Source organism: Lissotriton helveticus, chromosome 7 (genome assembly GCF_964261635.1).
Source record: "Lissotriton helveticus chromosome 7, aLisHel1.1, whole genome shotgun sequence".
Taxonomy (NCBI): Eukaryota; Metazoa; Chordata; class Amphibia; order Caudata; family Salamandridae; genus Lissotriton; species Lissotriton helveticus.
In genome coordinates this window covers 1,487,272,504-1,487,416,682 of record NC_136068.1, presented here as the reverse complement: position 1 = coordinate 1,487,416,682, position 144,179 = coordinate 1,487,272,504, and the positions used below count along the sequence as shown (strand labels likewise).

Below are 144,179 nucleotides of genomic sequence, written 5' to 3'. Positions count from 1 at the left end.
TGAGCATGGAGGAAACTCACCTGATTGCTCCGGGGAGGTTCCCTTTTATTCCCCTGTCTCCCAATTGGCAGACAATCAAAAGACTCCCAACCACACAGGAGATACTGGTTCAACACACATTCACATGGTATTACTTCTACGCATTTGGAGGTCTGTCCCCTGATGGTACTCCCTTTCACATACAGATGATGTTTGGTTTACCAGTGCCCACAAGGACTTCTTTGTACTGCAGAGTGTACATAGCGCACCGCAGACTCAGATACCCTCGGCCCCGGAAGAGTTTCCCCTTCCGACATTCGTGATAAATAACATAGAGGGGACCAACACAGTTTCCAAAGTTTACAGCACCAGCATTGCCCTCCTACCCCCAAGGGATGCGAGGCTCCGGGAGACTTGAGGAGCAAGAATAGAGATGCCCCTTGACTGATGCAATTTGGTACTACTGCTGCACCCAAACCTGGTTTGTCTCTGCAAACCATAGACACAAACTCCTACACTATAAGCATCTTCGTAGGGCATATACCACACCTAGTGAACTGGCATGGATCGACCCATCGAGACCTGCCAAGTAGCCTAAGTGTCATGATGACAATGGTGACTTTGCCCATATGATTTGGACGAATATATGTTGTTACAACACAATCAATTACAACACATGCTTTTGCAACGCAGTGTTTACATTGCAACTACCATTACATTGAATGGTTTTACAACGAATGCCATTACAACACATTTTTAAAAACTACGATTACAATGCATTCCATTACGATGCATACCATTACAATGCATACCATTACAATGCATAATTCTTTTAGGGCAACAGTAGGATAAGTGTTGGATAGTGTAGGGGTAAAAATTACTATTCCCACTCCAGTGAATGCAACAGTAGGGTAAGTGTTAGATAGTGTAGGGGTAAAAATTACAAAGTGTTGGGTAGTGTAGGGGTAAAAATTACTATTCCCACTCCAGTGAGAGCAACTGTAGGTAAAATGTTGGATAGTATAGGGGTAAAAATTACTATTGCCATGTACCCCAAAACCCATACCCACCCTAATACTAAAATAAAAAAATCTCCATTACTTATCTTATAATGAGTTGTAATGGTATGCATTGTTATGGTATGCATTGAAATGGCATGCGTTGTAGTGACTTGCATTGTAATGGCGTGCATTTTAATGGCATGCGATGTAAAGGCAATTGCGTTGTGACAGTTGTATTGTAAACGTAGGTCGTTGTAATGACTGCGTTGTAATGGATGTTTCCCGATTTGGACATGCAGTCATGTATGGTGATTCTGATGAGATATTTCCTTGCAGCTCTCCACAATGATAGGGTCCACACTAGATCCAGACCCACTCCTGGCCCTGCTCAGGTATGGTAAAGAGATCCCTAAAGGGGTCAACGGATTTACTGCTATTACTTTTCTGTTAGGCAAACGAGAGATTGCTTTACACTGGGGTAGCAAACGCACCCCGACCACAGCTGCCTGGCCGCGCAGTATGAAACAATGCATATGTGCTAGCCACATAGTGTCTTAGTATTCCCACATATGTGATGTTGCCCTCATAAACACTTGTAAGGTTACTGTCTCCCCCCCATCTCTTTTTTCCTCTACGCTCTCCTCTTGCATCTGGCTCTGCTACTGGGACTATGATATGCACAATGGCCATGCCTCTTTTCGGAAGGCCTGAACATAACACTGTTGTAATTTCCCTTGTGTCCACACTGCGGAGGGTTTTGTATTTTATGACATCAAAAAAATTATAAAGTGTTTAAAAAAAGACACTTGGCTCTTTTTCTCTCCACATCCCGTTCATTTGCAAATCTTACACGTTATCTCTCTTCTCCTAAGCACCATCTTGCCACTCTCTGCTGAATGCACTTTCTCACATCTCCTTCACTTCACCACCCCTAAACATACAACGCACCCAGACACCTGGTTACTGCGCTTTCTTTTACTTTCACCTTATCAATATGTGGACAACTGTATACCTCCATCACGCAGACTCACAATTGCAATTGGAATACGTGACAACTGCTCTGTGCGTTCTGCAGAGAGGCCAACAATTGGATGACAATGTATTCTGAACACCTTTTTGTCCCACTGACAGGCAAAGTGAGAAACTGGCACTGCCTTCAGCCTCAACTCCAGAGCAGGTGCGGCCGGCACAGCTAAGAGCAGTGGGGCGGGCGGGTCAGGGAATCGACAGACGACGGGATAGGTAATTTATTCAATTTTACCTATCCTGTCGTCTGTCGACTCCCCGCCCCTCCTTTGGACACGCCCCCGCCTCACCGCTATCGCGGCCAATTATAAACACCTGGAGGTGACTCAGGTCATAGTATGCCCATGGGCGTCCGCAGGGGAGGGCAAGGGGGGGCACTTGCCCCCCCCTGGAACACCGGTCCGTCACTATTGACAGCCCCCACAGTGGTGTTTGTCTGCAGGGCCGTCAATTTTAAAAGCGTGAGAAAGCGCTTGCAATGACGGTCCTGCTGATGGGCAAGAGAGAAGGTCCGGGCCTGGCTGCTTCCACAACTTGAAGCAGAGGCGCACCTAGAGTCAAATTTCGGGGGGGGGGGGGCACATTTTTCAAGCTAAGGAAGAGTGGAGCTGCAGCCAGGGGCCATAGGAAGGGGTGAAAACCATCAAAGCCTCATTAACGCCAGCACCGAATTACACAATTCGCCCAGAGATGCAATGGGTGTGTCTGCCTGTTTTTTGCGAGATCAATTGGAAAGTCCTTCTGTGCACTCGTGATTTATTCGTACTCAAGCTATATTCCTTTCTTTTGTTGGTGCTACTACATCCTGGTACCTACTCTTTAGGTGCCCTTTCATATACCCTATCGTGTGTGGTGCAGACACTTCTGTTCCGATGGATGTGTGCACTTTTCAGCGAACATTAAAGTTTCATCAATTTCTTTTCCATGGTAATAATCAGTTTTAATTCATATTTTGGTTTCCATTGTTAACTGTTGTTATACGTTTTTTAATATATCCATTATTTCTAAAATAAAATAAAATAATGGATATATTAAAAAACAGTTAACAATGGAAACCAAAATATGAATTAAAATATTTTTTTGACAACTGAAAAAGAGTTAAAACTGAACAGAAGTGTCTGCACCACACACATTTCATTTTCATTTTCATTTTCATACACAACTCTAAAATAGGGTTTTGCAGTAGCAACCACTGTGATGCTGCAAATTGCAACCACTGTGATGCTGCAAATTGTAAGCTTTATGACCACAACATCCTTTTGTGTTTGAGGGCCCTAGTTATTTAGATAAAGCAGGATGTGCAGTGAAAGGAATGACGTTACAAATGAGTAGTGCCTTTAATGCTCTGGAAATGCTAGGATCTCCAATCTACCTCTCTACCTCTCTATCTCTCTCTCTCTACCCCTCTCTACATCTCACTCTACGTCTCTCAATCTATGTCTCTCTTTACCTCTACCTCTCTCTCTACACCTCTCTACCTCTCGCTATCTCTCTCTCTCTCTACCTCTCTCTCTCTACCTCTACCTCTACCTCTCTACCTCTCTCTCTACCTCTCTCTCTACCTCTCCCTATCTCTCTACCTCTCTCTCTACCTCTCTCTCTACCTCTCTCTCTCTACCTCTCTCTCTACCCCTCTCTCCCCACCTCTCTCTCTCTACCTCTCTACCACTACCTCTCTACCTCTACCTCTCTCTCTACCTCTCTCTCTCTACCTCTACCTCTCTCTCTCTACCTCTACCTCCCTCTCTACCTCTCTCTACCTCTCTCTCTACCTCTCTCTCTACCTCTCTCTCTCTACCTCTCTCTCTCCACCTCTCTCTCTACCTCTCTACCACTACCTCTCTACCTCTACCTCTCTCGCTACCTCTCTCTCTCTCTCTTCCTCTCTCTCTCTTCCTCTCTCTCTCTACCTCTCTCTCTTCCTATCCGTCTTCCTCTCCCTCTCTACCTCTCTCTCTCTACCTCTCTCTCTACCTCTCTCTCTCCATCTCTCTCTCCCTCGCCATCTACCACTCTGTCTACCTCTCTACTCCAACCTCTACCTCTCACCCTCTCTCCCTCTACCTCTCTCTCTCTCTCCCTACCTCTACCTCTACCTCTCTCTCTCTACCTCTCTCTCTACCTCTATTACGCTACCTCTCTCTACCTCTCTCTCTACCACTCTCTCTCTCTCTCTCTCTCTCGCTCTACCTGTACGTCTCTCTCTACCTCTCTCTCGCTCTCTCTCTCTCTACTGCTCTCTCTCTCTCTCTCTCTCTCTCTCTCTACCTCTCTCTCTCTCTACCCCTCTTTCTCTCTCTACCTCTACCTCTCTCTCTACCTCTCTACCTCTCTCTCTCTCCCTACCTCTACCTCTACCTCCCTCTCTACCCCTCTCTCTACCTCTCTCTACCTCTCACTCTACCCCTCTCTACCCATCTCTACCTCTCTCTCTACCTCTCTACCTCTCTCTCTCTACCTTTCTCTCTCTACCCCTCTCTCTACCTCTTTATCTCTTTACCTCTCTCACCCTGTCTACCTCTCCCACTCTCTCTCTACCTCTACCTCTCTACCTCTACCTCTCTACCTCTCTCTCTACCTCTCCCCCTCTACCTCTCTACCTCTCTCTACCTCTCTCTCTACCTCTCTTGCTCCCTCTCTACCTCTCCCTCTCTACCTCTCTCTCTACCTCTCTCTCTCCCTCTCTCTCCCTCTCTCTCTCCCTCTCTCTCTCTACCTCTCCCTCTACCACTCTCCATCTACCTCTCTACCTCTACATCTACCTCTACCTCTCACCCTCTCTCCCTCTATCTCTCTCTCTCTCTCCCTATGTCTACCTCTCTCTCTACCTCTATTACACTACCTCTCTCTCTCTCTTTACCTCTCTCTCTCTCTCTCTCTACCACTCTCTCTCTCTCTCTCTCTCTCGCTCTACCTGTACGTCTCTCTCTACCTCTCTCTCTCTCTCTACTGCTCTCTCTCTCTCTCTCTCTCTCTCTCTCTACCTCTCTCTCTCTCTACCCCTCTTTCTCTCTCTACCTCTCTACCTCTACCTCTCTCTCTACCTCTCTACCTCTCTCTCTCTCCCTACCTCTACCTCTCTCTCTACCTCTCTCTCTACCTCTCTCTTTACCTCTCTCACCCTCTCTACCTCTCCCACTCTCTCTCTAGCTCTACCTCTCTACCTCTACCTCTCTCTCTACCTCTCCCCCTCTACCTCTCTACCTCTCTCTACCTCTCTCTCTCTACCTCTACCTCTATCTCTATACCTCTCTCTCTACCTTTACACCTCTACCTCTCTCTCTACCTCTCTCTCTCTCCGTACCTCTACCTCTACCTCTTTCTACCTCTCTACCTCTCTCTCTCTACCCCTCTCTCTCTACCTTTCTACCTCTCTCTCTCTCCCTACCTCTACCTCTACCTCTCTCTCTACCTCTCTCTACCTCTCACTGTACCCCTCTCTACTCATCTCTACCTCTCTCTCTACCTCTCTACCCCTCTCTCTCTACCTCTCTCTCTACCTCTTTATCTCTTTACCTCTCTCACCCTCTCTACCTCTCCCACTCTCTCTCTACCTCTACCTCTCTACCTCTACCTCTCTACCTCTCTCTTTACCTCTCCCCCTACCTCTCTACCTCTCTCTACCTCTCTCTCTCTACCTCTACCTCTATCTCTATACCTCTCTCTCTACCTTTACACCTCTACCTCTCTCTCTACCTCTCTCTCTCTCTCCATACCTCTACCTCCACCTCTTTCTACCTCTTTCTACCTCTCTACCTCTCTCTCTCTACTTCTCTCTCTCTACTTCTCTCTACCACAGTCTCTCTACCTCTATACACCTCTCTCTCTCTACCTCTCTCTACCTCTCTACACCTGTCTACCTCTCAACCAGTTGAATTCCGGGAAGCCCAAAACCATCAGTATTTCAAATCTGCGCATGAAACGTGGATAGGATGAGCCGTGCAGATCAGAAAGGGATGTTCTTTTTACATCATTTGTATTTAATAGAATTGGGAAGCAGGAGAGCAGTCTCACCGTTGAGATAGGGATTCACATACACTGGTGACAGCTTTTGAATTGGCTTTAAAACCATTCAAAGATGGCTGCAGCATCTACGTGGGATGTGGTGGACTAAGTGGCAGCCGGAGCCATATAGCACTGCTTGTCATTTAAAAATAAAAAAAACAGCATTGACATAGCCAATAGGTCGCCCCTTTGGGACCTTATAAGTGTTTAGTTGTCTAGTACAATATCCTTGGTGCAACAACTTCAAGTGTTGCATGGCTAAACACTTAGAAGGTCCCAAAGGCGAGACCTATTGGCTATGCCAATGCTTGTTTGTTTTTTCCTCTGTTTCATTGTGGTTGCCAGGTAATCTGCTGTGAAGCCTCACATGATTTTTCTCCCACCCCATGGGTTTCTTTGTTTATTTAAGCTCTTTGTCTTATTAGATTTTTTTATTTGTTTATTTAATACTTGTGCTCAATCATGTCGGAGGATGGTGATGAAGTAAAAATGTTGCCCCCCCCTGGAAAAATTTCTGCGGACGCCCATGAGTATGCCCTATACAAGAGTAATTTACTACATGAAAAAAATACAGAAATACATCATCCTAGAAAAAACACTCCGGGAATGTAAGATTAAGTAAAACGTGTGAAACAAAAACAGGAACCGAATCGTTGACAGGAATTACTTTGACATTTTTTACATTAATTTTTCAGTGATCGATCAGTGTTTTAGCACTGAGGTTAAGGCCAAGTCATGGTAATTACTAACGCGATCCAGTCGACTACAAGCTCTGGTTTGCGCTTTGCTGACCACTGATACGTTTGGAAATGTTCGCAGTGGTAATGTACAGGTATTTACTTTTTGCTGCATATTAAACCCGTTGAATTCCGACAGCCTTTCCTTTGACACTTCCTGTACCCCAGTAATGCTGTTACATCGCGCACTTTACCGAATCCTCTCACTTTGCAGTCAGAGAAAGTAAACACAAATCTGCTAAAGAAATAAGCAGCAATTTGTCAGAAGACACAGCCTGACATCTGACCTCTCTAATTAAACACACAGCAAATGTGACAAGATAAAAACAAAATGGAGGTTAGCTTTGCTGCCCATTCCCCTCCTGAACTCCAGCATGGGTATTTCGGGGGTGCTGCAGCACCCCTCCTTCTCCCAGTGCCCCTGGTCTGGACGGGCGGGGAGGGGGTGGGAGGGAAGTCTCCGGGGGAGGCACATCAGAAAAGCCCTCTGATTCAATTGCCATCGGGATGTAAATCTCCCACAGATTGTCGTTCCTCCACGTTGGATAATGAAGGAGTTTTAATCAGCTTTGCGCTCATCTTCAGGATAGTAAATGCTGCAGCCGGAACAAGGAACTCCGCGGAGGGGAGCCGTGGAGGGGGCTGCCTTCTTTAAGATGCGGGGGAGAGACGGGGACAGGAATTATTAGTCATTGGGTCACCTGGCCTTCCCCCGTCTCACTAACGAGACGGCCGTCTACGAGACCCCTCCGTCCGACTCCGCGTCCAGGTAAGGGGGCTGGGTGGGGGAGACGGAGCCGCGAGCGAGGCGCCCCTTCCCCGCACTCTCCTTTCCCCCCTCAAATGGCAATTCCTTCCCACTGTATTATGCAAGGCTTATATCTGACATTGGCCTACTTCTAAATGCTCCCTATTTTAACAGGGAAGCATTCGCAATTGTAGATTAAGCGATTTGCCCAAGAGCACACAACGTGGTAAAGGGGAGAAGCCGAGATTAGAATCCCAGTTTCATATTCTGCACATAAGGCTGCATGCCAACAGCAGCAATTAGGGTTCATGTTGTTAATTTGATTTCTTAATTGGTAATCATTTTTAATCTTCTAAGGAACAAACTGTGCGATCCAGGGAAATTCGATTTGTTTAGTTTGTGCATGACTAACCTTTGTAGAAATAACGAACAGCTTACAAATAATGAAGGGGTTTCTGTAGCCTTAAAAAATAATATACTGTATCATGTGCTGCTTTTGTTGTTCCAGTTTAAAATGATCAAATATGTAATACAAAAATGTACAGTTTCAGATGGGGAGGATCTCAATTTAAAACCAGTTTAAGAAACATATTTGAAAACAAGTGCTAATCAACATGCAATTAATGCATTTTGAGAGTTTTGCATCAGAAAACGAAAGGTTAATTGTCCCAGAAAAGGCACGAATAAGGAAGGGTATTTAGTGGTTTACAGAAGCAATCTTTTATAAATTCACTGGGGAAAGGGCTGGCTTCAGTGCTTTTTAAAAACATTTTTTATCGGGCTTTACATTTTAGGAAAAACAAGGTTGGCAAGCACTTACAGGTGAATCAGTGTACAGTGATCTTCAAACTTGTTAATGCCGCACCCACCCCTCTCTCCATCACCCCCCGGAAAAAAAATTATGGGGGCCCCTTCAGAATTTTTCACAATTATTCTGTTCAATTGACAATTTTTAAATATGTCTAGACTTATTGAAATATTCCAGTTCAGTTCTGTTACTGTTTTAAAAATGCAATCAAATGCATGATTGCCAAACAATCTGTGCAGGTCAGGCAGGCATTAACACGTGCAAGTATCAACAGTGTGATTATTAGAAGTGGGGTTGGAGATTTGACAAATATTTGGAGTCCCTTCCATTTTGACAAATAATCCCAGCAGGATATAAATGGCAAAATATGTTTGCAGACCGAAAAGGGAGCTGATATGAATTTGCCTATCCGTACACAAGTGGATGGCTCAGTGTATAGTAATTTGGTGAAAGCTCTTCGCTTTCGTCCCAAACCCATATATTTCAGGTCCTGAAAGAGATAATCCCATGTGAGGGTGTCAAAGCCATTTTCTAGATCTAGCCCCAGACAGGTAGAATTAGAAAACTACTGGAGTGCTCTACCCATTATATGGATGTACCACGTCCTGGGACTAATCAGTTCTGGTTGCTGTGTGTTATTTGTGTGGGAACTCTGGGAGATCTGTCCACAAGGATTTTCCAAAGGATTTTCTAGTCGGTTTCTAATCTGGCTATTGGCCTGTATGATGCTAAAAGGGCCGGGTCCCTATCTGGTTAAGGATGGGTATTAGAGGACACTCTTAAAGGGAAAGACGCAACACACCTTTCTATAGGATGTTATGTTATGTTATGTTAATAGAAGCTTGTAAAGCGCACTGTCACCAAAGGTTTCATGGCGCTGGTCATATGTGGTGTAAAAGCGGAAGGCCGGTTAGCAAGATTGCCCGAATAGTTCGGTTTTAGGGCCTTTCTAAAACCCAATAGGTTGTCACAGGACCTAATTGCAAGGGGAATGGAATTCCATAATCTGGCTGCAAGGTAGGAAAACCTGCGACCTCCCTGCCTTTTCAGTTTAATGGCCGGTATGGTGAGTAAGTGAAGGTGGGCTGATCGAAGATTGCGGGTAGGGACATGCTTTGTGATCAAACTAATGAGAAATTTTGGACTGTTACAGTACAGTGCTTTGAAGACTAGGCAGCCCATCTTGAAGGCGGCTCGTTGTGCCACTGGCAGCCAATGGAGCTTTTGCAGTGAGGGCCTGGCTGATTGCCATTTTGGCTGTTTGTGAATTAGTCTTGCCGCCTGATTCTGAACCAGTTGTAAACGGTTAGACAGGACCTGAGGTAGTCCGATATAGAGGGAATTAGAGAAATCTAGGCGTGAGGGCACCAGCACAATCAGTACCTGGACGAGAGCTGCGTGAGATAACAGGTGAGCAATCTTCCTAATTTTTCGCAGTTGGAAGAGGCTGGTAGAGACCACTGCCCCCATATGGCCTCTAAGTGAGAGATCAGCGTCAATGACCACCCCAAAGCTTTTTACTGAGGGGAAAGGATCTCGCTATACACCTATGATAACATTGGGGCTAGAAGGTTAGACAAGGAGCCGGGGGTACACACGGGTGGATGGCATCCACCCACTATTTTCACAGGGTGAATGCCATCTACCCTGCCAAGAAGTTGGGCCCCACTGAATAATGTGCTGAACTAGTCCCAGTCTAATTTTCAAACACCGGGACACATTCAGCAGCGCCTGCACATTGTCTGCTTTCGATCCACAACACTGTGCAGGCAGGGGGGGGGGTCTCTTATTTCAGACTCCTGCTGGGCCCAAAACAAAGGCCGAATTTGAGGGGTCATCAGGCCTTCTTTTGGTCGAGTCTCCTGACTGGGAGCCGTCAGGAGCCTCGCGCCTAGATACAAATGCAGCACAGGGTAAACAAAGGCTCACACCTACTTAGCACTTCACACATCCTTAAGAGAGGCAGTTTTTTCACTTTGTTCTGTCTCTGTTTACAAGATATGCATGTACTGTAAGAATATCAGATTTGCTGGTCTTTCCCAGTATTTACACCAAATAAATGAAATGTATACAGGACTTACAACACCTGATGAGGAATTGAAATAATTTAAGTACCACTATTTTTCCTTGTATAGCACTACTCATCACAATGCAGGGTGTCCGAATGCTTCACTTTACATGTATATATTACATAGACAGTAAATCATATTAATTTGTAAATCAATATACAGGATGTGTTACATAAAACAGTGGGGGGTTAAAAGGTGTAGAAGTCACATATCATCTTCCATAGCTCACTGTGCTATATTAGAAGTATTACAATGCAACTACAAGTAACATAAAGCTCTATGTATTCAATGTGTACCCATCTACATAAAATAAAATCTGTCATTTGCATGTTACCTAAGGTGCTTTGCAGGAGACACATTAACCTTCTTTGCTACTTTGAGTCAAAACTGAGGCTAGACAAAACACAGATCTTTCCAGCAAGTGCATTAACCTCCAGAGTTATCTTACAATTATTATTCACTCAGATGTACTGGTAACACACAGATCTCTGCAGCTGGTGCCTTAAGCCCATAAGATATTTAATAATACAGTATTTGCAACCAATTAGCATAACAGATTGGGATTCAGACAAAATACAAGTCAGTTATATCGACTGACACAATTATTGAGTTGTAAATATTGTGACACAAAAATATCAACAGCAAAAATATTGTGGAAAAGAATATCGATTTTAAGGTAAGTAATACACATTTTTAAAATATAGAAGTTAGTAATATTGTTTGTAAAAATATAGTTGTTTAAAATATTGATTCTTTAATTAAAGTTATGTATTTAAGTATATATTTTCAATGTTTGTAATATATTCTTTTGTATAATTATTTCTTATTTATTTGTAATATATGTGTTACATTTTTAGTAGTTATTACATATATTTTATTCGCAGTTTCCATTTTTTAGTTCCATGACAGGTTGTGGGTATAAAGGGGAATTGATGGGAAGTAATTTAATTATAATACATTATTTATTATTTTTTAGGTAATATTCTTTATTTAATTGATATTTTATAATGTTAATTGTGCTTGTAATTCTTTTGGGGTACATTTTATGAGTGGATTGTAGGATTTATAGAGTTTAAAGGTGGGAAGTAATGTATTTTTAATTAATTATTAATTAGTTGTTAATTAGTATTAATTAAATGAAAATTATGGGTGCGGTTGTGGGGTTTATAAGGGTAAATGGTGGGACGTATTTTATTTTTAATTCATTCATAATTAGTTGTTAATTATTAATACTAATTAATTGATAATTGTGTTAATTGTTTAATTACACTTTTTTGGGGTGTGGGATTTGGGTTTATAGGGGTACTGGTGGTAAGTAATTTATATTTAATTAATTAATAATTCGTTAATTAATAGGAATTCATTAGTTGATAATTAAATATGGTATTTTTGTAATATTTAGGTACGGGTTGTGGGGTTTATAGTGGAAAAGGGTGGGAAGCAATTTATGTTTTATTAGTTAATTATAAGTTAATAATTAATATATAACTAATTATGTTAATTATTGAATTACATTTTTGGGGTGTATAGGGGTTAATGGTGGGAAATTACTTTATTTTCAATTAATTATTAATAGTTCAATCAATTAATACATAGTTATAAATTAATATTCATTAATTAATTGATTAATTATTGTAATTGTTTAATTACGTTATTTGGGTGTGTGTTTTTGGTTTATAGGGGTAAAGGATGGGGAGTAAATCAATTTTACTTACTTTATAATTAGTTGTTAAATACTATTAGTTACTTAATTGTGAATTAATTTTAATTGTGTAATTAATTCTTTTAAAGTTTAATTTTAGGTGCGGGTTGTGGGGATTATATGGGTAAAGGGTGGGAAATTAATGTAAATGAATTTTAATTTGTTTTTCATTAGTACTATTTGTTTAATTGATAATTAATTATGTTAATTGTGCAAATAGTTTTTTCAAATTTTAGATGACGGTTGTGAGTTTTGTGGTGTTATAAGGTAGGAAGTAAACAAACTACATTTATGTAATAATTAATGTTTTGGTTAAATATAAATATTTATTTGTAGGCAAATAAGTGTTTTATTTTATTTAATATAACATTTGTAGGTATTTGTGATATGTATTTAATATTAAATATATTTTTATTTACAACATATTTGTATATTTTATGTTTTGCTTTGTTTTTAAAATATTTGTATTTTGTTGATAATATTTTGTTTGTTTTTAATTTAGAAGTGATGGAGTAGGAATAGTAAATGTTACCCCTCCACAATCCTACACTTTCCCTACTGTTGTACTAACTGGAGTGGGAATAGTAAATATGACCTCTCTGCTATCCAACACTTTCCCTACTGTTGCACTCACTAGAGTGGGAATAGTAATATTTATCCCTCCGCTATCCAACACTTTCCCTACTGTTGCACTCACTGAAGAGGTGAAGAGGGAATAGTAATTTTTACCCCTCTGCTATCCAACACTTCCCCTACTGTTGTACTCATTGGAGTGTAAATAGTAATTTTTACCCCTCAGCAGTCCAACACTTTCCCTACTGTTAGACTGACTGGAGGGGCCATATTACATCTTACCCCTCTGCAATCCAACACTTTCTCCACTGTTGCACTGACTGGAGTGGGAATAGTACATTTTATCCCTCCGCAATTCAACACTTTCTCTACTGTTACACTCGGTGGAGAGGGAATAGTAAATTTTACCCCTCTGCTCTTTAACAGTTTCCCTAGTGTTGTATCTGCTGGAATTGGTGCAGTAAAATTTACCTATGTGCAGTCTGCCACTTTTACTACTGTTGCATCTATTGGAGGGAGATTTGTACATTTTAATTTTTATCCAGACTTAAATGTATGTGTTGTGCTAAGTGAGAGTGGTAACTTTTTTATATATTTATTTTACTAGTTTCCATAGTTTTGTTTAAATTGTAGTCGGAATAGTATCTGTAATAAATGTTTTAATATATTTTGTATTGAAATAATTTATATTAACATGTTTTGTTTATTTTAAATTATAATACTTTTAATTATTAATATTTGCAATCTATAAAACATGTTTACTTAATGTAAAGATTATTTAAATAGTTTAATGTTTCAATTTAATAAGAATGGTTTGTTTTTTATAGATTTTATGTTAGTGGTATACATATAAATAAATAAAATGCAAGGCAGCTCATTCCCCATCCTTGCATTACCTTACGTCAGGTAGGCATTACATGAGTGTAGCTAGGGCGTTCCTGTGCATCCATCGATGTATTTTGACAAAGACTTGTAAATATTGGTTTGCACCAAACTGGTGCGTCTATCTGAGGCTGGCATAACAAGAATAAATATATCTATTTCTTCTTGTTATTTACTCTTTGCATGTATGCTGCATTCTGCAGCACACATACAAAGAGGGAATAGCCTCTAGGATAGTTTTTGATTGACTTTGGAGAAAAGAAATATGCAAGGGAGCCCATTGCGCTGCCTTTCATTACCGTGCATTGGGTAGGTCTAGCATGAGTGTTGCATTAGCGTTCTTGTACATGCACTAGTGTATTTTGTGTGCAAATAATATATGCAGTCTTCTAAAGGTGAGCATACTGGCTTTCCTCGGATCAGCTCTGGAGTTTCTCTTCCCTGTAAGAGAATCGAGGTTCTTCTCTTTTTATATGAGGGGGCATTTCAGCTAGGCCGGCTAGTGAGTTCAAGTCTTAGAAGTTCCATGATGGCTTTGAGAATGTCAAAGTGCTTCCGTGCTGTAGCGTGTCAGTCGGAGGGTACAGTATTCAGTCTTACCCTCTTTCACTGGAGTGGGTGGTCAGAGTGCCCGTTCTCTCATCTGCGGCCCAGTGGTTAGCAGAAGACTGGATGCTATGGTAGAGGCGGGAGGCGTCCACACGTTTCTGTGCCTATGTGGTAAGCCTCCCTGAATCCGCATCAGGTCATCCTCATGGATTGTTGGGTAGTTGAATCGTAGCTCTTCTACTGAGATTAATGGCTTGCTTCTCCTTCAAAACTGCATGCTGCTCCAGGGTGACATCCCTCTCACTTCACCACGGCTCCCCCCCTGGCATACGGGGTGTATGACAGCGTGCACAGGAAAATGCCCCTTCATGTCACAGCATTGCATGGTGCAACAACCCTCTTCTTAATAGAGCATTGCACCAGGATGACAACCCTCAATCATCACCTCAGCCCTCACCTGGCATACGTTGGTCATGGGCATTACACAGGTTTTCTTCATTCACTTTGTGCAATTGAGCCACTAAATGGATATCTCATTATTTCTCCTATTTCGCATCAAAAGTCAATGTTTTGTGTTTAATTCTTGGTGCAAGAGGTTAGATGTGGCTGGCAGGCAGAAGCCAAATTATATTTCAAATCTCAACTGTATTATATATTTGATTTTTATTACTATATTCTTATATATTACTTAGATTTTTATGCCTATATTCCAAGAAGGAGTGACTGAGAAGTGATACAGGAAATGCTCACCTTCCCAAACACCTAACCATAGAAAAACAACAGGAAAAACCTCTACTGTGCTTATCCTCTCTCTCCATACCTACCCAAGGGGCTCACGCTAAGGTATTAAAAGGGCTCTCACCCCTTGGAATTCCAAGTGGCATGCTTCATCATAGAATCCTCGTCCAGATATGTAGTGTATCTGGGTGTGCTCAACCTTGGTAGCCAAGGACGCTCTTCGGTTATTGGGTGGGATCCTAGATTTAAAATAGTTTAGGGTGTCCTGGGGGTTAATTTTATTTTCAAAGGGCACCCTGACAAGTTAAAAATAGGTGGAGATGCACTATGGAAATTAGTATCCTCTGTAACCTTGGTTTAATATAGACTCTGAGGGCGGCCGCTAAATCTTGGTACTGTATTAGATCTACAGTGAATATCCCACTCCACAGTGATAAAGCCCCAATATGGAACTCACCTTCTACACCTGAGTGCCTTAAGGACTGCCTTTCAACTCCCCTAAAAACAGCAGGAATAACAACATGAGGACAACTGTTATATCAGAACAAAATCATGGAGTGGGAGATTCTGAATCAGACCATGAATTCCTCATTATCCAAATTCAAGTATTACCAACTCTTGAGCTGGACAAAGTCCGTGAAGGAAACCAAGACTGGCAATATACTCCTGGAAAAGAAAATGTTGGAAAAACCCTTCAAGAAGGAAATATCATTTTGGTACTGGGCTCTCATAGCTGCAGGGGAGGAGGAATTTCGGATACCGGAGAGAATTTGGGGGAAAGATCTGCCAACGCTGGATACGACCTACCTATGGCAAGTATCAATGAGCAAATGCTGGTCAATAGTAACATCTGCGGCATTAAAAAGAAACCATTTATATACCACTCACAGAGCTTATTGGACGCCAGAAAAATTATCCAAATTCAGCGGATCTACGGTGAAGTCCTGTCCAAAATGTGGTTTAACGAAGGCCAATGACCTGTATATGTTCTGGCAGCTAACTGTGAGTATTGACTTAGTATTATTTGGGGTATTTGGCTCTCCCCCAGTAGTCAAGCTAACAAAACATGAAGAAAATCTGGTGTTTATTTTGATTCTCTTGGCTAGGAGAGAGATTTGTTTAAAGTGGATCACCCCAATTCCACCGACTAGGGGTGAGTGGCTTACGACAATTCTAAAAATTTATAGTTTAGACAAAAAGAAGAAACCCTTTTCTAAAAAATATAGATTTTGGGAGTTATGGGAGAATCATCATTCTGGCGGCTAAAGATCTAATGGAAGGGGGGTTGTCCTCTCTAATTTGGTTGTATATGGTTTTGTGTTTTTTTTCCTTTTTTTTTCTTTCTTTTTTCTCTCTTTTCCTTAAGTCCTATGATTAGTGCAAGCAACAATCCAACTGGTTGAAGGCCAAATAGAGTAGCCAAAATGGCTAGCTCAACCAACCCCGGAGAGTAACCTTCAAAATAGTAATTGGAAGTAAGGGGCCCCAAAATTTCCCAGAAGGAAAAATCCCGGAATCCACCAGGAAGGTGGGATGGGAAGGGAATAATGGGAAAGTGGGACCCCGATATCTCCTTACTTAAACGTTGCACAATGAGGACTAAAAAAAAAAAACCCTTGGTTTAATATATTTCAGCCGTCACATCAAAGCCTCACCGGGCTAGTTGGCTTTCATCAGGACCTCAAAAGGTTCTCATTAACATCCTATTTGTTTGCATTTAATTGTTAAACTTCCGATCGCCATACATGCCAGACATACATACCCAATTGGTCGCTATGCTTGCATTTCTTTAGTAGCATCCTATTTAGAGCTCCATGAGGGTAAGAATGCAGGTGGGCCTTGTAGGCAAACTTTCTTCACAGGTCTATTTCCGGACGTGAACCTATTTGGTTCCTCTTTTCCCCACATCCAAGATTCTTATTAGACATGGTGCAACGTTACTTATTAAATCAAACGCAAGAGAGAGATTTACCTTGAATCACAGAATTTTGTCAAGCTGGGTTGATCTCAGGTTTTTTGCTTTCACCTTGTTCTTTTCAGCCATCAGATGGACATATCTTGATTTCTCCTGTTTTACATGAAAGTTTAATGCTTTATCTTTAATTCTTGACAAATTAGGTTGAAGCTTGGGTAGCGGGCAGATGGCGCACCTGTGCACTTTTCACTTCAAATAAGGACTGCCTTGATAATCCTGTTTGCTCCTCTATGACCCAGATATTTCAGTTTTGGGCAGAAGTATCTAAACCTGTCACCCCACAACAAAAAATTATTTCCAAACATTTGAAATTGTATGCTTTAATTACCAGTTCCAATCACTAAATGTTGAAGAGCTGTTTTCCTTGAAAGGAAGACACGTTGCATTTTTGTAACTCTGTAAATTCGAGAGAGCTAGATATGGCTGTGTTAAATTTGGCTAAGTTGTTACCCTTCTGAGGTATGGGTGGTTTTGTTTTTTGCTCTTCTCACACTTACCTACTGCAGCGATACAAACTTTGCAATGTACTGTATTAAAACACAATAATACAGGTTAGCTTAGTTGTTATGGTTCTCTTAGGTTTGGGAGACTGATGTAATTCAGAGTTATGCTATCTATGAAATGAAAGATCATGTGTGCTTACCTAGGACTTGCTCCTTCAGAATGAGGTTACAGTGAATAGGTAAGCCCACAGGTCAGTATTGCTGTAAACAAGTAGGCCGTATCTGGGGCACCACGTTGGCACAGTAAGATGTCTAGAGTATGCAGAGTTCTTATTAGCAAGTATCGTCTAGTGTAGATTCTGATGACTTGCGATATTTTGTGGTGTCTCTCGCTGTTCCTACATCTCCCCGCTTGGCTTGATTTTCCTATACAAACTAGTAATATTTCCTTAGAAAGGCCAATATTTTCTTGAAAGTGCTAGTTGGAGGACTGGAATTACATGTGCCTTTTTCTTGTGAGTTACCTGTGTCACCGATTCCTTTTCATCCTTGGATACTGTGCAGCTTACACTTATTTAGATGTGGAGAAGATCCCGCTTACTTTGAAATTTATAGTCCATTGTTTGTTTGTGTATTCAGGAGGTACTGATTCTAGGGTGAGCTGTCATGTTGCGCAGGTAAATGTGAGGGTTGTCTAGATATAGTTATGCCAACAATGCGAATAAGAGAGATGTCTGCTGCTAAATGTGGAAGTGACATTTTGGAGGGCAGTGTTTAATTTGTAAAAAAATAAGTGCAGAGCATCAAACTTTTTCTTAGGGTCCTATTGCAGAATGTCAAGGTTGCCATAACCTTTTTTTCACTACCCTAAAATTGCTTATTCTTGCTTATTCTTTTTTCAACCTCTATTCTGCATTCATCATTGTTTTCTTATATCTCTCCTTTCTCCCTTTCTGTCTTTCTCTATTGCTTTTGGTCATGATCTGTTGGCAAAAAGTGAGTCCCGGTCTCCTAAAATGAGTGCAGGTGGGTAAGGCTGAGTTAGAATACTTCGCTTAGGAGAATGGTTTCACCTCTGGAGAGCGCAGGCAGTTAAAGCTATCACATCTAGATGGAAATGTGCTGCATGTGGAATATTATGCCTGGTTGAGTAGGCTGGCGGTAGAGTTAGTCTGTTCAATCTTTGGGTAAAGGAAGCTTTACGCTGACAAAAGGCAATGGTGTTTTATGTGCAGCTTACAAAATGTGAATCTTCTGCCTAAATGAGAAGGGTTTGCATGTATACTCGAATTGCACTCAAATGTACTCATGATAGACCTGCTAAACATATATGTGAGGGTTTAAGATCTGGTGTAATTTCTTGTGATGCCACTTCCTGTAAAGTCGTGGCTTGTGATGCCACATCCAATAATGTCAATTCCTGTGATGCCACGTGTGATGTCATGCGCCATGATGTCATGCACCGTGATGTCACGTGCTGTGATGTCACGGGCTGGAATGTCACTTGCATACTATTTAGTTAGGGTAGTCCTCCATTTCTTTTTTTAGGACTGGTAGTGCTCTGCAATAGGCCTTCCAAACATCATCATGCTAGATGTAGTGCAGGGCAGTTTGTTTATCCGCATTTCTCATAGTGTTCGATGGTAAATTCAAGTGCAGTCCATGCCAAGCATTCCTCTATGTGTACATGCATCATTTTTTTGGGACGCGTCAGAAGGGAGCAGTCACTTTGGGAGTGTTAATTTGCTGCCTTTGCTCCTGCGGCCAAACACCCAATAACACTCAAGTATAGACCACCGGCTCAGGCACCCGCCCTGGGCTCATCCGGCCAGAAGTTCAAATTAAATTGCAACAGATGGGGAGCGCGCTGATTGGCAGCTCTGCAAAAGCCCACCCCATCATCCCGGCAGATTTAGGGCAGAGCAGGCGTTGTGTTTGCTGATCAGATCAAGCACAGTCCGTCCCTGACAAAAGTAAATTTACATTTTTGATTCTCGTCAGAACGGAGCAGTGCCAGCGAGTGTGCATGACGTGTTGATTTTGTGACTATGGTCAGAGGACCACCAGCACCACTAACCTTAGCGGCACTTCCGGTGAGGAGGAGAATGTATCACATGTCAACAGATAGGTCACACGTTGATAGCCAAGCCTGCAACAGTCCACCCCAAACGGGCGATGGTAGGTGTTGTGTGGAGCCAGGATCGGATTGGTAAGGAGGGCACTCGGGAAATGACAAAGGGGTCGATAGCCGAGTTCCAGCTGTGAGCTGCTTTTTTGGAAAGCCTGGGGGCTGTCTGTGCTGGTAGGATGCCACCAACAGCCCAGTGGGTGCCTGAGTGGCCTTTCTAGAGGCAGATCGGTGGAGGTATTACCCCTTTCTTTCGCTGGGTCGGCCCATTAATGTATGCTGAGTGAGCGGGGGCAGGGGGCCTGAGCAGAAGTGGTCTTGCTTGCATTCATGAGTGGCTCAGCAGTGTGAACTAATCTGTGCATTTTATTTTATCTAAGTGAAGTTAATAAAACATGCCCCCCAGCGCCTTTCTTTTCCTACAACTTCACTGAAGGGGAGATATCCTTTACAATGCAACTTTTACCACGCAGTGCCTTTACGATGCAACTTTTACAACGCAAACCATTACAACGCATTGCGCTGGGGGGCGCTCTAGGATAGGGAATAAGTTTAATTTACTATCCAATACCTTCCCTAGTGTCCATAGGGACTGGAGTTGGAATAGTAAATTAAACTATTCACTATCCAGCACCCCAAAGAGCTATGCGTTGTAAAGGTTTGCGTTGTAAAAACCGCGTTGTAAAGGCATGCGTGGTAAAAGCATGCGTTGTAATGTCATACATCCCACTGAAGCAGTGTTTTGCGGAAAGGCAATATGCAAATGTGGGCCACTTTTTTTGGTGTGCCCGAGCCGATTTTTTATCCCAATCCAACTCTGTGTGGAGCAGTTGCTGACTAATGTTTCTCATAGTGTTTGTTGATCAGTTTGAGCTCCTTCAGTGCTGGTCACCCCTTTACATACGTAGGTTACTCGTCAGAAGGTAAGCAGTCTCTGTGGGGGCATAAAGTGCTGCTTTTGTTCCTGCAGTCTAATACCAAACAGCTTTTGGGTGCAGTTGCTGCTGGCTCAAACAGACTTTATCAAGTCTTCCAGAAAGAAGGAGAGTCAATCCATATTAATCACAAGTGTAGCACATTGATATGTAAACCAGCAACAGCGCTCTCCAAGTGCATCATGGAAAATGGAGTGCAGTGTTTACTCCCAATTTTCAAAGTGTTTGCAAAAAAAAGGTCCAAGAATGGACACCCTTTGTACGTTGGTTGCATGCTCTTTCTTGGCAGGAGGGAGCAGCCTCTGGAGTAGGGGTGGGTACGTGACTTGTGACTTTGTTCGGGTTTTACCCAGCAGTGCTTGGGTTCAGACCACTGGCTCAGACAACCTTTACCAGCTCTTGCAGCTAAGAGGAGCACACGTTATAGTTCAACAGATGGGCCTCACACTGATTGGCAACCCTGCACAAGACAGCCCTGTGTGGACTGTGGCCTAAAGGTAGAAGTAGCTACTTATGTTAACTTTTCTTAATGTGACACATCTAAGTGGAAGCTGTGGGTCAAGGGGACCTAAGCTAGGGTGTAGGTGATGGGGGATAGGCAGTAAACACAACCTACAGCGAGTCAGGGTTCATGTAGAACACCAACAGTAACCAGGGCATCACCTCTGCCCAGGGTAATGAGTAGAAAGTTAACCACACTGATCTCTCTGTGCTAGCTGATGGTCTAACTGCCATTGCAAGATGGCACAGGAGCCCTTTCCACTATATATGCATCATAAGTGTATTGACTGACGCTTCGCCACCCGTGCGCTGCAGTGGAAGAACTCAGTTTGATATGTCAAGGGTCCAGTATCACGTCTTCAAATATGTCACTCCAATAGTTTAAATTGTAAAAGCTGTGAGTAAAGTCTTATTCTTCAAAGAGTTAGAGCTGGGATGGTACATTGAGTCTATATTGTGTTATTTACTACATTATTCTGCATCTAGCTCTCTTTGCCTCATTCACAAAGCATTGGTTGTGCTATCATGGAGCGCCTCGTGCTCGTGGGCAGTTACTTGGTTATCCAATTGGGAAATAAGTAAAGAAATCCTTAGTTTCTAGGTGTTCCATTTGCAGGACGCGGAAGAGGCCTGGACAAGGAGTTGAAAGGCATCATTTTGAAATGATACAGGGGCCTGGATTACATGTTGCATGGTACTGGCGTGTTGGTAACTTTGCACCTATAAACACCGCTACCGTGCAGCAAGACCCCGCCAGTATGGTGCAGTTAGGAGTAAATGCCCACAGAATGAGACATAACAGCGGATGCACTTTGATTCCCTTTTCCATGGAGAGTAATGTTCATACTTACCACTTGCTCTCATCTGGTGGCAAAAGGGAGCAGGGGGCTAGTGTGGGGTAGGGGTGGTGATGGAGAGTGATGAAGATGAGGCAGATTGAAAGGAGGAGGCAGGCTGTATTGTAATGTAAGGTGGATTTGTAGAGCGTGCTTGTCACCCGTGAGGATACCCTTATGGCAGGGGGTAGCGATAGATGGTCTCTCTGTGCCTGTAGGAGGAGATGACCACGGACTAAGGGCCGGGTGCACCTGCAGCCCGAGCTACAAAGTATTTTTACCAGCCAGTAAAATCAGGATCAGTATTTTTGCACCTGGTAAGGCTGGGTGATGCAACATTCGGGGCCATTCATGGGTGGCACAGCGGTATCCCACACAGGAATAGGCCTCCATCTGACTTATAATCATCGCCAATGTGGTGAAGCAGGAAAGCGAGAATTATAACTCAGACCTCCACAAAATTCAGTTGTACTTAAGGAATAGTGCCTGTAGTCACATTTGTTTCCATGTTATGGTTTGTACTACATTTTAAACGTTCTTTTTAGTGTGATGTTATTACTACTTTAATATTTGGTTGTTATTCATTCTGTATTCTTTTAAAAATTTGAACATTCATTTACAAGCTACCGTTAATTAAGTCTTGCTATTCTGATGAAAAGTCTCAAACTTGAAACAAAAAAAACGTCATTTGTTTTTAAGAAATAGTGCCTGTTATTATGTTTATTTGCATTTTATTTGTTTGTACTCAGTTTAACTCCTTGGCTGCGGCACAAATTTCCCCGCTGTGCGAACGGATCCACGCATGCGTGGAAATCAGTCCGCCCCAAGCCATCCGACGCACATGCCCACCGTGACGTCAGATGGCCAGGGGCCGTCCGACGCACGCAACGGGTTAACATTTTCCGTTTAATGTTATGTTGTTGCTGCTACATTAGTATTTGTTGTTATTCATTCTATATTCTTTTCAAAACCTAAATATTTATTCATGGCTATTGTTAATTAATTATTTTTATTCTAATGAAAATGATCAAATGTATAATTCAGATTCAGATTGACCAAGCCACGACCGCTGCAGAAAAGAGCAAAAACATAAACTTTCTTCTTTAGATGGAGGTGTGGGTGTTTTGCAGATTTGCTTAGATATATCAAGAATGAAACAGTTTGCAATTGTGTCCCCCAATTGCTGTACTACCAAAGAAGAATAATACTGAATTAAGTGGTTCAGCACTTTTGCCAATTGAAGCTTTGCATAAAGCACTACATAAAGCTTATTTGCATTCTTTAAAGCATTCATTCAATTAACTAATTATTTAACTTGTAAATATAAAATATTCCTTCATATAGTACAATAGGTTAAAAAAGAATGTTAAGAGACATGCATTCAATATTTACAGTGCTTTGAAATTAAAGGAAGATAGTAATACATGCTACTTAATGAACATATTTCTATGATAACCAATCATGGTTATTTAAATAGGACACCTGGGGCTTTAGAGGCTTGAACAATTGATGATATTATTACCTTGCTCACTCATTTGTTCATCTACAGAAGGATGAATGGCTGAATCTATCTTTCTGGGACAGAGGCCTGTAGCTTACAGTCTTTAGGTGGTTGCTCAGCATGTTATTGTTATAACTGTTTGTATTATAAATATAACTGTTATGATTGTTTTTTTATTGCTAGCAGTAGTAGTGGTAGTAGAATAATTAAGTTAATTAAAAATAACAGGAGAAAAAAAGCAATGAGTAAGTTTTAATTTCTGACCATATATGTTCTAATTTTTACAGAAAAGTCTTTTCCGTGAAACACATGTAGACCCTCTCCGAAGCTCTGTGCGCCCTAGACACAATGATCGAGCTGAGCAGAAGAGCCCGAGCTCAGCTCGCAGTGGTACTGAACTCCCTGGCACTTACGTCGTCAGTGGGCGCCTTCTTCACCAGTTACTGGTGCGAAGGCACCCACAAGGTGGTCAAGCCACCCTGCCTTTCGGCAGTGAAGAGTAAGAACTGCCTAATGCTTAACCTCAACGGCAGCTTTGCTGATCCTGTGGAGGTGAATGGGACCCAGGACCCCAACGCGGTACATTACAACTGGGAGACAGGCGACGACAAGTTCTCCTACAGATACTTTCACACAGGTTTCTGGCAATCCTGCGAGAAGAATATGGACGGTAAGATGGCAAACGTGGCCTTTTCACTGTATTGTGAATGGCAAGCACTTCCACTGATTTAAAAATGGAATGCAGTTCTATTGTATTATGAATGGCATGTTCTTCCACTCTACTGTAATCAATCAATCATGTTTCTTGTATAACACGACTACTCACCTGTTAGGGTCTCAAGGCATTGAGGGGGGGGGGGTCTGCGGTTCAGTCAAAGAGCCGGGTCTTGAGGTCCTTCCTGAATTGAGGCAGCAACAATGATTGCCTGAGATGTAGCAGCAGGGAGTTCCAGGTCTTCGCAGCGAGATAGGAGAAGGATCTTCCTCAAGCTGTGGTCTTGCGGATCGGTGGGATGGTGGCTAGGGCCATTTGGGCAGAGCAGAGATGTCTGGTGGGAGTGTACAAAGAGAGGCGGTGGTTGAGTTATGCAGGTCCGGAGTTGTGGAGGGCATTGTAGGCGTGTAATGACATACCCTTCCACTGTATATTAGTGGCATGTCACTTTATCTGTGATATAATACATGAAAGCCATACCAGTATACCATAGCCATACCTGTATTTATATTCTTTATTAGAATCTAGTTTCTGTGACATCTGTAATTGCTTGTAAAAAGAAAATAGCATTACTACTGTACTGTAATAATAGAAGTAGCAGTCTATGTGAAATGCAGATCCCTGAACATAGCATCAACTGCTACTTAAACAAAGGGGAAACTAGCAGTTCACATCCTTGCTGCTGAATTACCTTTCCATTATAATTCAGAGTCAAATTCCCATAAGGAGATACATAAAGTATTGTACAGTGATTGTTGCATTATTGCAATTTTCCGTACCTTCCATACCTTCTAATGGAAAAATCCAATAGGAGTGTCTTACACTAAACAAATAAAAATTGAGATTGCAATAAACAATTAGCTGAATGTTATCAAGCTCATTTCCACTGTACAGATTCCACATTGTATTCTAAATGTCTTCAACTAGAGCCCCACCTGTATCGAAAGGAGCACTAGACTAAGGATTTATAATGATCCCCTTTTTGTACAGTACTTCATACTGAACGTTTTCTAAGCACTGTGAATGGCAGGTTTTACAATTACTAAATTTGTTGGTATTCAATGTAATAATAACCACAAAAGGGTGGAAGGCAGAGTTGACTTTGTCAAGTTTTAAAAATGTGGCTTGCAGCTAGCTCTCAACTCACTGAGACGGAGAAGGGTGACTGTGTGATGTGTATTATTAGGAATAAAATATTTCCTAGTTTTTGTAAACTTGATATTTCAAGATATAGAATCCTGTTCTGCTTTTCTGACACTGAAATATCCTTTTAAGCATAAAGTAGGGAGAACTCTAACTAATATGTCATGTCACACTACAGTATTTACAATATTGTGCATTTTGACTCTCTAAAGAAAGGGACATATTTTCATACAGAGCCGATTCCACTCCTGAGGCGAGATAGCCGGGAGAGCAAAATTGTTTTTATAACTATTGTCTGTATTTCGATTTTAAAGAGTCACTTTTAAAATTATATGATAACAAAATTGCACGCTGCTGTCACAGACTGCTCCTGATTTAAATTGCACTCTGACACAACGGTAGCACGCAACCCGAGCACCCCCCCACCTCACCTGTCAGAAACTCCCCGCGCTGCCGATTTCAGGGCTGCGGCGGGTCGGAGTTCTTGCCGCCAAATCCGAGCGAGCACAAGCCACGCCCACAGACGCAGGCCACGCCCCCTCCGCATATTCTTAAAAGCGAGCTGAGTACAAGCCGCTAGTCAGAGCCGATTCCACTCCTGAGGCGAGATAGCCGGGAGAGCAAAATAGTTTTTATAACTATTGTCTGTATTTCGATTTTAAAGAGTCACTTTTAAAATTATATGATAACAAAATTGCACGCTGCTGTCACAGACTGCTCCTGATTTAAATTGCACTCTGACACAACGGTAGCACGCAACCCGAGCACCCCCCACCTCACCTGTCAGAAACTCCCCGCGCTGCCGATTTCAGGGCTGCGGCGGGTCGGAGTTCTTGCCGCCAAATCCGAGTGAGCACAAGCTACGCCCACAGATGCAGGCCACACCCCCTTCCCCACCACTATAAATGTGCCCTCCACAAACGCGCAGCGGGCGCGCCGCCTGCACGCCGAAGGCGCGCCTAAGGCAAGCCCGTCTGCACCCGTTCGCACCAGGACCGGGCCAAGGGCCATACCCCCTGTCCAAAGCGACACCAACAAAAGATTATGGAAATACTCCAGCCAGGAACTTAAAGGGCTGAGACCAGACATCATATGTGCCCAGATAGAGCCACACAAAGAAGGTAAAAAATGTCCGACATGCACATGTGTATTCGATTATCTTCCCACTAAGAGCCTGGATAAATCCAGGATACCAAAATATAGAAACAATATTTTGAATACCGGCTTGATTAATGTCAGATCATTAGTCAAGCATAATATACAAACAGCTGAACTAATAGATGAACAAAATATTGACATACTATTTATCACCGAAACATGGGCAGACGAAGCATCAAATGTTGATCTGGCCTTAGCTATTCCGGAGGGATATTCCTTCTCCAGAGTTGACAGAAAAATAAAACGGGGGGGAGGACTGGCAATCATAGCAAAAGAAGATCTGAGAATTAAAATCTCAGACAAAGGAAGCACCCCAGACTGTGAAACTTTGACCTTCCAAATAAAAATCACTAACAATTATACGTTTAATGGACTACTAATTTACAGACCACCTAGTGCAAAAACCTCCTTAATTGAACTACTTAGTCCTTTTCTTGAATCCAGTGTGACAAGTCCAGATTATACAATCCTTGGAGATTTCAATATGCATCTAGAGAAAAAAATCAGACCCAAAGATAGCAGCATTCATAGATGCAATGACGAACTTTGACATGGAACTAAAGGTACACCTAGATACCCATAATGCCGGACACACACTGGACGGTATTTTCACCTCATGTCAGAGCCTAAGTAAAATTGACACTCTTCCAATCCCATGGTCAGACCACAAACTAGTACGATTCACGCTGGAAGTTAAAGAGGACACCGGAAGACCTGTGGAACTAATCAAGCAAGTAACCTATCGAGAATGGTCTAAAATTGACAACCAAGCATTTCTAGAAACACTCCAAACATCCCATCCCACATTCGATGAAAATTGTAATATAGCCTGCAAACAATTTAACGAATGGTTAGATAACGCAGTCAATTTGACGGTTCCACAAAAAAAGGCCACTCTTAAAAGAAAAACCCCCTCACAACCATGGTTCTCGGAAGCACTAAAAACACAAAAACAAACGTGCAGAAGAGCAAAGAAAAAGTGGAGAACCAACTACGATATCCAACTCAGGCAAGAATACAAAGCTACCGTAGCCAGCTACAAGAAATTAATAATAACAGAGAAAAGTAATTACTTCATTCAGAAAATTAATGAGTCCAAAAACTCCAGCAAAACCCTTTTTGACACTGTCAAGAAATTATCAAAATTTGAAAACAACAACTCAGAAGCACTGTCATCAGATTTATGCAACAGACTAGGAGATTTCTTTATCAGCAAAGTATCATCAGTCTACGAATCTTTTAAAAATCAGAGCGTGGAGACAGCAGAAAAGGATACTCCGAACTTACCAAACCCAATAATACAACCAGTTCAAACCACATCATTCATCTTTACATCCCCCACAGCTGAACAGATTCAGAAAGAAATCCACACCACTAATTCAGGTAGCCCAATGGACCCTTGTCCTCCTAAAATAATGCATATCTGCTCTCAGCAACTGAGCCTAGTGCTAGAAAAACTATTCTCCAAAATCATCAATACTAATATATTCCCGGATGATTGGAAAAAGATATCAATCAGGCCGCTGCTAAAAAAACCCAACCTAGACTGCGAAACTCCTAATAATTACAGACCCATAGCCAGGATCCCTTTTGCCGCAAAGATCTTGGAAAAACTGCTAAACAAACAGTTGTCTCAATATCTGATGGACGGCAACTGGCTGGACCGTTCTCAGTTCGGCTTCCGCGTGGGGCATGGAACAGAGACGGCCCTGATTACAGCAGTGGAGGAACTCAGGCAAATACTGGACAATGGATCGAAGGCCGCCTTGATACTACTCGACCTATCGGCGGCCTTCGATACAGTCAGCCACGAGATCCTTATAACACGCCTAAAAACAACAAATCTACATGACTCAGCCTGTGCCCTTATAGCCTCTTACTTAGAGAATTGAACCTTCTCAGTAGAATCAGGAGAAACAAAATCAAACCTATTCAAACTACCATGCGGAGTCCCGCAGGGCTCATCGATGAGCCCCACTCTTTTTAACCTATATGTAGCCCCCCTCGCACAACTAATAAGGAATAGTGGTTTCACCCCAATATCCTACGCCGACGACACCCAAATTGTGGTGTCAATAAGTAAGGATATACAGGACACAGCAGAAAAATTCCAACTCTGCATGGCACAAATCAGCCTATGGATGAGAATGAATTGCCTAAAATTGAACGGTGACAAGAGTGAGGTCATGATATTAGGAGGGGACACAAACATATGGTCCCCCTCATGGTGGCCAAAAGATCTGGGAAGATGCCCCGAGTCGTCAGAAAAGGTGAAAAACCTAGGGATCACGTTAGACACCAATCTCTCATTCGACGCTCAAGCCAGTAAGCTGGCTTCATCACTTTGGTACATCCTAAAAATGATCAAAAAAATTCTACCTTACTTACCGTATGATTCACGCAAGACAGTAGTGACAGCACTAGCATTATCCAGACTGGACTACGGGAACGGCTTATATGCCGGTGCAAGGAAGAAAATCCTACTCAAGCTGCAACGCCTGCAGAACGCAGCAGCCAGGCTGATACTAGGAATACCAAAGTTCGAAACAATCAGCCACAAACTAAAAAACTTGCATTGGCTACCAATTGTAAATAGGATACAATTTAAATCACTGTGCCTGGCATACAAAGCAATAAACGGAACTGGATCACAATTTCTAAAGACACATTTACAACTATATGAGCCAAACAGGCTTCTCAGATCTAGCCAATTGAAGCTCATCAGGGTCCCTAGGTTTAGGAGAGCTAACTGGGGCGGAAGAAGCTTCCTAGTTTACACAGCAAGAATCTGGAACCAACTACCACTAGACATAAAGACCTGCCCATCCTTGAAATCCTTCAGAAAAGAAGTTAAAACATGGCTTTTCTCTGCACAGCCCTAGTCAACATCTTCAAGAGCCAGTGGTACGTCTCAGCGCCAAGACGCCCTTGGGCATTCGCGCGCTTTATAAATAAAAAAATCAAAATAAAAAAAAATACTATTGCAGTGCCATGGACCGTATTTGGAATATCTTGAACTCCCACTGTATTAGAAATTTCAGACTTGTACTCATAGGTACATATAGTGACTTGCGTGGAGATAACTCTGATTATCAACCCTTTGGACTTCTGCTTTATTAGAACTGTTATTCAAGTCCATTGTCACAGTAAAATGGTACTCTTAGGCTGCAAAAATGTCTTCCTTTTTCACTGTATAAGTAATGTTATGTACTTATTTTATAATCAGAATATCTTGCACTTCAACTAGATAATAACCTCATCCACTTTCGTTGTATTACACAAGTAATTCACTGTCATAAAAGCTGTACTGTCGGAAACCCAAGTTTGTGCATGATTCTCTTATTTTAGAGTGGATAGCTAATATTTATACTTCTGAGAATTTTGGGCCCAACTGCATGGGCCTCCCCTAAAAATGGAAACTGGTTTTATTTGCAAAATTAGATGGGTTAGCATTACAATGTTTATGTGATTGTAACAGTGTAAATAACATTCAAATCAATATAATTTAACACAACTGTCACTGATTTTCTCAACCATATCCAAAATTTTCCCATGGGAACATGCTACAGGTTGTTCAGCTTGAGCCTTCTGACTCACAGGATTTACAGTACTACGGACAATACATATAAGAAATCCCTACTCGGATTCTTGACTATGATGCCAAACGATGTTAATTTCTTCCTGAAACTCTTTGACCCCAGGACACATCACATAAAGTGGTACATCCACAAGTGGGTACCTTTGCACTAGAGGTCCTAGGGAAATCTGGTTATTATTGAGAAAATCAGGGTATAATTCACACCTAAATATTTCCATGCCACTTCATTCATAAGAACCTCCGTGTGAAGCTCTGAAGAAGTCCTTTTGGATGAAACATAATGGCTATATTTGAATAAAAGAAGGATGTTTAAAAAAAAAAGAAGAAGAACATGAAAAAAGAAATCTTTTGTTCAAACACAATGGAGTCTGGGTATTATGTCAATCAGTTGTGTTAAATTATATTAATTTGAATTTCACACTGTTAAAATCACATTAACAAATTGTACTGCCGAGCCATCTAATTTTGCAATTGTCTATGGATATTTTCCTGTTTAGAAAACAATGAGAGCTGGCTTTCTGGACCTGTGCACTACCCTGGTCTATTGTTAACTTCACCCCCTAACGTGTTAGGTGCGATGCATCATTGCCTGAGCCTCTTTGTATAAAAGTATTTGAATTGATTTTTAGATTTCCTTATTTAGCTTTTTTGTAAGTGCACTGCACACATGGCACAGACGGTAGAACACTCAAATGTGAGTAGCAGTGACAATTTCTCTACTCACAGTTGAGGCAAAATCCATAACATGAGCTACGAAATAGTTATGTAGTAGCCAGGCCTCTGTATCTAAAACAAAGGAACTTATTCTCAATGAAAAATGTATTTACAACTATGATAACTGAGATGTAAATATGTAGTCCTGGTTTTGCGTACCTGAAAACTACACATTACTTACATTCCGTCAGGGGCACAACTAGAGCCAAATTTCGGGGGGGGGGGCTAAGAAACATTTCGGGGGGCTGACTCTTCCAGCTATTGTTAGAGTGGAGATGCAGGGGCTCTAGAAGGGGTGAAAAAACAATAAAGCCTCATGTACAAGCGAATGGTCTTTTTAAAAAACCTGTGAAGTACTCAGGTGCGGCTGTGTGTGTGCCCGGGAAACTGTCTCAGCCCGGGCTGCCACACATGACGGGGGGCTGAAGCCCTTTGATCCCAATGGGCGTTGCGCACCTGCATTCGGAAAAGCTAGCTCTTTCTGGTGAATACTCTAGCAGATTCCTCACCATCCCCAAGCGCCAGACTGGATCGGGAAACTGCTCTGTAGCAATGCTCTCATATGCCACTAGGTGGCGCTGTGTGGCTCTACACCAGGGGTCTTCAAACTGTGGGGCGTGACCCCCAGGGGGGCCGTGGAGCGATGCAAAGGGGGTCACGCCTTCACAGTCATACTTCTTCCCAGGCCCCAAGGGCTTCAGCACCCCTCCTCCCTCGTGTGTCTCTCAGCCCTGCTGCTGCTGCAGTGTAACTCGAGCCCACAGCGCGGCTGGGCAGTGTCTGCAGTCATCTCCAGCACGCCTGAGTTTTTCACACGTCTTTAAAGACCATTTGCATATTTACATGCCTTTATAAACTGGTTACAGAGGCTTTGTTTTTTTCCTGGTCCAGTACCCGTGGGCCCCCACTCTGCCTGTTCCTTACATTTGTATTTTACAATTACCGCTGTAGTGTGAGAATGCATTTAATTAAAAGGTATATAAAGTAGGGTTGCCAAAAGAAAAAATGCCTGCCTGTTTTATTTAAAGAGCCTACAAAGACCTCCTCTTGACACTAAATAGACTTTTAAATACAAAAGTATGTAAGCACAGGGGCGGCTGGTGACATTTGAAAGTGGTGTGGCGTAAACTAATTTGCATATTGCAGCGAGCGTAGCGAGCGAGCGCAGCGAGCGAGCCCGTACCACCTTGCATCCATCCATACATCATTCATGCATCCACCCATCCATCCATCCACCCACCCACCCATCCATCCACCAATTCTGCATTCATCCTGCATCCATCATTCATTCATGCATCCACCCATCCATCCAGCATCCATCATTCATTCATGCATTCACCCATCCATCCATCCTGCATCCATCATTCATTCATGCATCCACCCATCCATCCTGCATCCATCTTTCATTCATGCATCCACCCATCCATCCACCCATCCATCCTGCATCCATCCATCCATCCATCATTCATTCATGCATCCATCCACCCATCCATCCACCCATCCATCCACCCATCCATCATCCATCCTGCATCCATTCCTGCATCCATTCATGTGTCCACCCATCCATCCACCCATCCTGCATCCATCATTCATGCACCCATCCATCCATCCACCCTGCATCCATCCACCCATCCATCCACCCATCCACCCATCCATCCATCATTCATTCATGCATCCATCCATCCATCCATCCACCCACCCATCCACCCATCCATCATCCATTCCTGCATCCATTCATGCATCCACCCATCCATCCATCCTGCATCCATCATTCATTCATGCACCCATCCATCCACCCTGCATCCATCCTGCATCCATTATTCATTCAGCCACCCATCCTGCATCCATCATTCATTCATGCATCCACCCATCCATTCATCCACCCATCATTCATCCTGCATCCATTCATGTGTCCACCCATCCACCCACCCTGCATCCATCATTCATTCATGCACCCATCCATCCACCCTGCATCCATCATTCATTCATGCACCCATCCATCCATCCACCCATCCATCCTGCATCCATCATTCATTCACCCATCCATCCACCCATCCAGCATCCATCATTCATTCATTCATGCATCCATCCATCCATCCACCCATCCATCATCCATCCTGCATCCATTCCTGCATCCACCCATCCATCCATCCATCATTCATTCATGCACCCATCCATCCACCCTGCATCCATCCTGCATCCATCATCCAGCCACCCATCCTGCATCCATCATTCATTCATGCACCCATCCATCCACCCTGCATCCATCCTGCATCCATCATTCATTCATCTACCCATCCACCCATCCTGCATCCATCCTGCATCCATCATTCATTCATGCATCCACCCATCCATTCACCCATCATTCATCCTGCATCCATTCATGCATCCACCCATCCTGCATCCATCATTCATGTATTTTTATGACCATATAACTTAGCACACAGCTTGTCAGTGTTTAATACCAGTCTCGAACCTTGTACTCCAGCACCAATGATACATGATTAATATTAATTGTTTTTAAAAACATGTATTTATTCAACACCAATTTCACACCTTAGTCGGAACATCATTTTTATTTGTTTTTTTAAATATCTATTTATTTAACACCAAAGTAAGTCATGTATACATTTTTATGGTTCGATAAGAGGCTCGAACCTGTTTTCCCAGCACCAAAGTCGGCCGTGCTATCCGTCAGGGTTATGTAACCGGGCTATGTAGTGACCAGCCAATCCTGCGCCAGGATTGGCTGGGGGGGCACCATGACTCCTCGCCCAGTCGCCCTGGGTAACCCCGGGGGCTGCGGCCCGCCCACTGGTCCTCTCTCTAAGGAGGAATTCACAAGAAAACGATCTGCGCATGCGCGGGCATGTTTGTGCCCAAAAATACACTTGCGCAGCTGCAGCAGCCCGATCCTTCCCCCCCCCCCCCCCCCCTTGCGCACTCCGGGAAGGTCGGGTGTCTCCCGGTTTCCCGGCCGGCAGATAGCGCGATTTTTTAAAATAATTGTGTTTGGCTTCTAGTGACGACGTGGTGGGTCCATGGGGCTTAGTGGGGCTTCGCCCCTACGCCCCAATGGACGCACCGCGCCTGTGTAAGCATTTGTTATGTGACTTTTCTTTCTTTTTTCTCTTTGTCAGTCATGGATCAATTGGCAGCCCTAGAACACAATTAAAAGTGCTTTTTATTTATATTTGCTGTTCGAAGTATGCACCAATAAGTGCTGAAAATACAGCTTTAGGTGACTACTTGTTTTTGTACCGACTGGGCCATCAAAATAATCTGCTGGCAACCCTAACCATAGGACTGTACGTTGGTTGCAGGATCAGCACATTATTTATTTCCTCCACCCTCGATCCCCGATTAATGCTGCAATAGTTTAACATAGATCTTAAACCCTACGCTGCCGTCAATCACATGCTGAGTTACTTCAAGTGTTTGGGAATGCACCTTACATTCATACAACTCGCTCCTCATTCTCGCCCTTCACTTTCACGCTCACCCTGCACTCACACTGACGACCATGCACTCACACAATTCACCCGCTCACCCTGCACTCACAGTGAACACTCACAACGCATTTGCACTGTCCACCCTATACCTCACCCTGCAGTCACACGAGTACACTACTCATCCTGCACTCATGTGACACTTCACTCACCTTTACCACTCACTGCTCAATATGCAACTCACTCAAACAAGCCCATCAGTAATCATACATTCATTCGTCCCATTCTGAACTTGCATCCGCACCCAAATTCATATGGTCACCTCACTCACCCTGCAGTCACTCCTCTTACCCTACTCTCGCACTGTTGCATCGCTCACCGTGCACACACATGGGCACTCTTGTCACCCACACAGCGTGCAGAAGGTTAACGTGCCTGCTACAAAGAACGTGTACCATGCAGATCACAGAACTGAGTGTGAGTAAACTATTGAGTAGCGCTATAAAAAAATGAAATGTTTGTCAGAAAGATGTTATAGAGAGATGAGGTGCATTGTTGGTGAGTGGCAGTGAAGGAATTCATGGAGAAGGAGAAAACTGGTTGGGGCACCAAAAAAGACTGTTGCACCGTGTGCGACCAGTGTTAGGACCAGCCCTGGCTGGGAGTGTTAGTCCCCTCCGTATTTCTGGTCTAGTGACTCCCCTGCTTCAGGCTATTATTATTATTTACATTTGTAGTGCGCTACTGTTACCAAAAGATGCCCTTGGGCTAATAACCATCTGCTGCCTGTAGGCAAATGAGAAACACACAGAAGATTCTTGGTGGAGCGAAGCAAAGGAGGGTGCAAGTTCCATAACTGCGTGCCCTGCATCAAAACAGTGAGACAGACAACTCATGCCTTCTTGAATTAGGGAACAATAAGCAGAGTGGCACAGGCCGAGAGGAGCATACGGGTCCGACCCGTAGGCTTGGTGATGAGAGGATGAGAGAGAACAGCAAGGGAGTGAGAGAATTCGATTGAAGAGGTCAGGGATAAGGAGAAATGTGAATTGCTGAAGAGAAGTGTGGACACGTAAGAAGTGAGTGTGAGCCAAAGGTGAGGGCTTCTGTTAGAACAAAGGGGAGATATGAAAGTTGAATGGGGGACTGGAGAGGTGTAAGATACAAATAGACAAAAATTTGAATGGAGAGACGAGGTGAATGAGACGTGCTGAGGGGCACGGGAGGTGACGGACCAGAGAGGTCATGAGATAAATGCGGGAGACTGTTAGAGATGAGGGCAGTGAAAAGACAGAATGGCAAGAGGTGATTAAAGGTGAAGTGAGAGGTTGAATTGGGAGAGTTCAGAAGTTGTAAAAAAGGCTGAAAGAAAATGGCCTGCAAAGTGAGAGAGGGTTGGAAGGAAGGAGGTTAGAGGAAAGCTGCATGTGTAAACTGCTTAACTCTGCACAAAACCGCCTGTTGTTTTAGGGACCCTTGCTTCTCCTGGCCAGGGGAGCTTCTAATGTGGCAGCACGTATTCCTGCGGAGTGGAAGGCCCTTGTCAAAAGTTGACTAGAAATCTTTCTGATGTTAATTGCTGTATTTTGGTTATAAACGGGTACTGATGAGGTGAAATCTTTCCTCAGTGTTACTGTGTGTATAAAATGTCAAAATAATGAAGCAATGCTATCCCAAAATACGCGGCATCACATAACATCACTTACATTTTCTTCCCACACAATTTAGTTAAGCCTGTCGCGTAATTTGGTCCTCACCTGCCTCATAATTCTAGTAGCCCTGCCTACAGGTTTAGAAATTTTTGCCTCAAAATGTTGACAGGAGGGACTCGGCATCCAAACTTTGAAGACCTCTGCTCTACACCAACCTAGAAGTGATAGAACAGCACTACATTCTGGCGACACATAAAAGTACTACCATTGTGCAGGTTCCTATTTTTCCTTTTCCGGCAACTTGCACGCAGAGCGGGAAAACCTGTCAGTACCAGTGAACTGATTACTAATTTGGAACCTTTTTTAGGAGTTAAAATGAGGCACTCCACTAACTGGGGGTGGGTTGGAGGTGAGGATTCTGCAGTTAGATAGAGTACCCAATAGAAAGAATGTTACCAAAGTGAGGTAACTTATTTTCGGATGGATATTCTACATGCAGATTTCTCACCTTAGGATGCATGCCAAAGCAGTACCTCCCCAGATGAAGGGTCTATTGAGTTGACTCAGGCCAAGAAGTCCTGCAGGACCAGCTGGGTTAGATGTCGTTAACACTGTACTTGGCTGTTAAGGCAGTAGTGCTTTGTGAATTCATGTACCAACACCCCCATCGCAGCCTGTTAAATGTCATGTACGGGTACCCCATGTGCCAATGCCATGGTAGCAGACTCAGTCCTGTTAGAATAGGCTCTCAAACCGTCTGGTGGCTGCTTCTTGGCCAGTGAGTTGCAGATCTTAAAATAGAGGACTAGCCACCTCAAAAGGGTCATCTTCTAGACTGCCTTTCCTTTTTTTATCCCAGAGCTCTGCACAGGAAGCTGATTGCCACATAGTAGTTTTTGGTATGATCGGGGTTCAACCAATGAAGTCTCTTCTGACTCTTTCAAGGATGGGGAGCAAAGAAGCTGACAGGATGAAGGGTTGCCCTTCGAGGAAATGAGTCACAATGTTAGGCAAGAAGGCTGCCCTACTCCTCAGCATAAGTTTGTCTAGAAAATGTTAGTGTAGGGAGGTTGCACCTGATACAGTTTAGAGATTCTTTTCCAGAGCATGGCCAGGAAATGGACTCTATAGACCTCTGGTACTGAAGACATAGTCAATATGCAAACCTGAGACAGAGAACCAATGGGTTGCAGCGACCCGGTAACGCACTGAACCAAACCCCTAACAACCACCAATATGTTGTCAAGATTTATTTAAAATCAAAATACTATCCTACTGCATGCAATATCAATAATAACATTTCTAAAACGTGTTTGACTATAAGGCTACCCCTTCCTGATCCCTGTGAGAATCGTTTATTCCACCACGGCCGGGCGGAATTTTTGCATGATTTCCGGATGGAGAGATATGTATACCCTCCATATATTGTTCACGAGGAAAGATCTTTCTGTTCCGTCAAATAAAAAAATATATAGGAAAATTCCTTAATCAAATACCAGGGAGGGAACTTTGTTTTGCCCTGAAGAAAGCCCAGGACCAAACAGGCCACCAAACAAGGGCTGAAACATGTTGGCACATCTTTAGGATCATAGGACCATTACCTCCAAACGACCTCTTGTATATATTTATTTTAATATCCACTACGTCCCCGTGAATAAAGGGATACCTGGGGAACGCAGTAGGGTTTTTATCTTTAGACCCTCTGGCCTACATCTTCTAAGCGCTCCCTGAAACACGGTCGAGCCCACCCTGATCTTTAGGCGTCAGGGTGAACCCGATGATGAAGCATGACACCAATAGGGTGTGTGAGGGTTAATTAACAAAAAGGAGTTGCCTCCTTTCCCACATTAGAGCAGAGTACGCCACATAAGTCTAATTTTGAGCTTGATGCTTCTGGATACTTTACATTTGTTGTAGATGTGATGAATTGCCAACGTGAAAGCAAGTATTGAATCCTGGTCCTAAAGGATGGGTGTGCTCCATTAATGGCAAATTAAAAGGAACTTGGAGGCTGTTGCCACAGGAGAATAGAATTAGGAGGACTAGCACACCTGCTGACCTGTTCATCGCCTACCAGACCCATGCATGTTCAAGGCATCATATACCTGGGGTGACTGCTGCATATTTGGGTAGAGTGCCGTTGCCTATATGCCAGCCCCCTGGTGTAGCCTCTGAATTTTCTGAACTGGTATGGGAACTGCTTGGCACGGGTCAAGTCATCCAAAAAGTGTACAATGGCTCCACTGTCGTTGAAATGCTCCAAGGCAAAAGGCGAGAGCTGGCAAATGGCATATACATGAGGCTTGTACATCTCAGAAACATCTGTGGTACACATCTACATATGTCGGCAGTGGGCAAATTGGTTTCAACCACAATTTCCAGGTGGTCAGCAGTATCTAGGCCAGTGCACATCACATATTTGGGTGTGTGTTGTCCATCATGAATTATCTGAGCCAGAGAAAGTCTAAGTTCTTCCAGGACCACCAGCAAGGTCTTGTTAGCTATGTACTGTACAGCATGTATGTAGAGACTCAATAAACAAAAAACATTGACCGATATCAATGCCAGTCTCGGCTCCTTGTCAGCACTAGTTGTGGGGAATGATTTGGGGTTCGCGTTGCTCTTTGAAGCTTGAACAACTATACTCTCAGCATTAAGATGCTCATTGAGATGATAAGGACTACTAGGAGCCACCATGTGACACCTGGCCATCTCCCCATTCACCAGTGTGTAGGAACAGGGCTTTGGCCAAGTTCCCATTAAGGTATCAGTGAAGGCATAGTTAAAGGGGAGCTAGAGTTCAGATGTGGCTATCTCATGCTGCAAAATTCCCATATTGATGTTAGTTTTGGTCTTGACTTAAGGCATTTGCAAATATTGGGTATCAGCTGCTTCCCGGACCACTACCGCAAATGATGCAAATTCTATTTTCAATGATACAATCCCCATGGCTAACTTCATAATTTTAATGATGGAATCTATAAAGAGCCTGGGCTATTTTCAGCCTTTGGATAATAATTTGTTTATGACAATATTGAAAATCACTGAGTCCGGTTCCACCTCTGACATATTGCCTCCGGAAAAGCTAGGTTTATTAAGTCCCATTTTAACCCCTATTCTTATTGATTTGATGATGATGTCTTTAGCAAATTGCATGGTTCCCAAAGCTTGGAAACATGCTCTGGTGCTACCGTTACTCAACAAGCCAATTTTGAATACCTCTAACTGGGCCAACCATTACCCTATTTCCTTGCTGCTACTTTCTGCTAAAATCGTGGAAAAGCACATTAACATCCAGCTTTCTGGCTTTGTGGAATCTAACACTAAGCTCCACCCCTCTCAATACGGTTTTTGTCCAGAACACAGTACCAAGAGGCATTGTTCGGGGTCACTGAACATTTTAGGCAGGAGCTGGACTCAGGAGGATCTGCAGCTCTTATTCTTTTGAACCTCAGCACTGCCTTTGACACCATATCCCAGTTGGTGCACCTTAAACGACTAGTGGGAGCAGATTTTCAGGGCTCAGCGCTTTTATGATTTAAATTCTTCTTGGAAAATGGCTTTTTTCAGCTGATTGCCAAACTGCACTCCATTGTTTTTTCTTCTCCATGGAGTTCCTCGAGGTTCATCCTTGAGTCCCATGTTATTTGATGTCTATGTTACTCTGGTGGCAGACCCCTATGCAGACAGCACCCACATTCCATATCAGTTTTTGACTTGGACAATAGCACTTCCTCCAACTTAACGTGTTGACTTTGGGAAGTTGCTACTTCTCAATAAGGGCCCCCTTTTCCAGGGAGTTAAATTTTCGGGATCTACCTGCGTTCTCGGCTTTCACTTGCTCAGTGGACATGACCCCATTGTAAAATGGAGGCTGCAATCCTTTATGGGATCTCATCCCAAATGAGGAATTCAGTTCCTTTGAAACAGCCTGTTGTACTTTTACTTTGGGGCCGGGGCACTTCCTCGAGCATGCCAGACTTTCGGTGATCACTAGGAACACCTTAACCTCTTTTCCGGCAGCTTCCCCCAACCACTATACTTTACGGGCCTTGTTGGAAATAGGTGGGAGGTGTACCCGCAAACGGGAAGGGGGTATCCTTTTCCCATTAGAGCGGCCTGGAATGGAGAATTGAAAGTGGAGATAGGGAACTCACTATGGTCACGTGTGCAGACTAGAACGCACTGTCTCAAGGAATGCTAGGTTTAAACTCATCCACTTTCACTCTGTCCAACGAACATATATAACACCATGCAGGTTACACAGGATTGATCCCTCCAGGCCCCAGAGATGCCCAGATGTGGTCACCCAACAATGTCCTTCCTGCATACTGCATGGCATTGTTCCCCGTGCTTTATTTCTGGGACCTTGTGGTCCAGATGGTGATGACAGTGGTGGCAATCCATTGTCTACTGAACCCAATTGCGTACTTACTGGGGGATGTTTGTCAGGGTAGGGACCATAAGATTGCTTTCAATTTTTTACACGTTTCTAGTTTTGGCCAAGTGCTCGGTGGTAATTACTTATATGGGTACGGTAGGCCCCAGTCTGGAGCGCTGGGAACATGCTGTAGCAGAATGGACTGTAGCGGATGAAGTGAGCCTCAAAAAATGCAGGCCCAATGACAAACTAGGTGAGGACCTTGACACTTGGGGCGAACTGCTGTCTACCTTTGTGGACCTCTCTGACTCTGACCGGGCCCCTGGTAAGGGGGCTGGTAGCTCCTCATCGATATCCACTTCGGATTGACCTTCACACTCTCACGTATTTGTTGCTGTCTCCCCTGGTTACTTGTGGGCTTCTAGGACTAGCTTTTACACCACATGACATTCAATATCTCCATATAAATTATAGTGCAACTTTGGATCCTTACCCTGGGTGGGTGAGGGCAATTATATCCTTGAATTAGAAACTCCAGTACCTATGAAGTTACAGTGGACTAACCTAATTCAGTGGTCACATAGCCGAACACCACACTAAGGTTTTTGCATGTACAGTTAAACTGGGGAGAGTGTATGCTGGAACTTGGAAAATAATTTCTCTCCATTCCCCTTGATTATGATATACAGAAGTGAGTACAACATTTTATGTGCCCACAGTCAAATTCGAGCCCCGTCTGCTTTGGTCCATCCCAAAACTTGGAACGGGTGAGCCCTTTAGAGTCATTGCTCACTGCCTTGCATCCAGAGTGGACGTCTCGCATACCCAGCAGGAGTTTGGGTGAGCCACTGAATACATGGAAGGGCGTTACATATTGGGCTCTGACCATGTCTATCAGCGTGCCCATCCAGCCTCTGGTGGAGAAGCGCAACACCTGGGCTGGTGCAGGGCGCATTTCGCGCCTGTTTTCCTTTCAGAAATGTCTGCAATTTTGGCATTGCTATGTGCGCCTGCTTTATGAGGAATGCCAAGGACTTAAACAGTATTATCAATAACATACGTATCCACTGTATTAGCAATGGCAAGCAGAAAGATTTGACTGTTTTACACGTTTGTGTAATTAAAGTCCTAGTATGTGGATGAAGGTAAACTTTGGTCTGCATTTGTTTTTAAAAGTCCTTTTCTAAGGTATTTTTTTATTTCATGAGGAATTTCATATCACACTGCTTAGAACCTCTGGATTACTTAAGAGCGCAAGGTAAGAAAAAGATTCAAAGGGGTATTGGAAAGTTAGAGTCCAGTGAGTGAGTGTTTGCCCTGGACTGTCATCTTTTATTCGTTGAGTTTAAGGTGAGTTATAAAGGTTCAGTTTTCAGGTTTCTCCTGAAATGTGTGTTGTTATTCTGTGCCAACCTTGGGGGGAGGCTTAGGGTGTTCCATACCTTGGGACATATACTCTGAGGATCTTACACTCCTGTTTCAGGAGTTTGAAGATATCTTTTTAGAGCTCAGTCCTGAAAGTATAAGAATCGGAATGTTATGCTGCATGAGTGGTTAAGTTGCCGTTTTCACTTCATTAAAGACATATTAACTAAGCAATGCATTCCTCTCCCCCATTCCTGTCCTTTAACACAATATTCTAAACCATTCATTTCTACTGGATGGCAAGCACTTGCCGCACACCAACAATGCTAAGCACATCATTACAACTTCCATGCTGTCTGTGCTTGCTGATTATTTCATTTCTTGGTGCATTGAAGTTTAGTTACTACTTTTCTGACACACTATTCATTATTAAAACCTCTTTACACTTTTTGGCATCTGCTATACGGTGGAGGTTGAAATCATCTACAAAAGACTTTCCCTAACTTCTAGGCCTAGAGTGCTGCTTATATCATTATTAAGCAAGGCTGGACAGAGAGGATTTATTTTGTTATAAGACGCGAGGTTCAAATTAAGCAGTCTCTTTTCTTATTGTTTATTTGTAGCACGTACAGGCAAACTACAATTCCCACAATCCTACTCATCTAGGCAGGAAGTGTAAGCATAGCAAACATACAATCAACACCCTATAAATAGGGCAGTCCCACAAGAAATGTTCTCATTTCTTGCTGCTGAGAGAAGTTGTTCTTTTTATTGTTCGAATATTTTTATTTGATATAAAATGGAACAGAAAATCAAGAATCACACAATACGAAGATAAGCAGTACACTCCAAATGTCCGAGGGAAGAGAGAGAGACAATTACATCAATTGAATGATATGGCTGGTGATAGTATACACGTAATAACGAGTGGTTACGAAGCGTCTCTTATTACAAAGCACACATGGTGGTAGTTATGTCTAGCAATTGGTAGGTCTAGTTATTCACAATTCAGACTGTCTGATCAGAGAGTACTGCAAAACAAGTCTACTGGCTCATGAGAGGAGAGGGGAAGAGAGAGAAAGAAAAGAGGGAGACAGAGAGAGAGAGAAAAGAGGGGAGAATTAAGGGGGCAAGAGGCATGGAGGGTACGGCTACATTGGTCAGGGGTAAGCTGGATACATGATAAATTCTGGACATTACCCCAAACAAGCGAGGAAACGAAAGAGGACTTTGTGGCGGCTTGTTCTCCTGTATGTATTTATCAAATGCGTCCCCAGGCCACCACGGCTCGATGAGCCATGGAGCCTAGAGTATAAAGTGTTATCAGCGCCTCTAACTGAGCACAGTAAGTCGCGCAATAATCAGGCCACACTGCTGTTTAAAGCGTAAAAGGCCATTTATTAGGACCAAGCTGCACAAACATAAACAACCAACATTTAATAATCAACAACAACTCCCCCCCAACATCAACTCAACCTTCATACACTCCGGACTCACCTTCCATTCCACTCCATGACCCATTCCATTCTTCATCCCTTTCTTCCGATATCTCTTAGCATCCTGGCATTACTCTCATGCCTCCAGTCCCCCCCATCATTCACTCCTCCCCCCCACGAGAGGTGGGTGCGCCTGCTAGTAACTCCCCCACCCCTCCCAAGTACCGCCAACCAGGGAACCCCCTTTAGGGCGGTTACCTGCCTCCCCCCTCTGGGAACCTACTGTGCATCTTTCGCCCCCATTCCTTCAAGCATTCCTGTGACACCATATCGCCTCATACCACATCTCTCACTTCCATCATATAATAGGCATTCCCTAGTATCGAAATATGCACACCGTCATCCCTAAAAAGCAGTCTTTCCTCCAGTTGTAGTCCAGGGTGCGCTATCACCTTAATGTCTCTGTCTTTGCAAAAACCCTCATAGCTCTGTTCAACTTCCTTCGAGCTTTCTCAACTGCCCCATGTTTGATCGCCCCCTGCCAAATCCTCCTGGGGACAAATTTAGTCCATGCAATACAAGTACCAGATAATTTCTGTTTCATCACTTCCAAGTCTCTTTGCATTAGCTGTAAGAGCACCAAACCTGACAGCTGAATCAAGTTTTTTCCCCCCAAATGGATAATCAAGGGATCCGGGCATCCTTTCTGTGGGACCATCTTCGTGAGCCAGGGCAATAGTGCCCCCCATCGCATTCCCCCTTTCCCCCATCAATGCACCTCATGTTGTTGTCCTCTGAGTCCCAGGTTACGGCCGTACACCTGTCGTTCTGCATATTTGGATCCCCAGTGCACGAACGAATGCCCCATAATCCATGTGACCGTCTTGGCCCCCGGGCCACCCACGCAACCTAAGAGAAGAAAAAGAAATTAGTACACATCCTGAAACACAGCTCCCCATCACCCCACGGTCCCACATTACCCCAAAACCTCGACCAGGACCCTACTTCCGGACATAATGCTCACAACACCGAGATTTCCACCTGTCAATCCGCCGGATCCTGTCCCATGACCAATCGAACCGTGCAGCTGCCGTCGCCACCCCAATGCAGAAAGAATGTGTTCCAAATCCTGCTGGGTTCAGCCCTATCCTGTTCAATGCCAAGCGCAAGACCGCCAGCAACTGTGCCACCGTGACTCTAGCCCCAGACGCATGACAAAAGATCTCACCCACCGTAGCCACCGAGGAACCCATAAACGCCCTCCACTCAGACTCCGGGCACACCCTCCCAACCAGCCTCACACAGCCAAACCCACTTTCCCCTACCCAACTAATCCGTTTTAGACTGACTCAACCAAATCCCCAGACAACCCGCATCCAACCTGATTTCCTCATACCTCCTGCCGCCTTTGGCCCTTGTCCCCAGCAATTCAGAGACCCTGAAAGCTCCAAAAAACATCCACACCATGCACAAGCGGAAAATACAAACCTCAAAAATTTCATAACAACATAACGGTAATACCTCAACCAACTTAACCAACAAATCAACAGTAACAGCTTCCCTCAACATTCCTTCCCCCCTCTGCTCCCTACCCCAACCTCTGAGCATCCTACCTATGACCACATCTTTGGTAGGGTCAAAACCGAAAAACAAAGTCCCATAGAATGACAACCCCGCCAATTTCCCCGCAATGGTCGCAGACGACAACCCCTTGTCCAAACAATGTAATACAAACTGTAACACCCCTTGCTCCACTACTGCACGATCTCCACATGTCGCCTCTTGCTGCCATCCCATAAAGGAGCCGAACTCAGCCCATGCCAGCCTGTAGGTCCGCCTCTTTGAGTCAGCCACAGATTTCTCCACCAGGCCTAACACCCTCACTCCCCCAAGGCCCAGACGCCGGCCGGCAGTCTGGTCTTGCACTGATCTGCTCCAGGCGACAATCTCCGGAACCGCTGCCACTGGAACGAGACAGAGCATCCGCGATATCATTACTTGCTTCAGGGACATGCTTGGCTCGAAAAACTACATTCAACCTCAAACATTTCAGCATGAAACTCCTCACCAAACGCAGCACTCTCAAATCTCTCGCCCGCTACCGGTTGACCAACTCGACCACAGTCAGATTGTCCACATGGAAAAGCACCGACCTGTTCTGAAACTCCGATCCCCACGCCTCCAAAGCCACCAACAAGGGAAAAAACTCTAGAAACGCAATGCTCCTCCCCTGCTTCACCCAATGGGCCAGCCACTCCTCAGCATACCATCTGCCATCCCAAAAGATGCCAAAACCGGCTGTCCCGGCTGCGTCAGAGTAAATTTGGATTTGTCAGACCATCCTTTCCTCCACAAAGTCGAGTGACACCCCGTTGAAATAAGTGAGGAATGTCAGCCATGTCCGTAAGTCAGCCCGCACTCCCATGGAAATCCGGATCCTGTGATGTGGTAAGACTGCCCCCGACATGACCATGCCAAGCCGCCTGCAGAACGTCCGTCCAGCCCTCACCACCCTACATGCGAAGTTCAGGAAGCCCAACAGTTGCTGCACTGCCCTCAACGCAATCCTCTTCTCACCAATCGCCCACAGCAAACATGCTTGTATCTGCTCCACCTTTGTCTGCGGGGGGCGAGCCATCCAGTGAATGGAATCCAGCTCAATTCCCAAGAAAGTCAAGCAGCAGCTGGGCCCAGCTGTTTTTTCCGGCACCAAAGGGACTCCAAAACGCCACAGTCCCCTGAGATATTTTTCCCAAGGAAGAGAAAGTCATCCAGATAGTGAGTTACGTCGCGAGGCCCGCTAATCTGTGTAAAAGCCCATTACAAAAATGTGCTAAACATCTCAAAAAGCGCACAGGAAATGGCACACCCCATGGGCAAGACCTTGTCCACGTAGATGGCCCCTGCAAACTGCATTCCCCGCAGAGCGAAATCCACCGGGTGAATTGGTAAGAGGCGGAAAGCAGATTTGATATAACACTTTGCTAGTTCGGCCTTTGGCCCATACCCCCACACAAGACGAATTGCATCATCCACCGATGCATAGAGCACCCGTGAGTCTACCTCTGCAATGAAATCATTCACGGACTGTCCCTCCGGCCAGGAGAGGTGATATATCATGCAAAACTCACCCTCCTCCTTCTTTGGCACGACTCCCAATGGGGAAATTATCAAATACTCAAGAGGGCCAGTCCGCAAATGGCCCGCCACCCTGCCTTCCGACACTTCCTTCGGCAATTTTGCCGCCACCGCCCCGGGCAATTCTTACCCTGATTTAAGATTGTCCGCCCATCTCCAAACCCTCAGCGCCTGGTAGCCCACAAGAAAGCCCTCTGTGAAACCCCATTGCAATTTCAAAGCTGCCTCCCTGTCTGGGTAACACAAGAGCCACGGGGCCATCGCCTCTACCTTAACCGGAGTAGGCGCCCTTCTGTCCAGGCTGCCCCCTACCCTTCGCATTTGTGTTTCGCCACTGCTCCGAAGGCGTGACCAAAGTTAAACATTGAGTGACCGCATGCCGGCCTCCACATTTGGAGCACTCGTGCTTGAACTTACAAGTGTACCGCGAGCAATATTCCTTGTTGTAGCTCCAGCAGGCACCGGTATTGCTTAGCCGATTGAGCGGTGTCTCCTGCGGGTGTAGCAGCCCACCCCAGACTGGGCAGGCCGCGACGGAAAGGACCGATAAGGGGTGCGTCGATGCTATCCACTGCAACCACAGCTCCTGATCCATTACACCCCAAGGTTTGTCGGGGTTCACACCAACCCGGGCCCAGAACTCCTCATCATAACTCAACCAGGCAAACCCCCCAAATTGTAACTGCACCTACCTCATAATATCCATGTACTTCAACAGGGGGATAGCCCTATCTAAGTGCTTCTCGCAATATATACTTGCGTAGATGAGAAAGGCAGATGTCCAATTCTCCATGCTCACTGGCACCCTGGGTCGCCTAGTCAGCTCCCGTTCCTCCTCCTTAGATCCTTCCTTCGCCTGCACTTCCCTGTGCAAGGGCTTGAATACATCTACTTATTCACGCTTCCAAATCCTACTCTTAATCTTATCCGATAAGTGGGTCCCCAGGGGCATGGCCAAACCCATATATGGCAGTTTCTTCTGATGCTTGTCCTCTGCCTTTCCGTCCTGGTCCTCCTTCCAGTCAGTCGTTTCCTCTTTCCCTACAGGTTTGTCAGTCTGGACCCCGGCCGTCATCACTGCCTTGCCTGCCACAGCTGCGGGCGCCCCGACCCCCGACACACCAGCTGCCACTCCCCCCGCATCCCGGCCAGACCCGTTCCCCACACCCACAGACCTGTAAGACTTCTTCCGGCCCCCCTTCGGGCCTTCTTCCCAAGCAGACCACCAAGCCCCCTCACCTGACAAAGGCATCCGCGTCACTCCCGACCGTCCTTCCGAGGCTGCTGGCCTTAGTGGTGGACGCTTTCGCCTTGCCTGTCTTCTTCTGTGAGGCCTGCAAAACACCAAGACCACTGTTGCTCTACACCCCCCGTCCTGTCCAAGTCATCCCTCACCTCCCCGTCTTCCAACTCATCACTCTCATAACAATAGTCCAACTCCAAAACAGGGTCATCTGCCACAGGCTTCCACACAACCTCACGTACTGCTCTCTTCACTCCTTTCTGCACCTTCACACCACCACCTTTCTCCCGCACCACAAACGACATCATTGCCCACTCCCGCGCTGGAGGGAAGGCCGCAGCAGACCCCCCTGCTGCTTCAAGGCGGCGTCCAGAGGTCGTCTTACACCCCGCCAAACCTGCCACCACTTTGCTGACCTTCGCCAGCTGGGATACCCTCTACCCCCCAGGTCGCTCCAACCTGGGCGGGCTCTGGCATTGTCGGGCCTCGCCGCCGTCCAGGCCGTACCTGACTGCCCTGACTGCACCCCTCTGCCCCCCACTGGCTCCCGCCGGGCCCTCTCCCCTCTCTCCCTATCCTCCTGCTCCGCCCATCGCTCCTCTTCCGAGGTGGGCATAGTGGGCCCCTCCATCTCTTCATCCCAGACTGCCCCTGCCCTGAGTGCTTCCAGTTCCGCCCACCGAGCCTCACACTCCTGCACCAGCTGACGCTGTTCCCTGATCCTGGCTTCAAGGTCCAAGACCTCCCACCTGGGCAACAAGGGTGGGCAATCACCCTAGGTCCCACGCCATGCATGTGCCTCCAAGGAGTGATTGCACCATGGAGCCACCCACCCCAGACCTCCCAGACCTCCGAGCCCCCAGTCACACCCTGCTGCCCCTCTCCTCAATCCCATTCAGGACCAGGGGCCGAGATCGCCGGACCTCTGAAAGATCCATGGGCATGTCCCCCCCAAGAAACTGAGCCTCATCGCATGTCGTCTCCTCCCCCTCACTGTTCACCCCCTGCTCAGCCACTTCTAAACAAACAGGAGCTGCCCCCACTGCCCCCAGGCTCCCCTCCCGAACGGGCACCGTGGAAAGTGTGTCCTCTAGAGAGTGCAGGCCTGCCCCTGCACCCCTGCCTCCTCTTTCTGGGCTAATAGCATTGGTCGCAAGGGGGGGCTTCCTCACTCCCCCTTGCCCAAGATTGCCAACGGGCGCTTGCTCTGCCCCATCCAGGCACGGAGGCAGGCTCTTATCCCGGCCTCCGCGCGGCGCTCCTCTTCCCCCTGTGCACCACCCCCCTCCCAAATGCACCTCCAGACATGCCATCACCGCCGCAGATACACCCGCGGAGGCCGCCTGCGGGACCCGCTCGAGCCCCACCCACGCCTCACTAAGGACCCAGGGCCTCAACAAGTCCTCCCGCCCGGCCCGCCCCAGAACCCTCAAGGCCTCCCTTACCTCTGTGGCCGACACATTGGCCATAGTCCCAAGCAAACCGCCGCCGTAACACCGGACAACACCGAACCGCTCCACCGACCAGTGGGACACGTCGACGTACACCTGCAGCACGTAGAAACCCCAAAACGCCTACACTAACTTCCTAACACCTTACAAAAAACTACCCCACCCGACAATGCCAGAATGCAGGAAGAGGAAGTCGCCTTCCTCTCCTGCATTCTTATACCCACCCCCCAAACCATACCACTACCCACAGCCTGGCCCTCCCCGCGCGGAACGACCCCAGGGGAAGACTAGACTGCGTCTTCACTTCCCTGCATTCCACCACTGGTGCAAAAGCGCGGGGTGGGGTGGGGTTGGATTTCCAGTCAGAGAGGACTGCTTTGATGCCGGGTCTTTCATTGTAGCCGGAGACCTCGATGGATTTTGCCCGCAGTGGGCTCACTAACAGACATAAAAATAACTTGCATCGATCGCAGAATACAATGCGGCTGATCCCCAACTAGCGATAAGCTAATAGACACCGAGAGGGATTCGATGGCCAGATAACAAGCGGTCGGCTTTCCCCAATATCTTCAAGTGCCTACTTATACGGTGAATCATGCCAACTAATGCGAGCTTGATTCTTTGAGAATAATCATTCAGGATTAAACTGCTGAACTGATGACAACTATATAGAAACAATATTAATCCACCATTGGATTAATAGGCGCCTACACTCTTACCTATGTTCCTGTCCTGAGGAAGACCCGTACAGACCTGCAAATCAGGCGTTATTAGGGTCGAAACGTCGACGACATTAGACTATAGGACCAGTTGATTGAATCCAGGATACAAGAGCTAAATAATTTAGCACACTGGACTACATAATTTTTGAATTTAGGAAATAGCTGGCCTATTGAATTGTTTTCTACCTTCACTCCCTCCTTTTTACTCACTTGTATATAAATCACCTTCTTTATCACTTATGCACATTGTCACAATTCACTCACTTGCTCTGTTGCGCCGTTTATTGTTAAATAACATGTGAAGATTGACTTTTCCATGTATTTGTATTTGGGTCCTAACAAGAAATAAGTCATGAATGAGTAGACTTGGTGATTAAAACCTCTATGACCCTCTTTTTCTGGTTTGGTTTTGTATGTACTATTTTCATGTAATTAATTTCATCGGATGCAAAATATGATGAATCACTGGTTTTAAGAGATTTCAGATGTATATATGATTTAAGGCAACTAGGTACATACCCGACAGAACCATTGTTTATATTTAAATAAGAGAGGAGGGGGTCTTCTAGTGAGGAGGTGTGACGGTCAAGTTTCGCCGCACGGGCTGAGATATGCCTTTTTGATGTATTGTACAGCATGAGAATTCTAATTTTGAAAAGGAAAGAGTATATTTAGTTTGTGGTGTGCACAGTGTGGCGGCTAATTTCTTGGTTTTAGGTCGAGCCTAGAGCAGCACATGCGCTGCTTGCTCGACTTTTAGTAAAGGGGTAAAAAAAAGTGCTACCAGATGCTGCCATGGCTGGCCTAAAGCTTGAGCGCATGTGCGCGCGCTTTGCGTGCCTCTTTCCGCGCTTCAATTCCCTCCCCCTCCCCCACTACAGATCTCGTCACTCTGCTGGCCTCATGAAGTGTAATTAGCCTGGCTGCGCGCGAGTTTGCACTTTTCAAGCACTCGTGCTTCTGTTGTGATTCTTCCTGTGTCTGGCAAGCACCAAGACCACTTCACTTCTTTTTCTTCTTTTTACAATGCTTGTTCATTAGCAGGTAAGGACTGGCAAAAAAAGTTCCCTGTGTTCTTAACTGATACTGCAAGTTAAACTTATTCTTTAGTTTCTTTCATTTTATGATCCAACTTGTTTACGAGACTCACATTTTCTTTCCATCTGCTTTCTAAAAACAAATCTTTTGAATTGCTGGGTCAATTGAAAGTTTACATATGATAAAAGCGTTCCAAAAGAAGTCTCTGCTTTCTTTCTAAATATTTCATTGCACAAAATTGGTCATTTTAAACTGAAATGGTAATACATGGGTTTGTTGAGACCTGTTTTGTGTGTTTAGGATTTAGTGGGTATTGCTTGGGCACTTTTGCTAGTGAGTGATGCCTACAGTTCCGCAACTTCTTCCAGTTAGCAGCAACTGCATTAATTGCTTCTTTGGAGTGTTATCGCCACGGTTGTAGTCGGCGTTATTAATTTGAGAAAAGACTGAAGTGTATTCAGTGTGCCTGTATGTCTAGTGCTTTAAAGGATTCTAGCAGTATGTTCCATTTCAATGATATTGGCGTTTTCCGCAGACCTCTGCATTCCTCTCTGCAGAGCGCTTGACTTTCTGCCATCCCTCAATGGGTCACTTATTCTGACCAGGTCTGTTGGCTTGGTGGAGTGGATCATTTCCATCTGTTCAATATTAGACAATCTGCTATTAGTAGTGTCAGATCTGCAAATTTCGTTTGCACTTTTTGGCCCTTGGGTCTGCAGTAAAATCCCAGTATAGAGCTTTCGGGTGTGTCCCAATGTGCTCCCCCAGTTGTTTTAATTATTGTGTCTACCACTTTTGCCCAGTATAGTGAGAGGGCCAGGCATGTCCATAACACGTACAATAAATTTGCATCTGGGGCCACACACCTGGGGCATTTTGCTGACACTTCTGGGTACATTTCGTGTAGCCTGTGTGGTGTCACGTATGCTTTGTGCAGTATCATGTGTTAAATGAATGTGAACCTAGTGTTGCATGATACTTTCCTGGGGAAGGCTAATATTGCTTCCCACTCTTTATCTTGCAGCTCCTTGCCTAAATCCTGCCCCCATTTTTAGGTCTTGCGTATGCAGCGCGCATGTGCTGCATAGGAGGGCCTTTAGCCATCGCTCTGCTCATTTTCAAGCACTGCACTCGTGCTTGTGGCGGCATTCTCCTTGCGGGACATGCTGTATTCAGGACATGTGAGTAAAGCTCCGCCTACTTCCCGTCCATCTTTTTAATTGGCTCCTGTCCCTCTCCTTTGTAAATGGTGGCTTTTCATTGGTTATTAGGCTTTATAGTCCCTCATTAGTAACTCCCTGTCTCTTTTTGTAACCTCCCATGAGGACACCCCCTATTTGTTAAGCCCTAGGTTTTAATCAAAACCTCAAAGCACTATTTTGTTAAAGGCCTTCAGACAGGACACTCACTTGGTCCTAAACGAGGTTAGCAGTGATTACTTTACCAGCTAGCACACCTCACATTTATATTAGACCTTCTATACATTTCCCTCCATCAGCTCCACATAGAGTACAACCTAATCCAGAATTAATATAATTATTCTTTTGTCATATTTCAAAGCTACTAACTGTATATATTGATGTACTGTGGTACTGTCTTCCATGCAATGCATTATGGGTCGGGTGGATTTACCATATCTTCAAAGTTTATGATGCTCACTAGGGACATCTAGGCCCAGCTTGTGGTACTGCACCTACACATCTCACATTTATATTAGACCTTCTATAAATTTACCTTCATCAGTTCCACATAGACTACAAGCTAATCCAGAATTAATATAATAATTGTTTTGTCATATTCCAAAGCTATTAATTATGCATATACAGACATAGCTATTTGAATGTACTTTTTTAAATCTATGTATCCGTCAATCCCTCTCTCAGCCAGCCAGTCAAGCCAAACCAGTCAGCCATTAGCTGGTCAGCCTTAAGCCGGTGACCCAGGAGAGCTGCACCAGACAGAGGGTCAGCTTAGCCTTTCACTCCACCTTTCAGCTCCGTCTTTCAGCCAAGTACGACATCTTGGCCTCATCAGCATTAGCTGGCCTGCACAGCAGTCCACCTCAGCCGACTGCCCTACGTAAAAAATCACCGGTCGGCATTGACGCACAAAAACGTAACAGAAAACGTCATCTACACGTGACCGATCTTAGCCAAAAGGCTGAGAAGCAATTTTAATGTACTTATGGTACTGTCTAGCATACAATGCAATAGGGGAGTATCATATGTGACCAAACGTTTGATGCTCATTAGGGACCTCTACTGCACCTACACATCTATTTTAGACCTGCTATAAAATTCCTTTCATTAGCTCCACATAGAGTACAACCTAATCCGGAATTAATATAATAATTCTTTTGTCACATTTCAAAGCTATTAATTGTATATATGGACAGAGCTATTTGAATGTACTCGTGGACACAGACACAGAGCTAGCCAAGCTGTCGGTGAGAGAACACTTGGTAGTAAAGTCTGCCTGAGGCATTGAACCATATCTGTCTTGTATAAGCAGTGCACATGATAGATTCCTAATGACCCGGTTCAGGTTGAATCTTTTGCATCACGTTTTAGCGGAACCGGCAGGGTTCACACCGTCTATAGTGATGAAGGGGCCCTGTGGCTGCAACCACAGGTCCCCACAGGACACCCTCCATTTCATCCTATTATGCCCCTTTTCTCATATCCCAGGAGTCTTTACCTGAAGGCAATTTTAAAGAAAGCCAGATTCAAACAGGCACTTTTATTTTTAAAACTGGCCCCAGATGCTTTTACACTTTTTTGTACCATTAAATTTTTAGGGGCTGCATTCAGATTAAGGAAAACAAGGGCTAGCGGTAATTTGTAGATTCCTTGTTACAATTACCTATCACTTTTAAGAATGGTATCCATGTCTGTAGATGAATTGGACCAATGAGGGTGCTAACGCGGGATTACTGGTTACTAATTATCTTACCAAATCCCAAACTATGTCGACTGAATCGTTGGTACCTGTCGTTGAGTAAAAGGTAATCTCACAATAAGTCAATCAATTTAAGAACTTACACCACTCTAAATGACCACCAACCAAATTTAAGTTTTAAAGATTTAATATAAAGTCAAAGATAACTGAAGATACAAACTTCTCAAAATGAGATTCAAAAGGTAAATTGGTATCACTATAAACATGAACTTCTTGAATAATCTAAGTCTGAAAAACAAAATAATAAGTATAAGCTCAAAAACCATAAGGGTTGTCAAAATAGATATAAGTTGCAATCTCAAAGTCATTACAGAAAAGAAAATTAAGGTTAGTCTGTCCCTACACTATACTAAGTGACATCCCTACTTAGCAAGATCTTAACCCTCTAGGTGTCAGCCGTGGTGACTTCCTAAGAAGATCACGCACTTCTCTTTGTCTCTTCTCTGATAATGGGTCTCTCCCGATCAGCCTATCTGCCTACCCATCCGCTTCCTTAGGCTCCCAAAATCATCTGCTCTGCTCTCCTCCCGGGTCTCTTTCCCTAATACCAAATCACATTTCTGATAGGAACGCCCCTTGGGACGCCCCTCACGTGGTATCTCTGTGCGCGGCAAACTCCATGATGGTACTCTTGAAGACCCTCGTTAAAGTTGACCTTGGTTCCCAGGCTTCTTCTCCAATGCGCCGATACCCCCTACATTCCTGGAAACTCCTACAGGCCTGCGCAAGGCGCCACTGAACAAAGTCCCTTTCATTCGAGCTGATTAGGACCCTCGCACCTGCATACAGCTCGTCCTGCAGTGGGCCTCAAATTCCAGACTCCACCATATCTTTAGTCGTAAAACACTCTCAAAGCTCTGTGCTGGACACCTCACGACCTCTTCTCTAACGAGCACATGGCAATTTAAACGACATGACATTATCTGCTCTGGCCTACTTGATTTACATGCAGCAGGTCCCTGCACTCTTAAAACGTTAACTTGATTTAAACAGCAAACATTCTTAACTAGCATACGTTTCTAAAATAACACATCTATAAAGCATATACTTTTAACCCTAAGTTCAATAGTACATTTGGAAGAACCATGTCAACCTTATCTCACATTATTTTAGCAGCACGTTCAGGTTTGCTGTGAATTGCCCTAAGGCCTACACATTATACTGGATTTCAAAGTTACATTTAATTCGGACATGATTCTTTTAACATGAGAACATGAGGTTTTCACATATATTCTAACATTTCTACATTATCTCACACCGTTATAATTATAGTTACTCTACTTAACATTCTATACATTTCGCCACTGAATATAAAACACTCTGTATATTTTCACTCCTAGATATAAAACACTCGTGTGCAAAACATGTTTAAACTAACTACGTGCTTGTAAATATGGCGTACTTATACATTTTTTTCAAACTTGTGCTCTCTCAGTCCCCCCTTTGATGACCTTCAGGGGTCATCATCACCAAGACACCAAAAAATGTAGAACCCTTCAAAGTGAAGACAGGGCAGTGCCACCTCTTTTCATACTCTCTAATGCTTTCAGACTCTTATATTGAGTGTCCTGCATCGCTGTCAACTCTTCTTCCTGTTTCTTCATAGCTCTCTGCAACCTATTTGCTCTATAACATTGATACAAACGCACCAATCCCCACAAAGTGATTACACAAATCACTATTATGATGATGGGTTTCAGTATGTACCAAACGATACCCTTTCCTAAGTTGGCAAACCAACTTCCAACTTTACCCATTCCATGACCCACTTTTTCCCACACATTTACCTTTGCCAGGTCCTCAACTTCGTAGTGTATGGCAGTGATGTTTTGTATATACTTCTCTAGAGGTTTTGAATTGTCTGGAATGTAAGTACAGCATTCCTGGACCTTCAAGGCCTTACAGACTCCTCCCTCTTTAGCTAACAGAACGTCTAAAGCAAGTCGGTTCTGAAGAACCATTGCCCTAATCGATTGCATCTCCCCTTCTATCAGCATCAAGGATCTTGCAGTACTGGCAGATAGTCTATCTATGACTGTAGCTAACCTCCTGATCTTAATGTCAGTCAATATCAGTCCTAAGATAGGGAATGCAGCGCCTAGTACATCTCCAACTACCTCTGCTGCACCCAGCCCTCGCTTCCATCTAGTTGGTATTTCTTTCTTTGGCGTGTCTAAATTCTCAACATGATATATTTTAGGGAAGACAACAGCCAGATAGCAAGATCCGTACCAATTATCTGGTAACTTCACATAGGCATTTCTTCCACATACAAAATATACATTTGGTATTGCTTGCATCCCTTTCAAAAAGTCCTTAGAGTAATACTCCAATTGAAAAGCATGTTCACAATTGACTTGACCTACATAAAAGTTTTCATAATAGGAGTAACTCCTGTGAATGCACAGTTTCCCCCGTTTTTCCTTATCCAAAGCAATTGGACCAATACTACCTTTTCTTTGATGTGCCCTTTCCTCCTTGGTCCAATCTGTTTCCCATTGTCCTGATGCCTTCAAAATCTTCTGCCTCCTGTATCTAGTATCTACCTGTGCTATAAACTTTTTCTCAACTTCTGAAATTTGACAAGTCAGATTGTTTCTTCGAGCATGTGAAGTATCTAACGTTTTCCATGGAATAAACCATTTGTGTAATCTGTCTTCGCTTTTGTAGTAGTCCCATTTGTTCAAATGCTTGAAATTCGGAACCTCTGGCAATGTCGAGTCGAAATTCGAGAAGTAATACTCGAATCCTTCTCGTCCATAAAACATGCTCAACAATAAACTGCACGTTATTCCATATGTCAACGGAAGATGATGGTATCTGATACCCTCCTCCACTGAAGCTGGTAATTGCATACAAACGTAACAATCCTTCACTTCCATGGCATCAACATATTCATAAAGCAATTTAGCATAAGCATTTGACTTGTAATTTCCCTGTGACGCATCTGTATGTAGCCTTTTTATTTCTGCATCTAACAACGCTTTGTCTTTCTCATTGATGTTTCCCTTCTCCTTAATAATGGTAGTTTTCGGTGTTGATACTCCCTTATCCTCCTTGACTGCGGTTTCATCCCCTTCGTGTCCCACTAGGAATGAAACAGTTACCACTAAAATTATAAGAGAAACCACTACTCCTAAAAGTGTAACAGCTATACATTTTGCCCTGCGGTTCGGGTTGCCAGCCTCCATGTTCTCAAACAGTGTCTCTTTGGACGTTCTTCTCGCATCAACTTCTTCCCCGTTTTCAAACAAAGTCTTTCTCTCTTGCAATGTCTCTCTTTTGAACACTTGGAAGCTTGACAATTTGTTTCCGCAAAACAGTTCAAAGTCCAGTAGAAAATTAGACAACCCTAGCCCTTCTCCATCCACTAAAATGAAACCCCTACCATTTTTCTTCTTCCACTCGGCGCTAGGTTATCTTGCAAGAATTTTACAATTTCTTTTCAACAGTCTTATTTTCGTCTGAAGTTATGTATGACTCAAGGAGTGACACTACGTCTTCATAAATGTCCATCCGAAGTATCATTCCCTCAGGTTCTGGGCAGTTCGTACCACAACATGGAAAGTCAACTTTTTTCTAGGATTATTCTCCTTATTTCGCTCAAGACAAGTGGACGGACGAAATTGAGAGTTAACGTTTTTTCAATTTCTACTCCTGGTACTATCAGTTCTACATCCACAATTACAAAGGGGTCCGTTCTAATCAGGATCACTTTCTTCACCTTTCCAGTTCTGCGCCCCTTTGAAGACATTCGTAATATGGTATTAATCCACGACAATAAGCGCTCCTAGCATTTCCACTACTCGCTCAAGCATTTCCAAACGAAGAAGAGTTCCCTCCAATATTGGATATCGTGAACAGCAAACTGGAAACTCAACTGTCTCTAAAATCAATTTTCTTATTCCACTCAGGAGAGCAGGATGAACGATGTTGAGTGTCAGCAACCTTTCGGTCTCCGCTCCTGGCAGTAGAAACCTTATTTGCACTGTGATGATCGGGTCAGTTCTGATCAGTTCCACTTCCCTGATCCTCCCTGTTCTGTGTCTCCCAGACATCTGCAACAAGGTAGGTCCAGTCGGGAGTAGAGTATCTTCTGCTAGGCACTCGCACCCTTCTTGATCTTCTAAGACCCTCCTCGGCTTGATCCTGGATATCTTCTTCTGGATCTGAGTCTTCGGATATAGGAACAAGCGTTTCTTCTTGGGCCGACCTCAAACTTAGCCTTCTTCTCCTTGCTGGCCAAGTGGCAGCTCCAAGCCTTATTCTCCTATTCCTTGTCCTCTCACTTGGTTCTTGGTCGCTCTGATACGGATCTGAGTCTGAGTCGTATTCACTTCTGCTCTCTCCTTCAGTTGCGTCTTCTGTCTCACTGCCGTCCTGCCTTCGCTCTTCTTCTGAATCCGTTGCGTTCCCAACTTCTTCCGACACCCCCTCAGCTGCCTCAATCCCTTCTTGCAACTCTTCTTCCACTTCCGGGCTTTCGTCTGGGATGGGAGCTGTTCCTTCTAGAGGTGCTGGAACTCTTCGAGTATGGGAAGCATGGATCCAATTTGGCAGCCCCCCGCACTTCACCGCGGTGTTCGTTATCAGGATTACCTGAAAGGGCCCACGCCAGCGAACATCTAGGCAGTTCTTCCGGACGTGTTTTTTAACCAAGACCCAGTCCCCTGGGTTCAGATCATGACACAGGTTCCTCGATGCTGGAACTTCAGCCGCATGCACCTGAAGGGACACAGAATGGATGGCGTCAGACAGTCCTTTACAATAATCCAAGATCAGATCATCTGTAATATTCAATAGGGCAGTAGTTGGAACTGTAGGAAGTCTCATGGCCCTCCCCATCAGGATCTCGTGGGGAGAAAGACCTGTCCTCCTGTCAGGGGTGCTGCGCATGCTCATGAGCACTAAAGGAAGAGCATCTGGCCAACTCAAAGATGTGGATGCCACTACTTTAGCCAATCTATTCTTCAACGTGCCGTTCACTTGTTCCACAATTCCTGAAGCTTCTGGTCGATAACTACAATGCAGCTTTTGGTCGATATTCAGTGTGGAGCACAACATCTTCACTATTTCGCTGTTAAAATGTTTTCCTCTGTCCGATTCCAAAGAGGCAGGCACCCCGAAGCGCGGTATCAACTCCCTGAGCAACAACTTTGCCACTGTGAGTGTATCGCACCTACGTGTAGGGTACGCTTCAACCCATCTGGAAAATACGCATACAATTTTTATTTATTTATTTATTTTATGTAGCTTATAAAGCGCACAGCTACCCCCGGAGGGGTGTCCCGGCGCTAGAACCTGAGTCTTAGAGGGGAGAGAAGGGACAGAGAGGGGAAGTGGCGTGATAAATCAGAGTCTAGAGAAGAGCCAGGTTTTGATAAACCACCAACACATACCTAAGGCGATTGACTCTTGGCATTTCGATGAAATCTAATTGCATTCTATTGAAAGGCCCCCCGACCTCCCAATGTGACTCAGTGTGACTGGTGTTCGTTTGCCTACGTTCAGTTGTTGGCAGGTAACACATCGCTTACATACTGATTCTGCTGCTATTCTAAATTTAGGGCAATACCAAGTTTGCCTAAACACTCTCATCATAGCATCCCTTCCTAGATGTACTGGACCATGTATTTCTCTCGCCATGGGATTAGCTAATTCTTCAGGTAACACAGCTCTCCCATCTGCTGAAACCCAAAAATCCATTTCACTTCGCACACAACCTGCTATTTCCCATGCCTTTTTCTCTGTTTCAGGTGCGTTCTCCTGCATTATTCTTAAATCCTCCCAAGTGTCTACAGTTTCTAACATCATACTTAATTCAGTCTTTTCTTCTGCACCTTCTATTTCCACCTTTGAGAAAGAATAATTTTGTTCCGCACAATAGCGTGCGACTTCATCAGCGTATCTGTTGCCTTGTGACACAAAATCTGTATTCTTAGTATGAGCTACACATTTTACTATTGCGATGTCAACTGGACCTTGCAATGCTTCTAACAACAGCCGCACAAATTCTCCATTTCGAATGGGCGAACCAGAGGAGGTCATGTAACCCCTCTGAGACCACAACTGCCCGAAATCATGAACCACACCGAAACCATATTGGCTGTCCGTGTAGATGGTGACTCTCTTTCCGTTTCCTGCTATGCAGGCACGAGTTAGGGCAATAATTTCTGCTACCTGTGCGGAATGTACTCCTTCCAGGCAAGCGGCTTCCACAACTCCAGTAATGGTACAAACAGCATAAGCTGCTCTCAACCGACCAGTATCGTCTCTTAAACATGAGCCATCAACAAAGTAAATTTCATTGGGGTCAGACAATGGCTCATCCACAATATCTGGTCTGGGTTTCGTGCATAGTTCAGTCACATCAAGGCAATCGTGGTCTTCACATCCTTCGCCTTCTATCACAGTGGGTAATGGCATCAAAGTAGCAGGATTCAAGACAGAGCATCTCCTGAGAGTCACGTTCTCTGCGGCAAGAATAACTTGCTCGTAGCGCGTGAGCCTACTATTGGTCAGATGCTGCGTCTTCGTCCTGGTCATTAGCAATTCAACTGAATGTGGTACATACACCACCACTGGATGTCCCATCACAATACTCTCGCTCCTTTCAATGCTGACACCCGTTGCAGCAACGGATTTGAGACATCCGGGCAACGCTGCGGCTACTGGATCTAATGTAGCCGAAAAATATGCAACTGGTCTACGGGCATTTCCGTGGGTCTGTGCCAAGACTGACAAAGCACATCCCTCTCTCTCACAGCAATAGAGTGAAAATGACTTTTCGTAATCTGGCATTCCCAGAGCCGGAGCACGACATAAATCGTCTCTCAGCTGTAAAAACGCCACCAGACATTCTTCATCCCATGGTACCGGATCACTCACCTCCTTGTGCGTCAGTTTCTGTAAGGGCTTTGCTTTCAGTGAGAAGTTAACTATCCACTGTCGGCAGTAACCCACCGTTCCTAGGAACATTCTAACTTCTCTCTGTGTTGTAGGCGCATTCATTTTCATTATCGCCTCAATCCTCTCTGGGGACACCTTACGTTTCCCTTTTTCTAACCTGTGCCCTAGATACTGTACTTCTGTCAGACAATACTGCAACTTGCTCGGAGATACCTTATGTCCATTTTCAGCTAAATGATTCAGTAAGGCAATTGAATCTGTTTTACAGGCTTCCTCTGTCTCTGACGCAACAAGTAGGTCATCTATGTACTGGACCAGAACCGAGTTCTGCGGCAGTACTAGATTTTCGAGATTCTTCTTCAACAACTGATTAAAGATGGATGGGCTGTCTGTGAATCCTTGTGGGATTCGACACCATGTTAAAACGCGATCTTCCATTTTAAAAGCAAAAAGATACCTGCTCTCTTCATCCAATGGGATTGAAAAGAAAGCCTGACAAAGATCTATCACTGTGAACCATTCTGCTTGACATGGTATTTGAAACAGTATCACTGATGGATTCGGTACCACGGGACAACATGAAACAACTATGTTGTTAATCTTTCGTAAATCCTGAACTATCCTAAACTTCCCGCTAGGTTTCTGCAAACCCATAATCGGGGAGTTACAAGGACTACCCACGATTTCTTTCAGTATTCCCTGTTGTATCATTGACTCGATCACAGGTTTTATTCCCGCAATCGTTTCCTGGGACAATTTGTATTGAGGCGTTCTTGGAAACTCAACATTTGGTTTTACCAAAATTTTTACCGGCTCTACCCCCTTAATCAATCCTATTTCTTCTCCTGTGAAATCCCATACCTCTGACGCCACTGCATCTCGTAGGTCTTGGGGAAGATCTTCTATTGTCAGAGTAGGATATAGTTCTACGCAAGATTTTGAATTGGCCACCTTAAAAGTAGCATCTTCGTCGGTAGTCTGTACCTCCACTCCTTGCGGGGTGCAGTATATGGTGCAGTTCAATTTGCACAACAAATCCCTTCCTAACAGACATACCGGACTTGAGTCACAAACCACAAACTGATGTTCGTTCATGTGGTTTCCAATTTTCACAGACACTGGTTCTGTCAAAGGACTAGTCATTCTTTTATTTGCGACTCCTACCACCTGAATTGTTTCCCCTGACATTGGCAAGTCTGGAACCACCGCTGATCTCAGAGTCGAACGAGTAGCCCCAGTGTCCACTAAGAACGTAGTGGGACACCCTGCCACTTCTGCCTCAACAAATGGCCCTCTCTGATCCACTTCTAGGACTGCCCCAAGGGTACAGTCCTCTTCACTGCTCACCCGTTGTCCTGTCAATGGATCAATGTAATAACACTTTTCTTCCTCGATAAACAGAGGCATTTGTTTAAAGACCTTTCCCCCAGCTGCTATCTTCGGTGGCTGTGGGAATTGGGCCCGTGGAGCCGAAGTCCCCCCTTTGGCCACCTTACTACTTGGGACTGTCACCTTTTGCACTGGGACTTCTTGGACCTGCTCTTCTACTTCTAGCTCTCCATTTTCAGGGTTAAAGGGACACTCGCGTCGCCAATGCCCCACCTGGTGACACTGATGGCACTTTGTCGTTTTCTTTAAAGTGGCAAAGTCTATCCTAGGTCTCTGCCCTTCCTCATTGTCCTTATTCTGACCGTTTGGTTTTCGTCCCATCCCCTGCTTCTGCTGGCCACCCTTCCCAGCGGACTGCATTTGCACCCCCGTCAATTTCTCCTTTAGATTCTTGGCTTTAGAATCTATCTCGTCACTGCAGTACCTCGCATAACGTAAAATCTCATCTAGTGGTTTGTTCTGCCAACAGATTAAATGTTGCTGTATCATCAAACAAATATCAGGTCTCAACCCCAAGACAAACTTTGACACAAACTGCCCTATATCTTTGGGATCCATTACATCTAGTCCACTGTATTGCTTGAATGTTTTCAATAATCTTTCATAAAACTCGTGAACTGTCTCCTTGGGTTCCTGCCTTGTTCGGTCTATTTTCACCCAATCTATGTCCTGTGGTGGTACCTTATCTTTCAGCCATGCTATTACTCTTTCATACTTTCGCATGACAATCTCGGACGGTCCATTAGTCCGAGCATCCCTCACTGGTTCAGTATTTGGCCATTCAACACTAGTCTTACAAGGGGTCCACAGATCAGATGGGACCACGATGTCAAACAACGTGTTCAAATCAATCCACAATACCTTCGAAATTTTAACAAACCTCTCTACCTGCTTATACCACTCTACTGGATTGTCCCGCAACTTTGGAAATGAGTTGGTAAATGCAGCTAAATCTCCTCTACTCCAGGGTACATGTACATAATTTCCGTTTGATATTTCTCGCAAAGGGAATGCCTCCATATGCATTACCCTTCCCTCGGGGGTCATCACATTTGTACTTCGTCTAACCGTGCCCTTTTTCGACCACCTTTCTTCCCATTTATCCAGTTCCCTCCACACTCTTATCCCTGATACCAGCTCTCTTATGTGTGTTTTTAATCCAGTAGTTCTCTTCTCATCTAGATCCTGGTCTGCGTACTGTAATCTGTGGTTACTCTGCAATGCCCTTGTCCTAGACAAATCCACGGCATATCTATCTGCCAAATCAGTCAGTTTCTCATGAAACGCTCTAGCTTTCCTAGTAATATCCTTTGCCATGAACAACAACTCATCCTGTTCATACAATTCTATCCTTTCCAAAGGCAATGTTCCATCTATTATCTCATCAACATCTGATTTTAAACTAGTAACATCAAGCCTTTTTGCCTTAATTTCAGCTTTCAAGACACTCAATTTAGCTCCTCCATCCGCATCTCTCCCATCCCAGCTCCGAGATCTACGTTTAGGTATTGGTGAGTTATAGGGAGTCCTCCCCTGTTCCCATCTCTCTAGGTCCCATGCCTTTCCATCTTCTCGGGGTGGGTGGTGAAACACTCCTTCACGCCTCATAGCCCCTCTCTCCCCATCCTGGCTAATTTCACGGGATGCAGGGTAAGATGTTCCATTACTCCCTTTTTCTTCACTACTTCCCTGTGATTCCTGATTATTCGAGGCGTGGCGGGACCTATCGCTGTTCTCCTTTCTCCAATGTTGAACGTCTTCCCCGAGTGTATGATGAAGGCACCTAAACCTATTCTGAAAAGCCCGTACCGCCTCATCTCCTCCTTTCCCCCAGAGACGGGACATTTCCTCACATTCTACAATCCTAGTATTTTGTTCCGGCTGTTCTCTCTGATTTGTAGGACATGCATCCCCTCTATTCTCTTGACTTTGGCCTTCCCGGCCCTGACTGCTTTCGCTGGCCCCGCAATGAGATACAGTCCCGTTACCCCTGCTTTCCCACTCTGGTTCCGTTCTTGTCCTGTTACTCGGAGATACTATGGACCCGTCCCATTCCCTCAAATCAGCTCTTAACTCTGAATAGGATCTTGGCCGTGGTCCCCTTAGATCCATTGGTCCTCTCGGACCTCCCTGTTCTGAATTGGGACCGACAGTTATGTCTAATGGGGTATTCCATGTTACTGATCCTGGCAATTGTTTCCATGCATTTGTCACATTATTCCTCCTTTCCATCTCAATCCTTTCCCTATCCAATTGCCTTTGTTGTTCCCCTCTATCTCTCTCAGAGTTATAGATCGAAACTATGGGTCCTATGGTAACAGGCACCTGAAGTGCGTCTGGTAATCCCACAGACTCAGCCCTTTCGGTGGTTGGCGTTTTCTGCACTACAAACCTTCCCACTACACTCTGTACAGTGTTGTTTGGAGGTGTTTCTCCGCCTTTGATAGGTGTCCATTCCGATATAGGGAGTGGTGTATATCCCTCTATGTCATTCCCATCTTCCCTTGCGAGCCCTCTATCTTCTATCAACCCCACTCTCGGAGGTGGTCTATCCATTAACAATCTGTTTATCAGATTGTCCTCCGACTCGCTTTCCTCGTCTTCTTCCATGAGGTTTCCTCCTCCTCCTGCCACCTCCCTCATCGGATACATTTTTTCCACCTCAATAGCCTGTACCCTCCATCGCTTTGCTTCCTCATCCCATTTGGAATCTCGCACTGCCCTTACCGATCGCGTCAGCCTTTGTTGACGCCTGTTCAAATTTCGGTCGTGTGCAGCCTTAATCCATGCATTAAGGGCCTCAAACTGTGTTGGTCTAGGTGAGGGTTTCAATGAGGACATGGTTGCTTTTAGCCGATGTAACACCTCTAACTTAAACGTTCCGTACTTCGGGAACTGCATTTCCTCATTCCCTTCCGTAAGCTTATTCCAAGCCCCAATCCATAATATGGTATGCAGCCCCACATCCGTTGCCATATAATGAGCTGGCGTACCCTCTGGCGGAGCCTCTTCCCCGTAATAATGTTCACTTCGTTTACGTTTAAAAATCCCTTTCAAACACTTAAAACACTTCATGATTTCTCTTTTCTCTGCGTTTGTTTACTTCCTGATGACACTCCACCAATCTCAGCGCCGTTCTCACTAACTGGCCTATCCGTACGCGACTTTCCTCCGACGTCACACTAGCCGCCCAACCAGAGCGCGGCTTTAGCTAACGTCACACCAACCGCTCAATCACAGCGCGGCTCTAGCCGACGTCACCCGTCCCCCTTCGCAGCAGTTCCCCTCCTTTCTCAGCTCGTCTCCTCGGTCATGCACGCGTCCCATTCATACTCTGAAAAATGATTACTTCCGTCCAAGCGATCACCTTTCTTTGACTGTACGCCCACAGTCTTTCTGTAGTTGTCACCTTAACTTGGCGAAATATCTTTCCGTTTACTTCCAGACAATCGCCTTCTCCGATAGGTTACTCACACACAGTAACTTTCGACCAGCGTCCGTTACTCATACACTCACTCTTACACTCCCCCTATCTTGGATCCACGGCGGTCAATGGTACCTCGTGACCTCCGTACTATGGTCGACAACTACCCTGGATGTTCGATACACCCAAAACCACTTAAGCTCTGGCCTGAACTTAAGATTTCACCAGTTCACCCGTTTACCAGGTTACCAGGTTACCAGCTTACCAGGTTGCGCGCGCTCACAACCTTCTCTCATTCACACTACAGGCATTCAACTCCGCAAGACATTACAATACAAATACAACACAAAACACCGCAATCTGTTCACGCATGACCCTTTGTTATACTCACTCTCTTCCGATACTGCTGCTTTTCTCGCACCGGCTACACCTTTCGGCACACGATTCTTCCGCTGCTCGTCTCTCGACGTCTCGGGCCTTGGGGTAAACTAACCTCTCTAGATTACCTTCCTCAAGAAGATAACCATCCTCACTCTGCAACCAACTGCTAACGCGGGATTACTGGTTACTAATTATCTTACCAAATCCCAAACTATGTCGACTGAATCGTTGGTACCTGTCGTTGAGTAAAAGGTAATCTCACAATAAGTCAATCAATTTAAGAACTTACACCACTCTAAATGACCACCAACCAAATTTAAGTTTTAAAGATTTAATATAAAGTCAAAGATAACTGAAGATACAAACTTCTCAAAATGAGATTCAAAAGGTAAATTGGTATCACTATAAACATGAACTTCTTGAATAATCTAAGTCTGAAAAACAAAATAATAAGTACAAGCTCAAAAACCATAAGGGTTGTCAAAATAGATATAAGTTGCAATCTCAAAGTCATTACAGAAAAGAAAATTAAGGTTAGTCTGTCCCTACACTATACTAAGTGACATCCCTACTTAGCAAGATCTTAACCCTCTAGGTGTCAGCCGTGGTGACTTCCTAAGAAGATCACGCACTTCTCTTTGTCTCTTCTCTGATAATGGGTCTCTCCTGATCAGCCTATCTGCCTACCCATCCGCTTCCTTAGGCTCCCAAAATCATCTGCTCTGCTCTCCTCCCGGGTCTCTTTCCCTAATACCAAATCACATTTCTGATAGGAACGCCCCTTGGGACGCCCCTCACGTGGTATCTCTGTGCGCGGCAAACTCCATGATGGTACTCTTGAAGACCCTCGTTAAAGTTGACCTTGGTTCCCAGGCTTCTTCTCCAATGCGCCGATACCCCCTAAATTCCTGGAAACTCCTACAGGCCTGCGCAAGGCGCCACTGAACAAAGTCCCTTTCATTCGAGCTGATTAGGACCCTCGCACCTGCATACAGCTCGTCCTGCAGTGGGCCTCAAATTCCAGACTCCACCATATCTTTAGTCGTAAAACACTCTCAAAGCTCTGTGCTGGACACCTCACGACCTCTTCTCTAACGAGCACATGGCAATTTAAACGACATGACATTATCTGCTCTGGCCTACTTGATTTACATGCAGCAGGTCCCTGCACTCTTAAAACGTTAACTTGATTTAAACAGCAAACATTCTTAACTAGCATACGTTTCTAAAATAACACATCTATAAAGCATATACTTTTAACCCTAAGTTCAATAGTACATTTGGAAGAACCATGTCAACCTTATCTCACATTATTTTAGCAGCACGTTCAGGTTTGCTGTGAATTGCCCTAAGGCCTACACATTATACTGGATTTCAAAGTTACATTTAATTCGGACATGATTCTTTTAACATGAGAACATGAGGTTTTCACATATATTCTAACATTTCTACATTATCTCACACCGTTATAATTATAGTTACTCTACTTAACATTCTATACATTGCGCCACTGAATATAAAACACTCTGTATATTTTCACTCCTAGATATAAAACACTCGTGTGCAAAACATGTTTAAACTAACTACGTGCTTGTAAATATGGCGTACTTATACATTTTTTTCAAACTTGTGCTCTCTCAAGGGACAGGCGCAATGTAATGTGCACTTTCTTTTAACCTATTGATTGAAATTGTATCATATAGATTTTAAACTGATGAATTATTAATTTTTTTAATGTTTGTACCTGTAACCTGTTTTGGATAATGTGTTGCTTTTATGGTATTTTTATAGACCGAATAAAGTTATCCAATAATAATAATAATAAAACTCGTCATACAGTTTTGCCTGCAATGGTTTATGGGAGTACCATGTGTGACCAAATGTTTGTGATGCTCACTAGCGCCTTCTAGGAGCAGCTTGCGGTACTGGTAGGGCTGGTGCCATCCTTACTAGGGACCTCTAGGAGCAGCTTGCAGTACTGCACCTACCACATCTCACACATATATTAGACCTTCTACAAATTTCCCTTCATCAGCTCCACATAGACTACAACCTAATCTAATCCAGAATTAATATAATTCGTTTCTCACATTTCAAAGCTACTAATTGTATATATGGACATAGCTATTTGAATGTACTCGTGGTACTGTCTTGCATGCAATGCATTATGGGTACCATATCTTCAAAGTTAATGATGCTCACTAGGGACCTCAAGGAGCAGCTTGCAGTGCTGCACCTAGACGAGCAGTGCTGGTGCCTTGCTCACTAGGGACCTCTAGGTACACCTTGCAGTACTGCACCTAGAGAAGCAGTGCTGGTGCCTTGCTCATTAGGGAGCTTTAGGAGCAGCTTGCGGTACTGCATTGAGACATACAATGCTGGTTTCTGGCTCACTATGCAATCATTTGCAATGCACTAGGACTCGCATTACTGAAAGTATGAGCTATTGGCGCTGCATTATTATTTGCAACAACAATACCTCAAACTATCAGTAATGCAAGACATATTGCATTACAGGAACTAAGAAAATGCACTTTCTTCATAGTGATTATGGAGGGAAATGGAATGATCTTATGTTAAAGCATAATCTTGCTTTTGCCAATGAGTTGTGTACCCCTCCTGCCTCATTTTAATTGCACATTTAATGGTTGTGGTCACATCACTGTTATTTAGTAAACGTGAACTGCCTGTTGATCCAGAATAGCACTCCTCCTGCGCGCACCACTAACAACATTGTGTTAGTCACCCACAAAGGACTTTCACTGCGTTGTCCTCTGGTCAACTTTTGTGAAAAACTGGTTATTGATTATAAGGAGGATTTTGAGATCTATTTAGATAATTCTTCTAATGATGTTGGCAACAAGGAAGCTTTCCTTAGTATTTCTTGTGGGACTAAAGAATGATGAACTACATCCTCACCTCAGTCCAGTCGTTATAGTCCAGGCTGGTTTGACCATAAATGCTCTAATGCTCATAAGCGTGTTAGCCCTTCACAAGACCTCGTGGTGCATTCTAGAAGTGAGAACGTGTAGAGGTGAGAACACCCTAGCGCTAAACAAAAGAAATTAGGACTAAAGAATGCCTCTGGGAATCTTTAGTTGGGGCCTGTGTGACTAAAGATTGCTCAGCCTTTTGGCATGTTATTAATGCTCCATTCTTAAGAGAAAATAGTGCTTTAGAAGTTGTCATCAATGAGTCTCATTAGTGGCCCACTTTTCCTAGATTTTCTGAACCTCAGCTGAACCCACTGATGCTGAAGTTTCTCCATTGGACATGAGCAATTTATCTTTCTCCCTAGATGAAATTGATAGGGCACTTAAGGGAAATAAGGGTGGGACAGTTCCTCGACCAGATGGCATTCCAATTGATCTCTTTAAGGTTAATATTCCATTGTGGGGCCCTATTTTGACCAGGGTGTTAGGTGCTTGTTGCTGCTTTAGTATTTTGAATACCTGGTCGAAGTCTCGGCTAGCCATATCTATGAGAAAGGGGATCATTCTTGTTATCGCTCAATTTCCCTATTCGACTTCCTGGTGAAAGTCACTGGTAGAATATTACTGAACAGAGTAGAAGAGTGGGCAGAGAACAACAAAATCCTTAACGATTTACAATATGGCTTCCCTAGGTGTGTGGGAACGATAGAACAGGGGTTACATTTAAATTTGCTAATTGGAAAATATACCCTAATAAACAATGGTCATTAATGTTTTAGCATTTGTTGACTTGTCAAGTCCCTTTGACTGTCTTTTGCATGACAAACTGTGGAACATTTTGGCAGAGCTTGGGGTGGACCCTCCAATAATATCCTTCTTGAGAGCAATGTATCCGGGGAGAAAGGCAAGGGTGAGTTATGGACCAAGGGGGAATGTACTCACACTTTTGATCTTTAGAGAGGGGTTAGATAGGGATGTGGCCTTGCACCATTTTTGTTCACCCTGTACATTAACATTTCAGGTTCTGTTTTGAAAACAAAATGTAGGGATCTCCCACAGATTGGACATAGACCCATTTGCGCTCTGCTTTATGCCAATGATGCTGTACTTATGTCCTGCATACTGTTGGGTTTACAGCTCCTACCTACCTGTTTTCTCAGCTATATGCTAGATGTGGGTCTGAATTTTAATGTAGGTAAAACATACATAATGAAATGTGGCAGAAAAGCTAAAAAGTGCTGTGACTTTGTTATTTGCAATGTCAAGTTAAACTTCACTACCACCTTCTCTTTTTTGGGAATTTTGTTTGAGGCTTGTGGCGCTTGGAACCAGGCCATTTACGCCTTAACTGCGGCCGTTATTTCGGCGCAGTGCGGGCGTTCTGAAAGGTGGGTGGGGCCACTTCGAAGTTGCAGTTTCATAAATCCACATCAGCATTGTTACATTTTGCTATCAAACTTGATGAAAAACCCCTAAGAGAAATGCTAACAATATACAAGGTGAAATGTGTGTTGACAGCCGTATATGGGGTGTGAATTTGTGGTTATACCAACCTTAATTCAATCCAGATGGTAGAGAATGGCCTTTTTAGGTCTCGCGTGGCATTGCAGCGCAAAGCGCTGCTCGCTCGGCGAGAGATTTTGTGGATGAGAGGTTTTCAGAAAGGGACTCGTAGTCCCGCTCCTCATTTCCATTGTCTTGCGTCACCATTTATGCTAAACAGTGGCCTTCCATTGGAAATGAGTTGTTTGGGTTGCCTCTCTTTCGCCTTTTGGTCCGGCTCATCCAGACTGGATCGCCTACTTCATGAAGCAGTTTCTTATCTCAAGGTGGTGTGTTATATAAACAAGCCGTGAGATCCAGTCCGGATAGGCCGTCCCAAAAGGACGGGCCCTGCCTCCTCCCCTCGACGCCTCATTAACTGCATCACTTAACCATATTGCTATTGATTGCCCCCTTTCATTCGAGGGCATGTTTCCTACAAGAGGGAGTCAGAGGTCACGCTGCAGCGTTTATAGGACAGGTCAAAGGTGGGGATGTTTACCATCATTAGTCCCTAATCAGATCTTTAATCTATCCAGGATCTGTGGGTATTTAATTGGTGTTATTGTAAGTTCAACGCCATTAAAGCCCAAGTGGACTCTCATACAGGCCGAAGAGTTAAGACACAATTATTAGCTTAGTGATGGTATTCAAGGGCACGCAGAGAATAGGCCCCTACTGCTTGCAAATATTCAAAACATGAAGTCTGCATAATGCTTTGGAACGGGCTCCTTTCCTCCCCAGAAAGCATTCAAATGAGGTCTCTTTTCTACAGGGTGCACGCATTGCACACAGTGCCCGGGGCAGCGCGGCGCCCTATGTAATAAGGAGCGCCCGGGGTGCTTTAGAGGTGCTTAGCTCCTATTGCAGCACATCTGGCTTAATGTGGTTAGTCACCACAGCGGCCATTCAAGGCTGCCCTGGAAGCGGCTTGTTATGCGGCGTGTTGAAAACAATGGAATAACAATAGCTCCCGTGTGCAGCGAATGTCTCCCAACACGGGCAGGCAAGGGGGCAGGGTATGTGGTAGTTTCTTTGTCACAACTGTTATTTACGGGGACATGTGGCTCGCTTGCAAAACATGATGTCAAGAACTTGGTTGGGCTCTTCTCTGCAGTATCGTTTGAGCTAATCATCCAATGGTGTCCTCTCTCTACTGCCCAGTTTACAGTTTCTTTCACATCTCTTCATCTCTTGTGTCCTGCTTCACCTCCTTCATAGTATGTCATGATGTGGTTCTGATGCTTATTTGAACATAATCATGCAAGTTACATTGTTGCAAACTTTGGTTAAAAGTAACAATGCTATGTGTTGTATTGGTCTACTGCAAGGCATGGTGGTAACTTTTCAGTTTATTGTGCGCTATATGAATGCATAAATAAATAACAGATGTACTAACAGCACAACTAAATAGAGTTCAACAAATGAATAGACTGGATTTGTTACAACCAAGCAAGAAACAAACACAGAACAGGATGGTATTTGTAACAAAATACACAACCCTATCCTCAAAGATTAAAAATATAGTAAATAAGAGATGGGAGCTCCTATCTTCAGAACCAGACTTTCATGGCATCTTTAAAGATCTTCCTCTACATGCATATACGCGAGGATCAAACTTGAGAGAGAGACTTAAACGGAAACAACAACCTGCAGCACCAACTACTTATAAGGGCACAACTAGATGCCTTAACTGCACAAATTGTAACAACGTGATTACAGGGAACACGTGCACACATCCTACTACTGGCAAACTAATACATCTGAAACATTCTAGCGATTGCAACACAAAAAATGTTGTGTATGCCATCAAATGCCCGTGTGGCAAGATGTACATTGGGAAAACGGAGCGTAAAGCTAAAACTCGAATAACGGAACATAAGAGTCGTATCCGTAATGAGAACTTAACTTCACCATTGGTGTTACACTGGAGAGAAGAAAAACATACGATTTCACAACTTAGGTTTTTCATCATAGAACAAGTACAAGTTAAACCAGGCATGGATAACCATCAGAGATTGATGCAGAGAGAACTTTTCTGGATTAAGCATCTTAGGACTCTGGTACCAATAGGCCTCAATGATAAATATGATCTAGCTTGTTACCTGTGAGTAGTTATAACAGGACATTAGCACCATTTATTTATTGTGATTTGAACGTGCATACCGAGACAATGGATAACTCATCAGAAACAATGAATACTGGGTATAAAAGGTTTAAATAGCAATTATGCGATGTTTTTACCACAGATAAAATGTTATCATGGGGTACATCTATTTGAAGACCAAAGATTGATATGTTTAATTATGTTTTGCATCAACTGGCATCTGCATGTTTAATATTTTGACAGCATCCATCAATAAGTATGACATCTTAAGCAATGAATTTTATACCTAGGTGGTTAGAATAGTAACCATGCATAAGAGCGATCAACAGAACGATTGTATAGATTGCCATTACAAGGATTTATTAACTCGAAGGACAGCACAACACATGTTCATATCATTCAGTGAGATCTCACACAGATACTAATCATTATGACACCACGGCCGCTTACACAGTTGCCTATAATATGTAAACACCGAAAACACAATGTTTCACCCTCAACTCATTTTAGATATAAATAATTGCGATATGAAATCCGGAAAAATGTTATACTTTTGCTCTTTAGAAACTGATGACATCGGATCGCTAAAGATTTAGACCCGTTAGGCCATTAACTTTCTAAATTAAATCACAGCTGACTGTGGCTCATATCCACACACTTATCAAAGTTGAGAATATTCACTACACATATTCTCCATTTCAACATGGCGCGCAAAGTGACCATCAGATTGAATGTTTTACATAGCAAGCCCGTCGTTTATTTTTATTACCGCGCAACAGCGTGGAGAACGCTAAGATTAAATGGAGTTCACCATTTGCGCCCAAACAAACGACCATTCACTGGGCAGCGGATTTTTCGGGACGGCTTAGATTTTCAACTAAACAGGTACAGTCCGCTACAGACATACCCCCATGTATCTAGGAAAATTTAACTTAAAACGCTTAAATAACACAGCGTTTTCTTCTATTTTTAGACGAAGAGTAGCAACAACGATAAGGTAGGGTGCTTAATTCTTAGAACAGTGCTGCTTTGCGCTTTTCAAAGTACCGTAAATTTTATCAGATATATGCTTGTTGTTACAGCCAAAAAGAGCAAGACAAGCAGTACTACAGCCACTCAGGTGATCAGACTAGAACTTCAACACTGAGCATCAGTTAATCTCAGGTACGCCATTTATTAAATATTAAAATACCCCCATGACCTATCAAACACCAGTCACTTACATTGAGAATTTTTTTATTCTTTTCAGAGTTGCCCCTGATGAAGGCACCGACCGGGTGCCGAAATGCATTGGGCCAATTGATAAATGTTTGAAACAAGAAATGTTACGTCAATGATGTTAATGCAACAGTGATTTATTTGTATATAAGTGTATAAGAATGGAAAATGTTATGAATAATGAATAACATAAAGCAAGAAGGTTGAAAAACATGATTGAAAACTTTCAATAAATGTGGAAACAAATGTAAAACAAAGTATAAAGAGTGGTGATAAACTTGAAGTTATTCAGGTGCGGAGCACCAAGTGAACAGTGCATGATTAGGTGAGCCAGAATTCACCATAACTATTAAATAAATAAATAAACACATTTGTGTGAGGATGTGTGGGTTGTCAAAGGGATGAATGCTGTCATTGACAGGGAATGTAGCCCTATGTTGTATACTATAGTGGGTGGGAGGAAAGTACGAATAATATAACAAGGAGCAGACCAATGGATGTAGAAGCTAGATTGAAGTATTAGTAAAATTAAAAGGTTTTGGCTAACACCAGACCTAAACATTGAAGTTGAGCAGTATGGTAATTTGGTACGCCTCGGGGTGCTGCCGACTATGACCTCTGCTGCCATGTTAAATACTGAGTGCAAACCACAGCCTAAAGGCTTTGTTGTTCTACAGAACAAGCAGCAGTACATTACATATTGAAAGCAGACTGGTGCTCAGTGGTGAGCCTGCTACTACTGGTGTGTTTTCCCCTCTGGCAAGAGCGCTATCAATTTGTACTGGTTAGTGATGGATCATCAAGCAAGCCGCTTCCTTGACTGAATGAGCTCCGAGGAGCCTGACTTCATTCCTCTATATTTGCATCCCCCCCACCAACTTCCCTTGGGAGGTCCCACTAGTGCGGTCTGCGAGTCCAGTGTCGGCGGACGCCGTCCCATTCTCCACCCCCTCTGATTTCTCCCCAGAATCGTCTCTCCCGCGTCAGTGCTGTTTGTCCCTTCTGTTTCCGGATTCGGCCGTCCCGCTCATTAGGGGCCGTGGCATTCCGATCCACGGGCCTCCGTATTGCTGGGCCGCACCGGGCCTGGGCGCTGACTGACAGCATTAGAAACAAGCATTTGCAATGCAATAGGTCTCGCATTTACGCAAGTTTAAGCTATTGGCATTGCAAATGACAATGCCTTTTATTTATGTTTTAAAAACAAGAATAAAAGGCACTGACATTTATAATGTCAATAGCTCAAACCCGCGTAAATGCGAGACCTATTGTATTGCAAATGCTTGTTTAGAAACTGTCTCTCGGTCCCCAAGATCTGCTCTTCCTTCGTATGTCACTCGATACCTGGGGCTTTGTTTCTAACTGACGTGATCTGATCCCAACCCATTTTATTACGGCACAAGACATTGTATTGTATTGTATTGTATTGTAATTGCATTTATATAGCGCTTACTACCCCTGACGAGGCATTGAAGCGCTTTTTTAGTGAATAGCATGCTATATATACCTGTGAAGACAGTTTGAAATTGTAAGATTATTATTGATTGTCTTAAACTGTGTTTGGCTCACCAAATCCCCTGGTTCAAATCTATAAAACAGATCTGTTTGGAAATAGGTCACGCTGAGTACTTTGAGAACCCTGACACCCTTCACCTCATCAGTAGAAGAGATTTAAAGAAGCAATGTTTATCCCTGCTTGAAGAACGTAAACTATCTTTGGAACTAGCACACTTGTAGCCAACAACAAAATGATACTATTCAATGATGGCATGCACCCTTATCTTAATTCTGTGAAAAATTGCCGCCATAAGTTTGTTTTGACACATTTTAGGCTGGATATTTTTAGCCTTTCAGTTACATTCCCCAATATTAAAAATAGGTCGGATGTTCTGATTAAATGCCCCTGTGACGACACATCTAGCCAATGTACTTTGCATGTAATGTATTTTTAGACATTTTAAACTGTCCTTTTATATTGACTATTTTACATGATTACAATTTTAGACAATGTCACTTGCTTCATTGTTCTTGCAACAACTAACCTATTTACAGATTTGTTCTAGAATATCTAGTTTTATATGCTCTGTGATCTACCTTAGGAAAAGATGTTCATCGGAATAGCGTAACAGCGACTTTATTATCCTTGCACATATTCATTATGAGGACTACTGTTCAAATTGATATTATCTTTTTAATTGTTAATTTTGTAACTTAACTGGTTATGATTAAGTCATTCTGCACAGGCTTTTTAATGTATTGTAAGCTTTTATTGTTTCTTTTAAGAAAATCAAATAAAGCTAATATTGAATTGTAATAATAATGTTATTGAAGTGGAAGAAGAAGTGTTTATGAAAAATCTCTGTGAATTTCTTGATTCATCAATGTCAAAATATATTAATAAAGCAGCAACATACTTAAAAAATTTGACCATAAACATAAACTCAGTGGAAAATGTAATATCAAGTTTATTTTCACCCTCACAGCGTAAAAAATGTAATGAAAAATAAGCATGTGGTAGTGCTGGATAATAAGCAGGAGCATAGTGGTGGTTCAATTCCGCATAGAGAAATTGAATTAAATACCTTATTGGATGATATGGATACAAGTATGGTTGGTGGTAAATAGAAGAGACAATTTAATTATATTTCTGATATGTTTGGATGATTTTTATGCTAAGGATTACTATAATGACCAGCCTATAATCCTAATATGGCTAAGAAAAAATAAGGAGGAGAAACCACAGACTGTGATTTTGGATGATGATGATGGTAGTCTTGTTTTAATCCTGGGTTGTTGCTGTATCCAAATTCTGCAGATTCGTCCCCTCACCCGTTTCTGGATGAAAATATTAAGAGAAGAATCACAACAAGAATAGGGTAACCAAATCTAGGATGAGGGCAGAATGCTCTAGGCCTTCCATTCAGGTAAAGAAGCCTGTGCTTGATACCAACATTGAGAAGTTTTTAAGTCGGGTAGCAAGGACTCCAGTAGGGGAGTTGACAGGGTGTTGGGCATCTTGCCACGGCAAGCTTTTTAGATACTCTGGGCCTTTTAACTTTAGTAGAACAAGCTAAGCACTCAGGTGAGCCTAGATGACCATTTGTTTTCTGGATAACACTAGCCTGAAACCTATCTCCTGAGGCGGAAGCCAGGAGGAGCGCTCGTTTAAAAAAAAATTGAAATCTGATTGATTTGTTTTTACCTGTGTGTATCACCTTCCCCTGGGCACTCCCCCTCCTTAACTTGCTCAGTTCTCCCCGCGCAGCCGATCTAAGCGCTGCTGCGGGTCAGAGAACAAATTTGCCGCCATCACACGGGAAGCCAATTGACGACCCCCCCACCTCATCACGCACTTCGCACTGCAAGATGACCTGCCACGCCCCGCCCCGCAACTGCTGCCGCATATGAGAACCCGAGACGATCCCTCCCTTCCCCCCCCCCCCTCTCCTTCCTACCCTGGGTTTTCCCTGCCGTTGTATAGGCATTGGGGACAGTTTGTTTGCTGGTCAAGTTCCCCGACCAGACCCACCTCTTCACCCAATCGAGGACACTAGATACATTATGTTACTAACAGGAAGTGGTATTTTATTGACCTCATGCACTCCTCACTTTGCAGAGCCACGATGACAATTGCACACTACGCGAGGTGCGGACTTGCACTCATCCTCGCTTGTGTTGGTTACTGACATGCTGCGCAGCATGTTACGCACCACCACGCCCTTCGCAACCACCCACTACCGACATAGGGGAGACACGCAGACACCATATTGCTGGCCATCTGAGCCTTGACCGGAACGGCTGCAGACTAACCCTGCCGCACATAATCGCCTGCTACTGTGCCTCAGTGAGCTATACCAGTATACACCTTTGCCCATTCACAGACGGCATTACGGATACGGATCTGGCGAAACACCTATTGCTAATCCCCCCCCCACTACCGGCTAACTACAACTGTCTATTGAGCTATTTGTGGGGACCTGGGAGATTGCTATCACGACACTAATGCTGGGTGAATACTACATGGCTACTCTTGATGAAGTAAGACAAAATCACAAGATCTGCCGCTTATGTACCTAGATAACAGATGACTGTGAATGCATTTACATGAGATTCGCCGCCGGACCCCCGGGTTGCCGGCTAAATGGCTGTGTCATCCACTTGTAGGTTTACTTGATTGTTCTCTGTTCGGCTGGCCCTAGTGAGCCGATAAAAATACTCTGTATGTTGTGAATCTTCTGCATAATAAAGGTCTTCTAAAACCCCAAAAAATAAATAAAAATCACACGGGAAGCCAAGCCACGCCCACTGCCCTGAGGCCACGCCCCTCCTTTAAAACAATGTGCCTCGCCCGGAGGCACAGCGGACGCGCGCTGTGGGCATGCTTAAGGTAAGCCCGTCTGCACCCGTCCGCACCAGGACAGGCCATGGGCCCAGTCCCCCTGCGCCCCCAGCTCGACACCCATCAGTTACTCTGCAGGCACACTTCGGCAACTCAGGAATAGTACCCCTGACCTCTGTCTCCATAAAATCTCACCCGAGGAGCGTCAAAATAAATGCAACCATTGCTCATACAGACTCACCCCTCACTCCTCCCCCAAAACCAGCACAATCAAAATGGCCCTGCTCAACTGAAGATCCCTCCCCAAACGCAGTACCGAGATCAACCTTCTCATACTGGACAACAATATCGAGGTGCTGTTCCTTACGGAAACCTGGAACAACTCAGCCTCAGACCCAGACATAGTCCAAGCTCTACCCCCAGGTTACCTAATTAAACACCTAGACAGACCATTAGGGCCAGGAGGTGGCATAGCAATTATCACCAAAGCCCACCTCTCCTGCCAGTTCAAGTACAGCCCAATCCTCGACTGTGAAAACATCCACTTCTCCATACACCTTTCCCCAGAGAAAACTCTGTCGGGACTGTTGGTCTATCGACCCCCGGGCCCACTTGGACAGTTCCCTAATTCACTAGTGGATACAGCTACCTCTCTGGCCTGTCTCTCCTCCAACTTCACAGTGTTAGGAGATCTTAATATTCACTTCGACGACCCAGGGAACAAAATAGCTGTAGACCTCAAAGTAGATCTAGCCGCACTCAGCCTCTCCTTGAAAAATCTCCACCCCACTCACATCAAGGACCATCTCTTGGACCCTATCTTCTCTAATATCCCGGAACTCACCACATCAATACCCCTCCCCATCCCCTGGACAGATCACCACCTGATCCTTCTAAATCACCCGATCACCACCGAAGCCACTCACAGCCCTCCACCCCAGGCACCCTCCCGCCCATGGCATAAACTAGACACGGGTGCATGGACCAGCCAGCTAACAGCTTCCACTCCCACTTTGGATCCGGACACCTTGCTAGCGGACATCCAAATTCGAACTTGGATAGAAACATCCCTAGACTCGGTCCTCCCCTATAAACACCTCCCAGTAAGAGGGGATCATTCAAGTCACCTTGGTTTACTCCTGAATTGCGCGAATTGCGGAAAAAATGCAAAAAACTAGAACGTCTTTGGAAGAAAGATTGGGCATCAAACAGCAAAGATACATATAAATCATCCGTGAAACAGTATAAAACCCGTATAAAAGATACGCAAGCTGCCTATTTTGAAGGAAAAATTCTAGCTGCAGCCAACTCTTCCAAGGAGACCTACCGCATTGTACGATCACTTATGAAAGTCCCCGAACCTCAGCCCGTCGCCGACCCTACCGGCGCTAGAGGCACCCAACTTGCCGAGGTTTTTTCCTCTAAAATTCTCAAAATTCTAAAGACCTTCCCCAGCTCCACCCCCCGCCAGACCCACCAGCTCGGCCCATCGACCGAGACGCCCCCTTCCTGGACGCCTTCTCCCCCATTTCCATTGAAATGTTGGTGGCCACCCTCAACCAAGTGAAGAGCGGGTCCCCGGCCGATCCAGCGCCCATCAGCAAATTGAAATTAGTCGCCCCTACAATATCCCCCCTCCTAACCAGGCTGATTAATGCCTCCCTCTCCCAAGGGATAGTTCCCACCAACTGGAAAAGTGCGATAGTACGCGCCCTCCTCAAGAAACCCCACCTAGATCCCACGGACCCCTCCAACTTTAGACCTATTTCCCTCCTTCCAGGCATCAGCAAAGCGGCGGAAAAAAACGTGAATGAACAGCTATCCACCTTTTTAGAGACCCACAACCTCCTTCGCCACTCCCAGACAGGGTTCAGACCAGGACAGGGGACCGACACCGCCTTTGACACGGTGGACCGTACCATCCTCCTCCACCGTCTTCACAAAACTGGAATCACTGGGACCGCCCTGGCCTGGTTGAAATCGTTCTTAGAGCATAGGACCTTCCAAGTGGCCGATAGTCACGGTCATTCCAAAGCCCTTCCCCTTCAATGTGGGGTTCCCCAGGGATCGTCCCTCAGCCCCACGCTCTTTAACGTTTACATGGCCCCCTTAGACGACATAGTCTCACCATTCGGCATAAAGGTGGTCATGTACGCCGACGACACCCAACTAGTCGTCTCCATCAATCAGTCCGACCAGTCCATGGAGAATCTGGTCTCCTGCCTGCAGAGCATATCTAAATGGATAGGCGACTCCCGCCTCAAACTCAACGGCGATTATGCTCCTAGTTGACCAGCACAAACTCCCCAAGTCTCTCGCCTGGCCACCCAGCATGGGCTCCCCCCCTATACCAAAAAATGAAATCAAGAGCTTAGGCATCTGGCTTGACCAGGACCTCAGCTTCAGAGCCCAAGCGAGAAAGACAGCCGGCACATGCTTTGGTCTCATGCGAACTGCCCGGAAGATCCTCCCTCTTATCCCCCCCCCCAGTCTAGAAAAATTCTTATCCAGGGCCTCATTATCTCTAGATTGTATTACGGGAACGCCCTGTACCTGGGCGCCCCAGCAGCTGTCATCAAAAAACTCCAGCATGCTCAGAATGCCGCAGCAAGACTCCTCACAGGGACGAAATCCAGATGCTCGGCTAAACCCTACCTCAAAGCTCTCCACTGGCTCCCCATTCAGGAGCGCATCGCCTTTAAAACCCTGTGCATCTCCCACAAAATCCTACAGGGTAAAGGCCCTTCCATACTAAAACCACTCATCAAACCCCACAAATCCACTAGACAGCTTAGGTCAGATTCCCTTTTCCTTGCCAGCATCCCCAGAATAAGAAGAGCACGCACGGGTGGGCGCCGCTTCTCATATAACGCCCCTAAGCTCTGGAATAGCCTCCCCCTCAGCATCCGTAAAGAAACCAACCTGCTGCCATTCCGCAGGCTATTGAAGACCTGGCTCTTCCCCCAATAATTCCCCCCCAGGAGCATTTCATGCTGATACGCCAGCGCTGGGACGCCCTTGGGTAGGTACGCGCTCTACAAATCCAAAATCAAATCAAATCAAAATCAAACTCAGGGCTGTCCTTTGAGAGAAAGGCTTACTGTTAACAATTGACTCTAATTTAAGCTAGAAAGGGCAGATGCTGACTTGAATGCTTAAGGGTCCCTATTTGGGGACAGACATTAAAGAAAACAGCCGGTATGTTCATGTATTCACATCTCTTTATCACGCCCACTCCTCACTGATGAGGATGTTTGGGTGGATTTCGTCTGGTACAGGGGCCACTTCGCTAACCTTGTAGGATTCTTCCAGTCCTATTTGTACTACTAAGCAAATTGGAACATCCTTGGAAGAAAATCTTACATACTTTCACTCAGTCCCTTCACATAATCTCCTCAGTAACCTCACCATGCAGCTAATTCACACCACTGTACTGAATATGCAGATCCAGATTCTAAGTATACTCTTAGACTGAAATGTAATGCTTACACTGTTTTATTAACCCCTTCAGTGCTGATGACAAAGCCAGCTCGTCATGGGCGTTACCTGCGCTACGCGGATGACGAGCTGGCTTTGTCATAAACAAGCCATTTTTTTTTCAGCGCACAGCGGGAAAACGCGGTAGCGTGGTAGGGGTTAATGTAAATTACCTCTTTTTCCTCAATTGATTAAAATCTCGGAAATATCCCGAAAGTGTGTACACAATCAATATATAAAAACATTTTTCAAAAATTATACTTTTCAATATCTTTATACCAAATAATGCAATACAAAGCAAACAATAAAAAACATTAAAAAACGTACTATAACCCCAGTTTAAAAAACATTCATTAATATCTGTTTGGACATCTATTTGATCCAATTGCCATATATGATCGATTTGGAACTTTTAGTAAAAAGGACTCTTTTTTAGCTAAATTTCCCTAGGCTTTTTTGCATTCTTTACAATGTGAAGGCGTTGACGTGTTTCGGTGGCTTAAAGACAATATAAACAGAACCACCTTCCTCAGAATATAATTCGATATGGGGTCACTTTACTCCTCACAGTACAGTTTATATCTATACAAGAGAGAGAAAAAAATAAACTACAGTATAGACTAAACATAAATACATTCATCAAAGAACATTCCATCTTTTAATCAGTGGCCTCAACCTCCTAATGATAACATCCAATCTAAAACAATGATTAAAAACATTCCTTCTCCCAATCTATTATTTTAAACTTTTATTAACAACATCAAAAAGTACATAATAATGTCTTTTTTTGAGAGAATTTAAAACAACGCAAGAAAATGCATTACATTCACTGTGAGGTCTTGAGATTATCCTCCCATCTACCCGCTCGCTTCCATGGGCGTTTCTCAAATATTCCATACACCCTAGCATTAATTTCTCCTCCACTCATACTCCATTCATACTATTTGACAGCCAATACTGACCGTTGGAAGTATCGGTTGTGTTGCAGGTTAGGGCTGGATATAGTCATATCCTCAGTCCTTGTTTTATTCTGGATAATTTTCTAAAGGAAGGAGATAAGTGTACAAAAGTGAAGGTTTACCTACACTTGCTTCTTTATAGACTCTTCTTCCTTTATTCTATTTAATTACCTTAAAATTCCTCTTGTTGATTCTTCCCTTTTCTTTATGGGACGAAAATGGCCTTTTGTAAAGAGGTCCCTCAATTGACTATATCTTTTAAAAACACTTGTATCTATTACAGAAATACAAAGGAAAGAGCAAATGGTCCAATAAGTCACCTTTCTATAACACCTCTTAGTAATTTGGTTACTTCCTAAATTCTTTCATATAGGTTAGATGATTACTTTTGGCTTACCTTTAATAAAAAATGGATTACGGTCATGCCTGCTACTTTCGCTCCGGGAGTCGTTAATATCCCCGCATGTATCCCCACCGTAGTAGACTTTTGATGCGTCTATCCAGGGCTATCTAGAGACTTTGGATCTGTTGACATTATATAAACAAGCATTTGCAATGCAATAGGTCTCGCTTTAGAAAAGTTTGAGGTATTGGTATTGTAAATGACAAATATTTTATTTATGTGTTGGTTTTGAAAATAGCTAAATGAATAGCTTTGTCATTTACAATGCCAATAGTTTTAACTTTTGCAAATGTGACACCTATAGCATTTGCAATGCAATATGTGTTGTATTTACGTGACTTAGATGTATTGATATTATAAATAACAATGGCTTTTTAAAAAATATATATTTAATACTTAAATAAAGTTATTGTAATTTATAATGGCAATATCTTTAACTTTTGTAAATAACTTTTGTGAAGATTATGTTCTGTGTATTTTATTGTGACGAAAATCCAAGAACAGAAGTGAAATATTAACATCTTTTTGTGACATTTGTAATACAGCTTGAAACATTGAGAGAACATATTTGAACCAGTTGTTGAATGGTTGCACAGATTGATGCTGTGGTGGCACTGAGTGATGTGGTGGCGACGAGTGATGCTGTGGTGTTCAGTGGTGCTGTGGTAGCGCATAGTGATGTTGTGGTGCCCCTGAGTGATGTTGTGGTGCCCTGAGTGATGTTGTGGTGCCCTGAGTGATTGTGTGTTGGTGCTGAGTGATGCTGTGAGGATGCGATAGATAGATAGAGGGAGGGCGATAGATAGATTGAGGGAGGGCGATAGATAGATAGAGTGAGGGTGATAGATAGATCGATAGATGGTTGTGTGTGGGGGTTGTGTGTGTGGGGGGGTTGTGTGTGTGTGGAGGGGTGTGTGTGGAGGGGTGTGGGTGTGTGTGGGGGGGTGTGTGAGTGTGTGTGGGGTTGTGTGTGTGGGGGGGTTGTGTGTGTGGGGTTGTGGGTGTGTGTGTGGGGTTGTGTGTGTGGGGGGTTGTGTGTGGGGGGTTGTGGGTATGTGGGGTTGTGTATGTGTGGGGGGTGTGTGTGGGGGTGGGGGGTCTGTGTGTGGGGTCTGTGTGTGGGGTGGGTCCTGTGTGTGGGGTTGTGTGTGTGTGTGGGGATGTGTTAAAGGGGTTGTGTGTGGGGGAGGACGATCAACAGATGAGAGGGAAAGGAGAGAGTAAGAGAGAGGGAGGAGAGATAGAGAGAGAGACAGAGAGAGGGAGATCGAGAGAGAGAGAGAGAGAGAGAGAGAGAGAGAGAGAAAAAAGGGGGGAGAGAGAGGAGAGGTATAGAGGGAGGGAGGGAAATAGAAGGAGGGGGAAGAGAGAGTGGGAGAGAGAGAAAGAGAGAGGAGCGAGACAGAAAGAGAGGGAGGAGAGATAAAGTGAGAGAGGGAGGGAGAGAAAGGGAAAGACTGAGAGAGAGAGAGTGGGGAGGGAGAGCGAGAGAGGGGAGTAGAGAGAGCCAGAGAGGGGGAGAGAGAGCCAGAGAGAAAGAGAGCGGGAGAGACAGAAAGTGTGAGGAGAGATAAAGAGAGAGAGAGGGAGGTAGAGAAAGAGAGAGATAGAAAGGGAAAGAGTGAGAGAGAGAGGGCAAGAGGGGGGAGAGAGAGAGAAAGAGAGTAGTAGAGACAGAGAGAAAGAAAGCGAGAGACTATGCGCCCTGGTGGGAGCTGTGGGAAACAGGTTCAAACAAATTCTGTTGAAAAGAAAGGGTGACATACGTAACATTAGATGGATTCTTGAAAAGCACCCCGGCTTCTTGCCTGGGCTCTCAGCAGGCATCAGCTTTACACAGCATGTTTTTTTAGCCTTCCTAACACAGAGCACATAAAGTGTTCAAATGGGGGAGGCGATGTTGTTTAAAGGGGAAAACTGACAATGAACGAGTTTGGAAACTAGATTTTAATGTCTGATTGTGCTTAATAGCCTGTGATTGTGGACGTATTCTTATACACACAAAAAATAAATATGACCTAAAGTGGAGCTACGCTACTAATTTTATTTGTGTATAGCTGCAAACACGCAGTGACAGCCGCCCTACTAGTGCTTAATTTGTAACAAAGGAAGTGCCGGTTTTGTGATCAGGCAGCAGCTTCATACTCTATAATTCTTTTGTTAGTTTGCGTAACAGGGAGAGCGCACATAAACTGAAATTTAATAATGGCTTGGCTACAGCCGCTTTCAAGTGGCTGTAGCCAAATCACTATTAAAATTCGGTTTATGTGCTCTCTGTTACGCAAATTAAAAACGGAAGATGAGGGGGGGGGGTTAGAGAGATGCGTGCGAGAAAAGATGCCGGGAAACAGAAGGAAAGAGGGAGGAGGGTAGAAAGGAGGAGTCGAGGTAGACATGAGCGCCTGGAGAGGGGCGGCGAGGCAGACATGCACGAGGGGCACAGGAAGAGGAGACGAGGGGTCAGAGAGAAGTTAAAAGTAAAATTAGAGATAGGGTGAGGGTGGGAAGAGAGGGCGAGGGTGGGAAGAGAGGGTGAGTGGGGGGAGGGCGAAGGAGACGTACACAGAGCACATAAAGTGTTCAAATGGGGGAGGCGATGTTGTTTAAAGGGGAAAACTGCCAATGAACGAGTTTGGAAACTAGGTTTTAATGTCTGATTGTGCTTAATAGCCTGTGATTGTGGACGTATTCTTATACACACCAATAATAAATATGACCTAAAGTGGAGCTACGCTACTAATTTTATTTGTGTATAGCTGCAAACACGCAGTGACAGCCACCCTACTAGTGCTTAATTTGTAACAAAGGAAGTGCCGGTGTTGTGATCAGGCAGCAGCTTCATACTCTATAATTCTTTTGTTAGTTTGCGTAACAGGGAGAGAGCACTTAAACTGAAACTTAATAATGGCTTGGCTACAGCCGCTTTCAAGTGGCTGTAGCCAAGCCATTATTACCAGCCAGACATGCACGAGGGGCACGGGAAGAGGAGACGAGGGGTCAGAGAGAAGTTAAAAGTAAAATTAGAGATAGGGTGAGGGTGGGAAGAGAGGGCTAGGGTGGGAAGAGAGAGGGAGTGGGGGGAGGGCGAAGGAGACGCTGAGATGAGGGGGCACAGATTGAGAGAAAGAGAGACAACTAAGGACACAGTAAAGTGGCCGTAAAATGAAATTAAAAGCGGCCGGGAAATGCAAGCGGCCGGGAAATGCGCATTCCTTTCTACTGTGAAGCAGGGATGTAATTAGTAAGAGACACTTTCTAATTAACAAGCTGGGCAACAGAAAAGGAGACACGGCCTGGCGGCCATGAAACTGAAAGCACGGCCGGCCGTGAAAGCCTTTGATGCAGCAGGGGGTGGAGCGGGAAGAGCTGCTGGCGGCACCAAGCTGGGCAACAGATGGCTGCCGATTTGATGCTGTGCACGCGCATTTTAACTCATTGCGCTTGCGCATTGAGCTAAAAGCGCACATGCACTGCATCAAATCGCCAGTCTAGTTAAACTCTGTTTAAGCCCCTATAGTCTCGTAAGCTCAATGCACATGCGCATTGACAGGCGAGACCTAAAAAGCACAGGGGCAATCATATATCCTCTAGTTTCTTTTACATTCCCCTTGCTATCTTTCTACCTTTCTGCATCTGTTATTGTCTCACTTACTCTGCGCAGTTAGCGGAATTGCTCGACAAATAATCAATGAATGGCGGGGTTTAATAGCTCAACCTCCACTGTCCCCCTTCACATAATTACATATTATGCCTATACTTTGAGGCTCAGAGACTCGGGAGGTATTAGTACCTCGCTCCCTTCTCAATATAAACCGGAGGTTACTCATTTGTTTACCCTAATCCCCCTTCACAGTAATGCCTATTGCATATCTGTGTTTAACTCTCAGCGCCTCGGAAGGTGTCACTACCGCGTTACTCTCTCTACATGCCGAGCAGGGGTTGCTTATTTGTTCACCATTATTCCCCGTCATAGTACTGCCTATTGTGTGTCTATGTTTGGCGTTCGGAGCCCCATGAGAAGTCGCTACCGCTTAGACCTCCCCACGTTGTCTCAACCATTCTTTAATGTGGCAGACCACTTGATGCCTATCCTTTCAGGCGGTTAAACTCCCTCCCCCCAGGTCGTGTGTCTCTTAAGTCTGCCTACCGGGTCTCTATTCCCCTTGCTCCCCTCAAACTACTTCCTACTTGGAAATGGAGAGAACCTCGCAGTCCCTAGCTATATATGCACAGTCTCAAGCGGGGTCTCATTCATCCCGTGACCTTACCTTTGTGTAGCGGTATGAGATATTCCCTTCTTTTTTCGTAATGCGTAGACATATTCCCTCCCCGCTCTCTTTTTATATAGAATGTAATAGTCTGCTGTCTCATCGCAAAAAATGCGAGAGAAAACCGCAGTTTTTACTCTGCGGTGTTGATCTCATCTATTTGTACTACAACTGCCAGTACGTGTATTAAATACCAATGTTCTTCCCTGAGAGGAGAAGAGGTGGACATCTCTGATTCTAAGGTGGACGAGCAAGGGGAGGAGGAACTCAAGGTAACAGTAATTTCAGTTCCCTCTGCAAAGGTATGAGGCAGATTTGCATTGTTTGTGCAAAATTGGGGGTCAATTTCACGTTATTCAGGGGTCCTTTTTTTAAACAAACAATTCAGGGGTTCAAAATAGACTAAGGCTGTGCCAGTCCAGTTCACATTTCCCGGTCCAACTCACTTTTCACAATCATATATGGAGTTGAAATCTATAGAGTTGCAGGATATACTAGCGGATGGGGACTAGAGATATGTTTCATGCACCGAGATGACTTTTCTAGGGTAAAAGGCAATCAAAAAATTTAGGCCAAAAATAAATCAAAAGGATCTCAATTACTTTTGTAATACCCAGTAATCTTAAAATGGAGAAGAACATCAGCCTTCAGGATATCTTATTGCCAGGACACTGTATGGTGCTCTTGGATTGAAGAATGCTTATCGAACAGCACCAATGTATCAGGAACACAGGAAGTTTCTTCAGTTTTATTGCCATTGGCAATTTTACAGGTCGATATCCCTTCCATATGGGTTTTTCTCCGCTCCATATTACTAACTTCTAAAGCCACTCGTGGCAGCCCGCAGGTCTCATGGGTAGTTGGCAGTTCGAGCTGGACTGTTCCCATTGGAGCAGGACCACAACATCTTTGTATATGACTGGGTCTAATATAAGGAGGCATGGTCGTCAAATGAACAATGGGTTGGAATGCTACCCAAGTGATATCCAGTGGTTAGACTTGTTGCAAGCATTCTCCCATCACCTTTAGTGTATTTGACTCCCTCAGGGTTGGTGTGTCTCCTGTCTTCGTCTATAAAGACAACCTTCCTAGGACCCTGGTATTACAGGGCCCTGCAAAGGTAAAAAATCATACATGTGCAGAAAGGATTACGTTATTCAAATGTGGTGCCTGTAGATCAAGAAGCAAGAGCAGAAGCCAATAGGGGGTTAGAACATCTAGATGCCTGGGACAGAAGGGGCATCTTTCCTATGTACCCAGATCTAGTTTTTAGAATCAGATGGAAATCTTTGAGGATGGGAGGTGTTAGATCTGGCACCATTGGCGTGGGTCTCCCTTCCATTTTTGCTGTTGCCTTAAATATTTTTGCTGGTGTTAGATGCTTTGGGCACAGTTCCACTGCTGACCAGTGCAACAGTGCGAGTGCTCCCTATTGTACATTGATATATTAATCAGTGGTTCCATTTTTGGCTATTTGGTTTACTTGTCAGACCCTAGTCTAGTGCACTGAATGTGCCCAGGGCGTGTAAGTCCAAATGCTGCTGGTGGGCTTGCAGCACTGGTTGTGCCACCCACAGAAGCAGCCTTGTAAAATGTGTCTAAGGTCTGACATTGCAGAGCCTGCGTGCAGTCTGGTACTGTCATGCTGACTGGGCAAGTGCACCCACTCTTCAGTCCCTAAACCTTCCCTTTTCTTCATATCAGACACCCCTATGGTAGGCCCAAGGGCAGGGTGCATTGTAAGTATTGGGAAGGACATGCCCTGGTGTATGTGGCATGTCCTAATAGTTAATTACAGCCCTTTTTGCTTTTCACTATTGCAAGGCTACCTGTTCTCCATAGGCCAGAAAGGGCAGTTAGATTATTACATTCTTATAATCCTAACTGACTTAGAGAACATGGTGGAAATTCGAGCTTAGTATATCTGGACTCAGAATGATAAAATACATCATTTAGTGAAGTTGATTTTAACATTCTGTGTTTGTAATTACCACTTTTAGAAAGTAGGTATTTTCTTGTCTAACCTTTCAAGCCTGCCTCTGTTAGGTTGTGTATTTCTTGTCTGGAGTTTGTGAGTGAAAGGGCTGAGGGATTCCAAGAGACAGGATGAGTCACCCAGTGGTGAATAGAGAGATCTGCATCTAGATGGGAGGGAGGAGTTGCACTTGAATCTTGAATAGGGCTGTGCCTGCCTTCCACAATACTGGCTCCACCTCCTGGGATTGGCCTGCAGTGGTTGCCTTACTGCCAAAGAGAGGAGAAAAGGAACTTTGTGTACTTTGCTTTCAACTTGTGAAGGATCTTCAAGGGCTTGGAAAAGAGCTTGCCTCCTGCTGAAGTCTCAGGGACAACAGGCTTCACCCCAGCTCCCCCGAGTTCTTGTGGAAGTGCCTGCTGCTGTTTTGGGCCTTCTGAGGGACTGCGTGTTGTAAGGAACTGGAAGAGCGACTCAACGAAAACAAAGCGTGTCGCCGTCGCTGCTGCTGCCGTCGCACTTCTAAACAAGGGTGTCGCCGCTGGAGTTGTGCACTGCGCTGCATTGAGAGAAGCACATCGCAAAGAAGAGGAAGCGTGTCGCTGCTACCTGCCGTCGCAATATTGAACAAGGGTGTCGCCGCTGGAGTTGTCGCACTGCCCCGTATCGAGAGAAGAGTCCCGCAACGAGGAAGAAGCGTGTTGCCATCGCTGTTACTGCCGTCGCACTTCTGAACAATTTTGACGCCGCTGGAACTGGCTGCATTGCACTTATTTGGAAAACAGACTTGCACTGGGCATAGTGCTAAATATTCGGTTGTGCAGCAATCATATCATAGATTTATAGATAATTATATACTCGATACTATTGTTTTACAAAAATATATCTTTTTTATTTCTTTTTCTTTTTGCTTCTTATGACTAATGTCAAATATTATAAAAAACATATACATACATATAATCAATGATCATTTGCTTAAAAAATACATCATAAATCTTTTTCTATGCACATATAGCCACAAAAAACGACAATGAGTTGTGGTCTACCTATAAGGTACCAATAGCTTAAATTCAGACAAAGAGATAATCACAGTTGTTTCCGTGTCTATAAATAATATTCAATATAATTAATGCCCTTTTACAAGCGAACTGTTTACAATTGGTGATTGTCGCACATCTTGTCTGCACTTATTATGGAGAAGACACTGGTTACAGATCGTTATTGCCACCAACGCGTTTCGGTTTTAAGCCTTCCTCAGGGTGTTCACACCAGTGGTATACTAAAATAGAAAAAGATTTAGCTTGAGATCATTTCTATGATACAGCTGCAAAAAGCCCTAACTAGATTAACATATCTCACATGAGATTATCATCCCCTCCCCCCGCATTTATCAGGCTTCTTGGTTTCAAAGGTTTCAGTTCCGTCATAGACTACATTCTTATCCATTCATACACACATTGTATACACATACTGTAACACCACACAAGTGAAGTTATTAATTTAAATATTTTGAAATCCTATCTTCTCATCTTCCTTTTATGCTAACTCTATGAGGTATAATGTTTTATTCTAAAATTACTAGAAGCATAACAAGGTTGGAAACAATTATTTCTAATATTCCCTGTCTATTTCTTTCTGTACGGGGATATGCCTGTTTATTATCCAAAAACAAAGATGATAATCTCGAACTGCAAACCCATACAGTATTGTTATCCAATGGGCCCCTAACTAACGGGATTTCCGCGTATCTAACTAACACGATTCCTGCGTACATAATGGAATTTATTGTCCTCTTACCAGATTGGTATAGATTATTATCTCTTTTCTCTATGGATCTCGTATCTACTTGGTCAAAGCACTCGACTTCATCAAGGCACTCGACGGCCATACATATGTTTAGTTATTAAAAGCTGTCAAGAAAGTAAATTCAATATTTAGTTCCTAATTCTTATTTACATTGGGTCCCAGGTCTCTACGATACGTATTTTAAAAAACTTGCCTAAATAATATCAAAAATTGCGATATAGATGTTTATATCCCAACACCATAGTTCTTATAGGACTGGATAAAAAGGTTCATTGATACGGATCATGTATCAAATGGCTGCAACAATAATTTCATTTTTTTGTTGCCTATAGAATCTTATTTAAGAGCACTCTCAAATTTAGGCTGAAAAACATGACTGAATTGAAGCTAAGTAGAATGCTTACCTTATAAATATTTCCTAATCCGCCTATAATTAAGAAGGTTCACTTCAAAGCGATTTTAATAACTATTATCGCTCCTGATTAGCTGGTTGTTATCTTGAGAAGCCCTTGTATTAATGTCCTTGATACGATCGAAGGCAAGATTTGATAAAGCCTAATGAGAAGAAAGATAAAGAATATGTGACAATATTTCTATCTCATTTTAATTCTGCTGTGTATCTATATCTTATTAGATCTGCATATCTAGATATAGCCTAATATTGAGCTCAAGTGAACTCTACTCAAACTATAAGTAGGTTAAAGCATCTTATGAAATCCTAAGTTTCAGACGTGCTCTAATACATTAAAAAGCCAGCCGCCCGCAGGTAACGAGCGGATATTGCTATCTGGGGCTGCACTTGCGCCATGCTGAATCTATGACAAAATATCGAATACAAAAATATCTACATACAAAAATATCGCAACAAAAATATCGATTACAACAATATCGACATCCTATCTCTAACAAGGTAAGTACAAAAATATTGAAACAAAAATATAGATGTCAAAAATATCGTTTTAAAAGAAATATCATTTTCTTTAAATAAAAAAAATAATATTAATAAAATAACGCTTATAAATGTAATAAACATAGTTAAAAATATATTATAATATTTAAAATTAATAAATTATGTAATAATAACAAATAATAATAAAGATATAATACATAGTATATACTTCATTAATAATAACTCTAAAACATTATTTTAATGACTTATAAATACATGAAAATATAATAAATTAGGAATAAATGTATATACTTAAAATAATAATATAAATAACAATTAATAAAAATGTAAAACACATTTAAAAAAGTAAGCAAATGTTGGCTAGCGTAGGGGTAAAAATTACTATTCCCACTCCAAAGTGTGCAACAGTAGGGAAAGTGTTGGATAGCGTAGGGGTAACAGTTACTATTCCAACTCCAGAGAGTGCAACAGTAGGGAAAGTGTTGGATAGCGTAGGGGTAACAATTACTATTCCCACTCCAGAGAGTGCAGCAGTAGGGAAAGTGTTGTATAGCGTAAGGGTAACAATTACTATTCCCACTCCAGAGAGTGCAACAGTAGGGAAAGTGTTGGATAGCGTAAGGCTAACAATTACTATTCCCACTCCAGATAGTGCAACAGTAGGGAAAGTGTTGGATAGCGTAGGGGTAAAAATTACTATTTCCACTCCAGAGAGTGAACAGTAGGGAAAGTGTTGCAACTCCAGAGAGTGCAACAGTAGGGAAAGTGTTGGATAGCGTAGGGGTAACAATTACTATTCCAACTCCAGAGAGTGCAACAGTAGGGAAAGTGTTGGATAGCGTAGGGGTAACAATTACTATTCCCACTCCAGAGAGTGCAACAGTAGGGAAAGTGTTGGATAGCGTAGGGGTAAAAATTACTATTCCAACTCCAGAGAGTGCAACAGTAGGGAAAGTGTTGGATAGCGTAGGGGTAAAAATTACTATTCCAACTCCAGAGAGTGCAACAGTAGGGAAAGTGTTGGATAGCGTAAAGGTAAAAATAACATACTTATAAATAAAAATAAAAAATTTAATAATAAAAAACTTACTATTAAATAAATATAAACCATTTACAAATACCAATACATAATTATTAAAAACATGATTAGCAAATAATGAAGTAAAAAAATTATTAAAAAATACCATTTAATAATATTTAATTACCAATTAATAATTAATGAACAATTATATAATTAACAAAATAATTAATTTAAAAACATTATTACTTAATTACATTTAAATTACTTCCCACCCAGGTTTACTAGATATCAAGGCAGGAAGCCTAAGGTATTCAAGGTATTACGTCAACTTTTATATCAACATGGGTTGATTGATGGGTGCCCTGTGACGAATTTGAAGGATCCTGGCTTTACTTTTTTTTCTTCGCCGCATAAGAAATTTGTGCGTATAGACTATATTTTTATACCTAGGCATATGGCACAAGGATCTCGAATGTTAGTCAAACCACGCACCTCATCTGATCATGCTCCAATTGTTATAGATATACCCATACTTAACACCCAGCGAACACAAAGATCCTTTACATTTAATAAGAAACTTTTATCAGATGAAATATATGTGAAACAAGTAATAGATTGGGCTCAGCAATTTTTTTACCTTAACAGGGGCTTTACATCCTATGCAATGGTATGGGACTGCTTCAAGGCAGGATTACGAGGCGAAACGTGCAGTTATAGTTGGAGTTTACAACGGAAAAGGAAAAATACAATGACACAATTAATACAAGATTTAATAAATGCAGAACATGATTTAATGCGTGATATTAGTTTACACCGAGATAGCAAAACTTCACAAGACAAAGTTGCGAAGCATAAAGCTAAGATTAATGGGGTTTGGAGCCAGGATATAGCACAGCAATATAAGATCTTTCGTGCAGAAAGATATGAATATGGGGAAAATGTGGGCAGATGTCTATCTCAAAGAATGCGGGGGAGGCAGACTGCACAGCGCATAACTTCTATAGAAAACAATCAGGGCACTCTAATCGAATCACCAGAGGGTATCCTGCAGGTCTTTTATGAGTATTGTACAAATCTTTATACCCAAGAAGACTTCTCATTTGATCTACTTGATCAGTATATAGATAAACTGGAACTGTCCCAATTAGATTCGGCACAACAGGAACAATTAGAGCTTCCAATCACAATTCAAGAACTTGAGACCTCCCTGAAAGAACTGGCCCTGGGGAAGGCTTGTGGTCCCGATAAACTTCCGCTAGAAATTTATCAAATGCTATTCCCCATAATAAAGAATGATATGCTTGCAACGTTTTTAGAAGCCCAAAATGGGTGTCTGCCGCCATCATGGGAAGATGCAAGCATAGCTATATTTCGGAAAAAAGATAAACCTTCGCATTTACCTGGGTCATACCGACCTATTTCACTTATAAATGCTTATGCGAAACTATACTCTAAAATCCTTGCCAATCGATTGAGCCAAATCGTTCCAACTTTAGTCTCTGAACAACAGCATGGCTTTCTCCCAGGTCGCGGTACGATTAATCATATACACCGAGTTATTGCAACATTAGATTACGCTACTACAAATCATTTGGACGTTGGATTGGTGTTTTTAGACGCAGAGAAAGCGTTTGATCGCGTTTCATGGGCATTTTTATGGGCGATTTTGGGAAAAATGGATTTGGACCACGATTCATTTCTGCTCTACAAATTATGTATAGACATCCAAGGGCCAAGATATGTATTTCGGGGCAAGAGTCAATGGCAGTTAATATCACACGGCAGGGGTGCCCTTGCTCACCTCTCCTATTTGCTATGTATATAGAACCACTGATAAAGACATTGACGTCATCCCAATATATACAATCCATGGTTTTGCCTGGAGGCAATATACGAGTGTTAGCTTATGCTGACGATATTGCAGTAATAACATCTGATTCGGAATCTGCATTAACTGAAATAGAAAATCTGACTCGTGAATTTGGCAATGTGTCAGGGTACAAACTTAATATTCAAAAAACACAGGTTATATGCTCAGCAGGATTATGTACTAATGACAGCCGGGTCACTCCAGAGGCCAAATATTTGGGCATTAAAATTAGATTGCTACCTCAACAGCTAATTATGGCGAATTGGTCAGATATACTGTTATCAGTTAGAAGTCAATTAGAGAAAATCGAATGTTTACACTTATCATTGGTTGGGAGACGTAATGTCTTAAAAATGACTATTTTACCGAAAGTCCTATATTATTTTCGAGCAATACCATTGGAGATATCTACATTACAATTGAGGAAATTACAATCTATAACTGATCGATTTTTATAGGGTGGGAAATCTGCGCGGAGAGCATCTAAATATATGACATTACCAATCTTAAGTGGGGGTTGGGGAGTTCCGAATTTTGCATTATACTATCTGGCATGTCTTATGCAAAATATTAAATATTTTGCAATAGGTGGAACCCCGCCCACATTTGAAAGCCCAGATATTTTTTCTCTCTTACTTGGCCCACAATCTCGGCAAATGTTACTTCGTTTTTTAGAACCTAGTTACTATAAAAGAACTAGATTTAAACTTATAATGTCCGCCTTTAAAGGATGGCGATCTATACGGAAGCTCATTTCCTTGGGACGTATTCATTTTTATACTCCTTGTAATTCTATAGAATTACTTCCGTTAATATTCAGGGATCGTATTATGGGTATATGGTGGGAAAAAGGCATAACAGCTATCGGTGATATGGTTAAAAATGGTACATTTGCTTCATTTCAGGAGCTAAAAGATGAATATAGTCTCTTTCAGCATGACTTCTTCAAGTATCTGCAAATACTTAATTTTATTTCTAAACATCCAAATATTGTACCACTCAATCATAACGAATTTATTGAAATACTTAAAAAACCAACACGTATAGGGATTATATACAACTATCTGTTAAATTTACAGCAGGATGATATGGAACAGCAGGAATCAAAATGGTGTACGAGACTAGGCACATCTGTAGTACCCTTTCAAGAATCAATATGTATAGCCGATAAAATTATTTTATCTGCCAATTTATATTCACAGCATTATAAAACTTTATTTAATCTTTATCATACACCACTTAAAATGCTAAAATGGAGTAATGCAAATAATGGGAAATGTTATAGGTGTCAAAGTGATTTGGCAGATACTATACATATCTTTTCAGACTGCCCTATATTAAAACCTTTTTTTGTATCCATAGAAATTATTTTAGCACATATTACAAAACGCGATGTAAAAATCTCAAGAGAGATGATTATTTTTGGTTTATCAAATGATAATGAATTGTTTTTAGGGTATCAAGAAAATAGATATATTATATTCATGGCTATTGCTGTAGCTCGCCTCTGTATATCATCAATGTGGTTAAAGCCTGAAGCACCTACATATGAAATGTGGCGAGCAAAGTTCTACAATGTTTTTCATTTAGAATTTAATTTATATCGGATTAAATCAATTACGAAAAAGCGAAGAGGGTACAAAATATGGCAGGCATTGATAGACTATTTGGATTCCTAGTGACTACTATTCTTGTCGTTAAATAAGATAATCTGCTGTTGAGACTGTATTTATCTGATGTTAATATTGCTTCTGCTGCTTATATGTTTATTTATTTATGTTGAATATGTATATCACAAATTTGATATACTGGTATGTTGATTTTGATATGATATAATCACTTTATACGTTTACTTTTCTATATATGGCTTTGAACTGAATCAATAAAAAATAAAAAAAATAAAAAATAAATTACTTCCCACCCTATTCTCCTATAAACCCACAACCCGCTACAGAACATAATTATCAATTAATCAATTAATAACAAATTAATTACCAATTAATTAAAATCAATTTATAAGTCCTACTAATTAATAATTAATTTAGTATAACTAAATTACATCACACCCTATTCCCCTATTAACCCACAACCCGCTACAGAATATAATTATCAATTAATCAATTAATTAAAATTAATTACCAATTAATTAAAATAATTACCAATTAAGTAAAAACAATTTATAATTCCTAATAATTAATTTAGTATAATTAAATTACTTCCCACCCTATTCCCCTATTAACCCACAACCCTCTACAGTACTAAAATACAAAAATTAATTAAATTACATAAAAATACATTAAAAACATAACACACAATAATATACAAAAAAAGAATATAAAAATCGATATTAGTAACATCGATATTTAAAACATCGATATTATTGTATATCGATATTTAAATTTCGATATTTTGTCTGCATACCCGCCATGCTATTTGTCTTCAATATATATAGAGAATACACATTCTAATATATTAAACACTATGCCTAGTGCAAGTCTGTTTTCCAAATAAGTTTCTTCCTTGTTAGGGTATTATCCTTATTACAGGGGGCCCGTGTGTTTTTCCAGAGTAATTATCTCGCAGCCTGTCTGTGAGGGGTGTTCACATATATCCTTTATTCATATCATTTTCCCAAAAATTTGAGTTTTCCTATAGAATTATCTTGAGGCCGTAGTATTTGGGTCTTCAGTTCTTGCTGTTTTTTGCATTCTTTGTAGTACACGTGGTTATATGTATGTATTCTTTGTTTTTTGTGACTGGTGATGGGACTGACAACGAAGTAAGCTCTTACTTAAAATAAGTTACATCTAGAAGGCACAATTTAATTAGTAGTGATGGCCAATTTACCTACTATTGGTTTTTCAGATGAGCAGTTTGCGAATATGGTAGGAAGCTCATCAGGTTTTTGTAATGAGGCACAGGTATCTGTAGACAAAAATGAGGAGGCCATTACACTTTTAGCACTAAAGAAAAAAATGAAACGCATTGAGCTGCATGGCAAATATATGCTGGATTACTTGAAAGCAGGAGTAATCCCTCAAGGGTTAAGAGTTAGGAACATCCCTGGCCTGTTTATCCAGATAAAAGAATTTTTGGAGACATGGGCCATGATTTCAAATAGATGTTCACGCGACTATATGATGCTTATAGTGGAAACAGCCAAAGAAGTACTTGAACAACTAGCTGCTGAGATTTTAGATCTGGAAAATAAGATAAAAGCATCAGGCATAGTAGAGGATTCAAAAAAGAAACTGGAGGACATACAGAAAGACCTTAACTCTTACTCAGATTATCTGACCAAACGGGAAATCGAAAAACTTAATAAGGATGTAAGATTTTTTAGTAGAGAAACAGCATACCCGTATTTGGCAGACCATTACTATAGCCAACAGGACAATCAAATGGGTCAATATGATCAATACCCAAACAGACAGTATTACAGCAAAAAGTTTACTACTTTTTCAGACTCCTCAGACTCAGTTGGAGAAGGACAATTTGGGTCCAATAGCCACCAAGCACAGAGATTTGGAAATAATAGACAAACAGATCCATCACCTTTGTAAGGGAGGCGACAAAACCGCCGCATGAACTGGAGACCCCAATTCCAACCGAGATTCCAATCCAATCCACATCTGGAGTTCAATCAATTCCAACCCAATCCCCAGATGGGATACAATCAATATTTGGAAACGAGGAACAAAAGGTATTGGAGGGAGTAAGTACTGCACCCATATTTAATTTAGGCGGATCGAAAGGCTTAACCTTTTCTCCCCACTCAGGACTCAACAAGTTTGAGCTGTTTATGGATTTACAAATGTTCTTTAGAAAGGTAAGGCTCCAAATATTATTTTCTAACCAGCCTAGAGTGATTGACAATGTGAATAGATCAGGTTTATCTCTAAAATCGTCATTCACCCCTACAAGCTTCCAGCATTCGCGCTGCGTGTAAAACGCTCTTCTTGCATTTTAATATTTTAAAATTGTTATTCCTTTGCTTTGCGCCGAGCGCCCGCTCTTTCTACATTTCTTTTGCCTGCGCCGCTTAGAGGGAATTACAGGGAGCTCTTACCCGCATTTAATTCCTGCACACCCACACTTCGTGGGGTAGAAGGGACTCGGGGGCACTGTGTAATCATCGCGCCGGTTTCAGAGCGCCATCTTGGATTGGGGAGAAGGATTTCCTCACGGAGCGCCATCTTGGGTGAGGGAGAGCCACTCGCCCGGCCAGGACCCACGCATTGGAGGAGGAGGTAATAAAAGTAGGACCTCCTACCTCGCTCAGGCAGACTACAAGCTTCCAGCATTCGCGCTGCGTGTAAAACGCTCTTCTTGCATTTTAATATTTTAAAATTGTTATTCCTTTGCTTTGCGCCGAGCGCCCGCTCTTTCTACATTTCTTTTGCCTGCGCCGCTTAGAGGGAATTACAGGGAGCTCTTACCCGCATTTAATTCCTGCACACCCACACTTCGTGGGGTAGAAGGGACTCGGGGGCACTGTGTAATCATCGCGCCGGTTTCAGAGCGCCATCTTGGATTGGGGAGAAGGATTTCCTCACGGAGCGCCATCTTGGGTGAGGGAGAGCCACTCGCCCTGCCAGGACCCACGCATTGGAGGAGGAGGTAATAAAAGTAGGACCTCCTACCTCGCTCAGGCAGACTACAAGCTTCCAGCATTCGCGCTGCGTGTAAAACGCTCTTCTTGCATTTTAATATTTTAAAATTATTATTCCTTTGCTTTGCGCCGAGCGCCCGCTCTTTCTACACTTCTTTTGCCTGCGCCGCTTAGAGGGAATTACAGGGAGCTCTTACCCGCATTTAATTCCTGCACACCCACACTTCGTGGGGTAGAAGGGACTCGGGGGCACTGTGTAATCATCGCGCCGGTTTCAGAGCGCCATCTTGGATTGGGGAGAAGGATTTCCTCACGGAGCGCCATCTTGGGTGAGGGAGAGCCTCTCGCCCTGCCAGGACCCACGTGATCTTTTAGCCTTGGCTTTTAAGATGGCTGCTAGACAGGCGCGCAGCGACGGCGCGCAGCGGGTGTGCCGCAGGGGCGCCGGAGGTGTGCCAGAGGTAAGCCCGTTTGCGCCCGTTCGCGCAACGGACGCGCTGGGGGCCGGTCCCCCTGGATTACCATCTCAGGGGACTATCACCTATACTCGAGATGACCTCCTATGTATTAACACCAGTTCCTGGCTAAGAGGACTAGCAGTGGCAGCGGGGAAGCAGACAGACTCGTTTAGCTGCGGCCTTCTAAACGTGAGGTCGCTGTGTTCACATCACGGAGATATTGCCTTCATAATTGACTGCCATGAGTTAGATATTCTACTCATGACAGAGACATGGACAAGCACGGACTGTGCAGTGGAGCTGGGCTTGGCCTGCCCCTCTGGATATAAAATCAGGCACATCCCTCGGATTGGTGCTAGAGGGGGAGGACTGGGCTTAATTTTTCAGAGAATCAATAGATCTATCCCTGATTGACATCAAGACCATTCCTGGTTGTGAACTACTAGCCTTCTCTCTGAATGGGCAGGGGGGCGCTCTATTTACCGGTCTGCTCTGCTATAGACCTCCATCTAGCCCTTTTTCGGCCGTGACAGGGCTGATTGAGCTAATCCTTGATTTATCCACCTCGCACTCAAGGTTAATGGTACTGGGAGATTTCAATCTCTGGTTAGGCGGTTCTGGAGAGACTGCGCTCACAGACCTGACTCAGACCTGCCTGAGTATTCAGCTGCAGCAGCTGGTCCTCACCCATACCCACTTAAAGGGCCATATACTGGACCTAGTTTTCGCAGATCCAGAGTACGTAACTGTACGGAACATCCTGCCCCAGTGCTGGACGGACCATGCGCTGGTGCATTTCTCTCTTACGCCCAAGGTGGGGCAGGGGAGAAATAGGAATTCAGGTGGGGTTAAAAGTACCAGACAATGGTCAAAACTCTTGAGTCAGTCCCCTCTACCTTCACTACTCTCAGAGGGTTTCACCTTAGAGGAAAACGTAGACTTGAACTACGGAAGGCTTAAGCAACGGATCGTGTCCTCCCTAGACTCCTTGGCCCCTTTACGGAAAATCAGAAACAGGCCTACTCCGGCTATGCCATGGTTTTCCGAGGAGTTGCTTCAACTTAAACTCCAATGTAAGCGGGCCGAGCGTACTTGGAAAAAGAACTACCTGGACTCGGATCGGGCTCTCTACAAACAGGCCTTGTCCATCTATAAAGTACAGATCAAATGTGCGAAGGCCAGGTTTTTGGGAGAGTCTTTGAGGGTGGCAGTAAACAAATCACATACCTTGTTTAAGATTGTGAAGGACCTGTCATGCCCTGCTACCGCGGCCAATGCTATCTCCGCATCTCAGTCTCTGTGCGACTCACTGGCACAGGCCTTTGAGGACAAAATCGCAGCCATTTTGAACAATCTTGACGTTACATCCAGCGGTAATCCTCAAGGATGTAACGAAACGCATCCCGGGCCTATTACAGAAATAACCCCCAGCTTTGCCAGGTTGGACTGTTTTCCTTCTCCAACTTTTGAGGAATTCTGTTCCTTGGCTCACAGCGTGTCGTCGGGATCACCTTTGGACCCGCTTCCACATAAACACTGGAAGCTGTTCCGGGAAGAACTTTTCCCCCCGCTGTTTGCCATCTGTGATCTGTCCCTGGTTTCAGCACGGGTACCAGATTGCTGGAAATTAGCCGTGGTATCCCCTCTTCTTAAAAAGGACACCTTGGACCCGGCTTGCCCAGCAAATTATCGACCTATCTCCCTGCTCCCGTTTCCAATAAAGATTCTGGAAAAGTGGGTTACAAAACATCTGTCTAAGTACCTGGAGACCGGGTCCTGCTTGGATGAGGTTCAATTCGGGTTTAGACCGGCCCACGGGACGGAATCAGCGTTGGTGACTGTGCTAGACGATCTCAGGACGCGAGCCGACCATGGAAGAGCAGCCTTTTTAGTGCTACTCGATATGTCGGCCGCGTTCGACACAGTCAGGCATGCAATTCTAATTAAAAGATTAGAGGAAGTAGGGGTGACAGGCCATGCCCTGAAGTGGCTGACATCATACCTTGGAAATCGTCATCAGGTAGTGTCATTGCCACCTTTCAAATCTAACATCAGAAGAGTGGAGCAAGGTGTTCCACAAGGGTCGGCCATCAGCCCTATCCTCTTCAACCTGTACCTGCGGCCCCTGGTTGCGTTGATTAGATCCTTCGGCATAGCGGTGACGAATTAAGCGGATGACACTCAACTTGTCTTCTCGCTTGAGGGCACGGAAGCAGTGGCGTTAGACACCTTCCACCGTTGTATGCTCACAACTGCGGACTGGCTGAATCAGAATTCGCTGCAGTTTAACAGCTCTAAGACAGAAGTCTTACACTGCACTACTGATTGCGTCCCTAGACCTCTCCCGCCTGACTTTTGGCCGCCTTCCTTCCAGAGCACGACTGTGTCTGCCACCTCGGTCCGTAATCTGGGAGGGATGTTTGGGTCTAACCTCCAACTGGATGCAGCCGTTAATAAAACAGTGAGCACTTGTATGGGACTGCTTCGTATGCTGAGAAAGGTCCTTCCGATGCTTCCCATGGACAGCAGGCCAGAGGTGGTGAGGAGCATTATTGTAAGTCGCTTGGACTACTGTAATGCTCTATTTCTTGGAGCACCATCTACTTTGATAGGAAAACTGCAACGGGTGCAGAATCTCGCAGCCAAATTAGCGCTTGCTCGTCGCCGCCTTGATTCTTCATCTCAGGCACTAAGGGACCTTCACTGGTTACCGGTCCTTCAGCGGATCGATTTTAAATCTTTATGTATTGTATTCAGGGCCCTTCATGGACAAGGCCCAGTGCCACTACAGAATATGTTCCATTGGTACACTCCGTCCAGATCCCTTCGTTCGGCTTCTGCTTACCTTGCTGTGGTGCCTAAAGTTTTGAGATCGCGGCTGGGCGGCCGATCTTTCAGCTTTACGGCAGCCAGACTATGGAACGCTCTTCCGCTGGGACTGAGAAGCATGAACGATCTCAATTCCTTTAAGAAAAATTTAAAAACACATCTCTTTCCTAAGGTTGGGCCACGTTAATTCTTATAAGTCAGCATGGTGCGAAGCAGGTTCCTTCTAGTCAAAGCGCCAGGATACCCGTTGGGTGACAGACATGCGCTATAAAAGAGTACCAATACATACATACATACATACTATCGATCAATTACCACCTGAAGTGGCAATCTTTGAAAAGGTTTTATATAATAAATTTGTTAGCCTGACAAAGCATGTTCAGAAGACACCATTTAACCTAAACAAAGATGAATATAAGGCTTTGACAAATTTAAAAACTTGTACTGATAAGATCATAAAAACCTGCGATAAAGTAGGTGGCATTGTGGTGTATGATACTTCCACTTATATAGCCAAAATGGAAAAATGTTGAATGATACCAGATTCTATTTACCTATAGACAGAGACCCTACTAAACAGATAGTCACCGAAATACGCAAACTTACTAACCGAGCCTTGCAAGAAGGCGAAATATGTAAAAAGGAGTGTGCATATCTAAATGTTGAGACACCCAGAATGGCCAGCATCTATGGCATCCCTAAAGTTCATAGAAATACATCAAATCCACCTTTAAGACCTATAGTTACGACTATTGGTTCAGCAACTGAACCATTAGCCAAATATGTAGATGCCATGTTATGCCCTCATGTAGCTTGTACTCCAGCCTTTGTGCAGGATACAAGACACATCATCAGACTTGTAGAGGATGTACATTTCTGTCCAGAAAGCCAGTTTTTGGTCACAATGGATATTGAGGCGCTTTACAGTAATATTCCAATTGATGGCGCCATTTCAGCTGTACTTTGGTTTATCCACGCTTATAGTATAGATTGTCCATCTGTATTTGTGCTGGAATGTCTCAAGATTGACTTAATAGACAATGTATTTGAATTTAATAACCAATTATATAAGCAGCAACAGGGTGTCAGCATGGGGGCATCTTGTGCCCCCACGATTGCTAATATATATATATATATATATATATATATATATATATATATATATATATATATATATATATATATATATATATATATATATATATATATATATATATATATATATATATGTCATTTTCCGAAAATAAGTTTGTGTTTAAGGAAATTGCTCCCTTCTATGAATCTATGACCAAATGGTCACGCTTTCTAGATGATGTCTTCTTCATTCTGAAGGATAACCGAGAGAATCTACTTCAATTTATGGAGTGGATAAATCTCTGTGATGAGAATATACACTTCACATATACCATCAGTACGGAACAAGTGGAATATTTGGATATACTAATCAAGTGCAGTGGCGGGGTCCTGTCGGTGGACTTATTTGTGAAGTCGACTGCCAGGAACACACTGCTGCACTACGATACTTTTCATCCCTCAGTACAAAAGAATAGCATACCCTTTGGAGAATTTCTGCGCCTTAGGCGTAATTGCACTAACATCGGTGATTATGACACTAGGGCAGCAGATATGAAATGGAAGTTCCTGGCTAGGGGCTATCCATGGAAGATAATTAGGGACTCTTACAAGAGAGCTTGGTTTTTTGACCGCCAACATTTGTTGAAGAGTACTAAGAGAGAGAAAGATGCGTCTCTTATCTTCATTTCACGACATTCAATGTTGAATGAAAGGGTAAGGCAAGCTTTATTTTCAAGTTGGCAGAGTTTAAATGCAGATACATCGAACAAAGATAAGATTGCCAAACCCATGTTTGCTTACAAGCGCAACAAGAGCTTAAAGGATCATGTGGTGCATTCCCGCATGAATGCAAGGAGAATGATAAGACAAATGAGTATCACAGGATTATCACCTGTGACAGGAAATTTCAAATGTGCGAATTGTAAATCATGCGCCACAGCAATAGAAGCCCCCTTGTTACGATTCAATGAACAAGTGATAACACCTACTGAGCTGAATAATTGCAGATCATCTAATGTTATTTATTTGTTAATTTGCCCATGTGAATTGGGTTATGTTGGGGAGACAGGAAGGTCTCTTAATGTGAGATTGACGGAACACAGATCCGCTGTAAGGACGTAAAAAATTGTAGCACCTATAGTTAGTCACTATTTGGCAAAAAATAATGCCCCGGATGATATGCGCTGGTATATATTAGAACGCATCTGCCCAAAGGAAGGTAAATCTTCAGAATCAATACGCAAAACGAGAGAGGTGTATTGGATTTTCATGTTGGGTACAGCAGTAAAGGGTTTGAATATAGAGATACCTTGGGATCAAGCCATAAAACATAATTAACATCCATACTTACATGGCAGTATGGCTAAACCATTAGGGAAGCTATGGCTTCCATGTCTGTTGTATACTACAACTAAAAAGAACTTTTAAACCTAAATACTGGTCTTACAAGTCATGGTCACATTTTGTTGTAGGCTGTGACTTTCATGTGCGATGCATGCTATAATTTTAAAATAAATAAGTTTCCTTTTCCTTATAAAGTATTGATTGTCCAGCAACATTAGAGGGTTAAGGTTAAGCTTCGATTAAATTACAAGAACAACACCTACATGCAGGACAAAATTTTTGTTCATGATAAAAAGATATTGTGATATAGTACTTTTTCATGTATTTTCAATACAAGCTGTGTTAGAATACAGGACATTCAAAATGGCGGCTTGATTTGCGTACTTCAACATCTTCGCTCGATTTCAGGATATTTTATATCGGAGTGAGGACCGGCAAAGATTCCACTCCGATATGTTGCTGGGAGGCTGCACGACATCATGTTAAAATAGAAAGGTAAGCCCGCTTGTGTCCCTTGTTAGTGTATTTATGTTGGCTTAGTCAAAATGAGGAAGTGTGCTGCCGGTTATATTCGGCTCTTCACTCGTCACCGACCACTGACTTGCTAATATATTGAAATGCAGGCGATTGACTCTTTTTACTCTAGAAAGTGTACCTTAAGCACACATTAAAGAGAAATTACATGGCGCCATTACAGTCTTTTATAGTACCACTCGCTTGTTATCTACTGCCGATCTGCCAATATAATAAAATGCGGGCAGCCGGTGACCAGCTGCTTGATATGTTAGAATCTGTATCCTCAACAGGTTTAAAAGACAAATAGCACGGCGCAAGTGCAGCCACATATAGTAATATATATTCGGCATTTGCTGACAACATGTGAACAAATGCGGGCGGCTGGCTTTTTAATGTACAAAAGCACATTTGAAACTTAGGAGTCCTAAAGATATTTCAACCAATTTACAGTTTGATTAGAGTTCACTTTAGCTCAATACTTAGACCTGCCAATATATTAAAATGCGGGCGACCAGTGACCAGCTGTTTAATTTATTAGAATGTGTATTCTCTACATATATTGAAGACAAATAGCATGGCGCAAGTGCAGCCCTAGATAGCAATATCTGCTCGTTACCTGCTGGCGACCTGTGAAAATGGGCAGTGAGTGACCATCAATAGCCAAAAGGTGGAGGCTCTTAGAGATACAGGAGCCAGTGTGACAGCTGTCAGGTGTCACCTGGTGTCTCAAGAACAGATTATCCCTCATGCAGTTTGCCGAGTTGTTGCTGCCAACAACACAGAGAGTCATTGTCCAATGGCTCAGGTTCCCTTTGAGTGGGGGGGAGGGGTTCTCTGGTATGCTTCAGGTAGCTGTGAGGCCCCCCATGCCTGTAGATTGTTTGTTGGGGAACGATTTAGAGAACTCGCCTTGGGAGAAGGTGGAAAAGAGTACTCACTTGAAGATGGTGGGTCTGCCTGACTGGGCGTGCTTGACCACCCGGTCAATGGCAGCCAGTAGGGGAGCTCAATAGGACCTGGAGCCTGAGAGGGAGGCCCAGGAACCTGCCTTAGAGAGAGAGAAGTGGCAGGGGGTGCGGAAACCGGCCCCCGAAGTTCCCACGGCCCAGGAGGAGGAAGACCCTGATGCCCTGAAGCCTACCGGGGAGCTAGTAGCTGAACTGGGGACCTGACTGAGCTGACCCATTGGCAGCAAGAAGGAGGCCCCTCCAGGGAAAAATTCTGCCGGGAGCAGAGCGAATGCCCTTCTCTTGAGGGCTTGCGGCAAGAGGCTGAAAGCCAGGCAGCAGGTGATCAGTCAGGATCACATTGGATCTACTGGGAGAATGGTCTCCTGTATAGTGAGCCTAAGGTTGCTGAACCTGGGTCAGCCCATGTGCTGGTGGTACTCCAGAAGTTCAGAGCCTTCCTAATGTGGCTGGTTAATGATGTGCCATTAACAGGACACTTGGGGCAGACCAAGACCTTTGAGAGGCTTGTCACCCACTTTCATTGGCCCCAAATGCGCAAGAGGTCAGACACTCATTGCAGGACTGGTCAGACTTGCCAGACAATTGGAAAGAGTGGGAGGAAGCACATGGCTCCTCTGCAGCCATTCCCTGTGGTCAGTACCCCCTTTGAGACGGTGGGGATTGAAATTTTTTGGGCAACTGGACCCCAATACAGCCATGGACAACAGGTTCATCCTGGTCTTGGTGGACCATGCCACCCGGTACCCAGAAGCCATACCACTGAGGACAGTGACGGCCCCCGTGGTGGGACGAGCACTGATGGGAATTTTCTCATGAGTGGGATTCCCTCGCGAGGTAGTGTCTGACGGGGGTACCAACTTCATTTCTAAGCATATAAAGTCCCTGTGGCAGGAGTGTGGTGTAACTTACAAGTTCACCACTGAGGACAGTGACGGCCCCCGTGGTCGGACAAGCACTGATGGGAATTTTCTCATGAGTGAGATTCCCTCGCGAGGTAGTGTCTGACCGGGGAACCAACTTCATTTCTAAGTATATGAAGTCCCTGTGGCAGGTGTGTGGTGTAACTTGCAAGTTCACCACACCTTACCACCCCCAAGGGAATGGGTTGGTTGAAAGATTTAAACAAACCCTTAAAGGCATGATAATGGGTCTTGAGGAACCCATGAGGTGGAAGTGGGACGTCCTCTTAACATGCCTACTCTTTGCATACCGTGAGGTGCCACAGAGATATCTAGGGTTCAGTCCCTTTGAGCTTCTCTATGGACACCCAGTCAGAGGACCTCTGAGTCTGGTCAAAGAAGGCTGGGAGCAATCTCCCAGGAAGCCTCCCCAGGATGTATATAGCTACATACTGGCCTTCAGGAACCAGACTTGGCATTTCAGACAACTCCCTGAGGCGAATCTGGAAGCCAGTCACGAGGAGATGAAGCGATGGTATGACCAGAAAGCCACTCTCGTGGAGCTTCAACCTGGCCAGAAAGTGTTGGTCATGGCCCCAGTGGAGCCTTGCGCGCTCCAGGATAAGTGGACTGGACCGTTTGAGGTTGTGGAGTGCAAGAGTCCAGTTACCTACTTGGTGGACTTGTGGTCTCCCAGGAACCCCTTGCGGGTCCTGCATGTCAACCGCCTTAAGCCCCACTTAGAGAGGTCTGAAGTGGGCTTGCTCTTAGCAACAGACGCTGGAATGGAGGAGGAGACTGAGCCTCTTCCTGACCTCCTGTCTGCAACAGAGCAAGATGGGTCTGTGGATGGTGTTAACCTCTCTTTCACCCTGACCCATGAGCAACAGAATGACTGCCGCCAATTGCCGGGACCGTTTTCTAACCTGTTCTCCCTGGTTCCTGGTGTCACAGATTGGTGCGTCCATGATGTGGACACAGGAGACAGCTTACCTGTGAAGCACAAAACTTACAGGGTAACTGACAGGGTGAGGACTTGCATCAAAGAGGAGGTCTCAAAGATGCTTGCACGAGGGGTGATTGAGTCCTCTAGCAGTCCTTGGGCCAGTCCAGTGGTCTTGGTCCCGAAGGCTGCAGCGCCGGGTGCCACACCTGAACTCCGGTTCTGTGTGGACTACAGAGGGCTCATTTGAGTCACGAAGACTGACGCACACCCCATCCCCAGAGCTGATGAGCTCATTGATCGGCTAGGGGCTGCACGGTACCTCAGCACGTTTGACTTAATGTCTGGGTACTGGCAGATCTCCTTGACTGATGGGGCAAAGGAGAGGTCAGCATTCTCCACACCAGATGGAAATATCCAGTTCCGTGTTATGCCCTTTGTGTTGAAGAATGCCCCTGCCACCTTTCAGAGGTTGGTCAACCAGGTAAGTTGGACTGGATGAGTTCAGTGCTGACTACCTGGATGACATCGCAGTGTTCAGTGCCAGTTGGGAGGAACATCTGCGCCACCTCTGGGAAGTGTTGTTGGCGCTGTGGAAGGCAGGCCTCACGATCAAGGTGAGTAAGTGCCAGATCGGGCAGGGTTCCTTGGTGTACTTGGGACACTAAGTTGGGAGTGGCCAGGTGGCGCCCCTACAACCCAAGATTGAAATCATCCTGGCTTGGGAGCCACCCAAAACCCAGACAGAGGTGAGGGCCTTTTTAGGACTCACAGGGTATTACAGGAGGTTTATCAAGGAGTATGGCAACATTGTTGCACCCTTGATAGAGCTGACTTCCAGGAAGCAGCCCAAGAAAGTGATTTGGACTGACACCTGTCAGAAAGCTTTTGAGGCCCTGAAAGCTGCCATGTGCACAGCGCCCGTGCTCCTGGCACCCAACTTCTTAAGAGAGTTTATCTTTCAAACAGACGCTTCAGAGCATGGTGTCGGGGCTGTTCTGTCACAGATAAATGAGGAGGGCCTAGATCAACCTGTAGCCTTTGTTACGTCCACAGGAACAGAGGTGGAGTGCTATTGAGCATGAGGAATTTGCTGTGGTCTGGGCACTGAAGAAGCTGAGGCCATACCTGTTTGGGACTCACTTCCGGGTTCAGACAGACCACAGGCCCCTCAGGTGGTTAATGCAGATGAGGGGTGAGAAAAGCTGTTAAGGTGGTCCATTTCCCTACAGGGTATGGACTTTACGGTGGAACACCGCCCTGGTACAGAACACACCAACGCTGATGGTCTGTCTAGATTTTTCCGCCTTAGTGTTGAGAACTCCCAGGAGTTAGGGTAGTTCTCCCCACATTTCAGCTGGAGGGGACACGTATTAGACCTGGCACCATTGGCGTGGATCTCCTTTCCATTTTTGCTGTTGCCTCATGTATTTTTGCTGGTGTTAGATGCTTTGGGCACTGTGCCACTGCTGTCCAGTGCCGCAGTGCAAGTGCTCCCTACTGTAAATTGATATATTAAACAGTGGTTCCATGTCTGGCTATTTGGTATACTTGTCAGACCCTAGTCTAGTGCACTGAGTGTGCCCAGGGCGTGTAAGTCTAAATGCCCGCTGGTGGGCTTGCAGCACTGGTTGTGCCACCCACAGAAGCAGCCTTGTAAAATGTGTCTAAGGTCTGCCATTGCAGAGCCTGCATGCAGTCTGGTACTGTCACGCTGACTGGGCAAATGCACCCACTTGCCAGTCCCTAAACCTTCCCTTTTCTTCATATCAGACACCCCAATGGTAGGGCTAAGGGCAGGGTGCATTATAAGTATAAGGTAGGACATGCCCTGGTGTGTGTGGCATGTCCTAATAGTGAGTTACAGCCATTTGCGTTTTTCACTATTGCAAGGCTACCTGTTCTCCATAGGCCAGAATGGGCCGTTACATTGTTACATTCTTATAATCTTAACTGACTCAGAGAACATGGTGGAAATTCGAGTTTAGTATGCCTGGACTCAGAAGGCTAAAATACAAATTTTAGTGAAGTTGATTTTAACATTTTGTGTTTGAAAATACCACTTTTAGAAAGTAGATATTTTCTTGTCTAACCTTTCAAGCCTGCCTCTGCTAGGTTGTGTATTCCTTGTCTGGAGTTTGTGAGTGACAGGGCTGGGGGATTCCAAGAGACAGCATGAGTCAGCCAAGTGGTGAATAGAGAGATCTGAATCTAGATGGGAGGGAAGGAGTTGCACCTGAAGCTTGAATAGGGCTGTGCCTGCCTTCCACAATGCTGGCTCCGCCTCCTGGGGTGCGGCTGATGCCTCTGCCTTGCACACTGAAAGAAGATAAGGAATCCTGTCAACAAAGTTCTCCAGGGCTGTACTTGCCTTCCACAATGCTGGCTCCACCTCCTGTGGGGCGTCTGATGTCTCTGCCCTGCACTGTGAAAGGAAAGAGACGTCTGGTGAACAGAGTGCTTCAGAACTGGTTTGGACTGGGCAAAGGCCCCTCTCCCCTCAGAGAACAAAGGATTTTGGGGTATAAATATCAGGACCCTGATCCCATGAAATTAGATCACTTTTGGACTACAAGAAGAAACCTCTGCTGAGGAGAGAAACCTGAAGACACTGAGGAGAGACTATTCCAAACAGGGGTGGGGAATTCCTATCTCCCGACGCCCGAGACATCTAGATTTCTTAGGAGGGCAAGAAGTTTTAATTAGCATTTTGTCCAAAGGACAAGTAGACAGTTTATTGGTGCTGGGGCCCGCACTTTAATTTCCCCAGAGCAGAACAACAACAGAGATAAAGCAGAGCTCAAAGTTGCAGCCAGCTCCATAAGCTTGGGTGGCCCCCAGGCCCGCCCCTGTTCCTTTTATTTTCTTTGAGCATGAGACAAACATCGTGCTTCTGCAGCTCCAGAACACTCACAGCACTGTCATGTAAGAGGCTGCCTTATCTGCCTCTTGGCCCCTTGCTCTGACTTGAACTCTATGACCCCTGCGTTTTAATGTCTGCTCCACTCTTGGGCCTCATGCCAAGAGCAGTGCTTTCCCTTCTCATGCACCTCGTGCCCCCTGTGCCCCCCCTTCTTTGCACTTTTCCTTTCCTGTACACTTTATGTTTCACCCGGTGCCTAAACCTGCTAACACCGCCTCTCTGACAGCCCGGACCTGCTCCCCGTGGCCTCTCGTTTTCTCAGTCATTCAGGGCTTACGTTAAAGCTCATAAGTTTCCCCATGAGGCTTCCATGCAGTCCTAAGGCCACCCCCATTTCTGTCCTTGCACTGGGCCTCTCATCTCACTTTGTGCATACACCAGGGGCATTTTGAACACACTTCCATAGCAACTACAGCAGCTGTGGAGTTCTTGATGGGCCTCTTCAGTCTGCAGGTCTGCACACAAAGGCCCATAATGGATTTGAAAGGGGTGGGTGGATGAGTGATAGGGTGGATGAATAGATTGATGGATGAATGAGTGAAAGGGTGGATGGATAGATGCATGGAAGAATAAGTGAGAGGGTGGATGTATAGATGCATGGATGAATAAGTGAAAGAGTGGATGGGTAGATGCATGTATGAATGAGTGAAAGGTTGGATGGATAGGTGCATGGATGAATGGGTGGAGTGAAAGGGTGGATGGATAGATGCATGAATGAATGAGTGAAATGATGGATGTAAGGAAGGATGCGTGAAAGAATGGATGGGCAAAGGTGAAAGGATGGATGGCTGAGTGGATGGATGGGGTGAAAGTGGATGGATGGGGTGAAAGTGGATGGATGAGTGAAAGGATGGATGGCTGAATGAAAGGGGGATTAATGGGTGAGAGATAGAGTAGATGAATGGATGGATGACTGAGTGGGTGGGTGGATGAATCGGTGGGTGGGTAGGTAGGTGGCTAGCTGGGTGGAAAGGTGGATGGATGGGTGGATAGTTGAGTGTAAAGGTGGATGGAGGGATTAGTGAAAGGGTGGATGGATATATGAGCGAAATGGAAGATTGATGGGGTAAAAGGGTGGATGGATGAGCTAAAGCATAAATGGAGGAAGTGAAAGGGTGGAAGGATATACAAGTGAAAAGGAGGATGTATGTATGAGCAAAAGGATGGATGGGGGATGAGTGAAAGGGTGGATGAATATGAGCGAGAAGGAGGATGTGTGGGGTGAAAGGATGGATGGATGAGCAAAAGGATGGATGAGTGAAAGCAAGGCGGGATGGATGAGTTTGATAGATAGGTTTGGAGATGGAAGGATAGGTATGAACAGGGGCTTCGTGAACACCCCACTTTAGCAGCTACTGTAGAGGTGGAGCTCTTGATGGGCCTCTTCTGTCTGCAGCTCGACAGACAAAGGCTCATAATTAATGTGAAAGGGTGGGTGTGAGTGAAAGGATGGATGAATGTGTGGGTGAAAGGATGAGTGAGTGTAAGTGTTGCTGACTAAATGCATGGATGAATGAGTGACAGGGATGGTTGAGTGACGGGATAGTGGATGGACAAAGGATGTTATAATGAAGGAAAAGCTGAATGGATGGATGGGTTACAGGGTGTATGGATTAGGGAGCGAAAGGATGGATGAGTGTAAAGGATAAATGGATGAGTGGAAGGATGGATTGATGGGTTGGTAGAAGGGTGGGTGGATGGATGAGTGAAAGGGTGGATGGATGAGTGAAAGGATGGATGGATAAGTGATAGGATGGATGGATAGATGGATGGAGGGAAAGGGTGGCTGTATGGATGAGCGAAAGGATGGACAGATGGCTGAAATGGTTAGGTTTGGAGATGGATGGGTGGGTTTGGATATTGATGAGCGGATGGACTGACAAATCAACAGATGGACGAACATATTGGTGAAAGGCTAACGGATGAAAGAATGAATGGATGACCATGTAAAAGATGAAATGCTAGATATCAGTGGGTGAAAGGATGAATGGATGGATGCTTAGATGGAAGAGACAGAGCAATTCTGGAGAGGACTCCAGTGACTTTTTTCGCTTGCTTGGTGGCATAAGAGCTTTGGATCAAAGTGGGGGGGGGGTATTTCAATTTTCTGGTTACTCACTTGGCCTGCACTATGCTCCTTTCTCTACCTGGGGATTATCAGGTAGGTGTGGTGCTGTTCGCCAGCACGTTCTTACTAGACAGCCAGTATTTGGTCTCATAAAGGCCTCATTGCCATAGAAATTCCTGGTACTGAACAAAACTACTTTGTAAAAGAGCAGAATGTTGTCACACACAATGAAGCCAGCCGATAGATAGGATGAGAAAGCATTTAAATAAAAACAAAAAGTCTTGGTTAACTCAGATTGAATTAGGGGCTCAAATGTTAAAGAAAGTCACAAAAGTGCACCCAGGATATATGTCCTTATATTAAAGCAGATTTACGTTTTTCATGAATTCACATGAATTTCCTTAAGTAGGCCAGGAAACCGTAATTCTAGAAAATATTTGCGAATTGCATTTTAGCATGAGCAAAGATGAATGTACCCCAGTGGAAATCTGAGTGTTTACAAGTTAACTTTTCCTCGAACCACATTTTCCCAGCCCTGGAAGGAACTTTACTTCTGCCGTTGTCAGGGGTAGTAAATTTCCAACCTTTCTCAGTATGGGAAAGGATTAGAGAAAAGCTAGTGAAAAACCCCAAAAGTCAAATCCTTTTATAGTATTAGCCTGACATTAACCAGAGAGGCTACTATCAGAGCTCTTCTATATTGAGTTGGCTGCCATTATTTTACGGCGCACTATGTGGCACCAAAGGGACAAGTGGATTTAGTTACAGGACAAGTAGATTTATGAAGCTACTTGTCCCTTGGACAAGTACATATTTCATTAAATTCCACACCCCTGTCCAAAGCTGAAGTGCTGCTTAGGGGATTGGCCTGCAGTGGTTGCCTTATGCCACTTTGCTTTCAACTTGTGAAGGATCTCCAAGGGCTTGGAAAAGAGCTTGCCTCCTGCTGAAGTCTCAGGGACAACAGACTTCACCCCAGCTCCCCAGAGTTCTTGTGGAAGTGTCTGCTACTGTTTTGGGCCTTCTGAGGGTCTGTGTGCCACAAGGAGCTGGAAGCGCGACTCAACAAAAACGAAGCGCGTCACCGTCGCTGCCGTCGCATTTCTGAATAAGGGTGTCGCCGCTGGAGTTGTCGCACTGCACCACACTGAGAGCAGCGTCTTGCAACGAAGAGGAAGCGTGTCACCGTCACTGCTGCCTGCCGTCTCACTTCTGAACAACAGTGTCGCTGCTGCAGTTGGTGCATTGCACCGCATCGAGGAAAGTGCCTCGCAATCCCCAAGAAGCGTTCCGCCGTCGGAGCTGATTCCGTTGCATTTCCTAACAAGGATGTCGCCGCTGTAGTTGTCGCATCGTGTGGAAGCTTCACGCAAACGTGGGAGAAGAGTGTCACAGCTGAAGCTGTTGCCGTCGCACTTCTGAACAAGGGTGTTGCCGCTGCAGTCCACGCCTCGAACCGAGAACTTCACGCATCCCCAGAGAAGCGTGCCACATCTGGAAGATCTCGACATCTTTATTTCTTTGCACCGGAACTTTGCCGCTGCGAAATTGCTTGTCGTGGAAGCGCAACGCATCGTAAGGTACATTGACGCAAAGGGTCGCATCTTAAGAACTGAACAGAATTAAGCTAAAACTACCTTCTTAAAGTAACAGTATTGTGTATTTTTGTCGTTTATGGTCTTATGGTAAATCTATCTAAAGTATACTTATTTTTTATATAAAACCTTGTTTGGTGCCCATCTGTAGTGTTGTCACTGGGTTACTGTATGTGGTCACAAATGCTTTACACACTGCCTCTGAGATAAGCGTGTCTGCTCATGCCAAGCTACCAAGGGGGTGAGAAGGGGTTATTTTAGGAGTGTACCCCCTTACCCTGACTAGAGGCAAGGGTCCCTATTTGTCACAAGTACCTACCTGTGCCAACTAAAGACCCTCAAATCCCCAAATCTAACAGGAGGCAACGCATGGCACCCTCCTAAATGCAGGAAAATGGTCCAGGAACGAGCAATCATTCCACATAAATTGTTTAGAGATTCTTGTAGGCTCCTTTGCAATCCTGAGTTTGTGTAGGGCAGCACAAGATGTACAGGGCTCCTTTGTATGGATAATCTGACCACAGTTAGAAATGTAAACAAGTTGGGGGGCAGAAGATCAAAACTCTTGGCAGAGTTGGCCAAGGCTCTGTGGGAGTTTTGTCTCCAGCTGGAGGTATCTGAGAGCAGAGTATACTCCAGGGTCAGTCAAAAGGGTGGCAGATTGGTGTTCAGTGAGTAGGGGAGACAACAGCTTGGATGGGCAAACATTCAAGTTTTAAAACAGGATTTGGGGGCCCTTGGATATAAATCCCTTTGTCTCCAGGCTAACAGCTCAGCTTGGAAAGTTCTTCAGTTGAAGACCAGATCCGTAGGTCTTGGTAACAGATGCTTTTCTTCATGACTGGTCTGGAAGCCATCATTAGGCTTTTCCTCCATATGGCATGATATCCAGATGTTTGTTCCAGATACAGAAACAGGCAGTGCCTGTGGTGATAGTTACCCAATTATAGAAGAGCCAACTTTTGCATCCAATTTTATTGGAACTATCCAGGAAGATCTTAATGCATCTTCTGGTCGTCCCTCATCTTGTGAGAAGTCTGTATGGGATGCGCAACAGCCTTCTGCTGTAGGACAAACTAGTGCTGGTGGCACAGAACTTTTCAGGGCATTTAAGGTTTTGCCAGGACTTTCAGGTCTGCTTCTGGGTACACCCAAGCATCCTGGGCTGGGGGTGCAGTCAAAACCTATAGATCAGCATGGGAGGTATGGAATGGCTGGTGTCTGGAACTCAGTCTGGATTCTGTTTCAAGACATATTTTAGGTGTGGTAAACTGATTGGAATCACAGGTGGCAGTTCAGAAATTGTTTTGGACAATTAACAGGTATAGATCAGCGTGTCAGCAGGGCGTCAAAAGATAGATTGGAAACCAGTAGGGGAGCATCCTCTGGTGTGCAGTTTGTTGAAAGGACTATGGGCCATATGTATCATTCCAAATTGCAATCGCAAGGGGCTTAGTGGTATGTATTAATGAAAAACTGCCTGGCAAAATAAGGAATTTGCAATTCCCTATTTTGCGATTGCATTTAAGGAATCTCAAATTGCGATTCCTTAAATGCAATGTAAGATGCACAGGAAAAAGTGCAATTTGGCCTTAAGGAATCGTAAATTACTACCAACTTGAAGTTGGTGGTAATTTGCGATTTCTTTGAAAATGCATTTTTTTTGCATTTTTCAAAGTGCAATGTAGCACACATACATGCCCTTGGGGCATGTATGTGCACCACATGTGCACCCATGCTTATTTCAGAGGTGCTGATTCAGAAAAGGGGGTGGTGATGAACAGAGTGCCTGAATTAAGCAGACCACTCTTACCCAGTCCAAAGATCAGGGCTTGATCCATCACCGTTTTTTAGCTCACTGCACCATCCCAGCTCAGAACTTGGCTATATGCAAATTAGTCTGTTCCTGTCCCAGTGCATGATGGGAACAGGGCAAACCAAACTACCAAGCCAATTCTTGTACTGGGAAGGAAACAAGCTTCCGGGGACCGGTTTCTGCCATTTCAGGCGTCGTCGGCCCGGCTTGCTTGAATCCTGATGGTGCAATGAGCAAGGGACTCATGTCTGAGTATACCCTTCCACGCTTATGGTGGACAAAATGATTCAGAAAAGGGGGTGGTGATGAACAGAGTGTCTGAATTAAGCAGACCACTCTTACCCAGTCCAAAGATCAGATGCTCTGGGCCAGGGACAGACTAATTTGCATATAGCCAGGTTCTGAGTTGGGATGGGGCAGTGAGCTAAATAACGGTGATGGATCAAGCCCTGATCTTTGGACTGGGTAAGAGTGGTCTGCTTAATTCAGACACTCTGTTCATCACCACCCCCTTTTCTGAATTATTTCAGAGGTGCAACAGGGTGTCCTTTTGACACCCTTGCAACCTTGTAATTGCATTCTCAAGTTGCGATTCTCTAATTGCTAATAGCAAATTGAGAATGTCTTCCAATTCATTCCTCTGGGCCTAGGCCCAGAGGAATGAATTGGGAGGATTTCCTTAATTGCGAATCACACTTTGCGATTCGCAATTAAGGAATATGTAGGATTCGCAAATCTTTTTGCAAATCCTACATTCATCTTGTTTTGCGATTCTCAAATAGCGATTCTCTAAAATTCGCTATTTGAGAATCGCAAAACCAAACTTTCACACATATGCCCCTAAGATACATAAACCCTCCTGAACCTAAGTACTCTGCGATGTGAGATGTGAATTTGGGGTTTCAGTGATTCCAGTCTCGGAATGGAAATGAACATTTAATTTGTTGTGAGATAAATTAGTTACAATGTCATGATTAGTTTCCTTTAGGAGAGATTCAGGCGTAAGGGTCTAGGTATTTCTACAAATACTTTTACTCCAGGAGGGGTGCAGTTTAACATCACTGAGCATACAAAAAAATATGTCAACTTATGTGGACTTTCCTGCTTTCACTGCATATCATAAGCTGTGTGAGGTGCCAAGTCTTGGAGGTATGCGGAGGTAAACAAGGATATGAGACCTTCTACTCTGCACTTGTTAGCTCTGCGGAAGCCATTCACACCAGCAACCTCAACTACAAGGTTAGATGGGTTAAGTGTCTGATGGTTTTGTCTGGAGTGGATACATGTGACTTTGGGGCATACTCAGCCAGGGGAGCTATGGCCAGTAAAGCCTTTTGGGCTGGTCAGGATTAGAAAACATCTTGAGGGTATCACAATAGTCAAGAGTGACACTTTTTACTGCAATCTGGTTTAGCATGCTGCGATAGATTTTAAAAATGCTTTCAAAATGCTTATCTGAGCCTCCTGTCTTCTAATACCATTGTAGTAGTGAAAGAGAGTTTCGATTTTATTTAAGCGAAAGAGTATTATTCCACCACGGATATATTTATTTCTACCCATAGGACTATTGATGATGGATGTTTCTTACTAAACTTAGCAGAAGTCACAACTATCTACGTGTCAAGCTGCAGGAACAAGATCTTGCTGGATTTATTTAGGTTCGCACATGGTCTGTAAAAAACGTTTGTGGACATCAAGAAAAGAGAACATTTCTTGTGTTGCTGCCTTATTTTATAAGGTGTTGATTGTATCTTTTCTATGTTTACATGTCCTGCCTAGGTAAGTAGGACTGTGGGAATTCTAGTTTAGTTTTACGTTTTGAAAATAAACGGTTAGAAAAATGACTGCACCATACCCTTGTCTTTAATAAAATCAGTACAAGGATCTGGGCCTAAATCCATCGTTTTTTTGAACTCCACACCACCCTTGGCTTGGTAGTTCGGACTGGACTGTTCCCATGAGGCACAGGGTCAGAGCTGATTTGCATATAGCCAGTGTCTAACCCAGGGTGGTGTGGAGTGCAAAAAACGATGGATTTAGGCCCAGATCTCTGTACTGGGGTGAATGTATGACATTGTTCTACATTCTGTCCATCAACTGTGTTTTTTAAATAAAATCAGGTCTCTCTTTTACAACTGGCTGGAAGAATTTGCAATTCTTGAAATTCCCTGCTTGTCAACTCCTATCCCAAAAAAAGAACCCAATTACCAGCACATGTTGCCAATCATCACCCAGTAGTTACTATCCCCATTTACTACCTGACCTATCACAGTGCTGTGGAACTTGGACAGCTTGTTTTGATCTATTTGATATTATCTGATGCCATTAGAATGCACCTTGTGGTATTTTCTGTTTCATCGAAGGGCTCAACAAGGATTCCACTTTGAAGTGAATATTAGTTAGCTTTACAGTGCTTAAATCAGTATCTTTATCTTACAGATGAGTTCTGCCGGAGCTTTCTCGAGCTGTCCCCAGACTCTGAAAAAGGTAAGAAAACTCCATATTCTCTGACTGTCAGCATTTTGGATAAAGCGCTTTATGGGGTTGAACACTACGTAAAAGTAGGTCAGGTTTGTGCACGAAATTTCTATTTAGATGCTTTCTTTCTGTTACATACACTGTTGTTATCACTCTTTCAATAAACATATCGATTGGCATTAGCCAATACTTGGGCCTTCATACTTGCAAATGATGTATGTTATATCACATTAAACAGGTAGAGTCACAAACCATTCATAAATACCTTTGTAACCCTTAAGTATCACCTCTTTTTTGTGATTCTGTGGTTTCGCAGAGAGAGGATGTAGTCTTGAAATCTGCCTTCGTTGAACTGGTTCCGCTATCATGCGCCCAAGCCTGGCTATCGATCTGCCTGACCCAGCCTATACATAGAGTGATGTGCTGCACAGCAGGTCAGTCTTGAGGTGAAGCACCCACCCCAGAGGTGCAAAAGAGTAGTGACCACTCTGGCTGTTTGCATACACTTCTGACAGAGATCAAGAAGGTAGCCAAAAGTCTACTCTCCTTCAATGGATCACTGTATCCCTGGCAACAGATACTGCATTCTTCACCCTCCACCCCCTGCCATCCACTAAATGGCAGTTACAGGAAGACTAATTAATAGCTTTTTTGGACCACAAAGAACCTAACAACTTCAAGGAGAAAGCCAACCTCCTCGTTCCCACTACTTTGTGGCAACTTTTCTCAGCAATGTTAGTGACACACTTCTGCATGAGTTCCCCTTCAGGTTTAGGACAAGTCCAGAATCTATTGTACTGAAGCCAGGCTTAGACCTTTGAACACACAGTACATCAGTGTGTAGCAAGCCAAAATCCAGAAGCCAGGATCAAAGATTCTCACAGTTTTGGCATGCAGGGCAGGGGACACAACTGTACATCATGCAGTGGACTTTTGTTTCCCCAACACCAAGCGTTGCTGTCTGAAGCCTATGCACTAACTCGGAGATTTCCTGAATTAATTTATGTGCTATTTAAAAAGCAACAGATGCATGGACCTATTCTGTGCCAGCATAGTGCTAAAACGGAATCATGATACAGTCCAAGATAACACTTAGCCCAATCTAATTGCTCTTAGATCTATTTTCTTAAATGTATCCATTGTCCAACCTTCATGAATACAAACAAAATAACCTATATCCAAATGTTCTTCATGACCATGACATTTACTTATGATTTTGTAATTCAGGGTGAATATAAAAACGTTTCTGAAATTATTAGTTAATCTTTACTCACATCTATTTATTGGATTTTACAGATGTGATAATCTGCCAATTTAAGCCACAGTGCTGCCTCTCAAGCCATTATTACCCCCAATTAAGTTTGGTGTCATTTCCTACATGTTACATGTCAGTTTAAGGATTGTAATAAGGAGAACAGAGCATCTCCTGATGATTCTTTGTGTTTAGATCGGGATCTTCATTATCAAGTGAAGCATATGAAACCAGGTCATCCGTCAGTAATTTAAAAGCATTGATGCCCCATGACTTTGAAATAAACGGGTGTAATCCAAACAACGTTTTAAAACATAAGGAACCTGAATCATTACTGTAGGATCAAACATTTCATAAAGGAACTCTTTCCCAAATTACGCCATTAAGCCCAGCATATTCAGTGATGTTAACAGCATCATAATACCTTTTTGGCTCTGTATGAAGAAGGATGTCGTTGTAATTCCTGAATCACAGAAGACAGCATTGGCTTCTCAGGAATATATTTCTCATATATCGACAAGATTATAATCAGCATTATAATCCACATGAGGAGTGATATAATTGCAGTGGCAATGCAGATGTAAGACTATGGAGGGTGAATGTATCCGTCATGGAGCCAGCAACATGCAAGGAGCCATTTGTGCATCTGCCAATTTGTGAAATAACTATTTCTTGGTTTTCTTAGATCTTATCAGTCTCAAAATCTGGATCCGAGTAATTTTCATGAAGTGCAGTTTCTTGCAGTGGTGTTATGTTAATTGACCTAGATTGTGTTGGTGGTTCATAATAAAATGTGGTTTCGGAAGTGGCTATTGTTGATATGGCAGTAGCATGTTCACCAGATTCATTTGTTGAATGTGGTGATTGTATCATATTGCCTAATTCATGATTTAATTTAGTTAGTACCAGGTATAAGGCTAGAGACACAGCAGGTTTATCAGTTACCAGACTGACACCAATGAGCTCAGCGAGGCTGTACTCTTCTTGGGATAACTCTTAATAGAGAGAGAGGACATACTGATGTAAGCCAGAGGGACCTTGGTGTCAGCTGTTGTCTGTTAAACAGATTTGGCAACATAGTACTTTCTGATGTTATTGATTGACACTTGTAAATTTTTCTTGGCACCCGGAAGTGGAGGCAGGATCGCAGTGAGCATGCCTTCTACCCCAAGAACTGGAACAGGTAGTCTGTATAACAGTCCAAAGACGTGCTTGTTCAAGTATTGTACATTTTTAATACTCTATATAAGTTTCCGGGTTTTAATATTAGAAAAAGAGACGCACTCCTAGGAGAATGGTAAGGCACTATTATTTTTTCTTGAAATTTTAATTGATCACGGCTGACCTTTATAACCCGTTTAGCTTCTGGTTTTAGTGGGTACTGAGCCTGAACATGGGGCTCACTACTAATGGGAATCTTATGCGATACAAAATCTTTATCCCATCCCCTTTGTTTCTAGACAAGGCAGGAGCCTGTTTTAAGACCCATTCACATGCATATTTTTATCTGAGTTCTTCAGGTATTAAGGAGGAAAATGCATCCATTCTTACTTTCTGACCTAAAGGTGCTTAGTTATAAATGATGGTGGTCAATCATCCTCTACAAAATGTATGTCACAGGCATTGGACAAATGAGACCAGAATGCAGCTTTAAATTTGCACATGCATCCTCTTCAATTTGTAATTCTACATCACCGACCTGTCTGGAGAGTGTACGTCTATTCCATGTTTCAACCTGTATTCTATTGATGGAGCCACTACCAGGTTTTGTTTGAGAGTCTGGAAAAATATTGTCACTTCTACTGCCCTGTCTAGAAGTGTTATTGCCCTAGTTACATTCTGGAGAAATGTGCACAAATTGCTGAGGCATTCTTTTTCGTTATACCAGCTATTTTCTTTTCTTAAAATTAGATTTGGAGTCTGAACCTTTCTCTTCTCCCTTCACAGTAACCTCAACCTTTGGTGTTGACTTTCAGTCACTTTTTTGTTTAACATTTTTTTTCTGACACTAGATACAGCACCTATCAAACTGTAGGGTATATTGTAAATGAGTGGTGCTCAAATCAAGGGAAAACAGCCTCCTGGGTCCCCTTAATTAGATAATCCACACACTTGTTCATCAAATAGATCAGCACCCACTATTTATTGTTATATTGAATCTTATATTTTCTAATCAGAACAAGATTAATCAATTACAAATTTCAATTTTGTTCCAGAAATTCATTAAAAGTCGTTCAAGCTTGTTGTGTGTTGACAAATTCTTTTATTGAAAATGTGCAAAGTATTCACACCAGTGTAGCCAATGCATTTGAACTCGCAACCCGGAGACGGTGAACGCGCTTAGTGAATCGCTTACTAGGTTCATTTGCTGGCATGTGCCAAAACCACAAACTTGCTGAATCTGGTCAATCGTGTTTTAACAAAACGAAGATCCTCATTTTTGAATTAAGGACCCTTTGGACTAATTAATGTGAACTGATGCCTGTGGAACACCTGTATGAGAGAACAAAGCCCTGAAGAAGTCTCGGAAGAAGGGATGAAACACGTTGGCTACGCTGGTGTGAATACTTTGCACATTTTCAATAAAAGAATTTGTCAACACAAATTATATCTACTGCTACTGGAATTCTGCTGTGGAGAGCAAATCCTGTCTTTCTGCTTATCCTTCTGCTTTTTCTTAGTCTCCAGTGCAGACTTTACTTTATTGAAACCCTCAGACTCATCCTTCCTTGAGTTGCAGTTTTATGGCTCCAGACCTTAAAGTATACCAGCTCACAGAGTTGTAAGTTTCTGAAAAAATGTTAGGAAGCAGGAAAGACACCAAAAAGTGTTGCACTACGAGAACCACTACTTCTCCTCAAACGTTACTGAGAAATATTGTGGAAACAGTTTCAAAATAGCCTATTAATTTCATCCCTACATCAACAGTAGGTGTAGCTCCATGCTCATTCTTTTTTTTTTTTTTTTTTTTTTTTTTTAAAAACCTTTATTGAACAATGAAAGCTCACAAATACTGGCCTACAACCCCACGGGCTGGCCAGAACAGAATGGTCAAATAACCAGCATACAAAAAGAAGATCTGCACAGGATATAACATCAGGAGCACTGGTAAAGCAATAAAAACCATCGAGCGTTCAGCAAGAGCAGGATGACAAAGGTTAATTTTCTAGCACGGGGAGGGGACCAAAGGAATAACGGGCCGTATATGAGAATACAAGGGAGGGACCGCGGCAAGTCGCCATTTTATAAACACAACGTAAGAAAATGAAGCCATATAATCAAATCTAGCAAAGGACAGAAACAGAATCAGACCATCAAATAGCGACAGTGGCCACAGTCAATCGTGCTCACTCACCTCCGCCCCTACCCGAACAAAGAAGACGTAATCAAAAAGCCCCATCACAAAGACTATGCAATACGCACCCCAACGGAAAAAGGGGACCTCCATAAAGGAGGAAGGGAAAGAGGGAGAAAGAGGGAGAAAAAGACAACAAAAAGGAACACCCGCCAGACCATGCACCCCCAGGGGGAAAAACAGGACAATAAAACCGGCATGCGATGTAACAGAAACACGATACCAGAATAGGCAGCGAACCAAAATCAGCCACACACCGGAAGAAGGACAGAAAACCCCCGGGGGAGATTCGAGGTGACAGAGTCCCGAAAAAGTGAATACACAAGAGCCATAGAACAAAAAAAGGGGAAAATAAGGGGGGAAAAAGACCCCCCGACACAAACAGACCCCCCCCACCCACCCCTAAGCCCACCCTGCACCCCTGCAGAAGGCTACGGCCAACCCCCCCCGCAGCGTGCCTGTCGCCCTAAATGGAACCCGAAATTTAGTGGAGCAAGAAAAGTTGGAATTAAAAGACAAAAAAAAAAGGGGGGGGGAAGGAAGGGAAAGAAAGAAGGGAGTAAAGACATACAAACATACACACGGGGGAGGGCCAAAGACAGGAGTAAACACACCCATCCACCCGCCCGGGTTAAAGGTCCAAGTCCTCGGGAAGCCAAAGAGTATCAGGCCAAAGTCCAGGAGCACTAACCAGTTACATAGAACCATATCAGGACACAGAGACCATCCAAACCGTTCATGAGCTACCGCATATAAGAGTCAGTTTTCATCAGCCCTGACCCTTTTTATCCAAAGCAGTAAGGGTCCGATCCAACGAGGACCCTGCCAGAAAGAACTGAAGGCAGGCAGCAGGAGAGTCCAACGGCAGTTCAAAAAAGTCACAGGAAGAAAAGCACGGAAGATCCAGGAAAATCACAGAATGTAGCAAACGATGCAGGCACAGTTCCAAGGATATGTCCATAAAAACCGACCCATCCGGGCCGGCACAGGAGACGTCATCGGGCAGTGGTGATTGAGAGGGACCAGGAGAATCATGAAAGTCCGGCAAAACAAAATCCAGCTCCCGGGCCAAGGGCAGAGGAGGCAGCACAGGAGGAGAAGGCGCCATCAGGTTGCGCACCTCCGGGGCGGCAGCCGGGGCCGAGTCCGCCAGGAGAGTACCAGCCACACCCCGCGATATCAATGCCTCATCCGGTCGTGGGGGCCCGGGAGGCCCGCAGTGAGGAACCGTCTCCAGAGCCAGGAGTGGCGCGGCCACCGAGAGCCGCCAGGATAGCAGGGTGTTCAAGATCCCCTTAAGTGCAGGAAAACCTTCACAGTATCCGACACCCGGGCCTTGCGGCGGGCCCCCAGTGCTCGTCCGGGCCCGGCCCAAACAAATGGGGTTGGTCGCCATCTTGAGAGCCCGAACAGGCCGCGCGGCCAACAACCTCCGCCGGGGCGGGAGTCAAGCAGATGAAGTCCCGCCGACAGGCAGAAGAACACCCCGGACAGGAAGGGGGGCCACCAGAAGAAGGGGATTCGCCGGCCCCCCAATGTCGCCAGTCCCGTTCTCCGAGTCCGGGCGGCAAAGAACAAAATGGCCGGACCGGAGAACAAAGGGGGAGGAAGCTGAACACACGAGGAACCCCAATAATGAAGGGCAGCGTCACCATCCAAGGCTGCCGCCACACAGGAGTCTCTCAGCCAGGAACCTCCGGCTCACACGAACAGCGGCCCTCCAATCACCTCCAGCGCGCCCCGAAGGGCAAGCCCGCAGGCTGCATCCGGCCCAGGAGCCGGGACGAAGAACCAGGCCAGTCCGCCCTCGAGTCCCGGGAATGGTCGGGGGCACTGCACCGGACCCACAGCAGCCAGGACAACCGGAACAAGTGGTAAGTGCCTGCAGTGCGTCGTAGTAGTACCACACAGCAAGGAGGGCTTCCCGGGGCAGGATAAATGCAGGATAAATGTGAAAAACACAGGCGGGCGAACGGAGCCGAGCTAAAGCGCGGCCATCTCGGTCGCGAGCTAGGCTCCTCCCCCTCCATGCTCATTCTTTATTTGTTTTAACACCCCTGTAACACCACTAATGAGTGTGTGCCATGTATAGTAGTGTAAATACTCACACACAAAAATTGTTCCCAGGTAGTAAACTCTTCTACAGGGTGTACCACACCAGGTGAAACACACAAAGGGTCTGATTTAAAGTAGGGCAGAAAGGGACTCCTTTTCAACTACAACAGAGTACCCTCTCTGCAACACTAATGTTGTGCCCGCCTCATTTACAGTCGGATGGAACTTAAATATGTCAGCGGCACAGACTACTCATCTCCACCACTTGCATACTCCTCCGACAGCCTGACGGAGTAAGGGCCATCAGAGTTTTGGTCATTTGTTAGCTTGCTCAATTTAAAGTGGACAGTTTTCACTTTCATTCCGAATGTGGCAATATCTTAAAGTAAAAACATGTTGCTATTTTCCAGAACTTTCATTTGATTTAGCGTGTCATTTGTATGCTACGACAGAGGACATCAGTAGTCCATAGCTATGCAATGTTTGGGGCTTTGAGGTATATAACCTTTTAGAATGTTCAAGATGTGTTTCTGCTTTAATAAAGGAATCCATTTGCATTGCGCCATTACAGGACTTCTCTGGATGTCTGTTGTGTCTGAATTCCTTTTCATCAGTTTGCTAAGCCTGGGGTTTCTGCTGATGTGCCTGGAGCTGGCCTGCTCTAGTCACTTCATCAATGCGCTGAAGATTAATGCCTTCGCTGCAATCATTTCTGTCCTTGCAGGTAAAGAGCCGTAATCCTCAATAACCTTTAACAAGTTCATCTTGCTTCGGTGAAGGGGTGGTGGGTGGTCAACCAGAGTAAATGATAGAAAACCTCTTGTCATTACCTTCCCATCTTCTCTATGGGTTTTTTTCTCTCCATAATTTGCTGTCTCATCTTCAATTATGAACATTGTCAGCTCAGCTAGCCCAATCCCTCTTATATTCATTGTTTTGTGGATATATTGACTCCCTGGCTTCCTTCATCCTTTTTCCTTTGACTCACAATCATGTGTTAATTATGCAGTACGAGTAACATACGCATGAAGTTTGTAGTAGTAGAGCTTGTGTAGGGAACTGGGGAGGTTCTGCGATGAAATGTGGAAGTTAGTCGAAATGTCACTTGTAGGTCTTGAAGAATTTCTTGACAGTGACCAGGCTAGCACCGCCTGCCGGCTTACTCATGGGAAAAACTAAAGAACTTGTACTTATGACAAACAAGACAACCTATAGAGTTTTTAGAAGAAATTCTGGGTGTAGCTATCTCTATTTAAAGCAACATAAACTAATGAACAATTACTTTTGCCAACATGGCAATTTAGAAAAGAATCTTTAGCAGAAACTATTTGCATAGATATGCCTATTGAAAGAAAAAAAGTAGGCTTGCAACATTGAAAATTAGCATTTTTCTAACTGTTGTCTGCTCATTGAATGTTTTGTGAAACCCCCATAATATAGAGCTAGAGGCAGAATCATATTACTCACGTCATTGCCTAAGAAGCCCACTTATCTGCTTTTCACTCCAAAACACTTTGATAGAGCAGTGTGTTAGTACTGCAGAGATGTGAGTATGTACTCTTTCTTCACAGAGGTATTGAAAGGCACTACTGGGTGAATATATACCTTTACTATGCAGATTTTACACCGCAGTACAGTCACAATGCGGTTGTTACAACAACCGCTTTGTTACCACGCAGTGACATTACAACGCAAGTCGTTACAATGACATGCGCTAGATGGAGCGCTGGACTTAGCAATAGTATGATTTACTATTCCAACTCCAGTGTGTGCAACAATAGGGAAGCTGTTGGAATAGTAATTCATACTATTCTTTAGTCTAGAGTGCCATCTAGTGGAAGTCATTGTAACGACTTGCATTGTAATGGCACTGCATGGCAACAACACGGTCGTTGTAATAACCGCATTGTGATTGTATTGCGGTGTAAAATCCTCATAGTAAAGGTTGTTTCCCCTACTGGCTGCATCAAATAAGGCCAGGCCGTGATGTGGTGGAATTACAGGCCCTTGAACATTCAGTCCTGCCATGGGAAGGGCAAGGGTGAATGTTAACGGGGGCTGTTTATTTTATAGTGCACCTGCAGCAGCACAATTTCAGGCCAATGACTGCTAACACTTGTCAAAAGTCTACTTTTTGGTTCTCAAAGTCGTCCAGCAGGGCAGGGTCCAAGGCTGAATCCCATGAGGGTTGTTTGAAGTTGGATATGTCATCATCGAGTTCAGGCTGAAGCTGTTGGCAACAAAATCTCAGGGCAGGACAAAGTTGGATTTCATAGCTGTTGATGTCACTTCGATGCCTTGCCCAGCCCAAGGTTTCACTTTCAGTAGTAATCACTGTTTTTGGGTCTGAAAGGGCACTAGAAGGACTACAAAGCTGTAACTGTAGTCAGGCAGGGTTATGCAAGGACGAATAGTCGCATTACGAAGTCCGACTAAAGCCTTTTTACGTCCCTACTGTTGCGTAGACTGGAGTTGAAATAGTAATTTATATTATTCCAAAGTCCAGTGCTCCCTAAAGCAAGCTGTTGTAACAACTTGTGTGCTTAAGTAGCTGTGAATACATAATGATGGATGGAGTGCACATGCTGATTTTTATAGTATGTCATGTTCTTCCCTTTACCATTCTCGCTCTGCCTTCACTCAGGGCTTCTTGGCATGGTGGCTCACATGATGTATATGACGGTGTTCCAGGTGACAGTTAACCTCGGCCCAAAAGACTGGAGACCTCAGACCTGGTATTACGGTTGGTCCTTTGGGTAAGTTAAAAAACAGAATGACACAGTTGTAATAGAGTAATTCCCCAATCAGAGCAAAGAAAGATAGTCTTTATATGCTTATAGAGTCTAGACCTAGTACTATGGAAGTTTTGGGTTTATGTTGCTGTGTTCTGTTTTAAAGAGTAGTGTTGTGTCCTAGATGGAAAGACACCAGGAGCCAGGATATATTCTCAAGACTTCTTTATTCAGTCTTCATCTCAAGTTACATCAGTGATGACTACAGCCAGCCTAGTGTGGTACCAGCCCCACCAGGAGCAGCCTCCCTAGCTACTCAGTCCATCTCCAACTGCCACATTCATCCAACTCAGTCACCCAGGCATTCCACGCATCACAGGCACACCAACATTCTAATACCAAGATGCACTCTGGCTGAGCAGCTAGAGGCTGAGGGCTAGATTACATATTAAACTAATATGTAGAATACAACATTATCCCTTTTTCATTAAACAAAACAAAAAGGAAACTAGAGGACAATGTCCAATTGGAATTACATTTCAAATCTCAAAGATACAGAGAATGAACAAAGCATCAAAGAAGATGAAATCATTAAAGCATGAGAAAATAAATAATAGTATCAATCCCAAATCTCTTGGATGCAGCAATGACAACTAAACATCACAAGAGGAAAACAATCTGTAAAGGAAGGATGGTTAAGATAAATACAATTTGAAATCAAAATTCCCCATCCCCCTTAAAAAGAGAATTGATTTAACATATTTCAGTACATAGCATTATGTTTCATATACATTGTAACGCAAAACCCTATGTCCCAAAAGGTTGAAAGAAACCACAAACCCAATGCCCAAAAGCATAACGAAGAATAGTGCTAAAGGTAGAGTGTCCTACAACTCAATCCCAAAAGTAGGGAAACAAATACAAATGGGTTGTCACCCATATGACCAACCAAAAAGGTACGTACTATTGTACTGCGCGCAACTGTAACAAACCCACATCCGACCCAGATGAGGGTTAACCTAGGTACAAACAAATGGGAATTAATCCAAGTCCCAACCCCCTCGTGAAGGATACATACCGCCGTGGAAGAGTAACACTCTGTCCCATCGAAATTATAAACCTGGAACTAAAATGGGAACTAACTGAAAATCCAACATGGGAGCTAACCCAAGTACCAAACCCCAAGAAGAGGTTACACACTCATATGTATGAGTATCTGACAAGGTTAAATAATGAGAAAAATTAACTTACAACCATCCCTATTGTGAGGGAACTGTGATAACCACCCATAAACACCCAGCTGGTGGTGACCCTCTCACATCCTCACCAAGAAGCCTCCAATCTCCACGGCTGTCTCACTGAAATCCATGGCTGGATGAACACCTCAGCACTGAAACTTAGTGGGTCCAAGACCGAAATTTTGCTGCTTGGACAAAAAGGGCTCTCTCTGCCGCCCAACACCTGGCCCTCCTGCTTAGGTGATCCCCCTGCCCCCAAAGACGAGGTTAAAAGCTTGGGTGTATGGCTTGAGAAGGATCTGACCTTCAGAACCCAAGCAAACAAAACGGCGGGAATATGCTTTGGACTTCTAAGGACATGCAGGAAGGTGCTTCCCCTGCTCCCCTTTACTTCCCGGAAACTGCTGATCCAGGGCCTCATTTTGGCTAGGCTGGATTACAGCAATGCAATCTACCTGGGTGCCCCGGAAGCCACATTTAACACCTTACAGAGAATCCAGAACGTGGCTGCCCGACTTCTCACTAACACCCCGGCCAGATCATCAGCTAAGCCAGCCTTGAACCATCTTCACTGGCTTCCAGTCAGAGAAAGGGTGGTCTTCAAGGTCCTTTGCCTGGCACACAAACTCCTTCATAACAAAGGTCCACCCATTCTCAAAAATGTCATCATCCCTTACAAAGCCACCAGGTCACTCCGGTCAAACCACGAGAACTTCATCACCGTCCATAGAGTAAAAAAAGCCCGATCTGGAGGTCGTCGCTTCTCAGTAAACACAGCAAAACATTGGAATCATCTCCCCCGGAAACTGAGAACTGAACCAAACCTCCTCCTTTTTAGGAAAGCACTGAAAACTCTCCTATTTCCCTGAGCTTCCCTCCCGCTGCTACCCCCTCTTGATTACCAGGTTCTAGCGCTGGGATGCTCTAGGGTTACTACGCGCTCTACAAAAACCTTAAATAATAATAATAATAATAAACCATAAGGAAAACACATCCTCAAAAAAAAAAGTGTAAATCTGTAGCATCACAACAACTAATGTACTATAAAGGACAAAGTTACAGTAACTTACCAAAATGACAAACAACACCATGTTCAGAAATAATTAAGCATAACAGGCAATTGGAATCAATTACCACAGGACTGTGAGCGTGAGAAAATGTCACTAGATGGCAGTGTAACACAGAGCAATAAAAGAAGAAATGCATGAAAACACGATCTCACACATTTTAACAAACCAACACTGGATCGAGAAATGCTTTGTACCAAAATGAAGAAAATGAAATACAATACAATAGAGCAAAACAGTAACATACCTCTCATCCCATGTTCTGGCAGTCCCTACCTTTCAATACTAAATTGAAACCACTAATAGCAGAATGACCGTGATGGGCAATTTGAGCTGCAAATGTAATTAATCGCCATGCTCAAGACATTACCACCTTTTAACCTGACATTACGACAACTTGCTCCGGGACTGTGTCGTGATTAGTTAACCGGCTTACCATACTTGAAATTAACACGGGCAGTGGAAGTATGTGAAGCTTCACCATTAAAAGACAACAAGCAGGTCACCCATGAGTCCGTGTCCACTGTTCCCTGCCCATGGATGCAGAAAGATGAACACACAAAGTTGGCCACATAAACAGGAAGCGTGCTCCGACTCCGATGTGAGGTGCTGCAAACAATGCAAGATGGCGGCACGCTGTAGACGTTGATGCCGTGTGGATCACGGCACGGCAAAGCTGCAAAGCGTCCCACAAGCTCCACAGGAATCTCACGCAACTCCCAGAACGTCACAGGAGATCCAAGAAGGCTGAGTTGGATGGGTAGCTTCTCTACATCCAGGTGTTTGTGTACCAGCCACAACACGCTAATGTGTGAAGAGTGCCTTTTAAGTATTGTGACAGAAAAGATGTCATGGCACAATTTTTGATGCGTAGTCAAATGGAGTTTTTATCTTACAATGTGCAGTGACTACACCAATTGAGTTTATTCCCTATGGTTGTTTGAACTTACAGTCTGATGAAAGCATTTCATGAATTGGAGGGATAGTTTTTATTTTTTTTGTTAGTGTTTTTCCCTCATCGGTCTACAAATGGCACACTGTCTTACAGTAGTCACAATGTGTTTATGCCTGAGAAAGAATGACAGCAACTTGAACTACGTGCTATTTTGGGAAGTTGCTGCTTATTTATTTGTGTGTCAACCTCCACGTCTGGGCGCTACAGGGAATATGCCATGTGTCATGTCCTCATGGGAGCAGTGATTCGTTCACTTTGGATCTATAACTGTTCTTCACAAGTACAAAGTCAGCCAGCTACAGTTTTAAGAATGAAGCTCTTTTTGCTTACAAGTCTGTATCCAAGCTGTTCAGTGAAAGGAAGTTCCCCGGAAATTCGAGTTCATTTTTTGTCACTTTTTGGATCGAGTGTTTCACATGTTGCTTGGACTAATACATTACTATTATATTACTTGTTCCGTGTCTTCCTGAGGAATTTGAGACAGGTTTAGTTTCATTTTTTTGGGTTGGTTCCTGACAGTCTCAAGTCGTGACAGTTTAACTGCAGCAATTTTAAATTGAAAACATGTACTGTTGGCAACGTGCGCAGTCTTACCTGCTTCTATCCTAGATGGAAAGACACCAGGAGCCAGGATGTATTCTCAAGACTTCTTTATTCAGTCTTCATCTCAAGTTACATCAGTGATGACTCCAGCCAGCCTAATGTGGTACCAGCCCCACCAGGAGCATCCCCCTAGCTACTCAGCCCATCTCCAACTGCCACATTCATCCCACTCAGTCCCCCAGGCATTCCACGCATCACAGGCACACCAACATTCTAATACCAAGACACACTCTGGCTGAGCAGCTAGAGGCAGCAATGCTAGAGTACATATTAAACTAATATGTAGAATACAACAAGTAGCATATGCAAACTGGTAGTATCGTAGCTCTAAAACTGTAATGGTGCACATTGAGTTTAAAGGTTGCATGATGTTCTTGAAAACTGCAAACATTTGAAAATCGAAAGTGAAAGCAGAACCTAAGTACCGACATTCTTTACAATATGGGATGTCTACTGGCAAGGGCCAATTGAAGTGTGTCCAAGAGTGAGGACTCCTATTTGATAAAAAGACAGAGTGGGCTAGGTTAAACATCGATAGACTGGCTGTTACTTACCATATTTTAGCGGTCAGTACTTTCCCAAAGATTTTTTGTCATCTTCTCATCCAGAGGACTATGCGAGTGTGGTCTGAATCATATCCAGGCATTAGCAATGCTAAGAGTCTCGTGTGAAACTTAAATAATTGGGGGGCGATAGCCAGGTGCGGCGCACTCAGATTTTTGATAAGACACTTTTTTTATCTAGTTCTACAAGTAGTTGGTGGTATACACTCTCAGGGAACAAAGGAAATGTACATTAAAAAGGTGGTGATGGGCTTTCTTTCTGGATAATCGCGATCCCTTCCGGTGTATGCGCCCATAAACACGTGGTTGACGAGAACACGGCAAGTTTCTACTGGCATCTCCAGTATACTGCTAGTTACAATTTCAGGTAATGGCTCACACAGGTGCTCACATTTAAGTACTTATTTCAGTTTATTTTCTCACGGCACAATGCATGTTGATTCACGAGCCGGATGGCATGATTTCATGGTGAGCCTCTCCGTGCTCCGTGGAACATTTTGTTGATTATTCACGTTTTTCTGATAAACCTCGTTGGGTGTTTCGCTACATTGATCTATACATGTACTTAATAGCGTTAAATCCGTAGACAGCACGGACGGCATGCTAGTTTTGCCTTAAGCTTTGAGATGCACTCGCTGTTCAAACAAACTTTATTGGCAGCGGATGAAACAAATCCTGTGAGTTCACTTAAATAGATTAACCACTCAATTCCTGACGAGCTTTGGGCTAACAAACCCCTTATTCACAGGTAAGTTATTGTGGCAATTTGTACAACATGCAGAATTCAGTCACCCATTGAACACATCAGTGAATTCTGGATTGATTTCTGGGATCTGACATTTTTGCTGTTGATTCTTGTTGCGGAGTGAGGCTTGTCATAGTCTTTTGTTCTGATAACCCTGACGAAGACGAACTTTCCCTGTTCCTCCCTATTTTCCAGTATTGCTTGCTGACATTTTTTAACTCTCTCATGCACAACACAGGACTTAACCCTCACCGTGGCATCTGCTGATATTGCCCTCATCCCCAAACCAGGCAAGGATCCCACCTTATTCTCTTCTTACCATCCAATATCTCCTGAATACAGACACTAAGATCTTCACAAAGACCCTGGCGATCCTCCCGGACATCATAGAAATAGACCAAATGGGCTTCATCCACAGCAGGCAAAGTGCGGGTAATATTCGCGGGGTTGCACACCTGGTTGCAAAATCCCACCATCACAAAATTCCCTCCTGTTGTCTCTCGCTTGATGCGGAGAAGAAATTTGACAGGGTTAGCTGGACTTTTCTTCATGTGGTTCCTCATTAAATTGGCTTAGGTCCGGGCATGATAAGTCAGATCATTACATCTTATGTCAGCCCTACAGCCACTATTAGGGTTAATGGACAACACATGAGCCCGAACCACCTTGCTTGAGGCACCTGACAGGGGTGTCCATTGTCACCCTGCCTGTTCCCCCTGGCAGCCGAACACTTGGCCATTGCTATCCAGTGGACAGCGTCAATTTTAGGTATCCCATTTGGCTGGCGCTCCCACAAAATAAGACTTTTTCGCTGATGATTTACCCTCCCTCCTTGTGGTGGTTCATTGACTCACAGCCTTGGAGCACGTTTAAAGCTTTAAAGTCAACATATCCAAACCAAATGGCCTGAATCTCACCATACCTAACAAGCATTTGAAATGCAATAGGTCTCGCATAGCTGATAGTTTGAGGTCTTGTTGTTGCAAATAATAACACCAATAGCTCATACTTTCAGTAATTCGAGACCTAGTGCATTGCAAATTCTGCATAGTGAGCCAGGATCCAACATTGTATGTCTCAGTGCTGTACTGGAGTAGTGTGGCTCACTGGTTAGAGGCGGCAGGCCTGAGAGCAGAAGTCAGCCTGGGACCAGGGTTCAATTCCCGACGCGGCAGGGTCGTGGACCTTGGTCAGCGGACTTGATAATTCTCGCTTCGGTGCTTACTCTAATCAGGGGTTCCACTCGGCAACTCTGGGCATTAGCTTGCCTAATCTCCACAACGGCCCCACCAATTCCGGGGATGCCTGGCTCCACCTTGGGGACTCCCAGCAAGGGACCATCCCACAGGGAAAGCCAGGACGGGTTCCCCAGAGTTATACAGCGCCGGGACGCCCCGTTGCTGGGGCAGCTGTGCGCTTTACAAGTATACTACATTTACATTTACATTTACCGCAAGCTGCTGCTAGAGATCCCTAGTGGGTAAGGCACCAGCACTGCATGTCTAGGTGCAGTACTGCAAGCGGCTCTTGGAGGTTCCAAGTGAGCAATGCACCAGCACCGCATGTCTAGGTGCAGTACAGCAAACTGCTCCTAGGGGTCCCTAGTGAGCAAAGCACCAGCACTGCATGTCTAGGTGCAGTGCTGCCAGCTGCTCCTAGAGGTCCCTAGTGAGCATTATAAACTACCTAAGCGAAACAGTACACAGCTTCTTGAAATATGAGCAGTTATATGTTTAAAGTTGTAAGGCTGTGGTGGACAGCTGACGATCCACTTTAACATGGGCACTCACCAACTTTCTCTCGGGGGCCAAATTTACAGTGTGGTTTGTGTCCGAGGGCCGCACCGGTGGGGGCGTGGTCAGTGGGGAAGGGGGTGGGGCTAGAGCAAAAAAAAACTGTGACCATGAGGTTGATCACAGGTCCCTGCAGCGGACGCCTTCGTCCACTGAGCCACCAGACCCGGCATACACACATCCCTTTCCCTCTCCCTCCCCCTCCCCCTCGCCCTCTTCCTCTCCCTCCCCCTCTCCCTACCCCTCCCCTTCCCCCTCTCTCTCCCCCTTCCCCTCCCTCTTCCCCTCCTTCTCCCTCTCCCTCCCCCTCCCTCTCCATCTCTCACTCTCTCCCTCCCTTCCTCTGTCTCACTCACCCTGACTGCCTCACTCTCTCTCTTTCTCTGTCTCACTCACCCTGACTGTCTCACTCTCTCTCTCTGTTTCCCTCTCTCTCTGTCTCCCTCTGTTTCCTTCTCGCTCACTCTATTTCCCTCTCCCTCTCTCTCTCCCTCCCCCTCCCCCTCCCCTCCCTCTCCCCTCCCCCTCCCTCTTCACCTCCCTCTCCCTCCCCCTCCCTCTCCCTCTCCCTCTCCATCTCTCCCTCTCTCCCTCCCTTCCTCTGTCTCACTCACCCTGACTGTCTCACTCTCTCTCTTCCTCTGTCTCACTCACCCTGACTGTCTCACTCTCTCTCTCTGTCTCTCTCTGTTTCCTTCTCCCTCACTCTATTTCCCTCTTTCTCCTTCCCTCTATCTCCTTCCCTCTCCCTCCTTCCCTCTGCATCTCTCTCTCTCCTTCCCTCTCCCTCACTTTGAGGTCTCCCTCACTCTGAGGTCTCCCTCTCTCTCCTTCCCTCCCCCTCACTCTGAGCTCTCCCTCTCTCTGAAGTCTCCCTCTCTCTCCTTCCCTCTCCCTCACTCTGAGCTCTCCCTCCCTCTGAGGTCTCCCTCTCTCTCCTTCCCTCCCCCTCACTCTGAGTTCTCCCTCTCTCTCCTTCCCTCCCCCTCACTCCGAGCTCTCCCTCTCTCTGAGGTCTCCCTCTCTCTCTCCTTCCCTCTCCCTCACTCTGAGGTCTACCTCCCTCTGTCTCTCTCCCTCCCTCTGTCTCCCTCCCTCTGAGTTCTCACTCTCTCTCCTTCCCTCCCCCTCACTCTGAGCTCTCCCTCTCTCTCCTTCCCTCTCCCTCACTCTGAGGTCTCCCTCCCTCTGTCTCCCTCCCTCTGTCTCCCTCACTCTGTCTCCCTCACTCTGAGGTCTATCTCTCTCTCCTTCCCTCTGCCTCCCTCACTCTGAGGTCTCCCTCTCTCTGAGGTCTCCCTCTCTCTCCTTCTGTCTCCCTCTCTCTCCTTCTGTCTCCTTCCCTCTGTCTCCCTCCCTCTGTCTCCCTCGCTCTGTCTCCCTCGCTCTGTCTCCCTCGCTCTGTCTCCCTCGCTCTCACTCCCTCGCTCTCCCTCTCCCTCCCTCGCTCTCCCTCCCTTGCTCTCCCTCGCTCCCTCCCTCCCCCTCGCTCTCCCTCGCTCTCCTTCTCTTGCTCTCCCTCGCTTGCTCTCCCTCCCTCGCTCTCCCTCCCTCGCTCTCCCTACCTTGCTCTCCCTCGCTCACTCCCTCCCCCTCGCACTCCCTTCCTTGCTCTCCCTTGCTCCCTCCCTCCCCCTCGCTCTCCCTCCCTCGCTCTCCATCACTTGCGCTCCCTCCCTCGCGCTCCCTCCCTCGCTCTCCCTCCCTCGCTCTCCCTACCTTGCTCTCCCTCGCTCCCTCCCTTCCCCTCGCTCTCCCTCCCTTGCTCTCCCTCCCTTGCTCTCCCTCCCTCGTGCTCCCTCTCCCTCCCTCACTCACCCTCGCTCCCTCTCTCTCGCTCTCCCTCGCTTGCTCTCCCTCCCTCGCTCTCCCTCCCTCGCTCTCCCTCCCTTGCTCTCCCTCCCTCGCTTGCTCTCCCTCCCTCGCTTGCTCTCCCTCCCTCGCTTGTTCTCCCTCGCTCTCTCTCCCTCTCTTGCTCTCCCTCCCTCGCTTGCTCTCCCTCGCTCTCCCTCCCTCCCTCACTTGCTCTCCCTCCCTCGCTCTCCCTCGCTCTCCCTCCCTCGCTCTCCCTCCCTCGCTCTCCCTCGCTTGCTCCCCCTCCCTCCCTCGCTCTTTCGCTTGCTTTCCCTCCCTCCCTTGGTTGCTCTCCCTCCCTCCCTTGCTCTCCCTCGCTCCCTCCCTCTCCCTCCCTCTTCCTTCCTCCCCCTCCCTCCCCCTCCCTCCCTCACTCTCCCTCGCTCCCTCCTTCACTCTCCCTCCCTTGCTCTCCCTCGCTCCCTCCCTCCCCATCCCTCCCCCTCCCTCCCTCTCCTTCCCTCCCTCCCTCTCCCTCACTCCCTCGCTTGCTCTCCCTCCCTCCCTCCCTCCCTCGATCTCCCTCCTCACCCTGCCTGTGTGTGCCCGGGCTGTGACAGCTTCCAGGCGCACACACACAGCCGCACCCAAGCACTTCACAGGTCTTTAAAAGACCATTGACATGTTAATGAGGCTTTGTTCACCTCTCAGCGCCCCTGCAGCCCCACTATGACTATGGCGGGAATCGCCCAGCCCCCACAGAGCAGCAGAGTCTGAGTCGCGCTCTGGTTGCAGACACTCTTAAAAATAAAAAATAAATTAAAAAAACTCGGGTACGATGTCTGCAAGGTCCGCAGGCCACCAGGGAAGGCTTGCCGGGCGGCCACCGGCCCGCGGGCCATACTATGAGTACCCCTGCACTATAACAAAACAAGCACACCCATGTTCAGGTAATAGAAAAGCTCGTCCGCCATTATGCCATCTGAGGCAGCTGTACTGCTTACATTTTTCAAAAAGCATTGTGCTAGAGTGTCCTGCCTGCAACAGCAGACAGAAAAAAACCAATTAAGAAAATAGTGCTCCCAGGCTCTAATTAAAGCATACGTGTAACAACTAAGCATGGGCGGAAAATCCGTTACGCTCGCGGATTTTGCGAATTTTCGGTAAATTCGCGATCCGCGATCTCCTGCGAATTTACCGCGAATTCGCAAATCCGCGAGCGGCGGATTCCGGGGGCAAAAGTTCAAGCCTTGCTGGCCTGTTGTAACTATTTTACGATGGTGCCGGCAAGCTGCCAGCGCCATCCTAAAATAGTTACTAAGTTAGCTTCAACAGGAAGCTCTAATAGATAAAATAAAGCAGGTGCTCGAGCTCTGACTACTTAATTAACAACACCATAGATGATGATATGGATGCAGTGGTATTGACCTCCTGCTGCTCTCACACAACCTCCCTCCCCTTCACCACTTCGTTGCCTCAGACTCATTAACTTATACTGCCCCAAACCACCCCTCCGGTTTGGACACTGTATGAGCCGCACCTCTGGTTTTACTGTTTGGTTCTATTTGTTTTTTGGACCCACGAAATGCCTAACCACTTGCAAAGCCCCTTGTTAGGGTCTTCTCCACTGACATTACTTCTAGTACACCCTTGCCCTCTACACAATGTTGTTGACTACAGTTAACACATATGTAGGAGGGTAGCTCAGATGCTCAAGGGTGGCCAAGTCAATAAGGCATATAAATCAAACCTATGTCTAGCAAACTCCGGATAGAGGGATACTCCCACTTCTTTAGTGATGGTTTAGAAATGCCTCTTTGAAGAAGATAGTGTACATATTTTTCAGTTAGTGATGCAATGTTGCTAATTTCTCAGTTGGGGGCACTGGGAGCTCTGGAACTGAGCTTCTAGCACTTGGATGGTTGTACCTTTGGGGGACTCGCAGTTGATTCTAGACTGTTTAAGTAACTTTCCATTTCTAGACAACACATTTTGGCTCACAGTACAGGTTGTGAATAATGACTAAGGGGGTCATTATGATGGCAGAAGGCCCGCCACCGCAAGCCGTGCAGTGGCGATCCATCTGCCATCAAATGTGGATTGACAGCCCGCCAGATTAGGATGGTGGGCGGATCCACACTGCGACCGTGGCGGACGCAAAGACCGTCCGCCACGGAACCGCCACAGGCATTTGCACCGATTGCCTGGCTGAGCGGTCTGCATGCATAAAATGGTGGGGGTGCCTAGCAGGCACCGTCCACCATATTATGATACAGGCTGTGATCCAGTCTTTCCATGACGGCGAACCCGTCATGAAAAGGCTGGCAGACATCCTTTTGGGGGGCTGTTGCGGGCCCCCAATGTGTTGGGGGAGGTGTATGTGCACTGGGGGGTACCTCCCTACATGTCAGTGCACTAAGCGTCAGGCACCGTGTGGTGCCTGCCACTTAGTACACTGAAATGCACAACATGCTCTTTTAACATCACGGTGGGTGCTGCTGTCATTGCACCCGCTGCAATGTTAAAATGCAAGATGCGACCACCAGGGTGGCGGTCGCATCCTAATTTGGTGTGCAGAACCGATGCATGTATTGTGGACGGTCCCGGTCACCACCACGATGGTGGACGGACTCCAGTCTGTCCCCCATCGTAATCGGGCCCCAAATGTATTTGGGCCCAACAGGCCCAAGCTTTAAAGATGGTGCAAGATTTTTCAACTGCATTTTCTATGCATCCCGAAACAAGCGTGAGTCATTTCCCTAATGATTTGGATTTTTGTCCATTCCATGATTTGTACTATTGTTTTCAGTTCCTAGTATTTTACTTGTATTTTAATTCCATTAGCTTTTTTTTTCTTATTCATAAAGTTGGGATATTCTCTTTTGGCAAAGACTTCACTCAGACATGCAAGATGGCTACCAAATTCAAATACTTGAGAAGGGGCACATTCTGATTCCATTTGTCAAATGCAGGCTAACTTGAATTTTTTTTCTTTAATCGCCTCCTTTCTCCTTCCCTTGCAGGTTGGCTTGGCTCTCCTTCACCCTCTGCATGTCAGCCTCTGTTCTCACTCTGAATACCTACACCAAGACAATTTTGGAGTTCAAATACCGCAGGCGCATCTTTGAGAAGAACGTACAAGCCCGCAATCCATTCCTGGACTCACAGATGGTCCGCTTCCTCTGGGAAAAGTACATCTTCTCTGTCAGTGGTTCTGTGGAAGACCCTTTTAATTGGCACAAGGGCTCCACCACTTCTGTTTTTGTGGATGTTGGCAGCATCACAGACCTGCCGGGAACTGTCAGGGATGCAGTTGGGGAAGGAGAACGAATAGAAGGAGCAGAAGAAACTGATGATGGAGAGCAGTGCTGATGCTGGAGTGATAGGACATTTCCAATAAAGCTCCAGAGATTAGAGAGAAAGGATAAGAATTGGACTGGGGATATTGTGGCAAAACGTTACTCGCCATAAAATGTTTCTAAATTCTCTCTTTAAAAAGGAGGAAGCACTGGCCTTTCCTCTGTTATTGGCAACTGTTTGTTCTGGAATCAATTGAGGAACATGTGGGAGAGGGGGTAAGGGGGGAGGGTGGGTTTGCTCTCCCAACCATGTAATCAGAACATTCAGCCCCTGTGTGATTCCCCAATGGGTACCAGTCTGATTTTCCATATTCTTAAACTGTAAATATATTGTATTCTACATGTGCATGTACAATTCTTTCCATAGGTGCATGATGCATTTTTTCTCCCCCCATGCCACTCCTCTCATCCAGGTTAAACGACTCCCTGCCCCAAGAGAACAGTGCCTTCCTTTTCTAGCAGTTACTGTTCTGATTTGAGCCTCAGCAGCACAAATCAGAATTGTTGGCACCTATGTCTTTTATGAGTAATGTCAACTTTACCTCCATTCTTTTACGAGTACAAATCCTATAATTTAATTGCCCCTTATTTTTTTTGCTCTGGCATTTTGCCCCCTTCGCATCATGACACTGTTTGCTTGACGCTATCTTGAAGGCCGTGAAAAGTAGACAACTGTCCTTGCATAAGCCACTACCAAGTCAGTGAAACCAGAATGAAGAAAGTCTAAACGCAAATTCAAGGATAGCCAGTTGCCAAGAAAAAAACAACGTACTGCTCTTAATTCCAAACCATGAGTCCTAGTTTTAAAACAAAGTACATAAAGAGGCACTTAACAAGTGTTGCAAAACTAAATTAAGATGAGGGCATTCTCTTTTAGCTGTTTCTAACGAGGCTGAGTAAGGAGCAAGAATAGGAATAAACTTTCACATCAAACTTTTCAGACCTCTACAGAGAATGCATAGCGCATTGGTCCCTGCCGGGGCATCCCATGACCCTTGGTCATGCCACACATAATCTCAGGGGTCCCCGAGGTATGGCTAGAAGGGTAGGGCCACCAGCAGGTCAGCCCTCCTTCCAACCAGTCTCACCCTTGAAAGGCTTCTCCTGAAGGAGGCAGCCAAGTGGCCACAAGCATTAGTGTCATTACATGCCTACGATGTGCACCCATGTAGATATGTTGGGGTGGGTGGGTGGTAAACATGCAGTCTGGCTCCCGCAGCACATCAGGGGACACAGAGGGGGTCACTGGGGGGTAGCCCACTTTTAACAGGCTCTACACTGCCCCCTCCACTCTGTCGCATAACTCATGACCACTTCCTGTTATGACCCACTTCTTTGGTCCACCACCCCTTCACGGTGGAACGACAAATGACCTCCACCTGCAAATGGCCGATGGGCTCTTGGCCAGGAGCAAGAATAAGAATGGGACGCATGCAACAAGGGTCATCCACCTGGTTGACTCTATAAAACCCTGACAAAGCCATGAATGGATTTGTCACTGTTCAGTCATGCTTCTACTGTGGAGATCATAAACTACATGCAACCAGCGGGTGAACCCCGAAGTGTAAATTTATTTTTACTGGAATGAATTTGCCCCCAAAGAACATCGACCATAGATAGCATCCTCAAAACAACTGAGACACTGGATGGATGAGCGGATCAAATAGGCACCACACTGCCCTTTTTTGGATAGCTAAAGTGTCACACAAGCAACTTTACCCCTTAATCATGACATTACGAACCACACTGAAGGCTACCGTTTTCTACTAATTAGCAATAAAGGTCCTGATTTTTATTTTTTAATTGAATAGCACAATGAGCATACTTGAGAAAAGTACTCTTTCCACGGTAGCTTTTTGTTATTTTCCCAGTGCACACAGATGAAGAGAAGACTTTAAAATGAACATATGATTTCCGTAATGAAGATTTGGAAAGGCAGAGTTATCATTATGCAAATTACATGCACGAAAATTCTACAATACCGATGTTATATTGCTAGACACTATCATGAAGCCCAGACTAACTAATGTATAACAAAGATTTTCACTCCTCTTTGTTATACATTGTTTTTATGTTCTTCATAATTTCTGATGAGTGCTTCAAAGTAAGTGTAACTAAAGAAAGATAGGTGTCTATCATTCCCTCCACTGTATGAATGCAGACACTTTTCCTTATAGTATGTTAAAATTGATCAAATCTGCAGACCGAATATTTCACCGAGCCTCAATGCATTTCATATTATTAACGTTAGTTACTTTTAATCTTTGCCTAAACATTTACCTTATGCCGCCACCTCCTTCCAGAAGGAATTGTGAACTTCCAAGTGGAGCCTTTGTGGAGGTTTCATGCTGTCTGCATAGCTAGAGGAAGAGAATTAGTGCTGATCTCAGTCCTCAACAATCTCCTCACGAGGCCGAAAGCGACAGCCCTGATTTTCTTATATTTATCAGTGGTAGTTGAATTTGTCGAATACTGCCGGCTGTTTAGTGTAAGCACAGCAGACAGAGCTCCAATGGCTGCTTTCATTTCTGTTGTATTGGACACAAGAGCTCACCCTTTTGTGATTCAAGTTGTATCTCTGTTCGCTGATGAGATAGGTCAGTTAAGGAGCTGCGTGGTCGGTCGCCCATCATGGTCAACATTTCTGTACAGTTCAGTTTATCTGGTCCATAGGCTTTGAGTTCCCCAATGGGTTGTGATAGAGGTGTCACAGCGTATGTGGCCAGGTATGATTGGTGGCCATTATGAAGTGGATGAGATCCGCGTGGATGGAAATAGATGCGGTGGGTGGCAGCGATAGGATTATTCTTTCAGGGCTGACAACGTGTACCTCCCCAATGACGTAGGTCATAGTAAAGCAGTGATGTTCAGCTGTCTTTACCTACCTAAGAGTGGTTGTTAATGCCTTCCTGCCTCTTACATATCACAAAGGAAGCCGAATCCCAGCATTCATTTCCATGAGCTGGACTGCAGAGACGTAGTTTTACCAAAATAAATATTCCAATGTTTTATACTGCTGCAGAAAGCATCACCCTGGAGTTTACCAGGGTTCAGAAAGGATGATTAATGATCATGCATCCCCAACCCCCCAAATGCGAGTGCTTTACTGGTTTCCATTTGAGCATTAAATCCACATTAAATCTCTGCTTACGGCTCTTGACACAATTCAATGGGTTTGTCTTGCTTTTATCATGAAAAATATCAAACCTATGCTCCTGTGACAGCTCTTTGAGAGAGAAGCAACTCATGTAAAAGGCTATAAAAGATGTAACTGGAGGGGAAAAGTAAAGTCTATGATTGCGAAGCAGGTTGGTTAGCGATGGAGATGAGTTACAACTCACAGAATCCCGTGTTGTTTGGGGATTTCTAGAAAAATAACTTTAAAGTAACTTATGTTCTGGGAGAGATCTATATGTTTGGAGATTATGAAGCACAGCATGCCTCTTTAATCACATATTGTTCTGAAACCACAGGAATCAGTTTGAATAATTCACACTGGCTAAGTAGACTGAAATAATCTATAATTTGTCCAGCAGTAAAGCAGAATATGCCATAAAGGAGGGAAAGCAGCTTGCAAGAGCCACATCACCCAGTATAGAGCTTACATACACTGTAATAATGGTTCCAAACAGAGGGCATCAAATATCAAGAAAAAATGACAGCTTAGAAGCAGATAACGCACTCCGCTTCCTCAATAAGCATCTGAAACAAAATGGCAAAGGAAACAATATTAGAAGAAGCATTTGTAATGCTATAGGTCTCGCATTTACGTTTGAGCTATTGGCATTGTAAATGGCAATGCCTTTTAATATGTGTTGTTTTTAAAACAGATAAATAAAAGGCATTGTCATTTACAATGCCAATAGCTTAAACTCTCAGAAATGCATGGCCTATTGCATTGATAAATGCGTTCA

General features: G+C 44.3%; 1 protein-coding gene across 1 annotated transcript; it reads left to right on the top strand.

Annotated features, from left to right (window-relative positions):
- The first annotated feature begins 23,450 nt into the window (after positions 1-23,450).
- LOC144767494 (germ cell-specific gene 1-like protein) lies at positions 23,451-140,278 on the top strand. Its single transcript, XM_078650902.1, has 6 exons — positions 23,451-23,806; positions 46,344-46,349; positions 118,716-118,763; positions 125,988-126,140; positions 128,061-128,172; positions 139,930-140,278. The coding sequence occupies exons 1-6, from the start codon at positions 23,485-23,487 to the stop codon at positions 140,276-140,278; spliced, it is 990 nt and encodes a 329-aa protein (XP_078507028.1). The 5' UTR covers positions 23,451-23,484.
- Positions 140,279-144,179: the final 3,901 nt, after the last annotated feature.

Excerpts from the sequence above, each read along its gene's own strand:
- LOC144767494 (XM_078650902.1), top strand. The coding sequence starts at position 23,485 with ATGATCGAGCTGAGCAGAAGAGCCCGAGCTCAGCTCGCAGTGGTACTG. Across the intron at positions 126,141-128,060 it reads AATCATTTCTGTCCTTGCAG|GGCTTCTTGGCATGGTGGCT; the intron begins GTAAAGAGCCGT and ends GCCTTCACTCAG. Across the intron at positions 128,173-139,929 it reads TATTACGGTTGGTCCTTTGG|GTTGGCTTGGCTCTCCTTCA; the intron begins GTAAGTTAAAAA and ends CTTCCCTTGCAG.